Genomic DNA, 144,179 nt, shown 5'->3' with positions numbered 1-144,179 from the left:
AGATGTTTAAAAAACCATTCCCTAAACATAACAAGGGAAAAGCCAAAGACACATATGAGCAATCCAACTATACCAAAGTATCCTATAACTATGATTCAACTATTAATCACATTTCGATGGACAATTATGCTTCTACTATTATCATAAAGGACAAAGCACCTGAAAAATTCTACCCAAAGACCCAAAGCTGACCTAAAAGGCATTGGACCTTCTTCTGAATCTTGCTCTGAATGTAATGTCACAACTCAAGGAGGTAAGGTCACTTTGCAAGGTGCTCTAGCTAAAACCACCACTTCCTCCACAACCAAACCCGAGTACAATCTGTTAGAATAGTTAGGGAGGATGCCCGCACTTATCTCCATCCTTGAGCTTTTATGCATATCCCCTGCACATAAAGCCATCCTTGACAAAACTTTGAGAGAAAATTTTGTCCCCACTGATTTGAACGTAGACCAATTTCAAGCCATGGTGGGATACCTTTCCATTCCACATTCCCTTACATTCATCGAAGCTAACAAAGCATTCGTAAGCCAACCGCATAAAGCACCTTTACACATTGAATCCTTCCTACACAAAAATCGTATAAAATGAACCCTGATAGATGGAGGAGCTGATCTCAATATATGTACATTGAATACTCTTAAGTAATTGGGATATTCTGAAAAAGATGTGAATGCTACAAATAAAATTACCATCAAGGCATATGATGACAAAGAGCGTTCATCCAAAGGCACAACCACTTTACCTCTCAGAGTTGGGCCAGTTATGAAGGATGTGGTTTGTCAAGTCCTTAATCTAGATCTCACATACAACATACTCTTGGGATGCCCATGGATTCATAAAATGAGAGCTATTCCTTCTACATATCATCGATGTATCAAGTTTCCACACAATGGAGTTGAAGTGATCATTAATGGCGATCCTAATCCGTTCATATATTGCAACAACCTATAGTCAAGATCATAAATAAAAATCTTAGTCAATCGAGAGGTTGTTCCTTCATCAGCATATGTGGATCCAAAATCCTTATAAGCTTCTACATCAAAGCAAGCAGAGCTCAAAGAAAAATTCAAGGTTAAGGACATGGGATGTCATGAGTATATCTTTCATGTTGATCAACTCCCACTATCTCCTAACACATTTAGTCGACAGGAACAATCTATAAACAATTTGCAATTTCAAGGAATTGGGTGTGAACCACCTAGTGTTGTGGCTACTAAGTCTGAATGCAAATCTCCTCTAGTGGTCCAAGCAGCTCTTGATATCAATAGTCCTAAGAGTGGTTCTAGCGAAGAATCTATTGAGAGTATCACCAGCCCTCTTGAGAACTCACATAGCTTTACCATTTCATCCACTCATTCCATTTCCACTTCACTCCTAGACTTGGATCAACAAGAATCACAGAAGCCCTTACTCATTGGGGATCAAAAATCAAGATTTGAAAAGAAAAATCTAGAAGTCAAAAATAAAGAAAAGTCTTCAGTCCAAATCAAAATCAAAAGCTATTGGACTCTGAAAAAATCAAGGTCAAGGATAAAAATCCTATGGAAAAAAAGAGCAATAGATGATCTTCCCTAATATCAAAATAACTAGGGGCAAAAGTTCTAAAATTTCAAGTCAAAAATCATACTTGTTGATCCTAAGTCTCCATCATGTCATGATACTTTCACTTATTTTCGCAATCATAAGCCTTCATCACTCATCCACTTGTTCCGCACATCCATTCCCTTTTGGCGATACATCATGGACCTTTAATTGAGCTTCCTCGAGGGAATTTGTTGTCAGGGATGCCCAAACTTCTTTAGGTGAAACACATATGGGCCTACATAGTCCACACGCTAGTAATTGTATCTCAGTTCCTTCATCAAGGAACAACACATCTACAATCATAAGATAAAGCCTCACACATTCAAGGTGGGTGACTTAGTTCTCAAGAAGAATCCTAAAAATCAGCAAGACAGAGAGAAGAAGGGCCAATTCAAATCAAAATGGCTTGGTCCTTACATCATCACCGCAGTCTATGGATCTGGCGCATATCAACTTTCAACCCCAGATGGTGAACCTTTGCAGGATCCTATCAACATCATGCACCTTTGCAAGTTTTACACATAGCTCTTTGAGTATCCTAATGCAAAAATACAAAAAAAATCAAAAAACATTCAAAAATACAAAAAAATCAAAAAATCCAAAAATACAAAAAAAAAAAATTTAAAAATCGAAAAAAAAAAGTAAAGAGAAATAAATATGTCCAAAAGTGAAAACCACTTCGGTGGCACCTTGGGAAAGTACCATGGTGAAAACTGGGTCACTGGCACCACGTGTAGAGACATTTCTCCTCCCTCCTTCAAGATTCAATCTCATCCTTTCACTTTGCACACACTCACAACCTATCTATTCATAATAAATTTACCCATTGCCATCATGGATTGTTATTGATCTACCTAAGATTGGTTAGCCATTCATAATAACCTCCTTTTCACCCTTTCCATCCATAATAAATCATCTCCTATCTATGGCTAAGGCAAATCCTACATCTAGTGATGGGTGTGGAACTAAGAGCATCACACATTCTGAGGAGTACAGTTTCTTCCAGTCTTCTTCAGTCTATCCACGCACAATCCACAATAAAGAAACTCTTGCATCGCCAATCCGCAATAAAGTTTCCTCTTGTCCGCAATAAAGTATCAGTTTCATGGATTTAGTCAGTTTCAAATGAGACACAAGTAGCAATGGGCTTTAACAAATCAAATCTTTCAACATACTCAGACAACATTATGATTCAGTGCTATCTATCCTTTTGTGACCAAAAAAATTGTGACCACAATCAAATAGACTTATACAAGTGACAAGAGAAACTAAACTTGAAGACTACAGTGGATGTTGGTTTCGAGCCTTGGTTTTCTTTTGATTTTATCTTTTGGTGACAAGTCTTTTAGCTTTTCCAAGATGTCTCTGACTAAAGATTTTATCTCCAAGATGTCTTTGACTAGAAAGGCGAGGATGGGGCATCGTCACCTATTTTTCTTTGTTGTCTATGGATTGTCTCTTAGTAATGCTATGACTTGTCCAAGAATATGAGGACACTGTGAGTCTAGTGTGAACTGGGGCATTCCTTATTTGCGATTGTCTGATCTCCATGCAAACAGGTATAATGACTTTCTAGGTCGAACATATATCTGGATTCTCATAACTTATTTTTCCATAATAAGGCTAAATGATGATAATATCAAAAGAAGCACTTTCACTCCCATATCTTCTATCTTCCATCCCCCTTTCTTGATTGACCTCCATAGTCCTTCCTACATCCGTGTAGCCTGCTATCACATGACTGAGTATAATGACATGCCAAAAATATTTGCATTTCATGTAGTTTGCACCTGCATTACCACATATTAGCATTTCATACATATAGATATCGCAATTACATCACATCCTGCACACATACACATGTTAGCACATTTTACATATAGATAGTTATTTGCATTAGCATATTCATCTACATGTCATACATTCACATTTGCATCATGCATGACATATAAAACATAAAAGGACAAAAATATATTGCATTTTATCATGTACATATTTGCATCCATATCATAAGCATCACATAGAAACATGTATCACATAGAAGCAACACCACATAGGTACACATGCATATAGCTGCCACAAGGATGAATCATCTCATATATATATCTCAAAAATCATAAGTGTCATGATACAAATCAATGTCAAAATCATATGGCTACAATCACCTGAAGGTGTCTACATCGTCATACAAAATGGTACAACATAGATACATAAGGAGCCCTCTAAGGCTATGATGAACTCCCTCCCTCAGAGCCAGCTAGCCTCGATGGAGTCTGAGCCCTGGAAGGACCTTCCCCACGATCATCTCTCCTGCCCCTTCTATCTAGTGGTGGTGGAGGACCCATGACCCCACTACTAGATGCCTTTCTCCTCTCTCTCCCTCTAGAGGTCGTCGTCGTCTACGACAGTCTCCGAAAGCTCCTAGCCCACTGATTTGGCGGCACCACCCCATAGTACAAGTCTCGCTAGTAGGATATCTCCTCCCCTGCCCACATAACATAAGCATATCCGACCCCTATGTCCTCTGCTTCCTACCTCCATGCCCTCAATGCTATCTCAGCCTCTGTATAGCCTGATCCCTCTCCTGCTCAGTGTCCCTTAGTTGTCTCCTGAGCCTAGCTGTATCCCTCTCTAGATCCTAGATCTTAGATTCCTGTCCCTTGCAGATCTTCCTCAACAATAGTATCTCATCCTCCTCATCCCCTCTCCCCTCACCCTGTCCCTGTCCCCATCCTTGTACCTATCTAGGAACTTGTACTACTAGCACCTATAAAGGCAATTCACCTCTACCCCTCAGTACATGTACCCATCTCTCCTCTCTACCCTCTCTCCTCTAAGCCACTCTCCTCTCTACCACTACACCCCACCTCCATTGTCGGCCTCTGCCTCTGCCATCCCCACTATCATCTCCGTCACCTTCATCATCTCCCTCTATCGGCTTCCTTGGATCCATCAGCCATTGAAATGGATGCTCTGCCCAATATGCAATATACTCTACATCCATCCCTACATCCTCCACATCTGCCCATTTATCCCAAGGAATGGGAACCATCTCTAGCATCTATGTCACTGCCTGATCATACGACAATAATGGCCCTAAATACACCTGATCCCTCACTACCTGTGCATACATCCTTGACCCCCTGTGGTATCCACTGTATCCTGTCGAACTGCCTGCATACCCTATCAATCAACTGCCTCTTAATAATATATGGTGTCCGACCGATCAGATACCTACTCCTGAATACATATGGTAGCTCCACTGCATCATCCTCCTACTCCTCACAGTCTAAGTAAGGCCTCCATACCACACTATCTATCTCATCAATAACCTAGTGCTAATAATGTAGCCTCCTAATTCGTGGCTGAGAAGTAATCATATCATACAGGTGTACATAACTGTGCCCATGTCCCCTACCTCTAAAATGTATCGGACGTGTAACTAACAGATGCTCATATGCCCATACCTGCAACAAGGTCACTCTGCATCCTAATCTTGTTGATCCGTTATATACAAACTGATGCAGCTCATAGTACAAGTGTGCCAGCAGACACAGTCCCCATGCAAACCTGGTGTGCTTAGTCACCAATGTCTCCAGAGTCCTCCTCCATCCCATAGCCAACCCTCATGTTGCCCTATCCAAACAGAGAAACCCACTGATCACTCCTACCAGCACCACTGGTAGCGCCAATCCTGTCAGTGTCATGTTGTCCCAAGCCACATGTCCTGCCCTTATCTCTAGTCCTGGATCCTGAAACACTCATCTCAGTGCATCCCTATCTCCCTCTCGATCGTAAGGAACTAACTCCCCAATGATCGGTATCCTCAATATCATATATACATCCTCTAAGGTGTCTATCATCTCACCCATCAACAAATGAAATGTGCATGTCTCTAAGTGCCATCTCTCAGTTAATGCATTTAACAATCCCATGTTCGCCTGAAACTCAAGTACATACATAATATATCACAGGCCCATAGCCTTAACTACTGCTCTATCCTCAAATGCCATCTCTACTCGTAAACTCTGAGTCGAAGGGAATCTCTCCCGTGACTCCAACATAGGTAGGTCCTCCTATAGTCAAGCCAATCAACTGTGTCAATCCTAATAGTACTCCCTGTTCATCACAAAGTGCTGCTCTTTTATCCTAGTCCTTATATCTATCATATGCCACTCTATCTTAGTAGTACTCCCTGTTCATCACAAAGTGTTGTTTTTTTTATCCTACTGCTTATCCAATTGACAATGTATGTTCTATCACAGAATTGTCAATTTCAGCCTAATCCAATTGGCAACGTATGTTCTATCACAAAATTTCCAATTTCTTTGGTACTCCCTGTTCATCACAAAGTGCCTCGCTCTATCCTATCCTAGGGCCTCTACTTGAGTGTATCCTCTTGAGTAGTTTTCTGATAGACAACGTATGTTCTATGACAAAATTGTTAGTCCTAGCCCTATTCGCTATCCCAGTCTTCCCTAAAGGACCTGTTTGAGTGTATCCTCTCAGCAACTTATCCAATCGATAGTGTATGTTTATCACAAAACTGTCGATTTGACCTTGAAGACATAAACATGCATTCATGACACAAACGTGCTTACATACTTCATAGACGTTTCTGCATTTCATAAATGTGCTTGAAACACACAAACATGCCTCTGTTCTGCACAGACATGTTTGCCCTACATAGATGCACCTACACTTCACAAATGCACTCGAATTTGGCATAGACACTTTTAGAATCATAGACGCGGTTACACTCGATGTAGACGTGCCTAGCTTACCCTGACGCGTCTGGCACCAATGCAGACACGCTTGGCTTACCCTGACGCGTCTGGCACCAATGCAAATGTGCCTTCTCGTCTTTTTCCTTGCTTGACATTTTTTATTGACCTACCTAACATGCATTTATGACAATAATTAATGCATCAAAGTACAAGGAGGGTTTGTGGTACTCACTGGCTCTTCTGCATCTACTGGCATCTGATATCGATGAACACGATCGAATCTATGCACCAATGCCATCGCTGCTGACTATTCTCTATTCTCTCTGCACTCTAATCTCTTAGGTGTGTGGATGACAATGAGGATGTTTTCCCTCCTAGTCTATCTTATAGACTACCCTAGCCCTAATCTACCGAGTTAGTCTTCTTTATCACGTGACTCTATCACTTTATCCTATCTTGTCAGTCCTTTCTATCCTTTCCTTCTTATCGAGAGATTGTCTGCAATCTTTTCAAACATTTTCGTCCAATCTCTCGAGGGGGCATATCATTCCCATCTTGGGGCAACTTTGTATCAGTTCATTTGATCTTCTTTGAAACAACGTGACAAGCTGCATTGTCTCAAAGAGGAGCAAAATGTAGACACCTAAAATTGTCCTGTCTAATTAAATAAATATTTTATTTATTTAATTGTTTAAGCCCAATTCTTCTATTAATTAAATAAATCTTTATTTATTTAATTAATTCATTTATCCTCTTCTAAGTCTTTTCTCAATTAAATAAACACATTTATTTATTTAAATTACCCTTTTCCTAAATTAAATAAATACTTTTATTTATTTAATTGATCCCACTTCCTCTATTAATTAAATAAATCTTTATTTATTTAATTAATTCATTAACCTTTTCTACCCATGACACATGTCATTCATCTCTTAATTCCTACACTACCTACCCTCTTATTATTTTCTTATTTCTTTTACCTACCATCCAATCCTAGCCGGCCATTTATCTTTGACACCTCTTAATCTTGTCCTTCTATTCCTTACAGTGTCTTCTATATAAGGAGATGCTTCCTTCATTATCAACCCTATTTCAACTACTAGCACTTCTAAGCATTCTAGCATTCGAACTTTCATATGCGATCAAGCCTACTTTCAACCACATTTCCATTCTATGTTGAGCTCTTGTACACACAAAATCTAAGAGCAAATATATCAAGAAAGATCAATGGAGATAGGAAGAATGGAGATTCCAACCCTATTGGACATGTGATGGTGGTATCATCTTTGTGATTTTGTTGATTTGCATTTGTTTTAGGTAATCTTCATATGTTATGGTGGATCTTTGTTGTTGTTAGGCTAGGGTTTCATGGTTGAATTTTTTTTAGTCTTTCAATATTGTTGTTTCCATTTTCACCATAAACACAAACCATTTTATTTAATTTAAAGCACAATCACACTCTATTGAATCGGTTTAAACTAACCAATCTAAAGGTAGATTAAAAAATTATTATATCTTTGTTAGGAGGTGAAACCATATGATCATTGTGGGGCACTTTAAACTATTTGGCATGCATAATCAACCTAATATATAAATATTAATTAAGCCCAACAGTAAAGTTACAATTCAACATAATTACAAATTTTAAATTCAAACAGGCCCTAGCTCTATTTTGAATTCGAATGTGGCCTAGCACCTGATTGCTACCTGATTTTTATTGTTTCTAACTTATTTACCTAGTTGTGGGAAGGAGCTTAGAATCTTAGTAAAGTAGTTTCTTTTCCTTGTTGAAAGGAGATAATTTTGTCAATTTTCTTAGGTGATCAAAAAACCATAGATCTAGATGAAGACTGCTTGCAAATGCTTCAATTTACTTTACCATGGACAATAATCCTTCTTATTCTACCATTAGGAAACATAATTTTCTTTATGATGAAAAATAATATCGAAATGAGAATCATCACCCATGTAAACTTTACCTCCATCAAACCCTAAGATACATTTTGAAGCCATTGCAATATTGTAACTCCTATCTAGAGACTTATTTTTAATCATGGTAGCTTTATATGAAGGAAAGGAGATCTAAACCAAAAATAAATTTAATATCTAGCATCTCTTCTACATGATCTAAATCTTGAGCTTGAATTGATGCTTTCTCAAGTTTTAATTAATTATTGCACTAATTTAACCTAATATTTCTTCAGTTATAGCCATTGACTTTAAATATTTCAAAGATATCTAGGGGGATATAATATTTCCTTTACAAATACTTGTAGTTCTAATCACACATTGATCTCCTATACTGTTTTTTGTAATAATTATTTGATGACTTGTCTACCAATCTAGTGCTAAATTTGATAGATGGATCTGAATGATTTACAAATTTTAGTGGTGAGTTAAATCAAGTGATGTCATTAAATGTGCCTCAATACTACAAAGCTAAGAGTCAAGCTTTTCAACATCAAATTTGGCTATGGAAACATTTGCTTCAATTTAGAAGCCAAAGGTTTGAGTGGATTACATATTAACTACAATGTGTTGCAATGTCATTTGAAAAGTTAAGATCACATCTTACATGACATGATTTTTTCCTCTATTTTATTTTATAATTTATGTTAGAGGATACTCATGTTCACAGACTCTTCACAAGTCTCTTCTCACAAGGTATCTATCTTAGGAGCTATTAAATTTGGATAAATAAAAAATATTTTTTATCAAGGGATTTTCAATAGACTACCTTTTGGAGGGCATAAATTTTGACCCAAACCTTTTATTTCAACTTATAAAAAAAAATGAATATTCTGATGAAAAGGACATGCTAAATTGATCAAATATTTATTTGACACTCATTCTAAAATCCTTGAAAACCACATAAAAGACCTTAAAAATGAGTTTTTTTTTTTTTGGAGTGCGTTACTTGAGAAAAAAAAAATATAAATGTAATAAGGCTTACAATAATAAAATCTCAAGAAGATCGGATCCCGGGTTGCAAATTAAGATTAAGAAGGAATTACCAAATGAAACCCTCTAGGAGTCTAGATCTATAGTAGCTAAAAAGAAAGTATGATTGTAAAAGTTAATCAAAGCTTCAAGTAGAATATCTAAAGTCATGATCGTTTGACTTTGATACTGATTGATATGAGGACATAAGAATACAAATAACAAAAGAGATGTATACCTCAATAATGAAAATACCAATAATATCTTCAATATGTCCTTTTAATGAAATAAAAATATGATTCCAAAGGAGAGAAGATTCTTAAAAAAATTAATAGAAAATATAATAATACTCAACATACCTAAGCATACAGGAGGCCACGTTGCAAGACCATTTATAAATCAAGGAAGGCCTACAAAAAGTTTATTTAGGTGGTGCTTGTTTATGCTTACTACGAGATATTAACCAAGGAATCCAAGTGAGTTTAGCCACTCGATAATATTTGGCGCCCCCTCTATAAAACTCATTGTGGTATTATCTTCTAATAATACTGCATTACTGTAAAGCGACATAATCGTTTTCCATCCTTGCTGAGTTGGATGAATATAATCCCAGTAAAACTTCTCATCCACCTCAGAACACACTTCATATAAAGGCCTTCCTACCTGGTCCACCTCCCCACACAGACCAACCCCACCTTTTGCAGTACAGCAAGGAGCGAACAAATCCACAAAACCTATCTCAAAATTTCAATAACAAAAGTACAGATTTTAAAGATTCATTACACACAAGAAAGTAGAGATTTTAAAGAGTACTGTTCAGAAAGCATCGATTTTAAGATACATGACATAGAAGAAAGCAAAAGATTTTGAAGTACCATATTGCATAGGATTCGAGAAAATATGAGTAATTGCAGACGACAAGTCTGAAATTATGATAGATAATTCCTTCAGATCCGATCGGAGCCATTCTATGCTCTCCCACAGTAATTTCGTATGAAGAGCTGCAATTTCATTGTAGATTGAATTACAGAATGTTTTGCCGATCTGAGGCCTGCACCCTAAACTGTAAATATTACTGACCGCAAAATTCCTAAGCCCGGATTCATACAGATCTTTGATAGCGTCCACTATCCCGCTTACCACAGGTTTCACCAGATCGATCAGTCCCTGTAATAAGCTCACAAATTGAGAAAAAAAAGATTTTGTGAATTTTTGCAGGTGAAGAAAGGAAATCAGATCTAGAACTACCTCAATGGAACCGTTACTTCTAGAAAGAAATGCGCCGTAGTCGTTTCCAGCCACAGAAATCAGAACTACAGATCGCGAGAGCTTGTGAGAATCGAACCCGTGACTTCTTCCTATCAGCTTCTTAAATTGCTTCACCTGTTGCGGTACTGTTATGAAACCGAAGGCTTGATATACTCCACTGCCTCCAACAGCAAAATTCACTCCTTGTCTAATCTTCTTTGCAGTTGCTTTGCACTCATGACTTTTCAGCAGCTCATAAGCTATGGGAACAGGAAGCCCTAAAATATCCCCTGCGCATATCAAAGGCACATAATAATAAGACAAAGGTTGCTTACAACCCTAAATTTCACCATTTGTGAGTGGAAGGAATGTTTACCCCAAAAATCTGTCTGGATTTTTCCAGAAGAAAATCTGCCTGCGGGATATCCAGGCCAGGTCAAACCGTATGGTTGTTTCCATGGCTGGTTTACGCTTTGATTGTATGGATTGCGATTTCCCGTGTCGGCATAAGAGTCTCCAAATACAAACAATGCCCGTGCTTTCTCCGCATTACCTCTTCCTGCAAATTAATCAATTGAAATGAAAACCATACGAGTATATAGAATGAGGGAAATTTGAACTGATAATTTGTATAACTGACCTGCAAATAAAGAGAGAGTGATTATCAGAAAGAGAAGGTGAGAAAATATGGGATCCATATTTGTAGTCGTTATCCTTTGTTTGGTAAATAGGCTGCATTAAAGTTGTCTACTTTTCACAAGGGTGGAGCACCTTTTTAAGTTGTGATTTCGTAATGAGATGATGAACGGGTGGCAGGGGAAATAATCGATGTCGAATGAAATAAGATCCACAACTAATCTACTGTTTTTTGTGATAAGGCTTTCAGTAGGAAACTTACAATACATGACATTTATATAAATCATCAAGGTGATATATTCATAGCCACAATATATATTATATATACAATGTCGCTATAGTTATAAATATCTTGTATATAAATGCTTTTAAATAACTTATAAGGAAGGATAAAATAAATGTATTTTTTTAATTGTTTTTTATATAGATTTATATTTTCACCCTTATTTTTATTAGATTAATTTTTGTCTTGATATTTATAGTAGATTAAAAATTATTTTCTTTATTTATTCAAAATTATTTGAATTCAATTTATTATATTAATATGAAGATTTCATTATGTAGTTTTCGAATCATATATATATTGTCATGTTAATAAGTAGTAGTTTGCACAAACCCATCTTTTATGAGAATGAATGGTCAATTTAACATTCATTGCATCTAGGTGATACTCACAAGATTGAAACATTGAAATTTCCTAAAACATTGCCCATCATAATACTATTTCAAATCAAGCATGCTCAATCATGGAGTCTACCCAAATGTTAGGTGCACTTAACTTACTATCCTATTTGCAAAACTTTCAACAATTATTGTGGCTTATGAACCATTAATCATAGAGTCCCTTTGCGTCATCACTAAATTCAACTTTCTAATTGATATATAAGAATATTTATATAAATAAATTTAAATTTAGATTAATTTGTATGAATAGAAAATCTACATCCAACTATAAAATAGATTAGTTTCATAAGAATCATATTAATATATTTTTACCTAAAATATAAAGTAAATACATCCAACAAGGACATAGGGCATTTTTTAATTTTATTGGGAATGAATTTCTTTTATTATTGTTAAAAAACCTTACAATTTTGATTTGTGGGAATTAAATAGTATAAGTTGTAAAGTTTTATGTTTCCTTCAGTTTGTCTATAGCAATTGTTGTTGGAAATAAGATACACCTGGACCAACGATGGGCTAACCATACATGGGCAGTAGCTTAGCATAGAGCACTTTAGTAGAAAATCGGAAGTCCTATGTTTGAGTCCTAGCAAGCCCATGAAAGCTCAACATGGTGTTAGAGCTAGGTGAGGCTAGGAGCCCCACCAACTTACAATGTGGCTTAAGGGGGGGCTGTTTGAAATAAGCCACACCTAGATTGATGATGCGCTGGTCATATAGGACAAGGAGCTTATTTCGTAGAGAAATTCAATAACAAATGGGTGGTCTTATGTTTGATTCCTAACTAGTATATGGAAGCTCTCTTTCTTAAAATAAATTTGTTATCATGTGTTGCATTTCTCACCATGAAAGAAAATATTTGTCATTAAAAAAGGACTCCCTAATATGTATAGGGGTGAGAAATATGATAGGGATTTTTAGGTGGGTGAGGAGCATGCAAAAAGTCACTTGGGTGCAAAAGAAACATGATGGTATATGTGAAAATGGATTAAAAATATGTGACAAAAATTGTCTTGGTTGAATAAAAGCCAATAAAAAAAAGTGATGTTGACGAATCATTACAAGTATGGTTGTCAATGCACCAAAAGATCAACCTATTAATGCCTAATACAACCACTAAACCTATAGAATCCACAAGAGGTGGTTAAGCTATGTCACAAACCCGAGTGTTGTGCTACACAATACAAGGAGACCAAGAGCGTACACCTTTCAAAAATCCCCCCCAGCACAATCAAGGGGGTTTGAACCTGTGACCCAGGCTCCAATACCACTTGTTAGAAGTATGGTTGTCATTGCACCAAAAGATTGACTTGTTAATGCCTGATACAACCACTAGACTAATATAATCCACAGGAGGTGGTTAAGCCATGTCACAAACTCGAGCGTTGTGTTGTACAACACAAGGAAACCAAGGGTGCACACCTTGCAATATGAATTTGATAGGAAACTTCAATGATGATCAAAGTTGGGGAATGTTTTATGATTATTATAGGAGGGGATTAAAAAATCCAATATTTTTTGTTGATTTATTGGATTATTGATAGGAAGAAATGTAGGAGTTGATAGTATGTTTTGTGGCATTGATAAAGAGTGAAGTTTAAGAAATTTAGAACAATCTAGCTTACTTGACTTAAGCCTCTTCATTCTCTATAATTTTGATGAGTATGACAAAGTAGCAGTTTATCTAGGTTAGTTGTGTTTAGAGTTGTTATGATGACTGCTAAGAAGAAAAAAATGATTAAGTAGTTGTCTATTTAAATAATTATAGGATTTCATAGATATTTATTTTTAAATGTTCAATAATTTATTTGATTGGATGTGTTATATAAAGGTTTTAATTACTTTTTTGTATTGCATTTATCCTTATGGTTGTTTGGTTTAGAATTATGAGGTTTTGTGTGTGTGTGTGTGTGTGTGTGTGTGTGTGTGTGTATTTCTTTTTAGAATTATCTAGTCCATATTATATTTAGGGCATTAGTTTCTAATAGATAAGCTTTGTAGTTGCCAACTATTTTTTCCTGACCATTTTATTTCCTTTTTCCCCATTGTTTTTATTTTCCCTTCTTATACATTTCTATCCAAGTCATTATGAGTTGAAATATAGAAATACACTTGCCTTCATTCTTGTCAATTGGTCTTGATATTAATATTTTTTAGAGGATAAAAGATATTATGCCTATTTCCATGCATACAAAAAAGTTTTAAGTAATTCCCAACCATAGAACGAGAAATATTTTTTAAATCTAGGTTTTGTAAAAGCTATTAAATTTCATGTTAATATCAACTATTAAGACTATTAGTAATTTACTATTAATAACCAAAACACCAATTACAATAAATATTGCTCTGAAGCAATATTGTTTATGATGAATAAAATTATCTGCTCTACATGTAATTTAATATAAATCACAAATATTGTCACAAAATTATTTAGTATGTTATTTCCTTGATTAGATTCTTGTTTAATGAAACACTTTACAAAATATTTAGAGAAAAGGATTTAGAAGATTCTTTTAGGATTTCCACTATACATTCTATTTGGTGTCAGGAATTGCATGTAGAAAATATCAATTATATGCAAATAAAGAATAAATGGAGGAATGAAAAACATAGAAATAATAACAGAGAGGAGATAATTTTAACGTGGTTCACCCAAACTTGGGCTACATCCACCAAACAGAGAGTCCAATATTATTATCCAATAATTTGAACCAATTACAACCAACAATCCCTTACAACTCAATACCACTTCAAAATGCTACAAAATTCTCTACAGAAAACCCTAACCCTTAGTCATTTTATCAAGACTTATGTTGGTTACAAAATTAGGGTTACAATATGTCAGCCAATAGAAAAACAACACTTGACGCCTTTACTAAATAATAAGTCATTTGGGCTCATGGGGCGCTACCCTTGGACCCCACAAGGGGCACTGCCTCCAAATCCCCGTTAAATCATTTGGGGGAGAACTACATCGATAGAAGTAGGGAAAAAATAACCTTCGAGTTTGATAAGGCTCCATATAACAACAATCTCCCACTTGGAGACTGATCAGACTCCACAACATAACATTCTCCCACTTGGAGACTAATCATAACACCGTTGACCCTATAGCTCCCACTGGAATGAAACACCCTGGACCCAACTATTTTGTTTTATTGTTTTTAGTCTTGAAGACCAACCGAAGCTTAAGAGGAGCTCAACTTCTCCCTTGTCACTGCCTTTGTAAACATATCCACTGGATTTTCATCTGTATGTATCTTTTCAATCCAAAATTGTCCATCATCCAATACTGACCGAATGAAGTGATACCTCAACTATATGTGTTTTGTCTTTGAATGCAAGGAGAAATCCTTTCCAAGATGGATGGCACTTTGGCTGTTTGTAAACAAACAATTGTTAGCCTGTTGTTTCCCTAATTCTTCCATGAAAGATTGCATCCATATCATCTCGTTTCTTTCCTTTATTGCATCTACATACTCTTCTTCTATGGTGGATAAAACAACCACCTTTTGCAACTTGGAGATCCAACTTATTGTTGTCCCACCTACCGTAATGATGTAACATGTAGTACTTTTCCTAGTACCAATATCCCCTACCAAATCTAAGGTTAAATAACCTGCTAAATCTTTATTAGAGCCCCAAAAAGATAAATGTTTATTGGATGTACCTCTCAAATACCTGAGAACCCATTTGACTACATTCCAATGCTCCAATATGGGATTACTCATATACTTGCTTATGACTCCAGCAATATGTGCAATATCCGGTCTCATGCATACCATGGTATACATTAAAATTTCTACAGCTAAAGCATATGGTACCTTGGACATTTTGTCTACCTCCTCTTGTGTCTTGGGACACATCTCCTTAGTCAATTTCAAATGACTAGGCAAAGGTGTGTTGATAGCTTTTGCATTCTCCATATAGAATCTCTACAACACCTTTTCAACATAATCAACTTGGGATAGAGTCAATTTTTTGTTCTGCCTATCACTGCAAATTTTCATACCAAGGATTTGTTTTACTTCCCCTAGATCCTTCATAGAAAATGATTTTGTGAACTGTTATTTTAACTCTTTAATGTGATCCATGTTAGACCTCGTTACAAGCATGTCATCAACATATAAACATAAAATAATGTAGCTATCATTTTCCAACCTCTTAAAATAAACACAATGGACAGAATTACACCTGTTGTAGCCTTGTTCATCCATAAAATTTTCAAATTTCAAGTACCATTACCGAGGTGCTTGTTTCAATCCTTATAAACACTTCTGTAATCTGCACACTAATTTCTCCTTACCTTTGACCTCAAATCCTTGGGGTTGTTCCATATATATCTCCTCCTCCAAATCACCATGGAGAAAGGAAGTTTTCACATCTAGCTATTCCAAATTAAAATCTTCAGTAGCCACAATATTTAAAACAGTACGAATAGAAGTCATCTTAACAACTAGAGAAAAAATATCAGCCTATATGCCCTTTTTCAGTACAAATCCTTTAACAACTAACTTGGCTTTAAATTTGTGCTTTCCTCCATCTTCCTCTTTCAGCCTATAAACCCATTTGTTTTATAAAGCCTTTTTACCTGCAAGCAACTTACATAATTCTCAAGTCTGATTTTTGCACAAGGAGTACATTTCTTCATTCATTGCAAGGTCCCACTGAACCTTTGTATCCACCTACATAGATTCATCATATCCTTTTGGTTCACTAGCATCTGTTAACAAAATAGAATACAAAGAGGGAGAGAATTGTTCAGGAGGTCTACTTAGCCTTGTTGACTATCTAATGATCACTGGAGTTTGTGGTATTTCTGGTTGTTGTTGTGGAGCATGAGGAACTACTAGAATATCACTATATAGAATATCATCCAGCACAACAAAATCCTTCTTTCTTCTCATGCTATTACAATTGTTTTGTTTACAACACCTTCTCACTGAATACAACATCCCTTCTTCTCACAGTCTTCAGATTTTCAACATCCCAAAGCCTATAACCAAATTCATCAATGTTGTATCCAATGAAATTACATTTTTTTTATTTTGCATCCAGCTTGGTTCTATTTTCAGAATCTACATGTGCAAATGCTTCACATCCAAAGGTTTTGAGAAAAGAATAACTCACCTTCTTACCTGTCCATGATTCCTCTGGAATACCATAGCCCAATAGAGCTGAAGGACCTCTATTAATTAAATCTACAATAGTATTGACCGCCTCTGCCAACATGTTTAAAGGAAGCCCGACATGCAATCTCATGCTCCTTGCATGCTCCATTATTGTCCTATTCATGCGCTCAACCACTCCATTTTCTTGTGGAGTCCTTGGAACCGTTTTATGCCTACGAATTTCATTAAATCAACAATAATCATCAAATTCTTTGTTACAATACTCACCACCGTCATTAGATCTAATACATTTTAATCTTTTACCTGCCTCATATTCAACCAAGGTTCTCCATTTCTTAAATGTTTCAAATGTACATTGGATTTCTACCTAAGGAAATAAATATAAACCTTCCTAGTTGCATCACTATGAATTTAACATAAGATCGAGAGCCACCAATAGAAGATACCTAAGTTAGTCCCCATACATCTGTATACACAAGCTCTTACTTTTCATCTTTCTTTTGCTTCCCATCCTTGAGAAAACTAACTCTCTTTTGTTTGCCATACACACAACTTTTACATAAATAAATAACGATGCATTTCAGACCTGGTAAAACCTTTTTAGAATGAAGTAACTTCATACCTTTTTCACTCATATACCCAAGTCTGTTGTGCCACAGTGTTGTCTCAAAACCTACAACAACTGTTTTAGTCTCTTCCTGCGAATATGCAATAACTGTTCCTAAATCTGTTTGGTTATTCTTTGCAACAACTAAAGTAGAAGAAATAGTATGACCTATACAAAGATAAAAGATGCCTACTTTCACACCTTTTTCTACTATCACCTTTTGAGGCACCTCTTGAAACCTTCCAATTTTTATCATTGAAAGTAACTGTGCAACCTTCTTCACCTAGCTGCCTTCGAATGTGTCTTATCTCTTGTAGTAGTCAATGATTCCCATTATGCAATGTAATCTTAATTCTTCCCTTTCCAATAATTTCACAGGGTTCATTATCTCCCAAATAAACCAACCCAAAATCCCCTTGGACATAATCAATAAAATAATTTCTATGGGGCATACCATGAAATGAGTCCCCTAAATCTAAAACCCATGGATCATCAACATTATCTAGGGAAAGAATCAAAGCATCATCTTCAGATTTATTACTTACCACATTCGCCTCCTTATTACTTTCTTTATTCTTCCAAGACCAGTAATATTTCTTCAAATGACTTGGTTTTCCACAATACCAACAATCTTTTGGTCCTCTGAATTGGGATCTCTTGTCCTTTGATTTTCCTTATGACTTCCCATGACCTTTGGAACCTTTTCCTCTTTCCTTTTATCTGCCCCTTCTTTCTACATTCAAAACACTACCTAATATGGATCCGCCTAAGCTTTTCCTACAAATTTCCTCACTCGAAATAACACCAACAACATCATCAAATTTCATGGTATTTGAACCAAAAACATAGTTGCTAACTGCCATTACCAAAATATTTTATATTCTAGACAAAGAACATAATATCAGGAGAGCTCTAACTTCTTCATCAAAATTTACCTTTCGAGAAGTCAACTAACTGGTAATCGTATTAAACTCATTTAAATGATCTATCACAAATCCACCTTCAAACATTTTTTTAGATTAAATAAGTTCTACATGAGAAATACTTTATTTAAGGCTGAGGGTTTTCTCATACAATTTAGCCAGTGCTGACATCATTTTTGTAGTCATTGTTTCTTTTGTTATATTGAATGCTACAGACGGTGTCAGGCACAACCGAATGGTTCCCAGTGCCTTTCTATCCAAAATATTTCAATCCTCATCACTCATTGTTCCTTTCTTGGTTGTTCCTTCCAACGACCTCCATAAATCCTTTTGATAGAGATAATCCTCCATCTATATCTTCCATAATTGATAATTATTTCCATTGATTTTTTCTACCTTCAACTTACCCTCATTCACCATTTCTCCCACTTAACTGTGAGACTCCCACCATGGGGACTTTTCTAGCTAGGCAATATTATATCACGTGAATTCATATTGGGGGGTTTAATATCCCAAAAAATGAGCTGAATATATTGTCAATCTAGTGAAAATAGGGGTTTTTAATCCAGTTTATGAAAAATGCAATATCTAGTAAAAATATAGGGTTTTTTAATTCAGGCTGTATATTGGGAGAGAGTGAGAAAAAAGGGTTTTAGGGCAATATTTTTTCAAATAGGGGATTCTTTAGTATGCCATGAATGCAAGTGATATAACCCAGGTTCACTAAGTGAAGCCCCTATGACTCCCGCTCAATCATGAGACCTTCCTTCAGACGATAATCGAACACAACCTACTCTTATACCACTTGTTAGGAATTGGATGTAGAAAATATCAATTATATGCAATTAAAGATTAAACAAAGGAATGAAAAATATAAAAATAATAACAAAGAAGAGACAATTTTGATGTGGTTCACCCAAACTCGGGCTACATCGACCAAACAAAGAGACCAATATTATTATCCATTAAATCAAACCGATTACAAGCAACAATCCCTTGCAACTCAATACCGTAGGAAAATGCTAAAAAATTCTCTAAAGAAAACCCTAACCCTTGGTCGTTTTATCAAGACTTATGTTGGTTACAAAATTAGTGCTACAATATGTCAACCAATAGAAAAATAGCACCCGATGCCTTTATAAAATAATAAGTCGTTTGGGTTCGTGGGACACTACCCTTGGACTCCGCAAAGGGTGTTGCCCCCAAACCCCTGTTAAATTATATGGGGGAGACTACAGCAATAGAAGTGGGAAAAAATTAACCTCTGATTCTAATAAGGCTCCATATAACAACATTTGGTATACTAGTTATCCAATATACAACAAATATAAAAATTATTTAACTTTTCATTTTCTATTGATACAGGCTGAAATGGTACACTAAAATACTTCTTACACAATTCTTTGAGGGAAGAATTTAAAAATAAAAAACCCCACACTTTAAAAAATGAAAAAAATGTATTATTAGCAATAAATTTTACAACACAATCTAATGGGAATGCCCTTATATGTAGAAGTGTCATGAAAATAATAAATTATAGAAACTTTGGAAGCATAGCTATACCTACAAATCAACCAAACAATCAATCTCATATGTTCCACCTCCAAGTACAAATAGATAGGAAAATCAGAAACCACAAGATAATAGTTCCTTTCCATCAATGGGTGATGTAGTCATCGATAGAGGATTCAATAAGGGTTATACAACTATGAAATTAAATGAGAGAGATAACACACAACATGAAAAATTTAGTTACATGACAAATAAATGGTATGATCTTCATTGATTTATAGTCATGAATAAAGTACACCATGTTGCAATGGGATTTCAACATATTAGGCCTCAACTATTTGATTATGATGGTATAAATTATTATTTAATTTTTAATATTTATTTGATACCCATCTCTAATTTCCCCTTCCTTCAAATAATTATGAGCGATATTGAAATAGTAACTTGTCATCTAAGAATGATCTTCAACAACTACAAGGTGACACAAAGCTCAATGGTGGATGTATGGTTGAATCCAAATCAAGTGTTGTATTGAAGAATCATCATGTGATGTACATAATAAGCATTCCTTGGTCCTATTTACCTTTCCACATATTCATTTTCTAGCACAAACTCTAGAAATTGTTACGGTCCTTGAACAATGAACTATGCAAAACATTTTAGTCTTGGTAAAGTCAAAAGATTAACTAATGTACTTTTCATGATAATTAAATTTGGAAAGTGAATATAATATCCAAGGATAATTGTAGAACATGTGTACTTTTATGAAAGGTTAGAGATGCAATTTTGATAAAATGTAGTATACTCTTAAATGATTGATTGACTCAATTGCAATTTAAAACCTACAAAATAATAATTAAATGTAAATATTTACCGGTGATGAGAGATTGCCTTTTCCTAGTAAATATATTTTTGGCTATGATGATTTACTAATATTATCTTGGCTTTCCCACTAGGAAATGGGAAAAAATCGTTGGAGAAATTTTTATTATATTGATAATTTTTCTTTACTTTTGAGAGGGGTGGCTCCCTTGCAAGATTGGGGTTTTGATATTTTTTAATACTTTTAACTATAAATTACAAAAGAGAAAAGAAAAAAAGGGGAAGAAAAACATAGATATTCTTAAATGAGACACTATGTAGGATTCTTTCAATGAAATATGAAAAGAATAGAGAGAAAAAGAGAAAAATGAGAAACAACTTTTAGGGCCACAAAGCCCTTCAATTCCTTCATTTGAAATTATAAAGATGGAGAGAATATTAAATGAATTTTCTCTCAAACATTTAGGAAAAAGGAAAGGAATCAATCACTAATTAGAGATAATAATTTAGCCTATTATAAATGAACAACATAAAGACACAAAGTTGTAAAATATTTTCATTCTTACAAAATAGAGTAGAAGTTTTTATTCCTTACTTATGTAGTCTAATATATAAGATAAATGTGAAGAATTACTATAAATAAAACATACCCAAAACTTCCAATAAAAAGATAATAATTGACACAAAACTTAGGAAAATTCTTCCAAATTTATTTAAAAAATAGAGCATAATCACCTTACAGTTCCTCTATAATGGCTATGTTAAGAAGACAAAATGTCTAACAGAATAACATAGAGAACCAAAAATGACTTAAGGTTGGAGAGAACTATATTCCTTTTTAATGATATGAATTTAAAATAAACAAGAGAAACAATAGTTATATTTTTTGTAGTTTCATATCAAGCTATTAATTAGATTTTATAAAATATTTCTTATAATTATTTTAAGCCCTAGAATGAGTGTACAATTTTTTATAGTCTCATAAAGAAATTCACATTTTTATTTATTTCCAATTATACATATTTTATTTTGTTTCTTAAAGCTAGAACTACTAAAGGCTCATCAAATTTAGGTGAGATTCATCAATGAGGTTGCATACGAACCAACTAGAGGTAGCATGTACTTTTAACATCATGATGGTATATCTAGAATCGCCTTCTCAAATGACCTTTGTGTAGCCTTTATCTTTCACCAACAAAATTTCCATGGTGATAAGTTGTCACCTCAAAATAATTTGAAGACTAGACCCATAAATCAAAAGCATAGGCTAAAATCACCCTTCCTTTCTTACCCTTAGGATGTATTCCTATATATAATAATTTTAGTAGACAAGATGGTTAGGGTCTGAGAGATGTTCTTAAATTTATCAATGTTACTCTCGATAGAAGAGAGGAGTATTTTAGGCTTAGAAGAGGAGAAAACTTTGATGTTATCCTTGATGTTCTAGATGATAGAATATATCAATACCTCTCAAAGTTTCTTCTTATATTCAAAACCCTTTTTTTGTGTTCTTTCCATATAATCCAATCCAATATGAATGAAAGCATACAACCAAAGGTCAACCAAGAGACAATGAGAGAATAAGGGCTCAAACAATTAGTAGCCTATTTCAGATCATTATGCCAAACCCAAGTCAAGGAAAAGACTTTGATCACTTCCTGCTAGATACTCCACAAGTAGGAATAATAGAAAATAAGGTGGTTAATACTTTCTACATCTTCATCACATGAGAAACATCTATTGTCAAGATACATACCTCTTTAATGAATATTTATAATAGTGAGAACCTTCCTATGGAAAGCCATCCACCCAAAAGAACAATCTTTGGGGATAGTTTTGGACTTTTAGATATTTCACCAATTGAAAATAATAGGCTATTTAGGAGAGAGGAGGTTGAAACTAGATATAATAGAGTAATGTCCATCTTTGGAATTTGTTCACATAAGCTTATCTTGAGACTTGATTATATAGAACATTTTCTTGTTTAGAAGGAAAAGAAGCTCTAAAGCAACAACACAATTAGGTCATATCAATTAGAATATATTCTCCAAGAATGAGGAGAGCCTCAAGCATCTCCGTATCCTTTAACAAGAAATGCTAATCTCCTATTTAGGTTGAGCTCAATGGAAAAACAAATAGGATGAAATTTTAAAGGGATTGAAAAAACCTATAGATCCTTCCAGAATCTAGCCAATTCCACATTGCCTATTTACCATAAAGCACCACTACACAATGAATCTTTGGTCTTAAGATTGATGAAGGATATTCCATCCTAACCATTCAAATATTTGGCTTTCATTATGTTGTTCCAATTTTAGAAATCTATAAGAAGTCTCCAACTATCTTTAGAGAGGTGGGCAAGTTTTATGTTTTGGAGATCTTAATGTCTAGACCCCCATTCTTCTTATGGGAACAAATTGTGTCCCAATCCATAATTTTAGTTTAAGAAAGTGAAAAAATATTCATCTAATTTGTAAAGGGAAAGAATAAAATAGTACTTTATTTTTATACCTTACAGAATATGATCTTATCATGGAATAATTGTCACTACATCTAATTCCCATATGAATGCATGTTTCTATAAAAATAACCTTAGATAATTGAGTCATCGTAGTGATATTTAAATAAAAGCAAATAATATGTCTAAGACTAATGAATGCAACATAAAGATACCAAAAAAATTTATGAAATTAGAACACAAATAGGCCTAGTTGTTGTTGTTGGATATTGCTGCCCATTGCTACCGCTAGGATATGTTTTTGTCATTGATGTCAACATATTCCTATGATTTTCTTCGATGTTTGCAGATTGAGAATATCTTATGATATGGTCTTGCAGTTTTGGTGCTTTGCAGAGTTCATTATTTCCTTTGTTATATTTTGGTGTGATCAGATATTGTGCTGAGATTTTGGGATATTATTTTGGATAGTCTTGTGTATATTCATTTCAAATGGATCATGATTTAGGGATCCACAAGTTATCTTTCTTCATGATAGTTGTTGATTGGTTGTATCCTTGAGTTTCAGACGTTGACAGATGAAGATTTGATAAGTGGTGTTGGTGCAGCTATTTCTGATGATTCTAATGTTCTTGTTGGTGTTTCCTAGTCATGTCCTATTTGTTTTGATGATATGTATTGATCGTTGTGCAAGTTTTTGATGGTTTCTATGAACTGGTGATGATTTTTTGTTTTTTGTGGTATTTTTGGTGGTGTAGTGTGTTACAGTTGATCTTGGCATGATTTCTGGTGGAGTTGAATATTTGGGAATTTGAATTAGGTCTGTGTTATATCATGTAAATTATTATATTTCTCCAGTGGTTGATCTTTGTATCGTGTGATGTAATTTTGTAATTGTGAGTTGAGGGTTTAGCCTACCTTGTTGTCAAGGTTGATTATTTGTATATATATAGGTGATACTATGTAATTTAGAGAAAAAGAAATAAAAAAGGGTTGTTTACATTATTAGAGAGATTTTTATGTGCGAATAAGTGATTCATCCTTCGGTGTTGTGATTGAGGAGAGATTGGTGTTGCTGAGAAAACAACTATGCTTAACCGAAACTATAATCGAGCATTTGGAGATGCTATTCTTTCAGTTAATTTCCTCTGGATTGTAGTCTAAATCTTGTTGTAAGTCAGTGAGACTTCCTTGAGGGTTGTATCCTTTCAGGTCATTGTATTTGATCAGTGATCTCTAGGAAGTGTGTTTGAATGCATGTGCATTCACCATTGTAATAGTTTCACATACTATTTTAGAGTATTATCTTACTATGGGTAGGTTCCCACCATGGTTTTTCCCTTAATCGATTTTTCCATGTCAAAATCTTGGCGATGTGTGATGTGCTTCCAAATTTCTTATCTATATTATTACTCCAGTTTATCAGATCTATTTTTGTAGTTAATTTTGTTGATCTAGTGAAAATTTATTCACCCCCCCCTCAGTTTTCCTCCTCTTTGCTGCTAACAATTGGTATCAGAGCTAGATCCTCTGAAAGAAGCTTAATCACTTGAGGAGCTCTGGGAAGGAAACTACAAGTGTTATCTTTAAGAAGGAAAGTCCAAGATTCAGTGGAAGTAACTATGCTATATGCAAGAATTGGATGGAAGTGCACTTTAAATGTCTTGGAGAAGATTACTGGAAGATTAAAAAGAATGCCTATTCTACTCCTCTGAATGGACTAGTTACTATTTATGAGATCAAGGAAGTTGAACATAATATTAGAGCAAAGGAAGCATTTCTTAGTGCCCTAACTGATTCTGAGAGGACAAATGTAATGGGATTTCAGACCGCACATGAGATATGGTGTTAGAGCAATTGGGTCTTTACTTGATTAATTAAACATTATTTGTTTAATTCTTTAAGTTTCCAATTATCTTTTTTACACTTAAGCTAACATTAGGTGCATATAATTAATTATTTTAATTAATTATTATGTGCAAACCTAGGGTTTTCCCTTTTTAGGGTTTCTTGACCTATTAAAGGTTACTTTTTTTTCATTGTATTATCTTTTCACAATACATTTTCTGGTGAATTGGAGCTCTCTTTTGGAGAATATTTTTCTTGTGTTTTTTTCTTGTTCTTCAGATTTTGCTTCATTGCTTCTCCTTGTAACAGGTTATTCGATTTGTAGAAGATATTTAGGCTACTATGGGGTTGTATTTCTCAACTCTTATATGGTATCAAAGCGCAGATCTGCAGCTACCTATTCCTATTTTTTGAGAATTTTGCATTTGAAGCAGATCTGGGGTTTCAGGCATTTTTTGTGTGCTTAGGGTTAATACATTTTTTCTAAGCACTTTGGGCCTAAACGGACCTCACCATCATGCTCAGAAGACCCAAAAACCCCTATAGTCATATAAAATTTGTCCATTTTTGACCCCTAAGCATCTGGGTGATTTTTTTCTCCAAGCAAGGGTTGTACGACCCTGGCACGCAAATCGAGAAAAAAAATTACAAAAAAACAATCAAACAAATTTAAAAAAATGCATTAAAAAAAAAATTTTTTTAACAAAGGTTTTTTAGGGTACTGGACCTGACAGTCCGGCGCCGTATGGACCTGTCAAGCCGGCCCCACTAGCACTGCAAGCCTCCGGCTCTGACTCCCGTCAGCTTTTGCTCACTATCCGTGCCCTGCTCACCGCTATCCATGAAGTCCTCACCACCATCTGTGAATTCCTTTCCGCCTGAGAAGTCCTCACCGCTGGCCGCTACTCCGTCTCCTGCCGGCAACTTTCCCTCTGCTCCGGCCGCCGCTCCCGCCCCGCCGATGAGCCACCACTGCCGGGCTGAGCTCCGCTCTGCCCCAGCACTTCCTACGCCTGGTCCAAGCACCACCTCCACCCATCCCAAGCACCACCTCCGCCCAGCCCGAGCCCCACCTCCGCCCGAAGCACCACCAGCCCCTCCTCTCTAGTCTTTTTGAGAGGGGGTTGGTTTTTTGGGCCTAGATCGTGCATCCGAAGTCGGATTTTGGTGAACAAATAGGCGTTGGAAAGGTGATTCTGAGTTGGACCTTGTGGTGGTGAAATTTTTCTTGGATCTACTATTTGACTATGGTTTTAACCAATCAAAGTTGGGTTTCTTTTTTGCACTTCTGGGGCCATAGAATGGGTAAACGGACTCTGTTTTTCGAAAACGAATAGGTGTTGGAAAGCTCTCAGCATGCTCTATTCAGATTTGTGATCTTTTTTCTCAGAAATTTCACCAGGTACATGAGATATCAGTTTGAAGTTTTTTTTGCTTATGCACTACTTCCTTCTCATTACTATGTACTAGGGTTTGGGTTTCTCCATTGTGGGGGGGTGTTTTTTTCTCGCTTTCTATCATTTATATCAGAAATCAGGAACACCTAAACTCTCAAAACAAACAAACCCTTCTACATCTTCTGTCTATTCTGAAAGATCACATAATAAAAACAACCAACAAGCAGGTGCAGGTGCAGAGTTTTTTCTTTGTTCTCATGGCATATCCTTCAGTTGAGTTGTTGACTTCACACAACTATCACACCTGGAAGCCCCGCATCACAAGGCTTCTCAGGTCACGAGGGTTGTGGGCTACTTTGGATGAGGTTCAGCCAGACCTTCACCGTCCTTATGAGGTTCTTATGTACCGGAACAAGCTGGATGAGGCCATGGGTTTGATCGCTTTGCATGTCTCCGAGAGTCTTCTATTTCACCTTGATGAGTTGCTTACTCCTCGGGATATGTGGTTGAAGTTTGATTCTCTCTTCGGGAGGGTCAATGAGATTCAGGCATTACAGATTGAGGCAGAGTTGACTTCATTGTTACCTGATACCTTTCCCACTATTGAGGTTTTTTTGAACAAATTCAAGACTACCAGATCTGTTCTTCAGGGATGTGGAAAGAACAAGACTGATACAGAGTGCATTCATTTGATTCTTTCGAAGCTTCGGGGTCCCTTTCAATTTTTTGCCTCTGCTTTCTACTCCACCATGGATGGTTTGGGTACTAATTTCACCATGCCTAGCTTTGATGTCTTTTGTGAGTGCTTGTCTCGTGAGCAGTCTCATCTTCTTAGTTGGATACGCTCTTAGGCTCCAAAAATAAAGCATTGGTTGCTCAGTCCTCTAAGGAGAAGGACAAACAGAAGCAAAAACCGAAGCTAAAAAAGCCTTCTACAGGTAGTGAGAATTCCTCCAAGCCTGCTTCTAAGTCTGATTCAAAACCAGTTCCTCCCAAACAAGGGAAATCTTCACAGTCCGGTGAGTCTTCGTCCAAGACTAAGAAGAAATCATCAGACACTTGCAGTTTTTGTGGAAAGGACGGACATCCAGTTTCCAGGTGTTGGAAATGATTAGAGGCTTTAGAGGAAGCCATGCAGTAGCATCACATTTCCTCACCTCAGGCATCTTCTCCTTCCATAGGGAAAGGTCATGCTCTCACTGCTAGAGCTTTGACCTCTGGGTCCACTTGGATTCTAGATTCTGGTACTTCTCATCATATGACACACACTCAGTAGTTGGTTACTTCTCTTGCCTCTTGTGGTATTTCACAGATTGTAGTGGGTGACTCAGTTCACCTTTCCGTCTTGGGTTTAGGTTTTGTCTCTTTGGATGGGGGTACTCTACAAGATGTTCTAGTTGTCCCTGACATCTCGACAAACCTCCTATCCATTTATCAGATTTGCCACTCTGGCTCTGGTAAGACAGTTGAGTTCTCACCACATGATGTGGTTATTCGGGACCTCCATGACCCTAATTTGGTTGTGGCTTCTGCTAGTGTGGATTCTTCACCTCGTCTTTACAGATTTGACAAATTTGAGCCCTCTTCGGGTATAGGTTCCTCTCTCATAGCACATGCAGATTTAATGAGTAAGCTTTGGCATGAGTGATTGGGCCATGTCAATTATAGATATCTTCAGCAGATGAGTACACAGGCACTTCTTCTTGGGCTCTCACAAATTTCCTACACTGATGGTGTTTGTCATGGTTGTGTTCTTGGCAAGCATCACAGAGATCCCTTTTCAAAGGGGAGAGCCTCTCGTGCTTTGGCACCCTTGGAGTTGATTCACAGTGACCTCATGTCATTTCCCACTCATTTTTTAGGGGCCAAGTATGTACTCACATTTATTGATGACTTCTCCAGACGCACATGGGTGTACTTTCTTAAGTACAAGTCTGATGTCTTTGATTCATTTTGAATCTTCAAGATATTTGTCGAGAAGCAGTCTGGCTGTTCTATTCAGTGGATAGGTACAAATAATGGGGGGGAGTATGTGAATCAGGCTTTCAGAGATTTTTGCACTGAGCATGGTTTGCAGCATCAGTTTACTGTTCCCTACACCCCTCAGCAGAATGGTGTTGCTGAACGCAAGAACATAACTTTATGAGAGATGGCGAATTGTATGATTCAGTCCAGGTCCATGGATTCATCTTTTTGGGCTAAGGCAATCAATTGTGCCAACTATATTCAGAATCGGATGCCTCACAAGGCTATTCGACATATGTAATATCCCTTGGCTAATCTGACCCTGTTTTTGCTTATTTGAACACCAAGGAATATTGTCAAACATTTGGCATACAATGTTTGAAGCCGCTGTAGTGAATTCTTTCTTTGTCTTCTTTGGGTTTGTAGGCTGCAAATGAAGTTATGGAAAGCTTCTAACAATGCAAAGTTGTTATAGAAATGATATACTAGCTGTTTTAGACCTTTCCACACATATGTAATGACTGAAATTAACTAGTACAGCTAGTTGACATTAAGACAAACACTTGTCATGCATCCCAAAGTACACCTACAGCCATTAGGCATTTAAGCAAACGATTGGCATGAAAGCTAAATGGCTGATCAATGTTGAATGTGGAATATGCAAATTATATCTCCATTAAACATATGCAACCTCCAAATATTTCATGATATAATCATAATAGAAAATGATGCAATGAAGTAATGATTTTCTAATACAATGACCATAGATAGAAAACCTGGTATTTCAATGGCTTCCTTGATATATTGGTTTGATTCTCCTCATATGCAAATCCCTTGTCACATATATATAGCTGTTCAACCTCTCTAAATCCCCTTCTATAGAACTCCAACTATTGTAGCGCACTGTTCATGCGCACTGTTCACGGCACTGTAGCGCACTATCCACGGCACTATTCATGCACACTGTTCACAGCACTGTATCGCACTGTTCACATGCACTGTTCATGCGCACTGTAGCAGCAAGAACAAACTTGCAATCTGCTCTTAAAACCTTGAATAATTTGTTGCCAAATAAGGATGATTCACAACCAACTATAAATGTTCTCCAACAATAAACTTCAAACCCTTGTAGAAAAATTCACCAATTTGCACAAATGAAAGAACTGAAGTATTCTTTCCCACAACTGCAATAATTCAGGTGTTATTTCACACCTTCAAAATTACTATCAATAGGAAGTTTTCGTTTCCTATGATCAAAGAAGAAAATTGTGAAAGCCCTAGGCTCCACAATAAAAATCAATCAAAATACTATTCATCAACTGGATGCCGAGAATGAACTCTTGCCTTTCCTTTTATTCTTTCCTTAAGAGAGCTCAAACATCTTCCTGGCCAATGTGGGATAAAAGATTTATTCCCACATTAAATTATTCACTTAATGCACTTTATTATATTAAAGTGACTTTATTATTATAAAGTTACTTTAGAACTTTATAATAATATTAAAATATTAAATAAATCACTTAAGTCACTTAAACTTTAATATCTCTTGATGTACTTGTCTGATTGCTAAGCCGTCTGAGCCAGGAGTCGACTCTCCCTGTTCTCCATGTGATTGGATGCTTGTCTAAAAATAGAAACCCTGAATAGTGACTTACTATAAATAGTAAGTATGTGGAACTGAGTCTAGAAATAGCTGCAAAGGCCCAATCAAGGTCGACACTGCCAATAAGCTCTGCTCAGGTGTCTTTCTATTAATAGGAACCCTGACTCTCCCAAAATAGTAACTTACTATAAATAGTAAGTGTGCCAATCTGAGTCAAAAAAACCTGTGCAAAGGCCAAAACCTGAATCCAGCTGAAGAGTAATGTCTCTAATCACCAAGTAATTGCCACACGAGGCCCTCTATCAATAATTATTAGCCTACGAGGGTCAAATGATAGGCTAATTCTTACAAACTCTGATGCTCGCAAAATGGGGACATTACAACATATGACTCCTGAGGAGGCTTAGTCTCATGACAAGCCTGATGTTTCCTTTTTTCAAGTATTTGGCAGTGAGGCATGGGCCTTTATTCCTGATGCTCAGAGGAAAGCCATGGAGCGGAAGAGCCGACCACTCATTTTTGTTGGCTACTGTGAGGATGTTAAGGCATATAGGTTGTTTGATCCTGATTCCAGAGAGGTCTTGTTTCAACGGGATGTTCAGTTTGATGAGTGTCTTCCCACAGTGGATACCCTAACTCCAGTGTCTACTCCTCTGCCTACTCCGACCACTGCACCACTTCAGGATCTTTTTGAGGATGATTCTGATGATGGTGCTGATGATCCACCATCCCCACCCCCACCATCCCCACCTCCACCTACTCCACCTCAGATGCCCAAGTGGGCTCGCCTTACTATTGCAGCGGTAGGTCCTCTGGCTGGTGATCCTTCACATACTCATCACACTCTTTCTCATACAGTGGGTTCTAGTCTTTTGAGTCATGCTATTTCAGATGATCCTTAGAAGTTTTCAGAGGCGACAGGTCACCCTGAGTGGGATTGTGCTATGGAGGAGGAGTATTCTTCTTTGATGAGGAATCATACATGGGATCTCTGTCCTCTTCCTAAGGGCAAAAAAATGGTTAGGTGTCGCTAGTTGTATCGCACTAAATATGCTGTTGATGGTTCCATTGATAAGAACAAAGCATGTCTTGTTGCGAAGGGTTTTTCACAGGTTGAGGGTATTGATTACTCTGAGACATTTGTCCCTGTTGCCAAGATGAATTCCATTCACTTTGTACTCTCTCTTGCAGCTTCTCGGCGTTGGCCTATTTTTCAGATGGATGTGAAGAGTTCCTTCTTGCACGGGGATCTACAGGAGGAAATCTACATGGAACAACCTTAGGGATTTGTGCAGGATAGTTCTTTGGTTTGCAGACTTCGGCATTCATTGTATGGTCTCAAATAGGCCCCTCGGGCTTGGTATGAGAAGATGGACACTTTCTTGCTCTCCCTTGGGTTCTCCCATAGTCATTCTGATCACACCGTCTACATTCAACTTCATGAGGGTGACATCTTGATTCTTGTGCTATATGTTGATGATCTTCTCATCACGGGTAGCTCATCCTCTATGATTCAACATATTCAGCATGCCTTGATGGATTAGTTTGAGATGACCGATCTCGGTCTGTTGCACTATTTCCTTGGTCTTCAGGTGATTCAGTCTTCTGATGGGATCTCTCTCTACCAATAGAAGTATGCTCTTGACATGCTTCAGCACTTCAGCATGCTTGATTGCAAGCCTGCTCCCACTCCATTTCAGTCAGGGGTTGTTTTGACCACATCTTGTCTCACTCCTTCAGTCGATTCTACACTTTACAGGTAGTTGGTTGGCAGTTTGTTGTACCTAACTCACACCCATCCTGATATTTCCTTTGTGGTTGGTCTTGTCTCTCGATTCTCCCATGATCCTCATGAGCATTATTGGCAAGCTACCAAACATATTTTGAGGTACATTCAAGGCACTAGTTCTCATGGCATTCATTATACATCAGGGGAACCTCACATTGTTGGCTACACTGACTCCGATTGGGCTGGTGATGTCACTGATCGGAAGTCTACTTCCGGATTTGTTTTTTGTCTTGGCTCTGGTCCTATCACATGGTCTTGCAAGAAGCAGACTGCTCATGCATTATCATCTACAGAGGCTGAGTACCGCTCTGCTGTGCTCACTAGTCAGGAGATCTTATGGCTTCGACAATTGATGATTGAGTTTGGTTTTCCTCCTGATAGTCCCACTTTTCTTTGGTGTGACAATCAGAGTGCTATTCATATTGCTCACAACCCAGTAGAGCATCAGTAGACGAAGCACATTGAGCTTCACATGCATTTCATCCGTCAGTTGATTCACGATGGTGTTCTCATTCTGGAGTACATTCCCACTTCTGAGCAGGTTACAGACTTCTTCACGAAACCTTTTGCATCACCGTGCTATCTTCAGTTGCACTCTATGCTTGGGGTGAAGGAAGTTGTCCTTGGGGGGTCTTTATGAGGCCTTCCTTCCTTCTTCTTCTTTCAGCATGTTCTTTTATCTCTTTTTGGAGAGGAGTTTTTTCCCACTGGGTTTTCTCCTTTGTCTCTATTTCATAGAGATTTCATTGTATTTGGGTACCTGATCAGGCCTTGTTGTCGGGACCCATCTTTCATGCTTTCAGTAGTTGTTCTAGGTTTTAGCTTCTCCCTAAGTCTAGCTTAAGGGGGGGTGTTAGAGTAATTGGGTCTTTACTTGATTAATTAAACATTATTTGTTTAATTCTTTAAGTTTCCAATTATCTTTTTACACTTAAGCTAACATTAGGTGCATATAATTAATTATTATGTGCAAACCTAGGGTTTTCCCTTTTTAGGGTTTCTTGACCTATTAGAGGTTACTTTTTTTTCATTGTATTATCTTTTCACAATACATTTTCTGGTGAATTGGAGCTCTCTTTTGGAGAATATTTTTCCTATGTTTTTTTCTTGTTCTTCATATTTTGCTTCATTGCTTCTCCTTGTAACAGGTTATTCGGCTTGCAGAAGATCTTCAGGCTACTGTGGGGTTGTATTTCTCAACTCCTATATATGGGAGAAGCTTGAAATCCTATATGAAGGTGATAAAAAATTGAAAGTTGCTAAGTTATAGAGTTTGAAAAGAAAGTATGATATTTTGAATATGGGAGATGATGAGAACATACACTCTTTCATAGCTAAGGTGAATGATTTGGTCCTAGGTATCAGATGTGTCGGTGGAACCCTTGAAGAAGATGAAATTGTTGCTAAGGTGTTGATATCTTTTCCTTCTACTTATAAACATAAGATTGCTGCTATTGATGAGATCCAAAGTGTGAATATAGTGACAAGAGATATGATGGCTGGAAATATTGTTGCATTTGAGCTAAATGAGTTTGGAGAATCACATGGAAAGTCTAAGACTGCATTTAGAGAATCGTCGTTTGTGTCCAGAAAGAACAAGTATGATCATAATGAGTGCATAATATCTAGATATGAAAGAGAGAGGAGAGATGGAAGAGAACGAAAAAGAATTGGATGAGCTTGAAGCATTGATTTCTCGGAGATTGCCTAAAGGAGCCAGTAAGTGTGATGGAAATTTGCCTCTGAAATGTTTCTCTTTCAATAAGATAGGACATTTTGCTTCTAGATGCCCAAAGAGAATGGCTAAGTATGATATGAATGATAAGTTTGATAAGCATGATAGGAATGATAGATATGAGAAGCATGAGAAATATGATCAACCTTATAAGTCTAACAGGAAGTATAGGAATCAAAAGAACTGTTATTATGTTGTTGATGAAGGTGTTACAAATGAAGAATTAGAAGGAGATGAAGTTGTATTTCTTGCCATTAAGGAAGATAGACCTGTACCTATTGATTTCACAAGGTGCACTATTGAGGAGAAAGCTTTAGATACTAAAGTTGAAGAGAAATATGAATGGGTAATTGACAGTGGTTGTTCACATCATATGACCAGTGATAAAATAAAATTTGTTAGTATGGAAAGATATGATGGTGGAATAGTTAGATTTGGAGATGACAAAGCCTGTGTGATCCATGGGAGAGGTTCTATCTCTTTTGATGGTAAGCATAAAACTGATAATGTCTTGTATGTTGAAGGTTTGAAGCATAATCTTTTGACTATTGGATAGATGGTTGATAAAGGTTATGGTCTACAATTCAAGAATGGAAAATGCAAGATCCTAAATGCCTCCAGTATAGAGATTGCATCTGGAAATAAGACTGAAGGTAACATTTTTCATTTGAATGTCGGTGAGAATAGTTATTTGATTGCTCAAATTGATGAGACTTGGTTGTGGCATAGGAGAATGTGTCATATAAATTTTGATTCAATGATTAAGATCTGTTCTACACAAGTTGTTAGAGATCTGCCTAAAATTGTTAAGCCTGATAATTCGGTATGTAAGGAATGTCAGTTGGGTAAGCAAACAAGAATCTCTTTCAAGAGTAAACAGTATAGATCTGATGGATTGCTAAATCTTGTGCATATTGACCTCTGTGGACCTACAAATATTAGAAGTGTGTAGGGTGAGAGATATTTTATGATGCTAATTGATGATTATTCCAGGATGATGTGGGTTGTCTTTTTGAAGGAGAAATGAGAAGCATTGGAAAAGTTCAAGATATTCAAAGCTGGATTGAAGGTGAAGTGTCTAAGATCTGATAGAGGTGGAGAATTCTATTCCAATGAGTTCAATTCATTCTATGAGAATCATGGAATTAGAAGAAAATTATTTGCTTCTATAACCCCTCAGCAAAATGGAGTTGTTAAAAGGAAGAATAGAACTATTTTGGATGTTGCAAGGACTATGATAATTGAAGGGAATGTTCCTAAAGATCTACTAAGAGAATCTATTAGCATTGTTGTTTACACATTCAACGGAGTTCATATTAAAGGTGATATCGGTAAGACCCCTTATGAGCTATGGTTTGATCATGTTCCTACTGTGAGATATTTTAGAGTATTTGGTAGTAAATGTTATATTAAGAGAGATGATGATATAGGAAAGTTTGGTGCTAGAAGTGATGAAGGAATTTTCTTGGGATATTATACATAGAGAAAATCCTATTGGTGCTACAATAAGAGACTGAGAAAGATAGTAGAAAGTAAAAATGTGAGGTGCATGAGAACCTAGGGAAAGAGATTAGAGCATGTGGATATGATGATGGATGACATGTTGTTTTAGCTTCTATTTAGACTAAAGAACCAAAGCAAATTGATCAGGTAGAGACATTTAACCCGAATGTTGTTGCTATTAATGAAGAGTTGCAGGAACTTGAAAATCAGAACAATCAGAAGACTCTGAGGTATGTAAGATTGAATAATTTTGAAAATCAGATTATTGGTGATAAGAATAAAGGTGTGATGACTAGAAGAAGGTTAGTTGTTGAAGAAGTATGTTTGATTTCTAAAGTTGAACCTAAAGATTTTGTTGGAGCTTGCAAAGATGAAAATTGGATGAGAGCTATGGAAGAAGAATTGGATTAGATTGAAAAGAATAACACATGGGAGCTTGTGCCTAAACCTAAGAATGAGAATGTTATTGGCACTAAATGGGTATTCAAGAACAAATTGAATGAAGCCGGTGAAGTTGTCAAAAATAAATCTAGACTGGTTTGCAAAGGATATTATTAGAAAGAAGGAATTGATTTTGAGGAGACTTTTTCTCTTGTAGCCAGACTTGAAGCTATTAGACTGTTGCTTGCATATGCTTCTTATAAACATTTCAAGGTATATCATATGGATGTCAAATCTACCTTTTTGAATGGTGATCTTGAGGAAGAAGTCTACATTGAGCAACCTGATGGATTTTCATTGTCATGATGGAGACATGGTATGTAAACTGAAGAAATATCTTTATGGATTGAAGCAAGCCCCTAGAGCCTGGTATGCTAGTTTAGATTAGTATTTATTGAAATTGGGATTTAATAAAGGTGTTGATGATAGTAATCTATATTTAAATATTGAGAATGATAACATCTTGATTGTTGAAGTCTTTGTTGATGATATTATCTTTGGAGGAGATGATGACTTGAGTATGAAGTTTGTCGGTGATATGTGAAGAGGGGAAAATAGATTTGAAGGTCAAATAATCAAAACATAACAAAATAAACATGCAGAATGCTAAAATATCATTAAAAGACCATTTCACCTTGCTATTTTACCTTCTCCTTCGGATTGAGCTTGATGAAGTGAAGGCGCCCCTTGATAATGCTCCACTTGATGTGCTCCTTTGATTGTTGGATGTGGATGGCTCTCCAATGTTGTGCACAAATGGAATGGATTTGAAAAATGATAAGGATGAGATGATCAAGTTGCCAAGATGATTTCCTGGGCTCAAAAGGGCAGCATAAGCTTACTGGATTTCAAGATGTGTAGAATGAAGGGATGGAGCCCTATTTTATAGGAAGAGGAGAGGAAAACTAATGGCTAGGAAGAATTCGAGATGAAGGGCTAAGATTTACTTGTGAGCTCACACAAGGTCCAAGAGAGGGTGTGGAGACCAAGAAATATGCCTTAAAGGCATTTCGTATCTCCACACTCCACAAGATGCATTGGAGGAATTAAAAATTTTCCAAAAAAGGATATCATGGGGATTGGAGGAATAAAAAGGAATTAAAAATTCCTTGGGAGAGGGGATGCCTAGAGGAATGTGTGATTTCAAAAATCTTACATTCACCTAGGAAAAGAGCATTTAAAGCTAGTGGCTGGATGAAAAGGACAAAGAGTTGACTTTGTCGCTAATCATGATGATTAACCATTAATGACTCATTAGGAGGGGGATTAGAGGAAATGTTAGGTGGGATTAATATTTGTAGGAGAATTTGACTAGGAGAGAGAATGAGTGGAGGGAATAAAAAATTAGAAGAATAATGTTAAGTGAGTTTAGGGAGTTTCTAGAAGAATGAATTAAGAAGATGATTTGTAGGAATCATGTAGGTTAACTAATTAATTGAAATTAATTAGCTAAGAGGAATATTTGTGAGGATTTGATTTTTTTTAGAAGAATAAAGAAAGGGATTGATTTATTAAATAAATCAATCATATGCTATAGTGACAATATTAATTATATTTAATTAATATTGAGAGGAATTTGAATTAACATAATTAATTAATTAATTATGCGAGGAATTAAAAATAATTAAAATAATTATTTTTAAGTGTCTACAATATGCAGAAAGAATTTGAGATGTCTATGATAGGTGAGATGAAATTCTTCCTAAGTTTGTAGATTTCACAGACTCGAAAAGGCATATTTATATCTCAAACTAAGTATGTAATGGAATTGCTAAAGAAGTTTGGGTTAGATGACTCCAAACTGGTTGGAACTCCTATGGTGACTAGTTGTAATTTGTCTAAGAATGATGAATCTCCAAAAGCTAATAAGAGTTTGTACAGATCTATGGTTGGTGGATTGCTATATATCTTACTCAAACTAGACCAAACATTATGCATGCTATGTGCATGGCTTCTAGATATCAAGTTGATCCGAAAGAGAGTCATGTCACTTTTGTGAAAAGGATATTCAGATACCTAAAGGGGATGTGGATTATGATTTGTTGTATCTGAGCAATGATGATTTCATGCTATGTGCTTACACTGATGTTGATTGGGTTGGTAATGTTGATGGCCAGAAAAGAACTATCAGTGGAGAATTTTTTTGGGGAAATAAGTTGGTTTCATGGGATAATAAGAAACAAGATTCAGTGTCCTTATCTACTGCTGAAGCTAGGTACATTTTTGTTGCTAGTAATTGCACTCAGGTAGTTTGGATGAAGAAAATATTGAAGGATATCAGAGTTATCTATGATGAGCTTACTATAATATACTATGATAATTCTAGTGTTATTAACATGTTAAAGAATCTGGTGCAACATTCAAAGACTAAGCATGTGTCAATCAAATATCATTACTTGAGAGAGAAAGTCAGTGAAGAGAAGGTGAAGCTAGAGTATTCCAAAGAAGAACATCTTAAGCATGTGGAGATGGTCTTGAAGAAGCTGAAAAAGATACAACTCAAAATCAACCTTGAAAAGTGTGAGTTTCTCAAGACTAAACTTGTATATCTTGGTTTTGTCATTTCACAAGGTTGTCTAAAAATGGATCCTAGTAAGATTGAGGCAATCCTTAGTTGGCCTAAACCTAAGAATATCAGTGATGTTAGGAGCTTTCATGGGCTAGCATCCTTTTATAGGAAGTTTGTAAGAAACTTTAGTCATGTGTGTGCTCCTGTGCTCAATACTATCAAAGGGGGAGTCAAGTGTTAGTTTAGGTAGACAAAAGAGTCCCAAAAGGGATTTGAGTTGTTGAAAAATAGGATAGACGAGTTACCTACCCTTAGGTTACCTGATTTCAATTAGTTATTTATAGTTGAGTGTGATGCTAGTCAAAGAGCAATAGGGGTTGTTTTGAGTCAAGAGGGTCTTCCCATAGCCTTTTACTCTGAAAAGTTGAATGAAGCAAAACAAAAGTACTCTGTGTATGACTTAGAGTTGTATGCCATGGTGCAAGCCTTGAAGAAGTGGCATCATTTCTTTTTGCCCAAAGAGTTTGTGGTCTATACTAACAACCATGCCCTTAGTTTTCTCAATGGACAAGAGAAGTTGAATCAAAAGCACCTCAAGTGTGTAGAATACCTACAATCTTATACCTTCACTATCAAGAATAAGAAGGGAACCTCAAATAAAGTTGTTGATGCACTCATTAGGAGAGTCATGACCATACAAGAGGTTAAATTGCATAGTGTGGGGTTGGAGGAGTTGAGAGACCTCTACAAAGAAGACAAAGATTTTGCTGATATATATGCTACATGTTCTGATTTTTCTAACATTTCTTATGTTTCCTACTTAGAGTACATGATACAAGAAGGTTTTTTGTTTAAAGGATGTCTCCTTTGTATACCCCAATTCTCTATGAGACAAAACATCAACCAAGAGAAATATCAAGGGCATCTAGAAGGTCATTTTGGCAATGATAAAACAATGGAGCAGGTTAGTCGGTTCTACTATTGGCCCAAGTTGCAATCAGAAGTAAGGAGATTTATTGAACAATGTGCCATATGTCAGAGAGAAAAAGGATCAGCAAGTAATGCAGGTTTATATTAGCCCTTAGTCATACCCCAAAGGCCTTGGGAATGTTTGAGCATGGACTTTTTGTTGGGTTTACCAAGAACACAAAGAGGATTTGATAGTGTTTAAGTGGTGGTAGATAGGTTTAGAAAAATGGCTACCTTCATCCCTTGTAAGAGTACCAATGATGCCACCTATATTGTAGGTCTTTTCTTTATAGAAATAGTAAGAATCCATGGACTTCCAGTTAGCATTGTGAGTGATAGGGATGTCAAGTTTTTGAGTTACTTCTGGAGAACCTTATGGAAGAAGCTGGGTACTAGAATTTCATTTTCATCTGCCTACTGTCTACAATTAGATGGTCAAACTAAGGTGGTCAATAGGTCCTTGGCTAATCTCCTAAGGTGTCTCACTAAGTAGCATGGTCAGACTTGGGACTTGGTGATCAACCAAGTAGAGTATGCATACTATGATTTAGTCAACTGGAGCACAGGTAAAAGTCCTTTTAAAATTGTTTATGGAATGCATCCTAGAGGTGTCTTATAACTTAGTGATATCAATACAATGACCCACAAGAGTGCTCAAGGAGAGATTTTTGTTGAAGGTATTAAGGAAATTCAGGACAAAGTACGACAGTCCTTGCAACAAAAATCAGAAAAATATAAGGAATAAGTTGGTCAATAAAGAAGGAACTTGCAATTTAAGGTTGGAGACTTAGTTTTGGCTTATCTCAGAAATGAAAGACTTCTAAAAGAATAGCCAACCAAGTTGATGATGAAGAAGATTGGGCCACTCAAGATTGTGCATAAGTTTGGCCACAATGCCTATGAGGTTGAACTACCTCCTTCTTTGGCCATATCTCCTATTTTCAATATTTGTGACTTGTATCTGATGAATACTAAGAGGGGGGGTGAATTAGTATGCCAAAAATGTTTGTACATAAACACTTTGCTAGACTAACAGTGAATTGGTAAAATAGTTTAGTAGACAAACCGGTTAACACACATGCAAACCAAATAACAAAAAATGCATTCACCCACATAAGCACAAACACCATAACACAAGAGATTTTGATGTGGAAACCCAAATGGAAAAAACCATGGTGAGATGGAACTCAAAAGTAACTATCTATAGAATAGAAACCAGACTGGTTAAGGTCAAACTGGTTAAGGTCAGACCGGTTAAGGTCAAACCGGTTAAGGTCATACAATGTTCTTTACCAGAACAAATCCTATTAGGAATCTCAATCTTTGTTAGGAGATAAGTCTGATTAAAGACTACCTTGCTAGAGGATTTTAGATCCACAGATGTGAACCACCTTGTTAGAGGATTTACAAAAGGCTTTTGGGCCTACCCGGTTAAGGGCTACAGACTTGTCAAAGATGTGAGTAATCAACAAGTGAGTGATCTAGCTAATAGCAAAGATTGCTTGGTTAGATCCTTGATAGCTCATTCCTAATGCATTCCAGCATTACTTCAATATTCTACACATTCATACTCTCTCTAACTCATCAACCACCTTAAACCCTCGCAACAACATCAACAATAACAACAACCTAAAACCCTAGACATGATGTCCTTATAAAGGAATCTGATTTCATGTCAGTCTAATAGGATTACAATACAATTTCCTAGATTCAATGCATCTAGGCATATTCTATAACACGACACAAAAAGCACCGTTAAAGTTTTGGCACCGTCAAACAATTGGTGGATGCTAACTGATCACAAAGTATTACTAGTTCATACAAAATACCGGTTCAAGCAAAATACCAGTTGCCGGTTTGACAAAATGAAGACTAGGAAATATGTGTTCTGTCGCTTTGATCCTTTGTACCGCTTGATATCGGTAATCACTTTCTACAAAACACCAATAGTCTAAGGACTATAATGCATCATATTGGTTGGAACAAGTATCGGTTGAGCTTTAACTTATACATACAAAAGTGATCTCAATGCAAGTGTGTGTCCATCAATGACAATCACAACATAATCATAAAAAATGCCAACAATCTCCCCCTTTGGCATTGATGGCAACACTTAGGAAATTTTGACATCTAAGTGTTTTACAACAAAAATATGCCTGAATCAAAATTGCTCCCCCTAAGCATATACACTATCCCTTTTGTAGAAAATACAATGTCTACTACTTCTTAACATAAATAACATGAAAGTATACATCGAAACATTCAAAATTTATACTTCTCCCCCTTTGCCAACAATGACAACAAAATATTACAGACTAGCCCCTGTTTCATTAGTATTAAAAGAATAAGAGTTTATGACAATAAGGAATAAAACTTGTCAAAAACTGTTTTGAAGTCCTGCAAAAATTGTTTCATAGATAAGGACCATGACTCAAGTTGGGAAGTAGCCACTTCCTTCTCTATCTACATCTGGGAGACCTGTTCTTCCATGGCATCTAGTGTGCTCATCTCCTGAGTCACTATTAAAGAATCCAGATTAAGATAACATTTTTGAAGTATCTGCAAGCGTGGGAGTACAACCAGTTGGAGTTCCTGTAGATCTTGAGTCCGGTTTCTTATTTCCAACTCTATTTTGGTAGACTGGATATGAAACTAGTGAACGGTTTGCCCATAAGCTGTAAAAGAGTCATATGGCAGCTTGAAGGTACTCATATATAACTGCAAGTCAGTTTGAAGCTTTTGCTTCTATACAAGCACATCATCATAGAAGAGATGGGGTTGGCAAATCTTACTCAGTAGTAGATTTCCCTCATCCAGAGCATTCCTTATATCTTTTTGTGCCTTTTGCAATTTGGACCAGAGCTCATTAAGCTTCTTCACGAGGGCAATGTTGAGAGCCTTTTGATTCTCTTTCTTGACATTTGCCTCTACTACCTCTTCTAGGCTCTGCACCTGATCATCCATGAAGGTGCATAGGAGGTTCAATTGGGCCAATGATGAGTCAGTATAGGGGAGGTTTGTGCCAAGTAACAAACTGGTTAGAGTGTCCACCACAGCTTGGATCACATCTTCCTCCTTCTTCCTCCTTAACACCTCAAGGCATTCCTAAGCAACCTTGATGCTCTGCAGCAGCTCCATTTCACTTGCAGATTGGAGGTCAATAGGACTAGTGAGGTCAACCGGTTTGGCTTGACTACCGGTTGCCTTTGGAGTCTCCATCTGCATGTTCTTTGCTGCTTCAGCTTCCTTGTCCTCCTCAGCCTTCTTCTTCTCTGCTTCTTTTCTCTTTTCCTCTTCCTTATCCTCTTCCTTCTTCTTTTCTACTTCCTTTCTCTTCTCCTCTTCCTTTCTCTTCTCCTCTTCCTTTCTTTTCTTCTCTTCTTCTTTTCTCTTTTCTTCTTGTTTCCGTTTCTCCTCATCTTCTTCCTTCTTCTTGTTGTCCTCTTCCTTTTTCTTCTTGTCCTCTTCATCCTTCTTCTTCTTCTCCTCTTCATCCTTCTTCTTCTTGTCCTCTTCATCCTTCTTCTTCACCTCTTCCTTCTTCTTCTTCTCCTCTTCTTTCTTCTTCTTCTCCTCTTCATCCTTCTTCTTTTCCTCTTCTACTTTATTCTTCTCCACTTGCTTCTTTGCTTCCTCCTTTTTGTCCTTAGTTTCCTTTTTCTTATCTACCTGTTCTACCTGCTTCTCCTGTCATGTTGCTTCTAATGGTGTACCCCGAGCAACATCCTCTCCATCTAGAGCATCGACATCAATGGTGTCTATCGGTTCAATAACCAGGTTTCCTTCATTATCAAACACTTCATCCAATTTAGTTATTGTCGGTTCTTTCTCAGCCTTCTTGTTGGCTTCATCCACCTGATGCATCTTAAGAGCTTCTAGAGCAAGAGTGTGTTTATTCTTGAGCACTTATTGACCCTTTCCTTCCAGTAACAGGAGTCTTCTTCTTCTCATAAAGAAGAGACCTTTGTATTTATTCATAACTTCAAACAGTTCTGAATTTGATACATCTAGAAAATGTTCAGCAAAAACTTTCTCTCTCATTTCCTGTTCCTTCTCTATGGCAATGCGCCATTTATTGTCTAAGGAATTATACAAAGAATATGGTGTCTCAGATCTAATTTCTGAAGGCGATCGGTCATTAACACATAAATACTTAATGATTTCTTTTTCAACTACTTCTTTTTCATCATCATTGAAATCATCAAAACAATCGATCAAATCGTTCAGCACATTTCTCCTAATATTTTTTATAGTTCTTTGACAATGTGTCAAAGGTTTGTAGGAGGAGATGTCAATATTTACCAGTGTCGATGATGTCGGTTCATTATTTGTCTTTTTGTTTTCTTGTCTTATCTTCTTAGGTTTTTCCTCAGACACAGTTTCTTCTGAGTCCGGTGAGTTATTCCTTGTCTTCCTCTTTCTCTCGAAGACTTTGGCAGGTGGTGCTACCGATTTCTTCTTTGCAGGTGACCGCTTGGTCACTTTGGGACTGGTTTCAATAACCGGTGCCAATGCCGATGGCACTGCCTTTCCTTTCTTTTCAGGAGGTTCTTCAATCGGTGCAACCCTTTCCAGATAGATGTCGGTTTTCTTTTCCTTAGGATCAAGAGGTGAGGCGATTAGGGTAGAAGCATACCCATCCAGCATATCATACATCACCTCATAGCCCATAGGCTCCACTTCTTTCTGTCTGGGCTTAATAGCCTCCATTATGCATTCATCAACTTTGATGATAAAGCAGATATCCTCTTCATATTTCTTGACAATGTCACTGGATATCGTCATCCTTAGGCTCATCTTGCTTCTGAACTCATCAAAGTACTTGTTCAAAACATCAAGGTAACCGGTTCCAACTACTTGTAGGCTTTCTTTGATCTGCTTGGTAACTGGTTGGTCTGCATACCACTAAATATCTCCCACTCCGGGAAAGTAACCTTGGAAGTAGAAAAATAGTCCTACTAGAAGTTGTCCAAACTTGAATTTTAATGCATTATCCTGTTTGATTGATTTAAGATTCAATAGGAGTTGCCTTTGCATACCAGTGCAGAGGTCAATTGATGCATCTTCCTTGATCATCTGGTAAGAAGCATTTACCATTGCAGCAGATACAGAGTTAATTCTGCTGGCAGAGAATGTTCGGTATCCAATCACCATGCACGCATATTTCACAAGGTCATCCTTGATGGAATTAACAGTCATTCCTCATGAGTCACTCATTGAACCAGTGAGCTTGGACATTTCCATCTTGCTAACCTTCCTAAGGGATGGCACTTCCCCTATATTGCAAAAACCAGTGATGACATGAATAGCTTGCGGTGTGATATCATGTGTCCGCTCTAGTTACATCTTGTCACCATGAACTCTGCTTAGAATGATCCTAATGTGGTCATCTGTGAAATCCTCTAGGAAGTAAACTGCATTGTGAAGTTTCTTCTTCTCCAAAATGCTATACTCCAGTTTGATCTTTTTATCTTTCCCACAGAATAGACCTAGCTACGAATGGATCACAAGAGATCCTAGGTCTTCGATTTTGCAGTCTATATAATCAGAAATCCTTTCTTCTACTATAACCCCAACCGGTACTTGTGACAAAGCATTATATTTTGATTTTATTTGAATGAAATCCATAGAATCGACAGTTGCACTAGAACTATCATGAGATACAGAAGCCATCATTAAAATTGAAAACTTGAGAAATACCTTTCAGAAATCATGAATTTAGGGCTTTCAGATTCTACTTCACCTCACACTCCGTCGGTTGCAGAATCATCGCTTTGCTTTCTTCTCTTGACCGTTTGCAATTTGATTTTGAATCTCCTTCAAGGTTTCCAACTTTCTCTAAATCATAGCACAAATCACTTTATCGTTGCTCTACACTTGAAAACCTTCTTCGCTTTGAAAAATAAATATGAGAAATGATTTGAAAAATTCCTTTTAAGTATATTCCTCACCAATCGTAATTAATGTTCCACCATTAGGGCGTAAACCCTAATTTTCCTTTTACCATCTTCGGTCTTCCACCAAATGACAAGTATCGCATACCGGTTAAGGTCTTTTATCAATGTAAACCAGGGGTTTGAAACATTTCGCCGTTTTCTCCCCCTAATCTTTTCTGAAGCTTAGTTTGTCGGTTCCGTTATTTCCACACTAGGTGCAGAAACTGGTTCTTCTTGTAACACCACTGGTTTCTTCTTCCAAGTTTTGTTCATATCCGCTTGAATAGTGTCAATATCAATCTTTCCTTCCAGAGTGACCGGTATATCATCTGATATGTTCTTTCTTGATCTACAGAATCTGGCAATGTGACCCATTTTGTTGTAGTGATAGCAAACCGTTCCAGGTGCTCTCCAAGGTCCATTATTCATGTTGTCGTTCTTCCTCCTACATGTTGCAGCAGTGTGACCATGATTATGATAGATCAAGCAGTTTTCTTTCCATCCGATTGCTGCTTGACAGCCACCATTTCTTAACTGATGATTGAAGGCAATAAACCGGTTGTGATTCTGGTTCACAAAAGGTTTAGGATCAACTCCTTGAGTCCTCTGAGGATATCTTCTAGTGTTGTTCATAACAGACCTGCATTCAGATGCTCTATGCCCAAACTTGTTGCATGCATAACAGTTACCATTGAATTTATAGGATCTAGGCTTATCATTTAGAAAATAAGGAAAATTATTGTAAGCCTTACTCCTACACACATTGGTAGTATGTCCTTCTTTAAGACAGTTAAATCAAACAGGTTTAAACCTTTGCTTACCTTTATCCTTTGATGTCGGTTGTTTCTTTGATGCTTCAGCACTTGTACCAGAGGTCTCACCTTCCTCATGACCAAAATAACCAAGTCCATTAGTATTCTTGACAGGTTTGGCAGATTCAAGCTTCTACTCTAGCTTGATAGTACTCTTGTTGAACTTAGCAAGTATTTCCTTTGACTCGGAGAGTTCTTTTGAAATAGCAGCATTTGTTTCCATTAGGTTTTCATTTTCATAGATGGCAATGTTTAATTCTCCTTGCATGTCTTCCTTTTCCATTTTGCTCGCATGGAGTTGAGCAGTTAGGGAACTGATCTCTTGCTTCAGCTTGGAGTTTTCATGGTCTTTGTCTTTGACCAGATCTTCAGCTTTCCTTCGGTTCTCAAGCTCTTGACACATTCGAATAGTTAGTCCTTCCCATTCTTTTCTCAGGTTAGAATTGGACTCATTCAACTTTTCTACTTCTTGAATCAGGGCTTCCACGTCCGCTTCATCAGAGGAACTATTTTTAGATAGCTCCATCAGCTTTTCAGCATGTTCTCTCCTCTTTGCTTGAGATGCCTTATATTTGACCATAAGATCATCATAGGCTTGCTCAGACTGAGTGAGCCGATGAGTAAGTCCCCTCAATGCGTATTCCCCCATATCGCTTTCCAAGTGGTTAAAATTATAGAAAGGTTGGCTCTGATACCAATTGATGAATACTAAGAGGGGGGGGTAAATTAGTATGCCAAAAATATTTGTACTTAAACAGTTTTCTAGACTAACAGTAAACCGGTAAAATAGTTTAGCAGACAAACCGGTTAACACATATGCAAACCAAATAGAAAATAATGCATTCACCCACAAAAGCACAAACACCATAACACAAGAGATTTTGACATGGAAACCCAAATGGGAAAAACCATGGTGAGATGGAACTCACAAGTAACTATCCGCAGAATAGAAACTAGATCGGTTAAGGTCAGACCGATTAAGGTCATACAATGTTCTTTACCAAAACAAATCCTGTTAGGAATCTCAATCTCTATTAGGAGATAAGTCTGATTAAAGACTACCTTGCTAGAGGATTTTAGATCCACAAATGTGAACCACCTTGTTAGAGAATTTACAAAAGGCTTTTGGGCCTACCTGGTTAAGGGCTACAAACTTGTCAAAGATGTGAGTAATCAACAAGTGAGTGATCTAGCTAATATCACAGATTGCTTGGTTAGATCCTTGATAGCTCATTCCTAATGCATTCCAGCATTACTTCAGTCTTCTACACATTCATACTCTCTCTAACTTATCAACCACCTTAAACCCTCACAACAACATCAACAATAACAACAACCTAAAACCCTAGACATGATGTCCTTATAAAGGAATCTGATTTCATGTCAGTCCAATAGGATTACAATACAATTTCCTAGATTCAATGCATCTAGACATATTCTATAACACGACACAAAAAGCACTGTTAAAGTGTTGGCACCGTCAAATAATCGGTGGATGGTAACTCATCACAAAATGCCAGTTGGTAACTCATCACAGAGTATTACCAGTTCATACAAAATATTGGTTCAAGCAAAATATCATTTGCCGGTTTGACAAAATGAAGACTGGGAAATATGTGTTCTGCTGGTTTGATCCTTCGTATTGCTGGAGATCCTCAAACTACATGGGGTCAACATACCGCTTCAGATCAGTAATCACTTTCTGTAAAACACCAATAGTCTAAGGACTATAATGGATCATACCGGTTGGAACAAGTATCGGTTGATCTTTAACTTATACATACAAAAGTGATCTCAATGCAAGTGTGTGTCCATCAATGACAATCACAACATAATCATCAAAAATTTCAATAGTATCCCTATAAAGGAGAATCTCAAACCTCTCAAATGGATACCACATTTCAATCTAAAGAGGATTGGGTGAAGGATTTACTAGTTAGTCAACCAGTTCAGTTGGAAAGCATCTTGGATACCAAGGTGATCAAGAAGACAAGAAAGGGCATATACAAACATTATCTTGTTAAGTGGGTAGGTCTACCTGAATCAGAGGCTATATGGATGTCATAAACTGACATACTTCATCATGGAGTGCAACTAGCAGACCTGATAACTCAAGGGACTTGAGTTCCTTGCCCCAGGACAGTATGGTGCAGAGCACCTAGCTCAAAGTTGTCTTTTCTTGCATTTTAGAGTTTTTTGTGTGATTTCAAGTTATTTTATGTTGTAATAAGGTGGAATAAATTCGAAGATGCTTTTTGAATCCATAGTTTGGTTGTCCACACTTTTGTTGTGCTCGGGATCCAAAATTGTCATTATCCTGCAATGTTGTCAAAATGTCATTTTTTTGGTTTGTACCAGGTGGATGCTTGGAAACTTTCTAGAATGTTTGGAAATGGTTTAAATCCACTATGGGATGCCATTTGAGTCATGTTTTAGGCCTTGAGAGCCTTGGAGTGTCTTTTTGCACTCATAGGTAAAAGTTGTCAAAAAATTGGTCATGACAACTTTTACATCTTTAGGCAAAAGTTGTCCATGAAGGAAATGGTGTTGGAAATTGGTTGGAACCAACTTAAAATGGTGTATAAAACCTTCTAAGAATCTCCAATAATAGGTTAATCAACTTTTTCTTTGCATTCAATTCATTTGCCAAGGGTTTTCTATGCTTTTCCTCACGTTTGGACTATTTTGCTTTGATTTTCTACTTTTGTATGGCCTATACGGTCTGGTACGGTGATCATAATAGCAGAGGAAGTTAGGAATTTTTTTTATATTTCAAAAAAGTATAATATGAAGGCTTGAAGTGCCTTGGATCAAAATTTATCACTGTTTTTGTAAAAGTTGCTCGCAAACCCTTGAAACTTGGGGTTTTGATTGTAAAAATGCATTTTACCTGAGCATCCACGAATGGAAAAAGTTAAACTCCAGTGGATAGATTGGGTAGTCTCTGTAAATATTTTTAGAGTAGGTGTTTTGTGTTTTTCCAGCCCACAAGGAGGAGAATGGGTGAGATTAATAACACACAAGCTTGTAGCTAGTGTGTGAGGGCAGCAAAGATTGCTCATTTTTAGAGCCATGGAAAAGTGACACCCCAACAACCCATAGTTTTTTGGAAATTTCTATGAGTTTAATACAAAAATCCAAATTTTTTTGGGTTGGTGATTGTGAATGGTGAAGATTTTGGAGCACATCTTCCAAAACTTCTTGGAAGTCCTAAACCCCTTAAAATAGCTCTATTTCAGTAAACCTAGTTGTATGACAAACCCAGATGGGATATTGAGTGATATTGTTTAACTTCAAAATGGGTATCTAAATGGGTTTCTCCCTCCCTTCCTCTCCACCTATATACCTTTTCATATAGGCCTCGTTACCTATGTCTCTTTATCCCCCTCTATCTATCTCACTCCTCTTTGTCCATCTAGGTCTCTCACCTATCTATATTCCCCCTCTATAGTTCTCTTTGTCCCTCTCTACCTCTCTCTCCCTCCTCCTTAACCCTATCCCTTTATGAACTCCCTCCTTTTCTCTTCCTCCCCTAACCTCTTTATCTCCTCCTTCCATAGGTCTCTCACTCTGTCCATGTCTACCTCTCTATCCATCCCCTCTTACTCCTCTCTTTGTTCTTCTATCTCTTCTCTTCTCCCTCCCTCCTCTTTCTAGGTCTCTCCCTTAATTTCTTCCCCTCACTCTCTCTACCCCCCCATCCATACATACCTCCATATATATCTCACTCCCCCACTTTTTTATTCTCTCTTACTCTTTTATTCTCTCTCTCTCTCTACATTCTAGGTCATCAACTCTCTCTCACCTCTCTAGGTTTATCACTTCCTTCTTCTCCACCCATCTACCTCTGCATCATGTCTCATTACTCACCTCTCTCCCCCCTCTATCTATCTCATTCCTCTCTCTTGTCATCTAGGTCTCTCATCTCTCTTTCCCAATATAGTTCTCTCACCTATCTATTTGTCCCATCTCTAGTTCTCTCCCTCTCTCTTTCCCTCTATCTCCCTCCCCCTTTACCCCTATTTATTTTTGTTGGTGTAAATAATTATTCATCATGGATATTATTACACTTACTTAAGTTTACTTAGGATAATGCATTTCATAGTAGTTTGGATATGAGACACTTGGGTGTTTGTGCCACATTGGGATAGTGTGTGTAGGAGAAATTCCACCTCTTATGGTGTTGATCTTGTTATTACACTATCATATCCACTTATTGTGGAGTGATAATTCCACCTTCGGTGGGTGATCCACCTCATGTGGAATATTATATTATTTCTCCTACCTACCCACACATATTTCCTACCTACCCTTGTTTCTTATTGAGCCACATGTCATATTTGTGTGCTCATACATATCCCTAGCCTTGCCTATATAAGCAGGCTCATCTACATTGTATGAAACAACAATAATGATAATCCAGTTGATTGTTGATCATTTTCTATTGATGAGAATACAGTTTATTCTTGTCCCATATTATGTCTCTATCTTGTACATTTCAATGACCTCTTGATCTTGGCAAAATCCAACATGGTATCAGAGCTATTGGAGTCTCATTGATTCGTCTTGAAGAGGCATTATTGTGACGTCAAGAGGAAGATCTAAGGAGCATCATCATTTGGAGGCGTCCTAGACCAGATCCGACCTCTCCATTGCGTCCGGAAGGCCATTTCCATGAATTTTGGTTATAAAGTTGGCCTATTTTGGTGAGGAAAATTTTTTCCCCAATTTTGCTAATCGTACGGATTTTTCGAATATTCATATTTTTTTTTCGTTTTTTCTGAAAAATGTTTTGAAAAATCGAAAAAATCAAAAAAAAATTCAAAAAATTCGAAAAAATAAAAAAAAAGCGAAAAAGAAATCAAAAAAATATATATATTTGTTTGGGGGGTCCGCAGACCCCCCCCCGTACCCTCGTACCTGCGCAGGTTGCAGGCTTTTCACAGACCGTACCAGCCGTCAGTCACGTCCTCGGCTTCCGCTCCCCCTGCTCTGGTCACCGCCGCTGCGCCTCCCGTGCGGCTCCCTCCGCTTACGGCTCCCCCGTCTACCAGCGCCGCTCGTCTCCGGCAACAACACCTCCACCATCGACGCCGCTCGCCTGCTGCATCCGCCGCCTCCGCTCGTCCGCCACCAGCGGTTTCTCCCGCCCGAGCAGGGCCTCCACCAGCAGCTCCTCCGCCATGCAGAGTCCAGGCCGGCGAATCCACGCCCGCCACGTGGCAGGAGGCCACTGGCCCATGGAAACAGACACGTCGGATTTTCTTTACGCCACGTCGATAGTACGGACTGCCACACCAGCCTTGCACAGTCAGCATTTCCGTACCGTACGGACATACAATCATCTGGCCACGTAATCTGTCCGTACAGTACGGACGCTCAGTCAGCCAGGCAGGCAAAGTTTTGGCGACGGTCATACGGCCATCAAATTTAACACAGTGTTTTGCTGACGTCAGTGCCACATCAGCAGGGTTTGAAAATTTTTTGACCCCCTCTCATTTGCATTTTTGATTTTGTAGTTCAACTTCAAATGGCCATAACTTGCTCATTTTTGCTCCTTTTTGGGTGCAATTTTTTTTGAAATGGGCTATAATTTCGTGCTCTCCGCAGTGGTGAAAGAATTTTTTGATTTTGATGCACGGATTTTTCAGAAAATGCAATTTTTGGTGACTATCCCTGAGTAATCCCAGTTTTTGCAACTTCAGAGGCTTCGTTTGGGGTCATCCGACCTCCTTTTTAGGTGCCGTTATTTTTGAAAGTGCGTATTTTTTCGTCTACTTTCACATGATGCTATTAGATTGATGTCATTGTAAGTAGAAATTGTACTTTCAGATCTTGGCCATTTTTGGCTCTCTTGGTACTTGTATATTTGCTTGAATCTCAGTTAGATTCATTGCACTATTGATTGAAGTCTCTTGTATGTCATTTGAGAAGTTGTAAAATTTGTATCATAAGCCCACTTTGCCTTGTTTTGCAAGTGGCTCATTGTAATCGCACTAAGTATAAAGTGCCAAAATCATCACTTTAGGGGGGGTACGTTGATTGATTGAATTTGGGGGGTGTCTCTTGTGCTTTTGTGCTCTTGTGTTTTTTCCTTTTTTCTGCTATGGGTTCTTCTAAGTTTCCTCTCTTAACTCCACATAATTATGCTACTTGGAAAATTGATGCATGGAGTAAACTTATGGAAAAAGGACTCACTCATTACATTGATGGAACTATTGTTGCTCCAGCTGATCCTAAGGCTGATCCAGTTGGTCACTTAGATTGGCTCACTAAAAATATCATGGCAATTGGTACCTTAAGAAAGTATGTATCAAAGGATCTCATTTTTCATATTGAGAAATGTACTCTAATCAAGGATGCTTGGCAAAAGTTTCAAGACTTGTATGGTCAAGTTGATGAGATTAGGGGATATCAAATTGATAGTGATCTCACCATGTTAGATCCCAAGAACTTTGATACTATACAAGATTATGTCACTAAGGCAAATGAGTTGAGGGCACAACTCAAAGATTGTGGCATTGATAAGAAGGATACTCAATTGATATTCAACTTGATAGGGAAGCTTCCACAAGAATATGCAGCATTTGTTTCTAGTTTCCAAACTCATAGGATGACAATGGGTTCAAGCTACAAAATGCCTACATTTGATGCTTTCAATGAAATCTTGATGATGGAACAAACTAAGTTGATAAGCATGGGCATTCTTAAGGCTTCTTCTAAGTCTCAAGCATTAGTGGCAAATCAAGGGAACAAAGGAAATCAAGGAAAGGACAACTCAAACAAGAAGAAATGGCAATCAAAGCCTAAAGAAAAAGCACCATCTTCTCCACAACAAGGAGATTCATCCTCTTCCAAGAGAGATAATTCACCAAAGAGAGAAAGACCTACTTGTGCTTATTGTAAAAAGATTGGTCATGAGGAGCATCGTTGCCATACTAAGAAGATTGATGAGCTTACACATATCATCAAAAAGCATAACATTGATTTGCCTAAAGTCTACAAGAAGGATGATTCATCAACTTCCACTTCCTCACATTCAAAAGGAAAAGGGCAAGCATTCATGGCTTCTACAAGTGGAAAAACTCACTCTTTTGGAATAAGAAAAGGAAAAGCTCTATGTGCTACAACAAATCATACTTCAGAGAGATGGCTTCTAGATTCAGGGGCTTCTCATCATATGGCTTCTTCACAATCTATGTTCTCTACATTTGAGCCTTGCACCATGCCTCAGATTTTGATGGGCAATCATACATACATGGATGTGATTGGGAAAGGATCTATTGACATTGGGGATAACTCCTTCAATGATGTGTTGTGTGTACCCCACTTGACAAACAATCTCCTTTCTATCTATCAAATCACACATGGCACAACTAAGAGAGTTGTGGAGTTCACACCTGACTCAGTTTTTATTAGAGACATGGAGACTAGAGCTATCATTGCAACTGGGGTGGTTGATCATGCATCTCGGTTATACACCTTTTCAGATTTTTTTGATGATGATGATTTCACATTTGATGATTCTACACATGATGATCACACTTATTGTGATGGTTCAGATTTTGAGGAGAACTTTGGACACTTGAACATGGGGATTCTCACATATAACCCTGTTCTTGAGTCTTGTATTTCATCTTCTCATATTGATATCACATCACCTATTGTACCTGATGATACAGATAGTGCGACAGTTTTGCCTTCATGTCATTCAGTGCAACAGGATATACATTGTCTTCTAGCTTCAGATTCATGGGATGATTACATGACAGATATTGCAGATTTGTTTGTGGAATCCTACATTGCAGATTTGGGAGACATCATTGATGACATACATCTTCTCTTTGATGAAGATGATCCTTCTTCTATTGTTGTGAGGGCACACTCTGACCCTCTTGTTCATTCTCTACATGATCATTCTTTCGAGGTTGACATGATTGTGGATACTTATGTACAGCAGTTGGAGGAGGTCTCTTTATTCTTTGAGGAGACACATGAGTCTTTGGATATTGTTCTACATTCATCTTCACTAGATGTTGGAGTTCCTTTTTCAATAGTGTGGAGCAGTTCACCACCTTTGGAAGGGGTATCTTTCAGCATTGACATGGGGACACTTGAGCAGTTTTCAGAGATTCCTTTCATCATGAGTTTTCTTCATACATCTTCCCTTCATGATTGGGGAGACTTCATGGATACACCTTTGGTTTTGTTTCTTCCTAAGGGGAGGAATGTTGTTCGACGTTCGTGGAGCAGTTTCTTCATACATCGAGCTTCTATCATTGGTGCAGATTCTTCATTGAGAGAGGATCACAGTTTGACTTCTCTTCTTCTCTCATATGGGGGGGACTTTTTCCTCACATGGGGTTTTGTTCCTCACATACTTCTATGAGAGTTCTCTTGTATAGCTTTCATCTCTCTTTTGGGGGAGGGTTTTTTCCCATTGGGTTTTTCTCTCTTTCCCCACTTTGTGAGAGATTTCATTGCATTGGTTTGCATGCATTTGCATTTGTGCATGGGTACCTAACATGGCCTCGTAGCCGGGACCCATCTTGCATTGCTTAGTTGCATTGTAGACTTAAGTGCATTCCCCTAAGTTGCACTTAAGGGGGGGTGTTGGTGTAAATAATTATTCATCATGGATATTATTACACTTACTTAAGTTTACTTAGGATAATGCATTTCATAGTAGTTTGGATATGAGACACTTGGGTGTTTGTGCCACATTGGGATAGTGTGTGTAGGAGAAATTCCACCTCTTATGGTGTTGATCTTGTTATTACACTATCATATCCACTTATTGTGGAGTGATAATTCCACCTTCGGTGGGTGATCCACCTCATGTGGAATATTATATTATTTCTCCTACCTACCCACACATATTTCCTACCTACCCTTGTTTCTTATTGAGCCACATGTCATATTTGTGTGCTCATACATATCCCTAGCCTTGCCTATATAAGCAGGCTCATCTACATTGTATGAAACAACAATAATGATAATCCAGTTGATTGTTGATCATTTTCTATTGATGAGAATACAGTTTATTCTTGTCCCATATTATGTCTCTATCTTGTACATTTCAATGACCTCTTGATCTTGGCAAAATCCAACAATTTTTTAACTCTCTCCTCCTCTTATCTCTTTCCCCCCACCTCTATATCTTCTCCTTCCCTAGGTCTTGTAGTCCCTCCATGTCTACCTCTCCTAAATCCCCTCATACTCTTCTCTCTCTTTATTCTTTCATCTCTCCTCTTATCCCTCCCATTTGTAGGCATCTCCATTCTTTTCTTCCCCTCTCCCTCTCCCTCTCCCTCTCCCTCTCCCTCATTATCCCCATCTCTCTCTCCTTTCCCTACTAATTCTTATTCTCTCTTTACCATCTACATCGTCAGCTTTCCATCACACCCTCTCTACCCCTCTCTAGGTTTCTCCCTTATTTCCTCTCCACCTCTCTACATCTCCATCCATATCTCATTACCAACCTCTCTCTATCCCCCTCCATCTATCTCAGACCTCTCTCTCTCTCACCCTATCTAGGTCTCTCACATCTCTCTCCCCCTCTAGGTATCTTATATCTCTATATAACCCATCTAGGTATGTGCATGAGCATGGTGGGCCATATGACCCCTTAGGAAACCAATACTATCTATCTTAGGACACCATATGACCTCTTAGGATAATATATGGTGTCGTTACAAGTCATATGGTGTGCTAAGGGGTCATATGGTGTCCTAAAGGGCCATATGGTGTTCTATGACCCCTTAGGATACCATATGATCTCTTAGAAAACCATATGAGCCTTAACAACATCATATGGTGTCCTAAGGGGTCATATGGTGTTCTAAGGGGTCATTTGGTGTTTTATTACCCCTAAGGACATCATATGAGCCCTTAGGACATCATATGACCCCTAATGACACCATATGGTGTTGTTAGGGGTCATATGGTATCCTAAGGGGTCATATGGTGTCGTTAGGGATCATATGGTATCCTAAGGGTTCATATGGTTCCCTAATGGGTCATTGAATACCATATGACCCCTTACAACACTATATGATCCCTAATGACGCCATATGACCCCTTAGAACACCATATGACCCCTAACGACACAATATTGTGTCTAGAGGGGTCACAGGGTGTCACAAGGGGTCATGTCATGTACTAGGATGTTATAAGGGGTCATATGGTGTCCTAGTGGGTCATAGAACACCATATGACCCCTCAAAACACCATATGACCCCTTAGGACACCATATGGTGTCATTAGGGGTCATATGTTGTTCTAAGGGGTATTATGGTGTCCTAAGGGGTCACATGATGTCCTTAGGCATCATAAAACCCCAAATGACACCTTAGGACACCATATGGCGTCGTTAGGGCTCATATGGTCTTCTAAAAGATCATATGATATCCTAAGGGGTCATAGAACACCATATGACCCCTTAGGACACCATATGACCCCTAATGACACCATATTGTGTCATTAGGGGTCATATGGTGTCCTAAGGGGTCATGTGGTGTCATTAGGGGCCATATGGTGTCCTAAGGGGTCATATGCTGCCCTAATGGGTCATAGAATACCATATGACCCCTTAGGACACCATACGACTCCTAATGAAACCATATGACCCCTTAGGACACCATATGATCCATAACAACACCATATTGTGTCTTGAGGGGTCATATGGTGTCACAAGTGGTCATGTCATGTACTAGGATGTTAAAAGGGGTCATATGGTGTCCTAGGGCATCATAGATCACTATATGACCCCTCAGGACACCATATGACCCCTAAGGACAACATATGGTGTTGTTAGGGGTCATATGGTGTCTTAAGGGGTCATATGGTGTCGTTAGGGGTCATATGGTGTCTTAAGGGGTCATGTGGTATTCTATGACCCATTAGGATGCCATATGACCCCTTAGGACACCATATGACCCCTAACAACACCATATAGTGTCATTAGGGGTCATATAGTATCCTAAGGGGTCATATGGTGTCAGAAGGGGTCATATGTTGTTCTATGACCCCTTAGGACACCATATAATCCCTAAGACTATCATATGGTGTCTTGAGGGGTCATATGGTATCGGTAGGGGTCATATGATGTTGTTATGGGTCATATTATGTCCTAAGGGGTCATATGGTGTTCTATGACCCCTTAGGACACCATAGGACCCCTAACAATACCATATGGTGTCCTAAGGGGTCATATGGTGTTTTATGATCCCTTAAGATACCATATGAGTCCTTAGGACATGTCATATAGTGTCCTAAGGGGTCATATGGTTTCCTAAGGTGTCATATGGTATCCTATGATTCCTTAGGATACCATATGACCCCTAACATCACCATATGGTGTCCTAAGGGGTCATATGATTTCCTAAGCAGTTATATGGTGTCCTAAGCAGTCATATAGTGTTCTATGACCCCTTAGGACACCATATGACCCCTAAGACCACCATATGGTGTCCTGAGGGGTCATATGGTGTCATTAGGGGTCATATGGTGTCGTTAGGGGTCATATTAAGTCCTAAGGGATCATATGGTGTTTAATGACCCCTTAGGACACCATATGACCCATAACGACACCATACGATGTCCTAAAGGGTCATATGGTGTCCTAAGGAGTCATATGGTGTCCTTAGGGTTGATATGGAATTCTATGACCCCTTGAGATACCATATGACCCCTTCAGATATGTCATATGGTGTCCTAAGGGGTCATATGGTGTTCTAAGGGGTCATATGATTTCCTAAGGGGTCATATGGTGTCCTAAGGGGTCATATGGTGTTCTATGACCCCTTAGGACACTATATGACTCCTAATAACAAAATATAGTATCTTAAGGGGTCATATGGTGCTCTCTAACCCCTTGGGACACCATATGAGTGCTCAAGACACCATATAAGCCCTCAGGACACCATATGACCCCTAAAAACACTATATGGTGTCTTAAGGGGTCATATGGTGTTCTATGTCCCCTTAGCACACTATATGACCCCATACGACAACATATGACCCCTCACGACACCATATGGTGTCCTAAGGGGTCATAGACCACCACATGACTCCTTAGAAGACCATATGACCCCTAACGACATTAGATGACCCCTTACGACACCATATGGTGTTGTTAGGGGTCATATGGTGTCCTAAGGGGTCATAGAACACCATATGACTGCTTAGGACATCATATAACCCTTAACAACATCATATGACCCCTTAGGACACCATATAGTGTCCTTAGGGGTCATATGGTGTCCTAAGGGGTCAGATGGCATGCTAAGGGGTCATAGAACACCATATAACCCCTTAGGACACCGTATGATCCCTTAAGACACCATATGACCCCTAAAGACACCATATGGTGTCTTTAGAGGCATATGGTGTTTTTAGGGTTCATATGGTATCCTAATGGGTCATAGAATACCTATGACCCATTAGGACACCATATGACCCCTAACAACACCATATGGTGTCTTTAGGGGTATATGGTGTCTTTAGGGATCATATGGTATCCTAATGGGTCATAGAATACCTATGACCCTTTAGGTTACCATATGACCCCTAACAACACCATATGATATGTCCTAAGGGGTCATATGGTGTCTTAAGTGGTCATAGAACACCATATGACCCCTAAGGACACCATATGACCCCTAAGGACACCACATGACCCCTTAGGACACCATATGGTGTTGTTAGGGGTCATATGGTGTCCTAAGGGGTCATAGAACACCATATGACCCCTTAGGAAACAACATGACCCCTAACAACACCATATGACCCCTAACAACACCATATGACCCTTTAGGACACCATATGGTGTCCTAAGGGGTCATAGAACACCATATGACCCCTTATCACACCATATGACCCCTTAGGACACCATATAACCCCTAACGATAGTATATGGTGTCATTAGGGGTCATATAGTGTCCTAAGGGGTCATATGACATCCTAATGGGTCATAGAATACCATATGACCCCTTAGGACACCATATGACCCATTAGGACACCATATGACCCCTAACAACACCGTATGACCCCTTAGGACACCATATGACCCCTAACGACATGATATGGTGTCCTAAGGGGTCATATAGTCTTGTATGACCCCCTAGGACACCATATGACCCCTTTTCACATCCTACTACAAGACATGAGTACTTATGACACCATATGACTCCTCAAGACACAATATGGTGTCGTTAGGGGTCATATGGTATCTGAAATGGTCATATAGTGTCGTTAGGGATCATATGGTGTCCTAAGGGGTGATATGTTATTCTATGACTTATTAGGACATAATATAACCCCTTATGACACCATATGACCCCTAACGACACCATATGGTGTCATTAGGGGTCATATAGTGTCCTAAGGGGTCATATGGTGTCGTTAGGGGTCATATGGTGTTCTAATGACCCCTTAGGACACCATGTGATCCCTAACACTATATGACCCCTAATGACACCATATGGTGTCGTTAGGGGTCATATGGTGTCATAAGGGGTCATATTGTATCCTAAGGAGTCATATGTTATTTTATGACCCCTTAGGACACCATATGACCCCTCAGGACATCATATGGTGTCATGAGGGGTCATATGGTGTTGTATGGGGTCATATGGTGTTCTAAGGGAACTAAAACACCATATGACCCCTTAGGACACCATATGGTGTTTTTAGGGGTCATATGGTGTTTGAAGGGCTCATATGGTGTCCCAAGGGGTCATAGAACACCATATGACCCCTTAGGACACCATATGTTGTCATTAGAGGTCATATCATATCTTAAGGGGTCATAAAACACCATATGACCCCTTATGACACTATATGACCTCATTAGGGATTATATGGTGTTGTATGGGGTCATATGGATTCCTAAGGGGTCATAGAAAACCATATGACTCCTTAGGACACCATATAGTGATGTTAGGGGTCATATGGTTTCCTAAGGGGTCATAGAACACCATATGATCCCTTAGGACACCATCTGACCCTTTAGGACACTATTTGGTGTCGTTAGGGGTCATATGGTGTCCTAAGGGGTTATAGAACACCATATAACCTCTAACGACACCATATGACCCCTTAGCACAACATATGGTGTCATTAGGGGTCATATGGTGTCATGTGGGTTCATATGGTGTCTTAAGGGGTCATAGAACACTATATGACCCCTTAGGACATCATATGACCCCTTAGGAAACCATATGACCCCTTTGGACACCATATGGTGTTGTTAGGGGTCATATGGTGTTCTAAGGGGTCATAAAACACCATATGACCCCTTAGGACACCATATGGTGTCATTAGGAGTCATATGGTGTCCTAAGGGGTCATATAAGACCATATTGCCGCTTAGGACACCATATGACCCCTTAGGATACCATATGGTTTCCTTAGGGGTCATATGGTGTCCTAAGGGGTCATAGAATACCATATGACACCATATGACCCCTAAGAATACCATATGACCCCTTAGGACACCATATGACCCTTAAGGACACCATATGACCCCTTAGGACATGATATGTTGTTGTTAGGGGTCATATGGTGTCTTAAGGGGTCATATGGTATCGTAAGGGGTCATATGGTGTCTTAAGGGGTCATATGGTGTCCTGAGTATCAATACGACCACTACCCTCAACCCTATCTACCCTAAACAATGTTCCATCAATCTTTTACCCATACCATAAACCTTATATCTTGCAACCTATTATCTAAATCCTATATAGGGGAGGGAGAAAAAATAGGGGAGAGGGAATAATAAAGAGAAAGAGAGATCTACGAAGAAAGGGAGAGGTGGGTAGGGAGTGGTTGAGAGACCTAGAGAGGGAAGAGTAGATAGGTGAGGGAGAGAGAGAATAAAATAAGAGAGATAATTGCACAAAGAGAGAAAGAGGGGTAAGGAGGTGGAAAGGAAATAATTAGAGAGGAGAGAGATATCGAGGTGAGAGATCTAGAGCCTAGGAAGAGAAATGTGAGAGACCTAGGATGGAAAGATAGAGGTGACGGAGATACAGGGGGATTAAGAGACAAAGAGGGAGATGTAGATATGTAAAGATGGAGGGAAGGAGAAAAATCGGTATGGAAAGAGAGGTTAGGAGGGAGAGGTATTCATTAAGAGAACACATAGAGAGTGGAGAGAAACAATAAGAAGAGAAGAGAGATGGAGGGAGGGAAGGATATATATGGAGGTAAGGAGGGAAGGTGAGAGAGAGAGGGAAAGAGTATAGGAGAGACCTAGAGAGGGGAGAGAGAGAAAATAGAGAGAAGAAAGGGGGAGTAATAGGTCTATATTTTCTTGTAGATAAAGAGGTGACGAGAGAGATAAGAGAAGGAGAGAGTTCATAAAGGAAGATGGGTAAGGGGTGATGGAGAGAGAGAGGTGGAGATGAAGGGAGAGAACTAGGGAGGGGATAAATAGAGAGATGAGATATGTAGAGCATGAGAGAGAGATTAAATACCTAGATGGGAGAGATAGAGAGGCTTAAAGATAGGTGTGTAATGAGACATTAATGGATATGTATATAGGTGGAGAGGGAATGAGGGAGAAACCTAGAAATTTGAGAGAGGGAGGTAGAGAGAGTAGGAGGGAGAGGTGACAACCTAGACAATGGAGAGAGGGAATAGATAGAAGAGAAAAGAGATGAATAAGAGGGGATGGATGGAGAAGTAGACATGGAGGGATTCAGAGACCTAAGGAATGAGGAGATAGATAGGTTTGGAGAGAGAGAATAGAGGGAGAGAGTTCATAAATGGATAGGGGTAAGGGAGAGGGAGAGAAATATGGAGAACTAGAGGGTGGACAATTAATTAGGTGAGATACCTAGAGGGAGAGAGAGAGGTGAGTAATAATATAGGGAGGGAGACGTAGTGAGGTGAATAGGGAGGGAGGAAGAGACCTAGATATGGGGAGAGAGAAGATAGAATGGATAGGTAGTGACCAAGAGAATGGAGAGGGAAGGGAGTTAAATAATAAGAGAATGAGAGAGAAGAAGAAAGAGGGAGGGAGTCAAGGATAGATATGGGGTTAAGGAAGGAATGAAAGGTAGAGAAGTTGGGTTTACGTAGAGAGGGGAGAGAGAAGTGAGAGAGACAAGAGAGGGATAGAGATAGGTTTAGAGTTTGGGGATGATAAAGAGGGTGAGATACATAGCTGAATAATGCTAATAGGAGCATGTTGATTACTAAAATTTGACTAAGTCTGAAATTTAATATGATCCTCTTAAAACTAGAATCTACATTATAAGTCCTATAGAGCTGAAACCACTCTCAAGCATTCTACCAATTTATACATGAAATATAACTTAAAGAAAAAAGACATATTGAAATGTGACATACTTAAATGTTATATTTCATGTATATATTCTCCTTTGAGGGTGGATATAAATTGTGCCCAGATTGGAAAATCTACACACTCACAAAACCTTCACTTTCGACAATTTAAAACATTTGGCGTGCGCCAAATTTGGCACTCGACAAATGGTTTGGATTGGAAACCACCAACCCTTTGGTTTGGATTGTACTTGGGCATCCAACCCAAAGGGTTGGACGACCATTTCAAGCCTGAGATGTGTTTTTATCAGAAGATTAAAAAATTTCACATATTTTTTGTCACGCTTTCCATCAGGTTTGCACATGCTTCAATGAAACTAAAAAAAAACACCATAGAAACCTCAATCTCTCTCTTAGCTATCCAAGAATATAATTTTTTTCACATTTTGATTTTATTAAGGCTTTCATCTATAATTTCTTTTGTTAGTGTGTACATTTTTGGTCAAAAACCAACATGCACTATTTTGGGTATAGTTTTTTACACCTTCATCAGATTTTGAAGAAACATATATTTTTAGAAACTAGACTCCATTCTACACAATTTTTTTCTTTAAATTGATTTTTGATTACTTATCAAAGATTTTAGGGGGGAGCATGCTCAAATTTCTATTTTTCGAGAGGTGTCCACTTCGAAAATTAATAAAAATTCATATACTCATTAAAAAATTAGCTGAAAAATCTGGCATAAACTAAAAGGTGTTAGCTAATTTCTCATTGAAGCAATTTTAAAAATTAAAAAAAATAGTTAACATTTTAGGGGGGGCACAACAGATGCTTTGTTATGTTTTTTGCATAAAAACAAGACCACTTTTTGTGGCCCCCCTTTTTGAAACCCTTAATTTCCACCATTTTCAAAACAAATTAGTAGTTTAGAAAGTAGACTCGAAGAACTTTGACTCTTGTTCTTGTTGCATCTTCAAATTTGGAGTGTAACTATCATCAATTTGTCGCTGAAGTTCAGACTTTGCTGATTTCAGAAAAAAAAAAAAGTGGCATCTTAAGACCCGGTTTTGGTACCACAACTTGGTGCACATACCCATATGTAGGTGATATTTCTATGTAATTTAGAAAAAAAGAAAAAAAAAGGGTTGTGTCTGCATTATTAGAGAGAGTTTTATGTGCGAATAAGTGATTCATCCTTCAGTGTTGTGAATGAAGAGATATTGGTGTTGCTAAGCAGACAATTGTGCTTAACCGAAACTGTAATCAGGCATTTGGAGATGCTATTCTTTCAGTTCATTTCTTCCAGATTGTAGTCTGAATCTTGTTGTAAGTCAGTGAGACTTCGTTGAGGGTTGTAGCCTTCTGAGTCATTTTATTTGAGTAGTGAGCTCTGGGCATTGTGTCTGAATGCATGTGCATTCCCCATTGTAATATTTTCACATACTACTGCAGAGTATTATCTTACTATGGGTAGGTTCCCATTGTGGTTTTTCCCTTAACTGATTTTTCCACACCAAAATCTTGGTGTTGTGTGTTGTGCTTCCAAATTTCTTATCTAAATATTATTACTGTAGTTTATAATATCTATTTTTGTAGTTAAATTTGTTGATCCGATGAAAATTGATTCCCCTCCCCCCTCTTAGTTTTCCTCCTCTTTATTGCTAACAGTTGTCCCCAAGGAAGTGATAGGCACTTAGGTTTTGTTGTGTGTGAGTGACCTAGTTTAACAATTATTAGAACACTAAATATGATAGAATATAATAGATATACAATGAAACACAAAATAGTAAAGAAGATTTGAGATGGAGACATAAAGATGAAATTAGCACTAAAATCTAGAGTTGACTATGCTAGATAGGAGTAATAGGAACCTATGTTTTAAAGTGATAAATTTATTGGGAGACAAAAAAACTATAGAATTAGGAACCTTTGTATACCTATCTCCTAAAAATTATGTGTCAAACTAGTGGGATAGGGGCACTACGCACACTAGTTTGATATTTTTTACCCTTCAAAGTCTACCATTATCTATCACTATTTTCTTTATTTGTTTATAACTTTCTTTTCATCAAATCTACACTTACACACAAAATAAATGGGGAAAAATGGTTGTGTTGCATAGGGGCTTGCCTGATTCAAAACTTGTGTTAATGTTCACACTTTCACAATGACAATGATGAGATAGGATGCATCCCTCACAAGGACAAAGGCTAAACAAATGATGAATGTTGAAATAAAAAGATCTAACCTTAGGTACAAAACCTTCTTAAGGAATCTTACACAAGGATTAATGTAATGCTCATGAAGTCCTACAACATGTTAGTTCAGGTTTACAACATGAAATGACATAACCTATTGAAATATGGGTAAAATGTGTTTAGAAGATAAAAAATGCAATCTAGGTGTATCGACTTAAGTTTTCACCTCAAAAGTGAACCTGCAACATTTTAGACCATTGAATGAAAACATAAAACTACAAGAACTCATGCTTCAACCAATGAAACAACAACATGAAATAAAGAAAATAAAATGATTATACCTTCATGGATTATGCCTCATTGTGTCCTAGTCCCATTGTTCTTGGTTACAGATGGATTTTTCTCCTAGACAAGCATTGGTAGCTTCCAAGATGGCAAGGGTGGAATGGACTAATAGATGATATGATATGCAAAGATATGCTATGAAAATTATTTATGCTAATTTCCTCAGAAACTCTAAATTACTTAGGCAAATGAACTCACAGATGCAAAGATTAAGACTCTTAGTTAACTATAAAATTAGCTATTAGTTTCAAAATGGCTAAGGATACCTCTATTTATAGATTTTTGAGTGCATAAGCTTAAGTGGTAGAGATCAACGGTCATGATTAAATCTTGATTTTTGGATGGCTATGAGCAAGAGGCTGAAGGTTGTGAGAAAGGGGGAAGGAGAAGACAAGTTTCACTCATCTCACCTTGAATGAGGAGAAGAATGAGAGAATATAGGATTGGTTGGAGAATATTTAAAAATGGAGGGACAAGTGGAGATGGACTAGGGTTGGGTGGACAAAACCTCCTCCAATAATATAGGAGTTTTGGAGCAAAAATAGGGAGGTTTTAAAGATTATGTGCACGTACATAGTTTATTCATGAATATGGAAGTTGGAAAAAGTGGCTCATAAATGATTTATTTTTATTTGTTTTTATTGATTTAAATTAGCCACATGATGGATGAGTTGACAAAGTTGGAGATGATGTGGAGATGAGGTGAGTTAGAAAGTGGTAATTAAATAATTATGAAATTATTTATTAATGAAACTATAGGATAGTGAATAGTGCACAAATATGATAAGGAATGATAATTAAATATTAAATATTTAATTATTGGCTTAGAAGAAAGAGGGATAATGAACTAATTAATTAAATGTTTCTACTCAATTAATTAATAGAAGACTATTAAATACTAATGAATTAAATAAATTAATCTTTTCAAATTAATTATTAAATAGAAGAATAATCTTTAAATAAATATAAAATATTTATTTAATTTCTCATAGCCAATTTTATGTGTATACACTAGGAGTCATTTCCAATCTTACATTCATTTGAGCAATAAATTAGGCTCAAATTCAATCCCTTAGGAGAGTTGAGCACTATTATCAATTTTTCTCTTTTTGAATTGATAATATTTGATATGTAATGATATGAAATGATGCAAGAACTAGGCAAAATGATAATAAATTGACAAGATTCAACATTTTAAAAAATAATAATATAGACAAGAAAGAAAACACATAAGATATTGAAAGGAGATATAGAAAGGGACATGTCAATAAAATCTGAGCCTAAAAATGCAAAACTAATGTGCTAGGAACTGTAGTCTTGAAGGTGTTTCCATTAGCTAACACTTCGAATTCTAGATATAGATTCTTTGTAGATTGCTCCCTCCAAAATTTAGCCAAAAAGTGTTTGACAAATGTGCTAATTGGATTAGTCCAAATTTTTTTGCTTGTTTAAAATATGGAACTTGAGGTCTTAGTCTAGTTTCTACAACTCTACAACTTTTGGTAGTCAGATCTCAAACCCACACACAAAAAAGATGAAAAAATGTTGTGTTGTATAGGAGCTTTCCTAAGTCAAACCCTAGGTAGGAATTAATCTCCTTCATAGATATGATATGATGTGAGGGAGAGATTTCCCTTGTAGGGTAGAGGATGAAAAGCTTAAAGGAAATGTTGAATTGACAAATGAAACTTTTGCTATTAAATCCTTGCCTTGAAGCCTAACAAAAGGTTGATGTTGTTCGATAGGAGTTAATGAATGCCTTCATTCATGGAGAACCCATAATATTTATCATGATTGCTGAACTTGAATGCCTAATTTCTATTAGGATAACCGATGGAAAACTGAGAGGGGGGGGGTGAATCAGTTGTCAATAGATTATAAAACTTTAAGCATGCAAAACCTTTTACCGGAATGCATAAACTAAATATCAGAATAACAGATATAACAATTAAGCATAAAAATAAATCACAGAATAATTATCAACCATCCATAACACATAACACCATGATTTGTGCGTGGAAAACCTAGTAAAGGGAAAAACCACAGTGGGAAGCCTACCCACAGTCAGACAATACTTCTGCAAAAAGTATGTGATTACAATAAGAGGGGCCTACACATGCAGGAAGGCCAACAACCTAGAGCACACTGCTCATCACAAAAGGAGCCTCATTGACTACAAAATAAATCCAGACTACAATCTGGAAAGATAAATGAACTGCAAGAATAGTATATCCTATGCCTGAGTACAGTTCCGGTTAAGCTCAATACCGGAGGTCTTAAACCTCTTTTACAAACCCAATTCAATCACCTATGATCGACCAAAACTTTTGCATATGATTACAACTTTATTCGCACACAGATAATCCCATAACCTATATCACGATCTACAAAGAGATCTTACATTGTATTTAAACCAACCCGGGACCTAAACAATTAGGTTGACCACCTAAAATATAATATAGTAGATCTGTTACATAATCCCATAAACCAATGATAAACCAAGTCAGCCTAAGATTGAAACAACATAAACCAAACAATAAATCCAACCGGTGACGCATCGAGAGCATCAACCAACATGTTACATAAACTGGTCCATAACCTAACAGAATAGCCACCAGACCAAAAATAGGTCACCATAAGCCAAATGAAACACCACAAATAATGGGAACATGATCATGATAATCATCAACATCTTGATAACCTTCTAGAAGCCGGACCAACACCACTTATCAAATTCATCAAAAATATCTTCTTCAAAGCACTGCTAGTAAAACCCTTATCGATAACCAAAAGGCTTACTAGACCATATGATAGCATCTGGATCATCAAATCCCGAACCAAGTGAATGTGATACACATCAGGAACACATGAATAACCAATCCAAACCAATTCCAACAACCAGACCAAAACAAGAGAAAAATCTCTAGATCAACATGATAATCCAACCACTCTACCGAAAGTCAATAGACAACAAAACAAATAGTATTGACATCAATGCAACACATAATCAATTCCTTTAAATTGCCAACAATTTCTTGACTTTGGATCTCTCCTCCAATTCCTTGAAGATTCTTAATGTTATTTCTGAATTGAAGTGATAGGAAATGAAATCTTGTAGAGAGATAAATGTTGAAATGAGGGGGAGGGAGTTGTATTTATACACAAATCACAAATTTTATGTTGAAATTTCAAAGAAGGCTGACATTGGGGAGAAATTTCCTTCTCTACAATTTCTTGATCATTAGAGGTTTGAATTTGGGGCCATTTTGATTGGAATATGGTTCTAGGTGTCATGGTCCAAGAGGAATCAGGTGCTAAGTGCCATACTCTTGGCCATTGAGCCAAAATCAAGGTCAGTGAGTTTAGGTTTGTGTTGAGCTTCTAGATTTGTCCATGGATTGAGAACAATCAATTATGAATCAGGTACATGAGGGAAAACCACCAAAGTGATCCCAAAATGAGTGTAAAATTGTAGAGGAATACAACTAATGACACTACACCTACTTTATCATAATTAATGCATAGTCTTGAATGCTTGAATACTTGAACTTTCTTTATTATTGTGCTCCTTTAATGTGCTTTAATATTTGAATTGAATTAAAATGGTCACTCATTTGGAATTGCTAGGTAGACATAAAAATGGTAAAAGGGAGTTGCATTTATATACAACTTACGCTTTTTCAAACAACCTTTTTAGATAGGCTAACAAAACAAGGTTGAATTACCCAAATTACAATATGGGTTTTCATCTCACAAAAGTTGAGCCTATTTTTCTAGGACAAGAGTTTTAGTCATCCTATTTCTAGCAAAACATGCTAGCAATAATCCCAAGAATAGGGGAAACAACCTAGTTTCCCAAAATGGTCTTGAAACTAGGCACATACATGCATAAATCAAGAACATGCACCAAAATGGGTGTCTAACCAAGTATGAAATTCTTAAGGTCAGGAATTTATAATGTAATATAGTAGTATAGAAATTTAATTTAAATATTTTACCATCCACTATCAAATATTACTTGTTAAATCTATGGTGTTGTTTGTTAGAGGATAAGTATAAAATTAGACTAATATATAATCTAATGAATCTAAACCATAGGTTAGGGGAGAGTTAACATGCTTAAGTATATCTTAAATAGTAAAAGTTTTGATTAAGTAAAAATAGGCATTTGAAAGGTACCCGAACCTTTTACAAGCCAGGAAAACATAAATGCTAAAAAAAGTGCTTGATCACTTCAAAAAGTCAAAATGAACCCACCGGAAGGGCACAACTTAATACATCATTACATTAAAAACTCGGAACATACAGCAAAATGAAAGCAAAAGACAACAAAGAGATAGAACCAAGGACAACAACTAGATCTAAATACTATTCAGAATCTCCTCAGCATGAACAACCATTTGTTTCATGTTGTTCGCTGAGGTCTTCATATCCTCTAGCTCACAACCATCAATGTCGACCTTATTCTTTGTGTTGGCTCTGGTCCTCCTTTCATGACCCTTCTTGTTCACCTACTCTTTATCACCATCCTTCTCTGCATTATTCTTGAACCTGTTCATAAAGATGTTCATGTTGTCCACCGAAGATTTAAGGATTTGGAAATTTTGATCAGCAAGCTGCTTGACATTGTGTTCCAGCTTGTCAATTTTGGTGCCAAAATCTTTCAGTTTGTTGTCCATTTCCTTTCTATCTCCCATCTCATTGACCTTTTTTTCCGTGGCTAAGATTTTTCCAGCCATACATTCAATAGCTTGCGCATTATGCAGAATGACCACTAACTCTTTAACATGCTCTGCCAAGGGCTTATCACCAACTGTAATTCTTGCCATGGCCTGTGTATCAGTTTTCAAACTATTAATATCCTTCACCAAAGTAGTAATGGTCTCACAGAAAGCCTTAATAGTATCTTTGTCACCACTATCACTTTGACCCCCTTTTTCCTCGTTATGCAGACGAGTGGTATTCACAGTCTCCACGGTTTCCAAATTATCCTTAACCGGGTTACCCTCCCCTTCTTTGTCCTGACTATCAATCCTCTTATTATCATCATCCTCCTGCTCAGACTCAACCAGAACATAATTGAGATCAAAATTGCTACCCTTTTAAGTGTTCTTTTTCTGAGCCTTCTTTCAAGAGGCTTTCCCTTTCCTCTTTTTAATAGGTTTTTCCTCAAGGGAATCAGTTTCAGAGTCTGACATTTCAGATTCCACAATAATCCTCCTCTTCTTGGCCCTAATCCTCCCTTTTTTGCTAGTTTCTTCTGACTCTCCCTCGGTCTCAGAATCAAAGTTTAAACCACTATCCTTACTTTCCATAGTCTCATCTCTGGCATTTTTTTCCTTTACTAGGCTTTTCAATGCACTTCCCCTTTAGCATTTTATAAACCAGGACCATAAGCCCCTAGTGGAGGGCATGACCACCTTTAGGGTCCTTCTGGATCTCCTTTATAGTATGATCCATTGAATAGGCCAGGTAATAGGGAAGGCTAACCCTTTCTCCATAACAAAAATGGTTAAGAAGGACAAAGTGATGCCCATAAGCCCTGGTAAACCTACCATCTAAGGTAATATATTCAATAGAAGCAAATAAGAAAAACCTCCATGGCTTGCAAATTCTCTTCGGGGAGTGGTAGGAGTTGTCAATTTTGATCATCTTTCTTCTCTCACCATCCGTAACAGGAAACTTGTCTGCAGCTTTATCTGATATCCCTCTATCCCTGTAAAATTTCATACCCTCGGTAGTCATCCCCGTGGCCTTAGCGATAACCTCTTCATCTACATTCATCATATGTGATCCAATCAGAACTTTTCCATTTTTCCAGTTCTTGATGAAGTAGCTGGTAATTGTGGGGTCCTTCCCATTTAGTCATTCCATAAAAACATTGAGACCCCCCTGCTAAAGGATACCCTAGACTTCTTCATTCTTTCTCCATTCAGAGCAGGAAGCAAGTTCGAATCTCTTCTTGTTTCCTCCCATTTTTCTAGCACCTTCCTTGCAATGCCTTCTCTCATTTTGATAACTTTTCCTCTAGTTTTTGTGGTTATTCTGTAAGAGCACCCATAATCCATGCCAAATAATGATGATATGACACCTATTTAATAGCTCATTATCTTCAAGCAAGCCCTGCATCGAAAAAGGCAGAAAGGACATTATAAATAATGATTAAAAGTACCATGTTGTCTTGTATCTAGCTTCAGTCCTGATTGAGCAAGGATTTCATTTCACTTGCAATCTCCATTTCACCATAACTAGTAATGATGTCTCCCGATTGGCAAGTCAAGTTGGTTGCCCAATCAGCGCAAGAGTTTGCCTCCCTATAAACATGTGTAAAAACACACATTTCAAACTCTTTGCTGATTTTCCTAGTTTCTTTAATAGCATTACTAATCGACCATGATGGCGGGAATTTCATATTTAAACAATTGATAATGTTTAAGGAGTTTCCTTCACACCAAACTTTAGTGCATTTGGCTTCTTTGGCAAGGATAATTCCATGATAAGCTACCATGGCTTCGGCAACATGGTTGGTCTATTTTCCTATAGGAATACATTTTATGATTTTACATATTCCCCATTCATCCCTTAGGACCACTCCACATCCTGCAACCCCTGGTTTTCCCTTAGAGGCCCCATCAAAATTGATTTTCATCCATCCCCTAGGTGGGCTGGTCCATATCACTCCCTCTCTAGGGTTCTTCTGGATACTCTCTTGAGCTTTTAATCTCCATTTTTTATAGAAAAATTGATCATCCTTAGTGTTAGGATTATCAATACCACCTATAATGTTCATATTTTCCACTATCCTTCTTCTTATTTTTTCAAACACAATGTTAGCCTTAGTATTCTTTTCTCTAAAAATTCTATCATTTCTCTCTTTCCATATACCCCAGCACGTGTGGTAAAGCAATTCTCCATAGTAAGGTAGTGGTTCTATTTTTTGAAGGATGATGTCATGACTTGAAAATCTCCTGAATCGAGTTGGGGAAGCTCCAACTGATATTGAATTGATCCAGATAACTTCCCCAAACATCAGTTGAGAAGGGGCAATGAAAGAGAACATGATTTATTGTCTCCTCATTCTGCTTACAGAGTGTACAGAAACTTGGTATGCTGATACCTCTTTTTCTTATATTTTCTGTAGTAAGAATTTTGTCTTGGAGGGCTATCCAAAAGAAAATGTTTTTCTTGGGGGTAAGGCCTTTCACCCATGTTTTAGCCCAGCAAGGACTTTCCATGTTATTGTACTGTTGATGATAAAGAGATGCCATAGTAAAAGTACCACTAGCTGTGAGTTTCCAAATTAACTGGTCTTCTTCTTCAATCCTCACCATTGAGTTCATGACTTTGTTCAAACTACCCAAAGACTGATCCACTTGAGATAAGTCTTTCCACTGTCCATCTTTCCAATAATCCTCCACCTTGGTTCCAAATCTTTCCTTGCATTGGTTCTAATATCTGTTCCACTCAGGGTTTTCATTTAAAGGGATCTTTAAAAGCCAAGGGTCCTCCCAGAACTAAATAAGATTCCCTTTCCCCAACTTCCATTTTGGGCCTTTGATAATTAAGTCTCTAGTCCTAGAGATATTTTTCCAAATATTGGATCCAATTGGGATAATCTCCACTCTGAGGAAACTTTGAAGATTCGAACATTGGCTTTTATATTTGTTGTCCCATATTTTTTTAAACTCTCCTTGATTTCTATATCATCTCCAAATCTGCTTGGCCATAAGGTATTCATTTATGTCTCTTATTCTTTTAAGGCCCAGACCACCTTTATTCATAGCCTTATAGACCTTCTCCCAAGCAATTAAGTTCATTCTCTTCTTCTCCTCAACCCCTGTCCATAAAAAGGATCTTTGTATTTTTTCAATGGCCTCAACATACTTAGTAGGAATCCTAAATAGACTGATGGCATAGAGAGGGATACTTTGAAGAGTGGTTTTTAGCATTTGAACCTTACCTACTTGACTAAGTAGAGCTCCCTTCCATCCAGACAGCTTTTTATGGAATTTATCCACCAAGGCTCCCCAAAAGGTATCTGGAGGATCTTGACCTAAAGGGAGCCCCAAATAGGAGGTAGGTAAGCTACCAATTTGGCCACCCAGAATGTTACTAATTTTAATCCTCCTTCTCTCCGGGGTATTGATAAAATAAAAAAATCTTTTAGACCAGTTTATAAGCTAACCAGTAGCCTCTCCATAGTTATCCAAAGCCTTTTTTAGTCTTCTAGCGTCCTTCACAATGGCTTTTCCCATTATTATAGAATCATCAACAAACTGCTGATGAGAGCATATTTGATCTGCCAAAGAAGGAGTCAAACCACAAAACTCCCTTTTCTCAACTAGTTTTCCAATACATCTCCCCAAACATTCCACCATGATGATAAAGATCACTGGAGATAGGGGGTCCCCCTACCTGAGACCTCTTAAGGCTTTAAAGAAAGGAGAGGGGGAGCCATTCATTAACACAGAGAAAGTAGCCGAAGAAACAAGTTGCCTGATAAGGCCAACACTCCTGGGATTAAAACCAAAAGCAGAAAGAACATCCATCATAAAATCCAAATCCACTCTATCTTAGGCTTTAGAAAGGTCAAGTTTCAGAAAAAAACCTTCTTTTTTAGAAAAGGCTAGAGAATGGATATTTTCATGAATAGAGATGATAGGGTCCAAAATTTTCCTTCCCGGGACAAAACCACTTTGCTGAGGCGATATAATGGAAGGAAGCAATTTGAGAATTCTAGAGGTAAGGACCTTAGAGATAATCTTGTAGAGAGAGTTGCATAAGCTTATAGGTCTGAAAAGATCCATAGAATCTGCTCCCATCTTTTTGGGTATAAGAGCTATAAAAGTGTCATTAACTTCTTTCAAAAGCTTTCTAGCACCAAAAAACTCTTTCACGGCTCTGGTAACATCATCTCCAATAATATCGCAGTACATTTGGAAGAAGAACATGGGAAAGCCGTCCAGACCTGGGGCTTTGCTACCCTCAAAGGACTTAACAGCTGTTAGAATTTCATCATGGAAGGGAATGGCAGTTAAACGATCATTGTGATATTCCCCCATAATGGTAGGTATACTATCCAGAAGTTCCCTTTGGGCCTATATATTCAAATTCTGATCCTTAGCAAGTAAATTAGAGAAAAAATCCATAGCAGCCTTGCTAATGGAATCATCATCTTCAACACATCTGCCATTCACTTTAATCTGTACAATTCTATTTATGGCCTTATGTCTTAGGGTGGACATATGGAAGTATTTCATGTTCCTATCCCCCTCCTTTAACCAGACATTTCTCGATCTTTATTTCCAGTAGGTTTCCTCTTTAGCTATTATTTCATGATATCTCATCAGAATAGCATCTTCAGTGTTTCTAGTCATATAGGTATAACCATTGTGTTGTATCTCATCCTAGCTTTCCTTGAGTTCTAAGAGGGTTGTTGCTTTTGAGGTAAAGATGTTCCCAAAGAAATCCTTATTCTACTTCTTCAGATTATCTTTAACATTCTTCAACTTTTTGACCACTTTATACATGGCATTGCCTTCAATACTAACCTGCCACCAGTCCTTAATCTTACTTTCCAGATTCGAGTGTCTAGTCCACATTTTTTCAAATCTATAAGGGAAATGTCTCCTTCTATTCTTTACTTCAGCCATAAAGGTTATAGGGTAATGATCTGACCCTGCCCTTATGTGAGAAGATAAAGAACATTCATGAAGATTAAACCAATCTAAGGAAAGAAGAGCTCTATCCAGTCTAACCTAAATCAAATTCTCACCACTTCTTCGATTAGTCCAAGTGTATTTGACTCCTTGCAACTCCAGATCATGAATGGTATTATTGTTTATAAAGTCCATTAGGTCCAATCTGCTATCCAAATTAGCATGACTCCCTCCCTTTTTCTCATTTTCCTTGAAGGGAGTGTTGAAATCTCCCATAATTATCCAGTTGTCCTCAGCAAACCTTCTTAGCCCAGTAAGATATCTCCACATCTCGCTTCGTCCAGTCTTAGTGTTAGGATTATAAACATTAGTTAGGACCCACGTAGTGCAATTCTTAATATTTTTAAATCTAATACAGGCCAGATTGTTGTCCTGAATTAACACCTCTCCTTCTATATTGTTTTTGTTCCAGAATGTAACAATTCCTCTTGAGGCACCTTCTGAACTACCTTTGCTGACTCCTCCATTTTTGAAAATATTCAAACTTTCAACTTTATCTTTCACCATCTTAGTTTCTTGAATCAAAAAAATGTCAGGGTTTTTGTCTCTAATCATGTTTCTAACTAAATTATGGTTGTGAGGACTATTAAGTCCCCTAATATTCCAGGAGATGATTTTCATGGATTTTTAAAAATACCTGCCTCAAAGATGGTTCTTTGGGTACCATCTGCTAAATTCCTGCTTGTTTCCAATGTTATTTTTTTTGCGTTTGAGTGTCTTCCTGGAGAAGTGTGTTGCGCTCCCACATCACCAAGCCTGCTTCTGGTGTTTCTAGTCAACATACTATTTACTGGGTTATTGTTATTCTTTTGTTTTTGCTTGTTCCTTCTTTTATCCTCTGCTACTTCTTCATCCTCCTGCTTTGATTCATTCTTCCCCATTGCCCTTTTTATGTCCTCTTCATCTCCCCATTTTGGATCTTGTTCCTCCGAGTAGGCCAGCTTTCCCTTTGTTGGGGTGGTTAATGATATTTTCGATAGCCCTTGGCCCAAAATGGTATCAGGTTGGGCCTCCTAGAACCAGTCTATTTCTTTATCTTGATCTTGAGATTTTGAGACAAGGTTGAAGATATCTCCTTCCTCTTTATTATCTGTGGGTTGTTTATCTGCTTTCTCTACCTTTGTCTTATCCTCTTTCTGGTCCTCTTGCTGAGTGTTGTCTTTTTCTTTGTGTACTGAGTCCTTAACACCCTGTTCCAACATTTGAATCTCTAGTTCATTACCCACTTCACTAGTGATTTCTTCCTCCACCCTTACTATCTAGGACTGCTTCTCCTGATTAGGATCATTGGAATCCCGAGCTTTTAGTGGCTTGTCCACTTTTTTCCAAACCTTAGTTTGGATATGGGGTTTATCCTCTATAGATGGACATTTTTTTGCCCAGTGTCTGACTTTTTTACAATGAAAACAGGCGAAGGGGATTGTTTCATAAACAATATTCTGCTTCCATTTCCCCAGTTTTGATTCTATCTCTATTTCCTCTGGCAAGTCCGTATCAGGTCCAACTCCAACACAGATCCTAGCATAGTTCAGCCTTCTTCTAGAAGCCGTGATCTAATCAATGGTGATAAGCTCCCCAAAGGTATTGGCAATTCCTGCAAAAACGTCTTCCTCCCAGAATTCCTTTGGGAGCCTAGGGAGTTTGACCCACACTGAGACTTGGGCCAAAAAATTCTTTCCTTTCGCTACATTAGGGTACCACTTTTGGATGAACATGATGTATTTGCCTATTGCCCAAGACCCACTACATAGAATGTTTCTTCTATCCTCATCACAAGAAAAGGAGAAGGATAGACAACCTTTGTTCATTGCTACCACATCAACCTCACCTTTCAGGTTCCACTTTCTTTTGACAAATCCACGAACTATTTCTATGTTAGGTCTAGATCCAAAGAAATAACCAATCAAAGTATTTTCCATTCTAGCGATGTTTTGATCAATGATTTGGTCAGGAACAATGATAGCAAACTTGCCTTGAGACACATTCGAGGAGTTTTTAACAGGAGGCGATGAGGACTTACCTTTGGGCTTGACCCCAAACAACAAGGACCACTTACGGGTTTGTCCATTGGGTCCCCCTTTAGGGTCCGTTGACAAAAGAACCTTTTCCGGATGATCTTTACCTTCCACTGTGTTCTCTGAAACACAAGTCGTTTATTGTCCTTGGGCTCCTTCCGAGTTGTCGTCTTCTATTTTTGAAGTTTGAACCTGCCCTTTCCCGCTCTGTATTGCTAACTGCTCTTCACATGGTGTTGTTCCTCCCCCTAGGTCCCCCAAGTTCACGGGATCATCAGGGTCCTTACCATCTGAACCTCCTCCTTCAGTAGGAATCTCTAAATCATCTGTCGCATGCTATCTCGATGCTGATCCAGAATTCCCGCTCGAATTTGAATCCTAGAACCGCCTGCCTTCCATCCTGGAATTCTCCAATCTTAAATAGTAAAAGTTAATAGTCAACAACTTTATGTTTTTATGTTTGACCCTACATCATTGATATTTTGTGGATTATTTTGACTTATTAGGTATGCTCAAAATTTAAAAAATCTAAAATGATATAGTAACCAAGAAAAAATGGAAAAGGGAACATAGTTGTATATGTTGATTGTGGCTAAATAATAACCCATGAAAAGACAAACTCCTCTATATTTAAACTATCATCTCCTCTGTTGACACCATTAATCTCAAACAGAAAAATATTTATTATTAATAATTACATTATATAGAACATAAAAAATTAAATAATGAGATAGATAATGATGACATGGATAATTCTAAGTCATTTATATAACTTAATTGAATACCATGGTACTAATATTAATATTTTATAACATATAAAATGATAAACTATTTAAACCCTTATGATATTGTTATGATTAATAACAAAAATAGGTTTTAAGGACCCGAAACCTTTAACAAAGGAGCATCTAGATCTGCTACTAACAGCTTACAAAAAGACTGGAAGAAAACCAATCAACCAAAAGGACAACAAAAGAAAGGAACAACCCTTATGATATTGTTATCAAGGTTCAATTGTGTAGTTTTTTGAGTCAAACTTGTTGACTAATGATGAGAAGATAACATCACATGATCTCTTTCTTTGTTACTAATACTAATTATAGTATTTTGCATGAAATTTCAAATGTGATTTTTTTTTTATGTGTCTCGATGTAAAATTCTCTATCACTATTGATATAATTAAATACTTCGTTGCAAACTACAAACTATGAAAAATGAACTCAATTATGATTATGAAATTAACCTTAAATTTATAATATATATAAACTAGGATAAATTTACATGATAGAAAACAAGATTTAAAGATATGAGGATAAGAAGTAAAATTTCAAAAATAGAGTATAGTTATTTTATAGAGTGAAATTTTGTCATTTAAACCAAATAAAAGAAAAGTATCCAATCAATTATATTGAAATAGTTTAAATTTTTATAATTGTTCTATACTTCTCCACTGTGATTTTATTCAATATTTTTTATAGGAATTATGAAGAGAATATTTTTTGTTGTTTTATTTGTAAAAATTTTATTGGAGAATTGACCAATATATAGGTGGTTTATACAAGTATTTTAGACTAAATGTATATTAAATTCTATTAATAAGGAGCATCCCTAGGAGCTATATCACTGAGCTATTCAAGTCTTGAATTGGATGGGTTGATATAATCAAGTGAAAATTTATTTAGAATTATTTGGAGAGATAGCCCTTATTACTAATTTAAGATTGATTTTTACATTAAATTTAATAAAGATTTACCATGGATGAGTGATTATGAAATTACTTCTTATTATTAGAAAGATTATTTTTTAAATATTTATTATTATTTATCTTAAAAGGTGGTGTTTAATCACCGTATTATTTGCTGATGTGTCAAAGCAGCAATCAAGGAAACCTAGATTAATTGCCTATAGCAGCCATACAATGAAAATGAAACTGGACCAATAAAGTGATGTATATAAACAATAATTGCACCTTTATTCCCACTTTCGGCATAGTTTTTTGGTCAACTTAATAAAAATCTTATTGGAGAATTAAGATCTGATTTTATTCGCACATTATATAAATGATGTTTCCCTTTAGTGGTCGCATATTTCAAACAAATATGGATGGCACAATACGCTCATAACAATTATAGCTCTATGAATTCACAATGGGACTGCAACATCATTCCAATGAGAAGATAGATTTAAAAAGGTAGTTCCAACACATTAAAAATAAATGCCAACTTAGACCTATTAGGTAATACCAACACATTAAAAATAAATGCCAACTTAGACCTATTTTCTTGCACTCCCAAAGAAAAACTATGGTAATGTCATTAAGTAATGATGATCATATAATATTTTATTGTATATTGTCTTTTGAGCTAGAGACAAGCAAGTTGACTTTCTTAAATAAATACAAATAAATGTAAAACTAAAATATTTTATAGAAAGCAATGATAACATAAGTTTACAATCAGAATAATGTGTGGTAGTAATAACGGTTGATAGTATAAATGTAGACAAATAGAACGAAATCAATTGATGGAGAAATCCTTATATTTTTTTAATAATGAGTGTATATGAATATTCATTTTGTCAACTATCTATTGTATGGTGTGATGAATGTTGGAGGTCTACTGATAAGAGGTATGATTGTGTGGATCACATATTTACTAGGATGGCAATAGTTATTGTGATCTCTTAAACAACTTCTTTTTTCCTTTTCTTTTCTTTTTTTCTTTTTCTTTTTTTCTTTTTTTCTTTTTTTTTTTTTTTTTAAATTTCTTAAGCTACATTAGAATATTGGAAACATGTTTTCAAGGAGGAAATTATGTCTAGAGGGAATCTTGCAATAGGCAAGCAGGATTGACTGTATGAAAAATGAGGTTAGAGTAAGGTAATTGGATGTCAAGAAATTGAAAAAAATAAGAGATAACCAAAAATTTCAAATCTCCAAAGATATTTTTTTATAGTTTTCTAACATGATTTATTATGAGAGACAAAGAGACCTACAACAATCAGTTTCAAAGATAACTAGTGATGAAAGCTAACATGGAATATATAGAAGAAAGATTCTTGTAGATAGGCAAATAATGGACTAGGTTTGGAGGGATAGAGTGAGGTTATTAATATGCAACATAAAATGGAACAACCTTTTATGTAATGGGTTTACCATGGGAATCAATTATGAACTAGCAAAATGAGGCACTGGGTTTCTTCTATATAGAACTTTAGAAACATAAGCGCCATTTAGAAATCAAATCTCTTATCATGTGGAGGTTAATAAGTAAAGTTTTATAAATAAATTTTAAGAGGGAATGTAGAAAACTCACTTTCTAGTCTAATAATCGTTGTGAAAGTTTCTAGAATAGAAGGTGGGCATCTTAATTGTAAGATACTATAAAACCAAGACAATAATGTTGCAAATAATATTTTTGTCAAAGGAGGTAATTTTGGAATTTGAGGTATCTTGTTTATATTAGAGATATGGCCAAGATTTCTATTAGACCTTGGAAATATACATAAATTATAGAAAGTTAGAACTCTTTTTATAAATAGTCATTTACCATTGATCTTCATAAAGGGTGCAAGAGGTTGATCATAAGACTAATGAAAATATTTCACTAAATATAAGATGTTGAGTGGTCAAACTATATCTTATTAATTCACTTTTGTATGTAAATGGGAAAGTGACTGATAGAAGTTATTCAATTACCCTTGATCTTCATAGACGGTTCAAGAGGTTGATCATTAGACTAAATGGGAATATTTTACTAAACATAAGATGTTAAGTGGTCAAACTATATCTTATCAATTCACTTTCGTATGTAGATGAAAAAGTAACTAATAAGACTTCTAGATGTTAGTGAACTATGAAAAAAATATTAGCTATGAAGACAAAAGGTAGGAAAAATTTATCTTTGCATTGAGTTAATAGTAAAGAACCAAGTTTAGTGGTTATAGTTATGCATTCTTAAACTAACACTTTCTTAGGAGAATCTCTTTAAAAAATTCTAAAGATCCATTTAGCAATAAGGTAAATTACTTGAGTGTTATGATCAACGAGGCATAGGATTCATAACATTTTGGTTAGATAAAATTAGAGCATGATGAAACATGATTACTCTTTTTTTTATATAATTATAAAAAAAAACTTCTAATGAGTTAGCTATCTTGCTTATAAAAGACTTTGATGTTATCTGGCTGGAAGACATGATTTGTCATAAGAACCTTATCACCACTTGAATCTGATAAACCATATATTTATTTTTTATTTTTCTTTATGATTATACAAATTATAGACAAATCACTTTTACATATTAGAAAGAGTGATAAATAGACTAAAGGGGATGTGTAGGTATTAAGTAATCTCAGTATCATTGAATAAGTGGGAAATTCCTTGAGAATTAAATCAAGAGAAGGCACCATTATTTTCATGAAGAAATGATTTGTATGCATAGTTGGGAATAAAATTATACAAAAGATATAATGAACATTAATGATGTTAGATTATTCTTTAGTAATGTTATAAATGAAAACCATGTTTTCATCAACAAAGTGGAAGTTTAGGACAAGATGATTTTACAAATAAGATTATTTAGGAGGTGTAATGCCTAAAATTCTAACAGAAAGATAACCAATCTATTCTTTTATATAGCTACAAGGATAGGGTGTTGAATATCTGGACAACTAAGAGGGCGGGGGGGGTGGGGATGGGGGGTGGGAGGTGAATTAGTTGATAGCAAATTTAATAATTTTAACCTTAATGCACTAATCCAGAATATTAAGCAGAATTAACAGTATTAGGAAACACATGCAAAATTCAGATTAGACACAAGAAACACCAGGATTTATGTGGAAAACCAAAAAATTGGGAAAAACCAGGGAAAATGCTAATTCTCAATATAAAAAACACCAATTTAGGTGATTTTTACAATGGGTGGCTCGCTGCCAATGTGCTCACTGTAGGTGGTCTCATTACCCTGAAAGGCTCATTGCCAAAATGTTTACTAGAAATGGGCTCATTACCCTAAAAGGCTCAATGTCAAAGAAGAAAGAAAGACAGAGAATCCACCACAAGAAAAACACAGTCTGTACTGCCAGAACTGCTTCTAGTAAATATCTCACACAATCACTGGATTCCTTCAATCTTGCAAGTCTCCAACATAAAAAGTCATGTTTTGAATCATCAAATCAATCTCCAATATATACTGCATCTCTGAAAAATTGTAATTTTCAATGTTGGCTGAGACAAAGATCTAAAATAGGTCTCCACTAAACATTATGGTGGTGGCAAGGAATGAAAAGTGAACCATATCACATCATTCTTCCTCAAAAATATCAACATGCTACATACATATCCAAGGTCATACCTAAAATGTATCCGCACACTATGCAATCTCAATATCTAGTCTAAGGCCTCAAGTTCTAGATCATGTCGGACCCAAAAATAATACAGAAAACATCTTCTGAGATACCAAACACATCTGGTGAAACTGGGAAACCTTCAAGTGCACAATATACCTAAATCGAACACTCCTACTCATCATACCACGTCTAAACTTAATCTAGACCAAAGGATTTGACATCAATGACAAAACATAATGCAATGCTAACAATCTCCCCCTTTTTCATTGATGGCACGGGGACTTCACTTAGTGAACTTGGGTTATAGCACGTGTGTTCATGGCATACTAAAGAATCCCCCTATTTAAAAAAAAATTGCCCTAAACACCTTTTTTGTCACCCCCTCCCAATACATAGCCCGGATTAAAAGCCCCTCTATTTTCACCAAATATTATATTTTTTCTTACCCGAAATTAAAAACCCCCCTATTTTCACCGATAGGTAATATATTGCACCCTCATTTTTGGGATATTAAACCCCCCAATCTGAATGCATGTGATATAATATTGCCTAGGTAGTGAAGCCCCCATGATTGATGACAACATCCATCAACAACAATATGGAAAATTAAATATCATCATTGAGTGCACAACCATCTCTCTCTCTCTCCCCCTTTGATAGAAATGACAAAGGTGATCAAAACTCCCCCTGAGAGGAAGCACATCAGCATCAGTCTAGAAAAGAATGTACATGCTTCTTACCGGACCAATGCACACCTGAAATGCACATTAGTTGAAAATGATAGGAGGTAATACCCCTAACTTTTGTTGAAGATAATCAAAGGTATCTTTGCATAATTCCTTTGTGAAAATGTCCGCAATTTGATCTTTTGTGGGCACATACTCAAGTCTGATCTCATTATCTATAACTTTCTCCCTCAAGAAGTGAGATCTGATAGATATATGCTTTGTTTTGGAATGTTGGACGAGATTCTTTGAATGTTTATTGCACTAGTATTATCACACATGATTGGAATGGGATCATCAAATTTCACATCAATGTCCTTCAAAGTCTCCTTCATCCATAAAATTTGAGTGCAACAAGAAGATGTTGCAATGTACTCTACCTTTGCTGTAGATCGGGACACATAATCTTGCTTTTTACTTGACCAAGAGACTAACTAGGAGCCAAGAAATAATGCTCCTCTACTTTTTCTTTTTCTGTCATCAACACTTCCATCCCAGTCTACATCTGTGTAAGTTGTAAGGTTTAAATCTAAATTTTTGGCATACCACAAACCAAACTCTTATGTAACTTTAAGATATCTGAAAATCCTTTTTACTGCCGCAACATGTGATTCTTCCCCTTCTTGTTGAAACCTTCCCACCAAGCATACTACATACATGATATCTAGTCTAGTAGCAATCAAATATAATAGTCCTCCAATCATTGACCTATGCTGACTTGCATCTACCTTAGGTGATTTATCATCCTTAGTTAACTTTCATCCGGTAGTCATAGGTGTACATACCGGTTTGGAATTCTCCAATCCAAACTTCTTCAACAATTCTTTGACATACTTATATTGAGAAATGAAAAATCTTTTATTATTTTGATTAAATTGCAATTCAAGGAAAAAATTAAACTCACCGATCATGGACATCTCAAATTCTTTCTACATCTCAACAACACATTTTCTACACATCTCTTCATTTCCTCCAAAGATTATATCATCAAAATACACTACCACAATCAAAATTTTACCTAATTCTATCTTGAAGTACAAGTTATTGTCCATTGAACCCTTCTAAAATCCTTGATCAGTTAGATACTTGTCTAACCTCCCATACCAAGCTCTAGGGGCTTGTTTTACTCCATACAAAGCCTTTTTTAATCTGCAAACAATGTTCAGATCATCCTTCAACTTAAATCCTTCCAATTGTTCAATGTAAATTTCTTCTTTTAATTCTCTATTTAGAAATGTTGATTTCACATCCATCTGATAAACCTTGAAATATTTGAATACTGCAAATGTCAAGAACATCTAGATTGCTTCCATTCTTGCAATCAAGGCATAAGTCTTATCAAATTCAATGCCTTCAATCTGAGTGTATCCTTTGCAAACCAATCTTGCTTTACTCCTTGCAACTTTTCCATTTTCATCCAACTTGTTTTGGAATACCCATTTAGTACCAATTACATTCTTGTCTTTCGGTCTGCTACCTAATTCCCATGTCTGGTTTTTATCAATCTGATCTAGTTCCTCTTTCATTACCTTCATCCAGTTCAAATCTTTGTAGTCTTCTATATTCTTTGGCTCAGTTTCAGTTAGAAGACATAGCAAGACCTATTCTTGTGCTGCTTTGCTTCTTGTGATAACTAATTTTCTCTTATCTCTAATGAATTGTTCTTCTGAGTAATTCTTCTCGGCATACCTTGGAGTCTTGGATATAAATGCCATAGCATCTTGATGATTCTTTTCTTTAGTCCTAGTTTCTTCCTTCCTTTCCTTTTCTTTGAACTCATCTGAGTCATATCCTACTGCAATTTCTAACTCTTTTGAAGTATTCTCATCAGCTTTTACACTTGTACTTTCAACAATTTTATTCAATCTCTTGTTAAAACATTGATATGCATTTCTCTTTTTTGAGTAACCCAAGAATATACCTTCATCTTCTCCACTATCAAACATCCCAAGATTATCTTCATCTCTCCTAATATATCACTTTCTTCCTAAAACTTTCAAATATTTGACCATTGGAGTTTTTCCATACCATAGTTCATAAGATGTCCTACCATACTTCACTTGATATAGAATTATGTTGAGTGTGTACATTGTGGTATGAATTTCTTCTTTCCAATAGACTTCAGGTAACTCTGCACTTTTTATCATGGTTCTAGTTGCTTCTTGTATAATCTGGTTCATTCTTTCTACTACACCATTCTGCCGAGGTGTCTGGAGAGCTGATAATTATCTTTTGATGTCATGATTTTCACAAAATTCTAACTCATTTGAAATCAATTCTCCTCCTCTATCAGATCTTAAACATTTGATTTTTCTACCAACTTCATTCTCAACTTTTGCCTCGAATATCTTGAACTTTTCTAATGCTTCACATTTTTCTCTGAGAAATTCAACCCAAGTCATTCTAGAATAATCATCAATTAGTAACATGAAATACCTCTCACCTTGCTGGCTTCTAGTTCGGGTTGGACCACAAAGATCTATGTGAACCAAATCTAGTAATCGGGTGGATGAGTTCTCCTTTCCTCTAAATGTGCTTCTAGTCAACTTTCCTATTTGACATTCTCTACAGATATTATTAGATTTGGTTTAGATAATCTGGGAAAATCTCTTACTGCACTCTTTGAACTAATCTATACCAAATTATCAAAGTTGATGTGACACATCCTCTAGTGCCATAGACAGTTGTCATCAAGTTGTGATATCAAGCAATGTTTTGTAGCTCCTTCCAATTGGTACATATTTCCATTTGTCCTTCTTCCAAATGCAATAACTATTCTAGAATCCTTCCACATCTCACATCCATTGTCCTAAAACACAACATTGTATCCATTTTTGCACATCTGTCTGACACTTAATAGATTATGATGCAAACCATTCACATAATAAACATTGTCAATGTTATGCTTTCCATTAAAGGTAATTGAACTAAACTAATGATTTGTGTTGTCTAATCATCTCCAAATCTAACTGAACCTCCATCATACCTTTCAAGTTTTATGAATTTTTTTTTATTATTATGCAGGAGCATCCCTGGTTCATAGCAATCTTGTATCAACCAAAAACATTTTCCTTTTTGTTTTCTTTATGTTTGTAGTTGCAGCTTTTCTTTCTGTGTGTCCTAGTTTTGGCTCACTGGATCTTATGGAGTTGGATTCTACTTGAAGACTTGATCATCTTTCTTGTTTCTAGACTACATCACATTTGGATCATTTTCCAGCAAGATATCACTATCTGTTTCCTTGACAATTTCCTATTATCGGTTGGCCGTTCTTGTTACTGGTTTCCTGAACTTATTCTGGTGATCTATTGGAACCCCTTTCAAATCTTGCAGAGCCTTGGGTATTGATTCTAATGTTCCTTGGCGAGTGGCCAACCTTTTCCCATGATCTACGTTTCATCCTTTGGGTTTTCTAGAGGAATCTCTTGGCGGAGGCCAACCTTGTTATTTTACACGTTAGGTCTTTTTCTTCAGATTTTGTTCCTTTTTGGGCCAACTGGATCCTTTGGATCGCATATATAATTTTAATTGTGCATTAGAATGTAATAAAATCAATAGAAGAATCAAGTAGCTAGACTATGCATAGAAGATAGATCTCATGATTCAAGGTCTCGGTTGTGACCTATTCTGTATGTTCTACCAGGCCTGTGAGCCGGTATGATGTAATGTGGTTGCTACTGGTTGGATGTAATCAATTTTCATGGAATAAAACAATCTGTTTTGCATTACCTCCATCATAACTTTGTGTTTATGTTGGGTTTACTCTTGTTGACCGGTCCAGATTGATCTCTTTGAGGTCCCTCCTCACCGGTGACTGCTTCATATCACCATTCATATGATTTGAGCATCCACTATCAATCAACCATTCATTCTTATTTCTTCTAGCATGAAATGTGTTAGCAACAATCTTAGAGATATCATACTTAGTAACATCATTTTCTACCAAAAATAAACAATCACCATCCTCATAGTCCAATTCATCATCTGAGATACCAACATCATCCTTAACATAATATGCCTTCTTATTCAACTTCCCTTGTTTTCTTTAAACTTTTGTCTATTTCCCTTTTTTGGACATCTAGTTGCAATATGACCAATCTTACCACATCTAACACATTTAAAGGGGAACATACCTTTGTATTTGCCAGTGCCTTTCTTCAACTTCCTTTCAAAGTTTACTTCTACCTCATTTGGGATTTCCTCATCATTTGGACTATCTTTAGATGCCTTGAATGCGGTTTTTGACTTGTCTTTGTCCTTTCTAAATTTCCTTACTTCAAATTCAGTTGCTCTCTGGTGAACTTCTTTTGGTCATAAGTTTCTTCAATTGCAGAGATCTTGTCACTGTAGCTTATTGGTAATGTCATCAAAATCTTTTCAATCACATCTTCATCGCTCAAAGTGCCTATGAGCTTTCTGATCTTGTTCACTGCAATATCAACCTTATCAAAATATCTCACAATATCCTCTCCTTCTTCCATCCTCAGGTTTTCATATCTTCTCTTAGCACTTAATATCTTTGTCAACTTGACTCTTTCATTCCCTTCATAGATGTCTTTTAACTTCTGCTAAACTTCATAGGCAGTATTCAAAGAGATAACCTTAGTCAATTTAGTTTTTGATAATGTACTAGATATAGCATACCTTTCTTTTTTGTTTTCTTCATAATCTTGAATCTCATCCAAAGTATTGAGTCCATTCACTGGAAGAACACACTTAGTCTCCACAACCTTCCAAGTATTGTAACCCAGAGAAACCAAATAACCTCTCATATTCACTTTCCAGAAAATATAATTAGATCCTTCAAAGATAGGATTAGATAACTTGTGTGTCATTGGATCAGGATCTACCTCAAGCAGTTAAGCTCCATTTCAAGGAACCACATCTCTGATACCAATTGTTGAATATCTCAGAAACTGAGAGGGGGGTGAATCAGTTGACAACAAATTAAATAATTTTAACCTTAATGCATAGATCCAAAATATTAAATAGAATTAACAGTATTAGGAAACACATGCAAAATTTAGATCAAACACAAGAAACACTAAGATTTACGTGGAAAATCCAAAATTGGAAAAGTCACAGAGAATGCTAATTCTCAATATAAAAAAATCAGTTAAGGTAAGTTTTACAATGGGTGGCTCACTGCCGAAGAAGAAAGAAAGACAAAGAGAATCCACCACAAGAAAAACACAGTCTATACAGCCAGAACTACTTCCGGTAAATATCTCACACAATTATTTGATTTCTTCAATCTCGCAAGTCTCCAACACAAGAAGGCATGTTTTGAATCATTAAATCAATCTCCAATATATATTGTCTTTGAAAATTATAATTTTCAATGTTGGTTGAGACAGGGATCTAAAATAGGTCTCCACTAAACATTTTGGTGGTGGAAAGGAATGAAAATTGAACCATATCACACCATTCATCTGCGAACAACACGCTACATACATCTCCAAGGCCATACCTAAAACGCATCCACATACTATTCAATCTCAATATCTAGTCTAAGGCCTTGAGTTTCGAGTCACGTCGGAACCAAAAATAATACAAAAAAACATCTTTTGAGATACCAAACTCACCCGGTGAAACTAGGAAACCTTCAAGTGCACAATATACCTAAATTGAACACTCCTTCTCATCATACCACATCCGGACTTAATCTGGACCAAACAATTTGACATCAATGACAACACATAATGAAATGCTAACATAGGGATCCTTACATAGATCATCTATGATGAAATCACATTAAAAACTAACATTGGAATGATAATACACTATGTGTTGTTACTCTAATGATTGACTACAAAAGTGGAGCATATGGGGAATCTATTATAAGAAGAAGAATTAATTGCACTAAAAACTAACGTTTTATCTAGATCATATGTGTGTCTTTGTGCGTGTTTAATCATTTAACTAAATAGTTCAACACTTACAATACTAATATTTTGTATTATTCAATTAATGAAAGTATATATCAGGATCTCCCAGCCAAACATTAAAAACTAACCTTACATGATGTAAATTATTTGTATTACCATATTAATCCATTCTTTAATTTAAATAAAGTTACCTCAATATTTCATCTTAGACCTTATATTTTCAAAGAATAACTTATATTTAAAAAAGAAGAAGTTATTTTTAACCAATTTTGATCTTAAGAATATCTCCAAGTTCAAATTTAGAAATAATTTAAAAACATTGCAAATAATTTCTGTCTTTTAGTAAAATGAATGCTCTTTAGGATTAATTAATTTAACTTATCAATCAAATTTTCTAGGAATTTTTTTAGCACATTAATAAAAATAATTAAATTCATACCATATAAAAGTTCTTAAAATAGAAGAATTAAGCTTGGTTTGAGTATGATATGTATGGAAATGAGATCCTAGGCCTATGGATGCAAATAAGATCTCAAATCTCTATAGCATAGAAATGAAATACAAATAGGCATAACTTTAATCCTAAAGGAAGAAATATGCACTTCAATTTTGTTCCTTTGTTTTAATGGATTTTAGAGTGTGAAGCGTGTGTGAATGACCTAGTTTAATGATAGAAAAATGATGGATTTCAGCAATAATAGTAAATTATATTTTAAAAAAACCACCACAATCGTTCAAATCTTGAAATCAAACACAAAAAGGAACTTTTAGCTACAAGATGAGCCTAAAAGCGTTGGACTAGTGTATTGGGGACCCTAGTCCTAAGGGTGTCAAAACTGATAGCATGGATCATAAATATAGTAAGGAGGTCTTGTAGGTCTATCTCCTGAAAATACAACCAAAAAGTGTAAGATAAGTGTGTTAGGAACATTGGTCCTAGTATTTTTTCATGTTCAAAATCTAGGACTAACTATCAAAGTCTACTCTCCACTCTTCTAGCACTTTATGCGAACCTGTGAACCCGCTATGGTGGTAGATTGCATTCCCACGGTTCTCGAGTGTGAACCTATTGGACATGATCTGGCAGGAATGCATTTTCCCTCCCAAAGTGCTAAGAAAAATAATCAAAAATGAAAGTACAAGGTCATTTTTCAAAGCCTACCTAACGGTCGAGAGTCTGATGTCGCCTCATGCTCCTGACTATGTCCACCCAGTGCCTCAGTCCTCCCTTGTCATCCATCTCATCAGTGCACACTCCAAGCTCACAAAGATCTCTCCAAGGCTCTAATTTCGCAATAACTAGGTGTGCAAATGAGCCCTAATCTTGCCAAATTTGGTAATATAATGTGCCCAAATTGCCCATTCTGATAATCCCAGATGCTCTTAGACCTTTTTTAGCATATCTTGGTCCTTTGGCTTCCTTTTCAGGTGTCATTTTTACCTCATAATCTAACCTCTATTTCTCTTCCCTCCTGTCTGCTGGGGCAATGTTTCTTTCGAGACGTCGCCCACGCCCCTGTTTCTTGTGCACCCTCTCAAGGTGGCACCCCTTCCCTCATTCTTGGATTGTCATTGGTCTAGTCTAGGGCATCTTTGTCTCGCTCCCCTTCTTCTCTGAGTCACAAGTGTCTTATTTTCTTTGCACCAATGCTATTCTAGTGCTACTACGAAGAGGGGCAAAATGTTGACACTTAAATTTGACTAATCAATTTAATCAAATTTAAATCCCTTGGTCGCTTATATTAGTTAAATAATTCATATTATTTAATTAAACCTGGCGTCCCATCTTCTCAAGCTAAATTAAGTTAATTAATAAAGCCATGTCTCATAGCCAATTAATTGATTAATCTCTTAATTACTTAATCTCCCCTAAACCCTTCCTCTATTAAATAAAATAATTTAATATTTTCTTAAATTTGTGCCATCCTTTTCTTCTAATCCTTGAAATAATTAATTAAATTAATTAATTCCCCCACATGTCTCCTAACTTAAACCCTTCTTCTAACCAAACCCCTAGCCTAACCTAGGGTTTCTAAAAAATCCTATTTATCTAACCAACTCTCCCTCCTAACCAACCTTATCCCTCCTAACCTCCCCCCTTCACATGTGTGTGCACATTCCTAATTTCCTAAATATTAGGAAATTGCAACCAATTTTGGGTGACCATCTCCCAAAATTGACATGTATCCTTGAGAACACTTTTCATTTCCTCCTCCTTGACACTTTCCCTTCCCAGGGACACTTGTTAATCCTTCCCTTTCTACTTGTTCTCATTTCCAACCTACCCTCATCTCCCATCCTTTCCTATTTAAACCCTCCCATTTCATATCAAATCATCCAATTTTAAATAATTATACCATCGTAATGCATAAATCTTCACTCATCTTCACACATCTATTTTTCATTTAATCATTATCATCATCTTGCATTGAATATCATGGAGGACAATCAAGCATCGACAATGCCATGAGCACACATCAAATCATGGTATAATCAAATAAAGGAATTTGAACATTTATTTTTTTGCATGTTTAATAGTTATTTGATAATTTAGTTTCATTATTTCCTTTTTAGCATCCCAATCTTGAGGTGTTTTATTTATTTGTGGTTTCTCGGTTATTAGCATACTTTTAATCATTTGTATTTTGTACCCACATTTTCACTCGCACAATTGCAGCTAATTTTCTATACACATCGATAAAACAACCTAGAAGGCTTTCCTAGTGCACCTATAGTGCCAACATCATCCAAGAAGACACATCTCTAGTTGATAATTAAATGAGCCTCTGCTTTAGGACATTAGGTTACTTTATGTGGGATTAGTTGCCCAGCTAAGCTGAGTGCATTGAGTTACTGCACCAATCTTTTGTACTTAGTAGAGACTAGTCATTATATAGGGGCTTACCTAAGTCAAACCCCATGTCAGTGTTCCCACCTCCATAACAATTATGATTGTTGAAACGAAGATTTTATCCTTAGAAGGATAGAGGCTAAAAATCAATGAAAATGCTGAAATAAATTTATTATACCTTAGATATGAAACCCTCTCTTAGAGTTTCACATAAAAAGGGTAATGGAATAATCTTTATGAAAGTCTTGCATTTTTTTATTTTTATCTTGAATGTCTCTTAATGGTTAAAATAAATGTAGGAACAATTATTTAGGTTTAATATGAGTCCCCTAGTTGTTGTATTAAATCCTCCTAAATGTTGTTTTCACTATCTAAAATATAGAAGAAAATTAAGTGTTTTGGGCTTTGAGGATTAAGCCTATGCCTTGTGAACTTTGTAAAATATGTGAACAAGGTGCATTGCAACCCTTACCCCTAATCTATGAGAACCTCTCCTTCATCTCTAAAAATATATGTGTTTCTAGTTTCTAGGATCAGGCCTTCATCTTTTGAAGTTCACTAAGTATATGAAAATGTAAGAAGGAACCTTGACCCACGAACCCAAAAAAATATATCTTTCACTAAATTATATTAAGTGTGTCTGGCATTGGACATCAGATGTTCACCTTACACTTTAATTTTCTTGTGAAAAGTGAGAAGGTGTACCCATGATCCCTAACCCCTAAAAGGTAACTTTTAGTATTTCACCCTCGATTGTTATTGGACATCAAGCATCAACCCTTCACTATTTGACTTTAACTAGTTGGTGAACTTGGTCATTTGAATCATCAACCCTCAATCCCCAATGAAGATATTTCAAACATCAAACTTTGGAGGTTCCAAGTTTTTAAAACTTTAGACATCAGACTTCCACCTTATCATGGTCACCTATGACCGGTACTAGGTAAGTTGACCCATAATCTCTAATTTGTTCTTTGAACATCATACTAAGGGCTTCCTCTATTAAATTTTCCTTCATTTTTTGAACAAGATAAATTGAAACTCCAATCCCCCAACCCTAACAAGAAATCAAATGTTATCAAATTTAGTGCTAATTTTTACCTATCTTAGAAAGGTCCTAACTTCTAGCTAAGTGGTAAAAAATTAAAGCCTAATAAATCATATCTCCTTGATAAGGAATATTTTTTAGGATGACCCTAGATGTCCAAGGGTTTCCTTGTGCACTCTCCTAATTCTCCCTTTTGGCTGAGCTTTCTCTAGAAAAAATTAGTCTTCCATTGGTACCACCTTACCTATGTAATGTTGGAGACTTTGCTTTTAACTCAATCATGTTGGAATTGTATCTCTATATGAAATTGATATACACATTTATCTACATGTGAGATTAATAGCCCTTTTATCTTTTATAGAGTGGCATACAATGTTAGTATTTAAAAAAAATGTTAGTTTGGTTTTTGTTTTAGTCCTTCAAATGAGGTATTAAAGATTTTTGGGATCATGTTTCATCATATTACATGTTATGATAAATTAGATTTCTCAAACAATTACAATACTATACAATATTTGTAATATTCATCATCATATCACTCATAATCGTACTCATTCAATCTCTTAAACAAATTTCTTCTAATTTTACTTATCCTAAGAATTAACCTTTCTTCTTAATCACTCATTGCTACCACTCATCCATTCTAGCCCAAGTTCTTTCTTCTTAATCACTCATTGCTACCACTAAACCATTCTAGCCCAAGTTCTTTCTTCTTAATCACTCATTACTACCACTTATCCATTCTAGCCCAAGTTCTTTCATTTATTTTCCCTCTTCTAATTTTATTTCTTATCAATATTTTCCATCCCCCTACCTATCAAGGGACATCTTTCTATCTAGTATGCAATTAGGCCATTCTCTTGCATCTATTATATATCTTCTACTTTTTGTGTGGATATATTAATTATTTTAGTCACAAAACCTTTTTGAAGTGGGATAAATGCAGACACCTATATTTCATCACTATAATTCTATTATTCTATTATCATTACCTCAACTCAACATTTTCTCAACAAATTAATTTCACCATGTTAATCATTAAGCCCCTACGCCAATTAGTTAATCCTATTAAAAACCCATATCTAATTAATTGATTAATAATTATTAATTAAATAATTCAATAATTAGCTTCCAAATTATTCCATACTCATTGTAATGGCCAACTTTTATGGACATTAAGACCCAAATAATTTTGTATATGTATAACTTCTCCTAAGGTTTGCAACAATGAAACTCATTAAAAATATTGATGAGGATGTACCTACAATATTATGTCAACTCTATTTACTCTGGCCCTCCCCAAATTGTTCAGGTTAACTCTTACTTAAGTGAGCTAACTTTTTTGAGTTTGTGTGGGGATGATAGCTAAGACCTACACCTTTTCACCCCAAAGAAAGGGTTTACAACTCAAAGACTAGTAATGATGTAGAGAACAACTTACCTAAGAAAATTTACTCACAATTAATACAATATATCGATTGGTTGGTGTTACTAAATATGGGGTATGAAACTTTAACATTATTTACTCAATTTCGTGAAAGTATTTTCACTTTCTCATTCCAATGCAATGAAGCTAGGTCAATTCCCCCTAGAATAGGTGCTTTACTCATGTAGTCATTACTATAACCTGCTTCCTATTATAAAATCCTATCTTTCTACTTAATTCCCAAAATAGTCGATATGGGAGTAATCTTAATATATTTTATCTTACCCTCTAACATGATCAATACCTCCTTCTGGCATGCAGGGATGGTTAATGAAATAATTTAGTTCAATAATTGTGGGCACCCCTAGATAAATTATTCCTTAAATGTGATCATTATTTGATAAGACCTAATTTATTGAAGCCAAACTATTCTTAGAATAAAGGTTATTATTAATATATTATTAATATTTTATATTTGCTAAGATGATTGTAGTCCATTTAACCTTTGTACAAAAAAATAATAATATTATTTTCAGTAATGTGGTGTTATTTTGGCATGATCATAGCTCAGACATGAACCCACTATTTAATAACTAACTTGATTATCCTAGATATTCATCATGTCATCATCACTAATTAGTCAATAGGCTTTACTTGGTGGGGATACCCACCATTTTTTCCTCATGTCTTATGTGATTTTTTTTTTGTGTGGCTGAAATTTGGTTGGAAAAGTTGATGCGAGTAAAAATCCTATTGTTTCTACAGAGCCAAGTGTCTTGTTTTTAATATTTGATAAGATCTTCGGTCTCTCTGTTCGCTTTTGTCAAGCCTTGAATGATATTTTAAATTCTTAGCCAAGATATGGAGTAATATGAAGGGACTCAAAATACCAATGAAGGGTAATATGAGTGTATTATCTAGGAATATGAATGCTCAACATATGAGAAAAGTTCTTCCTCCACAAATGTAGAAGCAAATTGGTGACATGGGAGGCTTGCATAACTTAATAAAGAGGATAGGTTCCAAAGAATTTGGAGGTATGTTTGGTGGAGATAAGTAGGATAAATACAGAGCATTGGTAATGATAATAGTTATTCTTTCCATCCATGAACAACTAGATGTGCCAAAGCTGCATATTTGGTGCTTGTAATTTACCTTCATCTTTGTTGAAATGCTAGTGATATCTATAAGGTTTGGTTTGTACAGTTTTTTCAGAAAAATTGAGCCTATAACATTTCAGCATTGAATTTAGTAAGGGTGTTCAATTTATTTCCTTTCTAAGTTGTATAAATGTTTCTTCTCTTATGTTTTTATGGTTCTACCTATGAGGATTGTTCCGTATCACTTTTTTTTATTTCATTATTGTTGGAAATATTTATTGTCCCTGAGCCCAGTCAGCCCCCAACAAATATCTCCCCAGATACCTCTCAGGAAAGCAACTAAAGCAAAATAGCGTAGAGAATATTTGGTTGGGATTTTCACCCAATTGCTCCTGACGTGAACTACAGATTGGCAATAGCAATTAATTTGGTAGGTAATTTTGAATTTTGAATTTAAGGGGAATTTTGAATGGACAACAAAGTGACAAAAGGGAGAACATTCTCTAGTCAGAGTGTGTCCAGTTAGTTCAGAGAGTTTAGCAGAATAGAGAGAACAGAGAAGAAGAAGTACAACTCTAGAGATTGAGCAGAAGAATTTTACAGTAGTAGCTTGTGTGTGAGTGTTTTGTCAGTTGATCAAGATAGCTCCTAGCTATATGGTGTGTCATTTCAGCAGTGATTGCTCCTAACTATGTGCAACTCCAAGTGAGCTCAGAGAAGCTCCATTTTGTGTAGAACAAAGCAGCTCTTGATTGTTGCATGTAGGATTATGAATCTGTAATTAGCTTACAGTTTGTTCTTGTATTTTGTAAATCATTTCCAATTTAATAGAAAGAAAGAAATTTTGCATGTCTCCTTGCGTGTTATTGACTTTATTCTTGTGGGTTTGTTCCCAGTTGTTTGGGAATTGAGACAACAGTCTTTGTGTGCATTGTTTGGGTCCACCCAGCTTGAGAGACTTTGATCTCTCCACATGGTATCAGAGCTATAGAGATATAGAGCCTAAATCCTTCTGTTTGGGCATTTGTATTTTTTTGGTATTTGAGTTTTGTGTGTAGGATACATGGCTAGAGATGAAGGAAAGAGTTGGAGTTTAATGGACAAAACTATGATGTTTGGGCCAAGAAGATGAAGACCATCATGGTTGTAAACGATTTGTGGGAACTTTGTGCAACTAGGTTTGTGGATACAACTGATCCAGCTCAGTATGCTACCCTCACAAACAATTAGAAAAATCAGTTGAGGGAAACAAGGAAAAAAGATGCTAAGTCATTGACTTTGATTGAAGCATCCTTGACAGAGGCCATATTTCCTAGAATAGCAACATCTAACTATGCTAAGGAACCATGTAAAATCCCCCAAACGAGCTACAAGAGGACTAATAAAGTCAAATTGGTGAAGCTCCAGATGCTTAGAAGAGATTTTGAGACTCTTCAAATAAAGGATAGTGAGTCCATTTCAGAATTTTATATAAGACTCTCTAGTTTGTTGAATCGGCTAAGGACAAATGGGGAAACCATGGAGGAGAAGAGGATCATTGAAAAAATCCTTTGAAGTTTGCCTTCAAAGTTTGATGCAATAGTGATTGCCATTAAAGAGGAAAAGGATTTGTCAGTATTGATAGTTGATTAGTTGATGAATTCTCTTCAAACCCATTAGGAGTTCCTGAATAGGTCTACTACTTCTTCCCAAGAGAAAGCTTTCAAAGCTCAAGCCAATGTGAGAGGCAAGGGGAGAGGAATAAGCGATAGGAGTTCAAGGGCTCAAGGTCATGGCAATGAAGAAATCTCCGAAAGAGAAAACAACCAAGAGGGAGCGAGCAACTCTCAAAATAACTCCAAACAAGGTAAGAAGAACAACAACTCAAATCAGAGGTATGACAAGATAAATGTAGAGTTCTTTAATTGTCATAAGTTTGGGCATTATGCAAGAGATTGTTGGAAAAATCAAGGTAATCAGTCAAAGCAAAGTGCTAATGTGGATGATGTGAATGTGGGTGAAAATAATCAGTCCACAACCTTCAATATGTGCAACATTGGTGAAGAAGGCAGCACTAAAGTGTGGTATTTGGACAGCGATTGCAGTAACCACATGAGTGGTAATAAGAGTTTGTTCTGATTTATTGACAAGAATGTCCAATCTGAGATCAAGATGGGGAACAATAGAATAAATCCAGTTGAAGGAAAATGATCTATTATGATCCGAACCAAGCAAGGTGAGAAGAAGGAGATTGAGAATGTTTATTTTTCCTTGGGCATTAAACACAATCTCATGAGTGTTGGTCAGCTGATCCAAAATGGATACAAGTTGTTGATGGAGAAGGGTGAGTGTGTCATTTTTGGCAAAGATGGGAGTAAGAAGATAGTTGCAGCAGTTCAAATGACAAAGAATCAAATGTTTCCTTTGAGAATAGAGACATGTTTCTCTTCTCAATCCATTGTTGCACCCCCCAAGAAAGCATGTATAGCATGCAATAGTTGAAGGACCTCAAGAGAAGCATTGAAGACCCTTCCAAGCTATGGCATCTCAGGTATGGACACTTGGGTTATGCTAGTTTGAGTTTATTGTCCAAGAATAGAGTAGTAGATGGTTTTCCATGTATTGAAGAGCCTATTAGCAAGTATGGGGCTTGCATTTTGGGTAAGAAACATAGGCTTCCCTTTCAAAAAGGTAACTCTAGAAGGGTAAGAGAACCATTGGAGCTGGTGTATACTAATTTGGTTGGCCCTATGCAGACCATATCTATTGGTGGCAGCCAATATTTTATGACCTTTATTGATGATTTCAGCAATAGAACATGGGTTTATTGTTTGAAGCATAAATATAAAGCATTTGATAAGTTTTTGTTGTTTAAATCCCAAGCTGAAAATGAGAGTGGATATTGCATAAAGGTCCTAAGGTTTGATCATGGAGGAAAGTATACCTCCAATGCTTTTGTAATTTTTTGCAAGCAAAATGACATAAAGAAGGAGCTAACTGCCGCTTATACTCTGCAGCAAAATGGAGTGGTTGAGAGAAAGAATAGGACCATTGTTGAGATGGCAAGGAGAATGCTTAAAGAAAAGGGATTGCCAAATGAATATTGGGGAGAGGTTGTAGCAACAGCAGTATATTTGATAAATAGAAGTCTAGCCAAGGCGATTCATGACAAGATTCTATAAGAGGCATGGTCTAAGTGCAAGTGGACTGTTGATAACCTTAGAGTATTTGGGTGTGTCACATATGCTCATGTGCCAAAGGAGAAGAGGTAGAAGTTGGATGACAAGGGTGAGAAATGCATTTTCACAGGCTATAGTGTTGATTCCAAGGCATATAGATTTTACAACCCCATCACCAAGAAGATCATCATTAGTAGAGATGTTGAGTTCTTGTAGAATGATTCATGGGATGACTCGGTGGATACTTCTTTATCCACTTCACAAATTGTGCCCATCAATGATGATGATGAGTATGAAGATCGGGAAGATGTTGTGACTACTCCTGACAGCTCCTGACAAATCATGATAGCTCCCAATGCAGATAGATAGTCAAGAAGACTGTCATAGAACTCTTAGAATTTGGGGAGTGCTAGGCAGTTCTGGATAGCTCCTGAGAGCTCCCAACAACTCTAGATGGCTCCTGACAGAAATAGGTAGAGAATCAAGTAGCCAGAGGTAGCTAGAGAATCGACTCTTGAGTGCTCCCGACGGTACAAATCAAAGTCTGCGTAGCAAAACAATAGTAGTAGTGAGAGTTCATACCCCACTCTACCCTCCCTAATGCCAAAGAAGACCAAGAGTCTAAGGTAGATCTACCAAGGTGAAAGGTATGATGATGGGTTTGATGAAAATATGAACTTTGAATTATTTTCTCATAGTGATCCGATTTATTTTGAGGATGTTTTTAAGGAGGAGAAATGGTGTGAGGCCATGGATGAGGAAATAGATTCAATAAAGAGGAATGATACTTGGGAGTTAACTGATTTTCCTCCCAATAAGAAGTCATTGGGGCTAAATGGGTCTACAAGACCAAGAGCAATGTCGAAGGCATAATAGAGAGCCATAAGGCTACATTAGTAGTCAAGGGGTACAAACAATAGCTTGGGAGAGACTATGATGAGACGTATTCCCCCGTTGCAAGAATGGAGACTGTATAGGCAGTTATAGCTATTGTAGCCTAGCACAAATGTAAGGTATTTCAAATGGATGTGAAGTCCGCCTTCCTCAATGTATTATTAAAAGAAGAGGTTTATGAAGTTCCGAGTAATGAAGGCAATGTATATAGGTTGAAGAAGGCTCTTTACGGGCTGAAGCAAGCTCCACGAGCATGGTACAACAAGATTCCTCATTATTGATGAGCAATGGCTTTGGCAAAAGCTATGGTGATCCCACTCTTTACATCAAGACAACTAATGGTAAGATTCTCATTGTTGTTTTGTATGTTGATGATTTATTTTTAACTAAGGATGATGATTTCCTCATTGCTGATTTTAAAGAGGCCATGAAAAGAGAGTTTGAAATGATAGATTTAGGTCTCTTGAGGTATTTTCTAGGTATAGAAGTAAAACAAATGCATGATAATATTTATATCTCTCAAGTAAAATATTATAATGAGATCTTGAAGAGATTTAGAATGCATGGTAGTAAGCTTGCACCAACACCAACAACCATAGGTCTTAAGTTGAGCAAGCAATATTGTAGTAGTAGTGTTTGTCCAACCAGGTATAAGAGTTTGGTTGGAAGTTTAATGTATTTGACAACAACTAGGCCTAATATAATGCATGCAGTGAGTCTGATTTCTAGATTTATGGAGAATCCAAAGGACACTCATTGGCAAGAGGGTAAGAGAACCCTGAGGTATGTGAATGGCACCAAGGGATATGGCATTTTGTATAATGTTGTAGATGATTTTAGGCTAGTTGGTTACATAGATAGTGATTGAGCAAGAAGTTTGGATGATAGGAAGAGCACATTCAGGTATGTGTTTCATTTAGGTTCGAGTGTAATCTCATGGACCTCTAAGAAGAAACCCATTATTTCCCTATCAATAGCTAAGGCTGAGTATATAACAGGGAATGTAGTAGCATGTCAAGCTATTTGGCTAAGAAGAATCTTGGCAGATTTGAAAGAAGAACAAGAGGATGGAACAACAATCTTTTGTGAAAATGTTTCATCGATTGCATTGAGCAAAACCCCCGTGTTTCATGAAAGAAGAAAGCACATTGAAATCGAGTATAATTTTATTAGAAGTTTAGTTGATAATGGTAAATAAAAATGAAATTTTGCAGGTCTGACTAGCAACTAGCAGACATTTTCACCAAACAAATGGGCAAAGACAACTTTGTGTGCCTAAGGAGACATATGGGCATAGTAGATTTTAATTTTTATTGAGTTTGTTGGCTCTAGACAAAGGGAGAGTGTTGGAAATATTTATTGTTCCTGAGCCTAGTTATCCCCCAATGGATATCTCCCCACCTACTTGTAAGGAAAGCAACTAAAGAAAAATAGCCTGGAGAAGATTTGGTTGGGATTTTCACCCAATTTCTCTTGACGTGAACTACAGATTGACAGTAGCAATTAATTTGGAAGGTAATTTTGAATTTACAATTTGGGGGGAATTTTGAGTGGACAATAAAGTGACAAAAGGGAGAACATTCTCTGGTCAGAGTGTGTCCAGTTAGTTCAAAAAATTCAGCAGAACAAAGAGAACAAAGAAGAAGAAGTGTAGCTCCAGAGACTGAGCAGAAGAATTTTACAGCAGCAGCCTATGTGTGAGTGTTTTGTCAATTGAGAAAGATATCTCTTGGCTTTATGGTGTGTTAGTTGACCAATGATTGCTCCTGACTATGTGTAGCTCCAAGTGAGAATTGTAGTGAGCTCAAAGAAGCTCCCTTTTGTGTAGAACAAAGTAGCTCCTGATCGCTGCCTATAGGATTATGAATCTGTAATTAGTTTACAGTTTGTTATTGTATTTTATAAATCATTTCTAATTTCATAGAAAGAAAGAAAGATTGCATGTCTCCTTGCATGTTATTGACTTTATTCATGTGGGTGTGTTCCCAGCTATTTGGGAGTTGAGACAACAGTCTATGTGTGCATTGTTTGGGTCCACCCAACTTGAGAGACTTTGATCTCTCCACAATGATGTTTGATGCTTTGCTAGCTATAAAACCATATACATAACAAAAATTACTTGAGTTTAATTTGATCATTGAGATATTTCCATCTTGATCTGTTAGTTAAACTATGTTTTATGCTTGTTTAATTTCAAGTTTTAATATTTAAAACATTTGGTGAGTTATGTGGCCTTAGATATAATTTTTAATGAATGATTATTGTATTGAAAGATCTTTCTAGATCCACACAGATAATTATTAATATGTTGACTCAATAAATATTAGGAAATGTGCTACTTTAATTCATAGGATGCACATGAAGGTTTTCTCATGTTGATGATGTTATTTCTAAATGAACATCATTTTACTTGTGCATCCCTTTCCTAAAAGCCACCTTAATTCATGCTAAGGTGCCTTTGGTTTTTGTATTGTGAGGATCTTTTAATTTATTTTTGTCTGCTCTTGTTTCTAAGGGAATTGCTATTGTTTTAGAGCTATTGTTAGTAAAAACTCTTGTAGTCCTCAACAACAATCCTACTCATGATTGGTATTATATTAAACATGCATATACACCAACTATTTAATAAACCTTTTTCACAAAGAATATGCACATCATTATAAGAAATATGTATGTATATGCATATTAAGAAAGACAATTATATACAAAAATGTATTTTTATTAATTTATTACAATTTTAAATTGATGCAATCATAAAATGGGAAAGGTTGTACTACAACAAACATTGAGGTGAAAAGCCCCTAGAGTTGATGTGCAAGCATTACCAATGTCCAAGAAAACTTGCAAATATTTCTAAGAAAAAGGCCAGTCGTAATGCCTGCCAAAATACCCTAGAGAAAATAACTAGACTAACTAACAAATAGAGATTTGTTTTCTTTAAATCATCTACTAATGCAACATAATTTAACTATCATTACTTTATACATAGATTAACTCCATAAAAATGCACAAAAAATCATGAACATAACCATAAATAAATACAACATTTAACACAAGCGGAATTAACATCCTAACCATAAACATATATTCATTCATTCTTTCCCTAAGGTATCTTAATGCCACTACTTACTAGAAACATCACAATAACACATCCATAACATGAAATTATTAACATCTATTGTGATAATTACTTTCTTACTCAAATCAATTACTATCCTTCTATCATGAGATTATGTACTATCCATGTCTATCATCATAACCTCATAAACTATCTAAGTTCATTTTGGAGCACCAAATCAAATGTTCCTAATTCCATCATTTATCTATCACATCTTGAAACTACATATATCCTTCTCCTGTAAATAGGACTAGATTATTTCATTAAAGATAACCATTACACATTTCATCAAGATTACATCATATGCAAGATTATAACAACAAATACTAATCCACTTCCAACTAGGATCTCATGTTATTAAACCAATTAAGAAACATGTGATATAACAAGAATGCATTTATCTAATTAATCAATTCCCTAATCCATCATAGAATTCCATTCTTAACATAATGAACATTTCTACAACATGAATTGTATGAAAAGACATCATCTTATTTCATTACAAGATCATAGGCTCTACATCATCAAGTCCTATTACATAAGAATACAAGTACATAGTCTTCTTTCACATTTACAAGTTCACCATGATACAATATCTCTATCCCATTCACATAGAAATTGTATGCATTGCATGAAGATTGCATTGATGAAGTATAGTGTTGTCATTGATGTCAATAGCAACCAATAATGGAGTTGTATTGCAATCGGTAGTGATGCAATAATGCAACCAGTAGTAAAGCAGTGAAGGAAACTAGTATTGGTTTTGTTATTGAGGTAGAGTGATCAAATGGTAACCCTAACCGATGGAGTTTGGTGAATCGGTTGTGACGATCTATGACCAAATGGTGAATGGAGAGGGAGATGCCACATAAGCATGATGCACGCGATGAGTTTCAAAGTGGTTTTGGTGCATGAAGATAATTGTTTATCTTGGGAATGAGCAAATGCATAGAATGAAGTAAACAACGCATGATGAGCTACAGGATCCAATGTGCGGTGATCCAAGAGCAGTTGAAGTTATCTAGAACAATGTGTAGTTGATTTCTATGTAATCCAACGGTTATGATTGAACCAATATGTTTGTAATCTCTATGAGATTTGTAGGTTTTGTGATGTGTTACCAACCTATTGTATTTGTATTTAAGGTCGATGAGTTGTTTGTAATTGTGTTGGAAATATGGTTAAAGTGTGGTAGTGTGATTGTTTCCAAACCAAAAGGAGTGTCTACAGAATGATGTGAAGGAAGATAAGAGCAGAAAGGATCTCACTAAGGAAGGAAGTCCTATTTCCAGATCAACAAAGAACCTATTTTTCTCTAACCATTACAATAGTTAAATCCCTTAACCAAGTAAGCTTTAACAGGATTGGTGTTGTTTAAATCCTCTAACTAGGAGATCCATTAGCTTATATTTGGAATCCTCCATCGATGTTTCCTTTAATAGGGTATTTCCTTTAACAGGGTATTGTAGTCAATCCCTTAACCAGATGGTCCTTAACCAGATTTGTTCTTAACAGGACATTATTGTATAAGCTTCTAACAAGGCTTGGCTCCTAATAGGGAAAACTTAAGAAGAGTGAAAAATACTTGTGGGTATTCATCCCCACCGTTGTTTTTCCCATTTGGGTTTCTGTTAGGTCTTGGAGACAACTGAGAGGGGGGGGGGGGGTGAATCAGTTGTCTAACAAATTCAAACCAAAAACAATTAAACCAACTTAAAGCTTAATACGGTAAACCAATCTAATATGCCGATAGACAGTTTTAACAGTTAATTGCAATACCGATTAGGATTAATGCATGAAACAAAAAGACAAAGTTATCCACAACACATAACACCAATATTTGTATGTGGAAACCTTGTAAGGGGAAAAAAAATGGTGGGAAACCTTACCCACAATCAGATGATACTACTGTACATAGTAAGTGTATACAAATGGGGTATGCACATGCAGAAAGGCCAAGCACCTAGAGTTCACTACTCAAACACAAAATGGGAGTCACACTGACTACAATTGGATGGTTAAATCCAATAAGAATGTACTGCTCAAAATAGCATCTTCATATGCTAGATTCAGTACCAATGTAGTTTTGATTGTCTTCACAAAAATACTCCTTCAACTTCAAATGATTTTTGTGTGTATAGCTCTGCTTATTCTCACATATACCTTCACACAATCCTTTTTTTGCATTCCACATTCGATCTTACAAATAAGATTATACATGTATACCATACCCTAAGACCAATTTTAGTAGGTTGTCTCTAAAGGATAATACAATAAAATCATTTTACAAATCAATTGATACCCGATGCAATCACCAATTCACCATGTTGGCTTAATGCATTTACAATAATAATAAGTCATCTCCATAGTGTGCCATGCTGATCTAGAAAAGATAAACCTACCGGTGTAACCTGGACCTATTTGCCGGTAACAACAAATATGTAAATACAAATATGCCAATTAACAAAACCGCAAGATAAAGTGTCCACATGATGTTTTAGACATAACCAAGTGTTTTCCATATCATTCCAAGTGCCGGTGATCATTATATCTTGTCGGTGTACCAAATACCAGTGATTGTGCATAAGTCACTTGCTTGTCGGTGAATGTAGCTGATTCTCCAAAGTGCCAGAGTTGATAAGTGTTTAGTAGGTGTTGACATCAATGACAAAACCATACCAAAATACCAACAATCTCCCCCTTTGTCATTGATGGCAATACAAGATGGAAAAACCATCAAAATGCCAAAACAAAAATGCCAAATACCAAAAACCAACAATCTCCCAAAAAAGAGATCATAATTAGAAATCAAAATACAGATACAGAGAGTAATAATCTCTCCCAAATAACAATCTCTCCCCCTGGGAGAAACATGTGTTTTGCTTGTGTTTTTCCATACCAATCTCTCCCCCTTTGACATCAAATGCCAAAGTTATTACCAAGCCAAGTTCATATACAAAATACCAATCAATTTAGTATACCAACTACTCCCCCTGAGAAGTAGCTTCCTCATCAAAGCTGGAGTAAAATATTTCTTTGTTAATTTTGTTGGTTGATGATAAACATCAACTTTCTAAGTCTCTACCGGTGGGGGTATGACCCCAAGCTAGTCTCTGAGATATTCAAAAATCTCCTTAGGTAGAGGTTTAGTGAAGATATCTGCAATCTGCTCTTTAGTATTCACATAAACTAGTTTTATCTCTTTTGCTTCAACATTTTCCCTTAGAAAATTCAGTTTGATAGAAACATGTTTGGTTTTAGAATGTAATACCGGATTCTTAGATATATCAGTTGCTGTAGTGTTATCACAATAGATAGTAATAGGTTCCTTGCATTTTACCTTTATGTCTTTCAACATTTTCTTAAGCCATAATACTTGTGTACAGTTAGTTGTTGCTACAACATATCCTAATTCTGTTGTTGATAAAGATGTACAACTTTGTTTCTTACTCAACCAAGAAACTAGTCTACTTCCTAGAAAGAATGCACTGTCGGTGGTGCTTTTTCTATCATCCACATCTCCTGTCCAATTTGCATTTGTGTATGCACATAATTAAAAGTTTTCATCTCTAGGATACCATAATCCAAGATTTATAGTGCCTTGTAAGTACCAGAAAATCCTTTTTACTGTTGATTCATGATTTTCTCTAGGATTACTTTGAAATCTTGAAACAATACATATTGCATTCATTATATCAGGTCTAGTTTGTGTCGAATATAGTAAATCTCCTATCATAGATTTGTATCTAGTTGGATTAACAGGTGTAGATTCATACCTTAGTGATAGTTTGTCATTTGTAGTAATAAGTGTGCTTACTGGTTTAGAGTTCTCCATCCCAAATTTCTTTAGTAGCTCTTTTAAGTACTTGGATTGACTCAAGAATATACCTTTCTTAGTCTATGAAATCTACAATCTTAAAAAGAATTTTATTTCTCCAATCATAGACATTTCAAATTCTTGCTGCATTTTAATAGAAAAGTCTTTACACAATCCATCTTCTCCTCCAAAGATTATATCATCAACAAAAACTTCTATAACCAAGATGTCATCATTAGTCACTTTATAGTATAAGTTGTTGTCAGCAATACCATTAGAAAAACAAATTTTCAAAAGATACTTATCCAATCTTGCATACCAAGCTCTTGGAGCTTGCATTAATCCATACAAAGCTTTTCTTAACCTACAAACCATATCTTTGTTATCTGTCAAAGAAAATCCATCAGGTTGTTCAATGTAAACTTCTTCTTCAAGATCTCCATTCAAAAATTCACATTTAATATCCATTTGATATACTTTGTAGTTCTTATGTGCTGCAAAAGCCAAAAATAATCTGACTGCCTCAATTCTAGCTACCAGTACAAAGGTTTCATTATAATCAATTCCTTCTTTATGAGAATATCCCTTACACACTAGTCTTGCTTTATTTCTAATTACCTTGCCATCTTCATTGAGTTTGTTTCTAAATACCCATTTGGTTCCAATTACATTTTTATCTTTAGGCCGGGGAACTAATGTCCAAGTGTAATTCTTCTCAATTTGTTCTAATTCTTCTTCCATAGCTTTAGTCCAAAATTTATCTTCACATGCCTCATTAATAGATGATGGTTCTATTTGAGAAATAAGACATACCTCTTCATTTTCCAATCTTCCTCTTGTCATAACTCTTTGTACTTGTTTCCAATTATCTGATCTTCAGAATGATTCAGTCTTACATACCGGGGTGTCTTCATTTGCTGCTGTTTCTCAGTTACTGTGGAATTTTCAGATGATACCGGTGTAACTGGATCTTCATTCTGTACCAATGGGTTCAGTGTAGGTTCATTTTTTATAATTTCTATTGCCGGTTTAGAATCTATATACCTTGAAGTTCCTCTGAATTGTTCATCAATCTTTACATTTGTACTCTCAACAATTTTCTGCAATCTTTTGTTAAAACATCTATATGCCTTGCTCTTAGATGAATAACCAAGAAATATTCCTTCATCACTTCTAGGATCAAATTTGCCAATATACTCATCTCTTTTGATATAACATTTGCTTCCAAATATTTTGAAATATTTAAGAGTAGGAGTAATACCAAACCATAGTTCATGAGGGGTCTTACCAGTTTCACCTTTGATGTGAACTTTGTTGAATGTATAGACCACTTTACTTACTACCTCTCTCCAATATACATTTGGTAGGTTTGCTTCTGATAGCATACTTCTAGCTGCATCCAAGATAGTTCTGTTTTTCCTTTCAACAACTCCATTCTGTTGTGGTGTCTGAGGTGCTGATAGCTGTCTTCTGATTCCATTCACTTCATAGAATGTATTAAATTCCTTAGATGTAAATTCTCCTCCTTGATTTGATCTTAAACATTTGATTTTCTTACCGGTTTCATTTTCTACCATTGCTTTGAATAGTTTGAACTTTCCAAGTGCTTCTGATTTTTCTCTGAGAAAAGTAACCCAACATATTCTAGAATAGTCATCAATGATTAACATGAAATATCTATCACCTTGTAAGATTTTAGTTCTAGTTGGACCACATAAATCAGTGTGAATTAAATCAAGAGCATTATTGGATTTTTCTGGAATACTTTTGAAACTAGCTCTAACTTGTTTTCCAAATTGACATTCCTTACATACTGTATTGTGAGGTTTGACAATTTTAGGTAAATCTCTAACTGCCTTAGTAGTACTGATTTTTACTATGCAGTCAAAGTTTACATGACAGAGTCTCTTATGCCATAGCCAACTTTCATTAATATGTGCAATCAAGCATGTCCTTTCACTATCATTCAAATAAAAGATATTACCTCTAGTCTGATTACCAGTTGCAATTTCTAAACTAGTTCTATTCATGATTTTGCATTTACCATTTTTGAAATGTAACTAAAATCCTTTCTCAACTAATTGACCAACACTCAAAATATTATGCTTTAAACCTTCAACATAGTAAACAATGTCAGTGTTATGCTTACCATCAAGAGATATTGTACCCTTACCTTTGATCAAACAAGCTTTATCATCTCCAAATCTCACTAAGCCTCCATTGTATTCTTGAAAGTTCAAGAATTTACCTTTATCTCCTGTCATATGATGTCAGTATCCTGAGTCAAAGATCCACTCATCCTTTACTTCAATTTTGGCAGCCAAGGCCTGCTCTACTGGTTGAGTAGTAGGTGTCAGTTGATCTTCTGTTATAGCAACAAAAACCCATTAATTGTCTGCCAAATCCTCATTAGAATCATCAGTCACTCCTTCATCAGAAATGTAACAAGATTTGTCTTTATTCTTCTTAAATTTGTATATTTGATTCAGGGTTAGGCTTGTATGTTCTTCTAGCTTCTTCTCTTAGTCTAGCATGTCTATCAGAGCATCTTGAAGCCATATGACCAATCTTATTGCAGTTAAAACATTTAAAGGGTACTTTACCTTCATACTTACTTCCAATTGGACCTTTAGGTATTTTCCTTCCAAATAGTGCTTCAAGTTCTTCAAGTTTTTCATTTTCTTTCCTTCTTTCTTCAAGTTCTCTTGCATAAAAGGATTTCTAATCTGATTTGTCAAATGATGGTGTAGATGATGTAGATGCTTTAAAGGCAAAATCTATCTTTATAGTAGCAACAGGACCAAATTATTCAATTTCAAAAGCTGAAAGTTTTTCAATCAATGTATCCCTAGTTACTGATGTATTAGGCATTGTTCTTTACTCATTTATAGCAGTGACTTATTTTATATGCTAGTGGCAATGCTCTTAAAACTTTTGAAACAATTTCATCCTCACTTAAGGTTCCTCCACAACATTTAATACCCAAAACAATCTCATTTACTCTTTCCATAAAGGCAGAAATCCTTTCATCTTCTTCCATTTTCAGATGTTCATACCTGACCCAGAAGCTTTCAAGTTTTGCAATTTTGACTATGGAATCTCCTTCTTCAGTGTTTCCAAATGATCCCAAATAGCTTTAGCAATAGACATATCTAATAATCCCATGATTTGTTGATCTGATAATGCGCTCAAAAGTGCTTCTGTTGCTTTGCAATCATTTTCTTCATCTTTAGTCAAGTTAGGTGGATTAGGCTAATTGGAAGTGGAAGCAGTATAACCATTCTTTGTAACATCCCAAATGTCCTTTCCAATGCAATTCAAATGTGTCTCCATTCTGATCTTCCATATGCAATAGTTGGTTCCATCAAGCTTAGGACTGTCCTTCCTGAAATAGTTAGTAGACATTGGATCTCCTCAGGCTATTAAACTTCTACAAAAAGAGGACTACGCTCTGATACCAATTGTTAGGTCCCAGAGACAACTGAGAGGGGGGGGGGGTGAATCAGTTGTCTAAAAAATTCAAACCAAAAACAATTAAACCAACTAATATGCCAGTAGATAGTTTTAACAGTTAATTGCAATACCGGCTAGGATTAATGCATGAAACAAAAAGACAAAGTTATCCACAACACATAACACCAATATTTGTATGTGGAAACCCTGTAAGGGGAAAAACCACAGTGGGAAACCTTACCCACAATCAAATGATACTACCATAGATAGTAAGTGTATACAAATGGGGTCTGCACATGCAGAAAGGCCAAGCACTTAGAGCTCACTACTCAAACACAAAATGGGAGTCACACTGACTACAATTGGATGGTTAAATCCAATAAGAATGTACTGCTCAAAATAACATCTTCATATGCTGGATTCAGTACTGGTGTAGTTCTGATTGTCTTCACAAAAACCCTCCTTCAACTTCAAATGATGTCTGAATGTATAGCTCTGCTTATTCTCACATGTACCTTCACACAATCCTTTTTTTGCATTCCTCATTCGATCTTAAAAATAAGATCTTACATTTATATCATACCCTAAGACCAATTTTAGTAGGTCAGCTCTAAAGGATAATACAATAAAATCATTTTACAAATCAATTGATACACGATGCAATAACTGATTCACCATGTCAGCTTAATGCATTTACAACAATAATAAGTCATTTGCATAGCGTGCCATGCTGATCTAGAAAAGATAAACCTACCGATGTAACCTGGACCTATTTGCCGGTAACAGCAAATATGTAAATACAAATATGCCAATTAACAAAACCTCAAGATAAGGTGTCCACACGATGTTTTAGACATAACCAAGTGTTTTCCATATCATTCCAAGTGCTGGTGATCATTATATCCTGCCGGTGTACCAGATACTAGTGATTGTACATAAGTCACTTGCCGATGAATGTTGTTGATTCTCCAAAGTGCTAGAGTTGATAAGTGTTTAGTAGGTGTTGACATCAATGACAAAACCATACCAAAATACCAACACTTTCGACGTGAAAAATCATTGTGTCAAGTGGTGAATGATTTTGTGGATGTGTTTTGATATGGTTGATATGATTAACTGGTAATGCCACTTAAATATGTTTAGATGATCGAAGTGATTTAAAATGAGCTATTACTAATGTTAGTAAAGTGGTTTAATGTTTTGGTTAAATGGTATTTGAGATTCAGATCTGTTACATTGTATCATTGATGTTTTGGTCAACCGATAAATTTTGATAATGCAATTGCCTTTTTTTGATACAGTGACTAAACTGGTTAGTTTAGCAAGTTGTTTCTTAGTTGGGATTAAGTTTGGTAAAATTTTAGTTTGTTTTCTATCTACTGATTCACCCACCTCTCATTAGTTGACCAAATCCTTATTGTTTCACCATATTATCAATTGGTATCAAAGCACTTCATGTCCTCTTGTGTTTAAGCCTAATAGCTTGCAAAAAAGATCTAGGAGAACATGATGAAGAAAGAAGGTCTAAAATTCAATAGGGAAAACTATAGAATCTGGAGTGATAGGATGAAGATCTATATCAAAAGCTTAGAAAGTCAATATTGGGAACATGTTACTAAAAATAACTTTCCTAGTGGGATTTTGTCAGATGATCAAAAGAAGGAGCAATAGGAGAACAATCAAGCATTGGAGGCCATAATCAGTTCCTTGTCCGATTGAGAGTATGTTGATGTCCATGGATTGGAGACCTCTTATGAAGTATGGAAGAAACTAGAAGATATTTATAGTTGTGATGAGCATGTTAATATATCCAAAGAAGAGAGTCTAAGAGGTAAATTTGATGATATGCAAATGGCTGAAGGTGAAAACATTCAATAGTATGGTCAAAGGATCAAGGAGATAGTCAGAGAGATCAAAAGTACTAGAGTTATAGTGCAGGATACCACAATGATTAGAAAGTTGTTGAGAACCCTTCTATGGGTCTATGCTATCTGAGTTGCAGCCATTCAGGAACTCAAGTCTATTGATAAAACAAAGGTAACTCTTGAATCTATCATTGGTAAATTAACTGCATTTGAGTTAAATGGTTTTGATGGAAGTGTTCAAAGATCATAATCTAAATTTAGAGCCTCAGTTTCAACCCCACCGGCAAATAAAAGTAGATAAGTGAGTCACAGTCATGGGTCTAGATCCAATAGAGAGGTAGATGATGAAGATAGTCAGATTGAGCTTGAAGCATTGTTGGCCAAGTGATTACCCAGAGGTACTGGTAAGTACATGATGATATGATGAATCAATAAGGATCTGGACAACTACTGAGAGAGGGGAGTGAATCTGTAGATTGAAAACTGACTAAAGTTTCACCAAACTCAAAACCCAACTCACAAATCAATCACTGAACTAACTGGTTCAAACACTGAGTAATAAATTGTAACTGAACTATCAAGTTTATCGGTTGATGAGCATAACAAAATAATAGTGTAACAGATCTAAAACTCTCAAACCATTTGACCAAAACATCAAAACACTTTACTAACAATATTAAAAACACTTTTCAGATCACATCCTATCATCTTAACATATCTAAGTGGTTATACCGGTTAAACAAATTAACCATATCAAAACATAACCACAAAAAACACTCACCACTTGACACAATGATTTTTGATATGGAAACCCAAATGGGAAAAACCATGGTGGGGATGAATACCCACAAGTATTCTAAACTCTTCTAAAGTTCACCCTATTAGGAGCCAAGCCTTGTTAGAAGCTTTACAAAAAATATCCTATTAGGACCAGATCCAGGTAAGGACCACCCGATTAAGGGATTTCTTATAATACCCTATTAGGAGTAACCTCGATAGAGGATTTCAAATCCAAGCTAATGAATCACCTAGTTAGAGGATTTAGAAAACACCAAGCTTGTTAAAGCTTTCCCGGTTAAGGGATTTAACTATTGTAATTGTTAGAGAACAACAGGGTTTTGCTGATTTGATAAATAGCACTACTCTGCTTGATTAGATTCTTTTCATGCTCCTATTTGCCTTTAAACATTGTGTAGATACTCCTTCTGGTTCGGAAATCAATCACACTAACACTTAACCAAAATTGCCAACACTACTACAAAACAACTCATCGATCTTATAAGAAAAACAATAGGTTGGTAACACATCACAAACCTAAGATATCATAGAGATTACAAACAAATCAGTTCAAACATGACCATTAGATCACATAGATATCATCAGCACATTGTTCAAGACAACCTCGATCACTCCCTAAGCACCGCTCATCAAATCCTATAACTCATCACACATTTTCCACTTCATGCAATGTACTCGCTCATTCCGAACATAAAACCGTTATCTCTACATGCCAAAAAACACTTGAAACTCATCACGTGCATCATGCATACATGGAATAATCATCTCCGATCACCATTTGATCATAGATCAACACAACCAATTCACCAAACTCCATCGGTTAGGGTTTGGCATATCAACAGGTAGGGTTACCGGTTGATCTCACTGATTCAATAGTAATAGCAATTTCCTTCTAGAGAAAACTGAGAGGGGGGGGGGGTGAATCACTTGTCAAATAAATTCAAACCAAAAACTTATTAACCAACTTAATGCTTAATACTGGTAAATTAGTTAAGTATGCCGGTAGACAGTGTTAACAGAAAATTGTTGTACCGGTAAGAATTAATGCGTGAAACATAAGCACAAAGTCATCCACAACACATGACACCAATATTTGTACGTGGAAACTCTGTAAGGGGAAAAACCATGGTGGGAAACATTACCCACCCACAATCAGATGATACTACTGCAGATAGTAAGTGTACAAAGAGGGGTCTGCACATGCAGAAAGGCCAACAGCCTAGAGCTCACTACTCAATCACAAATGGGAGTCACACTGACTACAGTTGGATGGTTAAATCCAATGAGAATGTACTACACAAAATAGCATCTTCATATGCTGGATTTAGTATCAGTGTAATGCTGATATGCTTCTACAAAAACCTAACTTCACCTTCAAATGATGTCTTCGTGTATATCCCTGCTTGATCTCGCATATACCCTTCCTTAAATCTTTTTTGCATTCCACACTTGATCTTAAAAATAAGATCTTACATTTATACCATACCCTAAGAACAATTTTAGTAGGTTGGCTCTACAAGATATTACAATAAAAACATTTTACAAACAATACAATATCCAATGCAATAACCGATTGAACATGTCAGCTTAATGCATTTACAACAATAATAAATCATCTCCATAGCATGCCATTCTGATCTGGAAAAGATAAACCTGTCGGTGTAACCCTAGATAACCTGGACCTATTTGCCAGTAAAAGAAAATATGCAAATAAGAATATACCAATGATTATTACTTCAAAATAAAGTGTCCACATGATGTCTTCGACATTACCAAGTGTCTTCCATGTCATTGCAGGTATCGGTGAACATTATATCTTGCCAGTTAACCATATACTGGTAATTGTTTGCACAGTTTACTGTTTGCCAGTGAATGTTGTTGGATCTCCAAAGTAGGTGTATTTAGTAGGTGTTGACATCAATGACAAAACCATACCAAAATACCAACAATCTTCCCCTTTGGCATTGATGGCAACACAAGATGGAAAAACCATCAAAGTGCCAAAACAGAAATGCCAAGTACAAAAACCAACAATCTCCATTTCTCCCCATGGGAGTAACATGTGTTTGTCCAAAGATTTATTTTCAATACATACCAATCTCTCCTTAAAAAGATAATGCATTTTTCCATATATCTCTCCCCAATGTTTTTCCATATATCTCTCCTCCTTTGACATCAAATGCCAAAGTCACAAAAAGTCAAGTTCATGCAAAATACCAACCAATTCAATATACCAACTACTCCCCCTAAGAAGTAGCTTCCTCATCAAATACCGAAATAAAAGATTTGTCCATTTAATTCTATCGGTTGATGACAATCATCAACTGTCTAAGTCTCTACTGGTGGAGGGAAGACTCCAAGCTGATCTCTGAGATACTCAAAAGTTTCCTTACGCAAAGGTTTTGTGAAAATATCTGCAAGTTGTTCTTTAGTATTCACATAAACTAGTTTTATCTCCTTTTCTTCAACTTTGTCCCTTAGAAAATTTAGTTTGATAGAAACATGTTTTGTTTTAGAATGTAATACTGGATTCTTAGATATATCAATTGTTGCAGTGTTATCACAATATATAGTAATAGGTTCCTTGCATTTTACCTTTATGTCTTTAAACATTTGCTTAAGCCAAAGTACCTGTGTATAGTTTATTGCTGCTGCAACATATTCTGATTCTGCTGTTGATAAAGATGTACAACTCTATTTCTTACTTAACCAAGAAACTAATCTCTTTCCAGGAAAGAATGCTCCTCCAGTGGTGCTTTTTCTATCATCCACATCTCCTGCCCAATTTGCATCTGTGTATGCATATAGATCAAAATTTTCATCTTTAGGATACCATAATCTAAGATTTGTTGTGCCTTGTAAGTACCGAAAAATCCTTTTTACTGCTGATTCATGATTTTCCCTAGGATTACTCTAAAATCTAGAAATTATACATACTGCATTCATAATATCAGGTCTAGTTTGTGTCAAATACAGTAAACCTCCTATCATAGATTTGTATCTAGTTGGATTAATAGGTGTAGATTCATCCCTTTGAGATAATTTGTCATTTGCATTCATAGGTGTGCTTACCAGTTTAGAGTTCTCCATCCCAAATTTCTTAAGTAGTTCTTTCAAGTACTTAGATTGACTCAAAAATATGCCTTTATCAGTCTGTAAAATCTGCAATCCTAAAAAGAATTTTATTTCTCCGATCATAGACATTTCAAATTCATGCTGCATTTCAAGAGAAAATTATTTGCATAATCCATCTTCTCCTCCAAAGATTATATCATCAACAAATACTTCCATAATCAAGATGTCATCATTAGTTACTTTATAATATAAATTGCTATCTGCATTTCCTTTAGTAAAACCAATCTTTAAAAGATACTTATCCAATCTTGCATACCAAGCTCTTGAAGCTTGTTTTAATCCATATAGAGCTTTTCTTAATCTGCAAACCATATCATTGTCATCTGTCAAGGAAAATCCATTAGGTTGTTCAATATAGACTTCCTCTTCAAGATCTCCATTCAAAAATGCACATTTAATATCCATTTGATAAACTTTGTAATCCTTGTGAGCTGCAAAGGCCAAGAATAATCTAACTGCCTCAATTCTGGCTACCGGTGCAAAGGTTTCATAGTAATCAACTCCTTCTTTCTGAGAATATCCCTTACACACTATTCTTGCTTTATTTCTGACAACCTTACCATCTTCATTGAGTTTGTTTCTAAATACCCATTTGGTTCCAATTACATTTTTATTTTTAGGCCAGGGAACTAATGTCCAAGTATTATTTTTCTCAATTTGTCCTAATTCTTCTTCCATAGCTTTAATCCAAAATTTATCTTCACATGCCTCATTGATAGATAATGGTTCAATTTGAGAAATAAGACATACCTCTTCATTTGCCAATCTTCCTCTTGTCATGACTCCTTTAAATTTGCTTCCAATTATCTGATCTTCAGAATGATTCAGTCTTACATACCGGGCTGTCTTAGTCTGTTGTTGTTCTTCAATTACTGTGGAATCCTCTGATGATACCAGAGTAATTGGATCATCATTCTGTACCAGTGGATTTATTGTAGGTTCATTTGTCATAATTTCTGTTACCGGTTCAGAGTCTATATACCTTGAAGTTCCTCTAAATTGTTCATCAATCTTTACATTTGTACTCTCAACAATTTTTTGTAATCTTTTATTAAAACATCTATATGCTTTACTCTTAGATGAATAACCAAGAAATATTCCTTCATCACTTCTAGGATCAAACTTGCCAATATACTCATCTCTTCTAATATAACATTTACTTCCAAAAATTCTGAAATACTTAAGGGTAGGAGTATTACCAAACCACAGTTCATGAGGGGTCTTACCGGTTTCACCTTTGATGTGAACTTTGTTGAATGTATAGACAACAGTGCTTGCTGCCTCTCTCCAATACACATGTGGTAGATTTTCTTCTGATAACATATTTCTTGCTACATCCAAAATAGTTTTGTTTTTCCTTTCAACAACTCCATTCTGTTGTGGTGTCCGAGGTGCTGATAACTGTCTTTTGATTCCATTTACTTCACAAAATGTATTAAAATCTTTAGATGTGAATTCTCCTCCTTGATCTGATCTTAAACATTTAATTTTCTTACCGGTTTCATTTTCAACCATTGCTTTGAATATCTTGAACTTCCCAAGTGCTTCTGATTTTTCTCTGAGAAAAGTAACCCAACACATTCTAGAATAATCATCAATAATTAGCATGAAATATCTATCACCTTGTAAGCTTTTAGTTCTAGCTGGACCACATAAATAAGTGTGAATTAAATCAAGGGCATTATTGGATTTTTCTAGAATACTTTTGAAACTAGCTCTGACCTGTTTTTCAAATTGACATTCCTTGCAAATTGTATTCTGAGGTTTCACAATTTTAGGTAGATCTCTAACTACCTTAGAAGTACTGATTTTTACCATGCAATCAAAATTTACATGACATAGTCTTTTATGCCATAGCCAACTTTCATCTATATGTGTAATTAAGCATGCCTTTTCACTATTATTCAAATGAAAGATATTACCTCTAGTCTGATTACCGGTTGCAATTTCCAAACCAGTTCTATTCATGATTTTGCATTTTCCATTTTTAAATTGTAACTGAAAACCTTTCTCAACTAACTGAACAACACTTAAAAGATTATGTTTTAATCCTTCAACATAGTAGACATTGTCAGTGTTATGTTTACCATCAAGAGATATTGAACCCTTACCTTTGATTGAACAGGCTTTGTCATCTCTGAATCTTACTAAACCTCCATTGTATTCTTGAAATTTCAAGAATTTACCTTTGTCTCCATTCATGTGATGTGAGCATCCTGAGTCAATAATCCATTCATCCTTTGATTAAACTTTAGCTGCTAGGGCTTGTTCTACCAGTTGAGCAATAGGTACTGGTTGATCTTCTATTATAGCAACAAAGACCCATCTGTTGTCTGCTGGATCCTCATCAGAATTATCAGTCACACCTTCATCAGCAATGTAACAAGATTTATCTTTGTTTTTCTTAAATCTGTATCTCTGATATTTAGGATTAGGTTTGTATGTCCTTCTAGCTTCTTCTCTTAGTCTAGCATGTCTATCAGGGCATCTTGAAGCCATATGACCAATCTTATTGTAGTTGAAACATTTAAAGGGTGCCTTACCTTCATACTTACTTCCAATTGGACCTTTTGGCATTTTTCTTGCAAATAGTGCTTCAAGTTCTTCAAGTTCTTCATTCTCCTTCCTAGTTTCTTCAAGTTCTCTTGCATAAAAGGCTCTCTAGTCTGATTTGTCAAAGGATGGAGCAGATGATGTTGATTCTTTGAAGGCCAAATCAGTTTTTATATTAGTAACAGGACCAAATTCCTCAATTTCAAAAGCTAAAAGTTTTCCAATCAATGTATCCCTAGTTACTGATGTATTAGGCATTGTTCTCAACTCATTTATAGTAGTGACCTTCATTTTATATGCCAGTGGCAAACCTCTTAAGATTTTTGAAACAATCTCATCTTCACTCAAGGTTCCTCCACAACATTTGATACCCAAAACAATTTCACTTACTCTTTCCATAAAAGCATAAATCCTTTCATCTTCTTCCATTTTTAGATGTTCATACTTGACTCGGAAGCTTTCAAGTTTTGCAATTTTGACTATGGAATCCCCTTCATTCAGTGTTTCCAACTGATCCTAGATAGCTTTTGCAGTGGACCTATCTGATAATCCCATGATTTGTTGATCTGATAATGTGCTCAAAAGTGCTTCTCTTGCTTTGCAATCATTCTCTTCATCTTTAGCTAAAGTAATGGGAGTAGTCTGACTAGCGACAGCAGTAGTATAACCATTCTTAGTAACTTCCTAGATGTCTTTACCAATGCAATTCAGATGTGTCTCCATTCTGATTTTCCATATCCCATAGTTGGTTCCATCAAGTTTAGGACTATCCTTTCTAAAATAATTAGTAGACATTGGATCTGCTCAAGTTGTTAAACTTCTGCAAAAAGAGGACTACGCTCTGAAACCAATTGTAGGTCCCGAAGACAACTGAGAGGGGGGGGTGAATCAGTTGTCAAATAAATTCAAACCAAAAACTTATTAACCAACTTAATTCTTAATACCAATAAATCAGTTAAGTATGCTGATAGACAATGTTAACAAAAAATTGTTGTACCGGTAAGAATTAATGCATGAAACATAAGCACAAAGTCATCCACAAAACATGACACCAATATTTGTATGTGGAAACCCTGTAAGGGGAAAAACCACGGTGGGAAACCTTACCCACAATCAGATGATACTACTGCAAATAGTAAGTGTACAAAGAGGGGTCTGCACATGTAGAAAGGCCAACAGCCTAGAGCTCACTTCTCATTCACAAATGGGAGTCACACTGACTACAGTTGGATGGTTAAATCCAATGAGAATGTACTGCACAAAATAGCATCTTCATATGCTGGATTCAGTACCGGTGTAATGCTGATATGCTTCTACAAAAACCTAACTTCACCTTCAAATGATGTCTTCATGTATATCCCTGCTTGATCTCGCATATACCCTTCCTTAAATCTTTTTTGCATTCCACACTTGATCTTACAAATAAGATCTTACATTTATACTATACCCTAAGACCAATTTTAGTAGGTCAACTCTACAAGATATTACAATAAAAATATTTTACAAACAATACAATATCCGATGCAATAACCGATTGAACATGTCAGCTTAATGCATTTACAACAATAATAAATCATCTCCATAGCGTGCCATGCTGATCTGGAAAAGATAAACCTACCGGTGTAACCCTAGATAACCTGGACCTATTTGCTGGTAAAAGCAAATATGCAAATAAGAATATACTAATGATTATTACTTCAAAATAAAGTGTCCACATGGTGTCTTTGACATTACCAAGTGTCTTCCATGTCATTGCAGGTACCGGTGAACATTATATCCTGCCAGTTAACCATATACCGGTAATTGTTTACACAGTTTACTATTTGCCAGTGAATGTTGCTGGATCTCCAAAGTAGGTGTATTTAGTAGGTGTTGACATCAATGACAAAACCATACCAAAATACCAACATTCTCAACTACCGGTTGCATTACAACTCCATTACTGGTTACAATTGACATGAATGACAATACTTAAACTTCATTAATGCAATCTTCATGCAAATGGAAACAATCTCCCCCTTTGGCATTGATGGCAATACAAATATCAATACCCTTTGATTGTGATGATTTATAGTAATGCACATACATAGGTATAGCAATCCTGGTTTACATTTTTCCATGTACTCTCCTTCAACTGAGTCTACCATGTACTCTCCTTCAATTGAGTCTCCATGTCTTCAGCTGGTAACTAGCTATAGTTCTTCTCCCACATAATCATATAGCTCTTCTCTCCCTTTGACAATAAAGCCAAAGTGAAAGTAAAACATGTAGTGCCATACTTCACTATTTTGCAACTAGCTGCTCCCCCTATGGAGTAGCTCTACTCTACACCAATCCTGCTTCAAGATCTTCAATAAGCTCCAGGACTGATGTCTTCCACATTTTTTCAACTGACCTCATGTAGGGCCACAACCCCTAGCTGACCTCTAAGATACTCAAATATAGTCTTAGGTAGAGGTTTAGTAAAGATATCCGATAGCTGTTCCTTGGTAGATACATGCTCCAGTAACACATCTTTTCTCTACACTTTCTCTCTCAAGAAATGATATTTCAGTTCAATATGCTTGGTCCTAGCATGCAACACCGGGTTCTTTGAAATATTTATTGCACTGGTGTTGTCACATAAAATCCTTATCGGTTTTGTTATCTTCAACTTGAATCCTTCCAGAATGTGTTTCATCTAGATTGCCTGGGTACAATTTATATACATTGCAATATATTTAGCCTCAAAAGTGGACTATGGTATACAACTCTGCTTCTTGCTACTCCAAGATACAAGCCTTCCTCCAAGAAAGAATGCACCTTCGGTTGTACTCTTTCTATCATCAACATTTTCTGCCCAGTCTGCATCTGTATAAACTTTCAAATGAAAGTTACCTACATATGGATAGCATAATCCATAATCAATCATACCTTTCAAATATCTGAATATTCTTTTAGTTGCAATCATGTGTGTCTCCTTTGGGTTCTTCCAAAATCTGGCAACTAATCTAACTGCATGAGAAATATCCGGTCTGCTGTGAACAACATAATGTAGTTTCCCTATCATAGACCTATACTCCTTTTCATCAATGGATGCAGAATCATCTTCCTTTTTACAACCTGTAACCATTGGTGTCCCAACTGGTTTCCAGTCTCCCATTCCAAATTTCTTCAATACCTTTCCACATATTTGGACTATATGATAAAGATACCATTATTCATCTGTTGAATTTGCAAACCTATAAAGAATTTTATCTCTCCTACTAGAGACATCTCAAATTCACTTTTCATCTCATTTACAAATTCATTACTCATGTCATCATTGCCTCCAAAAATAATATCATCCATAAATACTTCACTAACCAGTATCTTATCTCCTTTAGTCTTGAGATATATATTGTTGTCTTCACTGGTTCTCTGAAAACCTATCTTCACCAAATATGAATGTAATATTTCATACCATGCTCTTGGTGCTTGCTTCCAACCATATAGTGCCTTGTGTAGTTTACACACAATATCTTTTGCATCAATCAAAGCATAACCATCTAGTTGTTCAATATATACTTCCTCTTCCAATATTCCATTTATAAATGTTGACTTCACATCCATCTGATATACTTTGAATCCCCTATATGTTTCAAATTTAAGTAGAGTCCTAACACCTTCCAATCTAGCAACTGGTGCAAATGTATTGCCATAGTCTTCTCCTTCTTTCTGTGCATAACCTTTGTATACCAATCTGGCTTTGTTTCTAACTACTACTCCATCTTCATTTAGTTTATTTCTGAATGCCCATTTAGTACCTATTACATTTTTGTTCACCAATCTAGGTACTATGGTCCATGTATTGTTCTTCTCAATCTGGTCAAGCTCATCTTCCATACATTTGATCTAGTGATCATCTCCAAAGGCTTCCTTTGTTGTTCTAGGCTCAATAGTGGAGATCATACGAGAATTCTCTCTAATTCTTCTTTTGGTTAACACTCCAGCATCTTTATCTCCAATAATCTGATCAGGATTATGATTGAGTCTCACATACATTGGAATAACATGATCATTATCTTTAGGTTCTTCTTCCTCACTATCTTCATCTTCTGCAGAATCTACATGTTCCAGTTCAACTGGTACTATAATATTCATTTCACCAACTTCTAGCTTCACCGATTCAGGCTCCAAGATTAGAATGTAAGGTTCATATTCCTTCTCCTCACTGGTTTCTCCTATACCTTTAGGACACTCATCCACTTGGACATCAGCACTTTCAATGATCTTTTGTGTCTGGTTGTTGTAACATTTGTAGGCTTTTCCCTTGGTGGAGTAACCAAGAAATATGCCTTCATCACTCTTTGAATCAAACTTACCAACATAGTCACCTCTCTAGATAAAACATTTACTACCAAAAATCTTAAAATAACTGATATTAGGCAACCTACCATACTAGTATTCATAAGGAGTTTTATCCTTACCTCTTTTAACCAATATATGGTTCACTGTGTAGACAGTTGTGCTGACAGCATCTCTCCAGAAAGTTTAGCAACACCTCCTTGTATTAGCATAGTTCTAGCAACATCAACAACTAACCAATTATTCGTCTCTACAATACCATTCTATTATGGCGTCTGTTAGGATTCCCAAAGATACTGAGAGGGGGGGTGAATCAATATCTGACCGGTATGTTAATTTTCTTAACTTATAACATGAAAAACATATTAAAACTATGTACCGATAAAGCAAAAATAATGCAGCAAATAAGAACAAGAACCACAACATGAAAAGCACACCATAACACAATATTTTAAAGAGAAAACCTAGTGTGGGAAAAACCTCAGTGGGATTTGTGACCCACAATATTCACTTATTGGCCAATAAGAGAATATTACTACTACAATAGGGGCCTACACATGTAGGAAGGCCAAGTGCCTAGACCTCACTGCTCAATTACAAAGGAAGTCACACTGACTTACAAAAATGGATTAAACTAATCCAATGTGTACTACTTCAGATTAGCATCTGCTATGCCAAATTCAATACTGGTTTAAGCTCTTCTACATACATAAACCCTTATCCAATAATTTGCATATTAGGTCTGCTACCTTCTATTCATATTTCACATCCCGCCTCTTACAAAATGATCTACAATGATCTCATACATATATGAGTCATATTACAATCCTCCATGTCGTCTTACAAAAGATTTTACAATTAATTACAAAATACATTAATACAAAATTGTTGTCGGCCAGGGTGCTGATATTCTTCCTTTTCGGTGTTGGTGTTCTGTATGCCAGTGTAGAGTCTATTGGTGTCGGTGCCGGTGTCCTCATGCTGGTATCATATGATTCTAAGGTTTCCATCAATGACCATACCTTCAATCACCTACAATATCTCATTGGAGTGTGCATTTTCCAACAATCTCCCCCTTTGGCATTGATGGCAACACTCATGAGAAAAATTCAAGAATGTATCCAAAAATTGAAGTCCAAACATTTTGCCAAAAATTGTACCAAATATTGTACTAGATGTGTGCTCCCCCTGAGTAGATGATCTCTATTTTGATTTTTCTCATCTCTACTACTCCCCCTTTGACATCAATGACAAAGGTTGTCATTCCCTGTCAGTGGAGTCCTCCCTGGATTCTTGTAACCAGTGGGTTACAATCTGAAATATATCTGTCAAAACCAAATTTAAACCATTACTAAATGATTTTCTATCTTTTAGTGCCTCTTGAGTTCTCTGTACTGTACCAATGAGAATGTGCATTTTCTCTTCTAGTGTTTTAAGTTCGGGAACCAGAGCCTCAGATATTTCTTTTCTCAAAGAAATGAGGTAGTCTAGTTTGGGACTAAGTCTACATTTCAAGTCCTTTGCTTTATCCTTTATTCTTTCTTTGTCCTTCTCAAACTACTTGATTTTCTCTTCTTGCTCTGCAATCTTCTTCTCTATCTCCAAAAATGAATCCAATGTACCTATCAGATTGTCAGCAATATTGTTTATCTTATCTTGTGCTTTGCTGATTTCCTTGTTTAGATCCTCTATTAAAATATTTGTTTTACAAGTGTCTCTGTATAGTTTCTTGAAGTAAAAAATAATCTCTCCAAGTTCTGGTAATAGTGTTTCCATTTTCTCCTTATTCTTCTTCACAATTTCCTCAAAGAATTTCTCATTTTTTTTAATCATTCTTTCCTTAAATGTATCCTCATTTATTTGATCAATAGTCAATATGTTGTCGGTGATGAACTTAGACAATGTGTCTAGTTGACCTAAATAATCTTTGTTATCTACAATATGCTTTGGTGCTATCAGTTTAAGAATGAGAATTGTGTCATCAATAGCCTTATAGGCTTGTGCATTGCACTCTGTGATCTTCTTTATTGAATCCAATAAGACCTCTATTACATTCGTAGGTCTGAATTCTGCCATAGAAGTACTAGATGTTTGTCCAACTATCTTCACAATAGCCATACTACTGGTTGTAGTAATTGCCTTGCTCGATTCGACCTCTGGTAGGTCATTCTATGTTTGCATTTCTACAAACAAAGGTTTGGGCTTTTCAGTTTGGGCTGGTGGCACTGTTTCTGTCTGAACTTGTGCCTCAACATGTACCTGTTCCATTTTCTCTATTTGTGTCTTAGAAGGTTTCTCTGAGCTTTCAACTACTGGTTTCTCAGATGTAGTCTTAGTTTTTACCTCTATACTTGCCTTTTTCGGTTCTTCTGATGATTTTCCAGTTGTATCTACCGGTTTCTCAGTGGTATCCTCTGTCAGTTACTCTATCTGAGTAGGTTTTTCTATGCTTATCTCAACCTCTATAGCTGGTGACTCAGTAGTCACATCTGTCCTCTTGTCCTTAGTGGTTTCTCTATCAACCACAACATTTACTTCTTGAGTATTAATATTCACAATATACAAGACTTCAAACTTAGGATTAGTATCTTCCAGTGGAGTCTCCATACTCTCAGTAGCCGGTTGACTATTAGTAGTATCTACCGGTGGAGTATCTAAAGGAGGTGGGGATACATTATTAGTTATTTTAAGGCTTAGAGGACCACCTACCTTACCTTTCCCCTTATCCCTATCCTTTTGATATATTTAATAGTCTTTGGTCTGAGTAATTCTTCCTGTTTTTCTTTTTCTACAAAGAATATATCCCATGCATCTATTGTTTCCTCAGAGACTTCATTTACTCTACCTATCATTAGTGCTACATGTCAGTGAGCAGTGGAGAATACTATCCAGTTTGCTTCACTGATTAGTTTATCTATTTCATCAGTTGAGTTGACTGGATGTACTGCAAGTAATTTCTCAATCTTGATTTTCTTGTCCAGGTCAACGATGGCTAACCTTCTAGCTTCTAATCTCCTATATAGATCATTTGGTATTTCATCACAAACTTCCATAAAAAATTTCTTATATATATCCAAGTGTAAGATTACACTATTCTCTATGCTTTCCTTGTCATCTGTAGATAGTGTGTTGTATATTTTGTTGATGTTTTTTAATTTTCCATCTTCAGTTATTTCGCTTGGGAGTTTATCCAGTGGAGCAATATCTTGTTTTACCTTTCTTTTCTTCTTAGGTGTCAACTTCTTTTTCACTGGAGAACTCACTACTTGTTGCTTTTGCCTTGTTTTCCTGGGTGTAGGTGAGGGTACCAGTGAGGGATTTCTTTTCCTTTCTACCCTTTTAAATACCGCTGGCATATCACTCCCAGAGGGTGTTCCAACCGGTGAAATATGAGCTTCTAGTTGAAGTCCTTCCAACTCACTTTCCTTTATACCAATTTGTTTCAAAACATCTTCCTTAATTTCTTTGGCCTGTCGGGTTCCCTTTCTTACTATTTTTTATTAATGAAAAAGCAGGTTTTGAAGGGGCCCCGAAACCCTTTACAAGAAAGACTTAAACAACAAAGCCATGAGAAACAGAGAGGAACTGAACAAAAGGGAAAAAACCAGCGGAAAACCCACAAAAGCCCCGAAAAGCCAGCAGGCCATCCAAGAATCAGATTTTATCTAGAGCTTTAGCCAAGGTGCTACTAATTTCATGTATCTCTTTGATGTTGTCTTTGAAGTTGGGAGGGTCCTTGGCCACAGCAGCCAAAACTTTCTTGATACTAGCCCTGGTTCTCTTCGCAATTCCACCCACCGGGGTAGCATCACCACCACTTCTAGTCTGGATGGTCTCCTCCTCCAGGTCAAGATCCACAACTGATTTAGGAGTATGGTCAAAGACCTTGGCAATATCTTCCACGTTTTTGGTGACAGCAGAGAGGATACTTGGGATAATTCCCATCAGATTTTTCATTGCTTCTTTTCCCTCCTCCAGTGATTTTACCTTGTTCTCCATTTCCTGCTTCCAGTTAATATGCTCTCTGTTTTCATCCTCCCTCTTTTTATCCGGATTTATCCCTCTCTTCTCCAGGTTTTTCAGGGTTTCGTAAGTCCATCTGTCGAAATTCATTCTGGCCTCCGAGTGCTTCTTGATATTATCTGGGGTAAGCCCCTCACCAGCACTTTCCTTGTCCTTGCTATCCCTTTCCTCAGTTAGGTTCTTCTTAGAGCCTTTGTTTGTTTCCTTCTTAGAGTTAACTTCAGTTTCCTCATTATCATTGGGAGCCATCTCCTCCATCAGATGGCTATTGTCCTTACTAGGGTGATCACTTAGAATAGGGCTATCTTGACCAGGCTTGAAATCTCCACTTTCATCCTCATTGCCTAGCTCCTCTTCTTTCCAGCTGTCTTCATTTTTAGAGTCATCCGTCTCCATACCACTGCTTTCCTTGACAATGTCCTCAGTTTCCAACCCGGGGGTGCTTTTTCTTTTCTTGCTGGATGACGCTTTCTCCTTGCTAGTATCTCCCTCTTCCATCCTCCTTTTACTTGGGGAAGCGGAAATCCACTTATTTTCTTGTAGAGCAAGGGTTTTGCAATTCTCATAGATGAGTAGCAAGAGCCCGTAGTGGAGAATCGGGTTGGAAGGGTTAGTCCTGTGCTTGTTCAGGGACCTGGAGAGGGATCAAAAAAGGTAGTAGGGCAAAGACACTTTTTTGTCGTGTCTGAAATGGTTTAAGAGCACAAAGTGGTAGGTGTGGGCCCTGGAGAAGCAGCCCTCAACCGTAATATACTCCATGATTACGTTCAGGACCCAGCCCCACAACTTCTTGATGTTTGCAGCATCGTAGTAGCCCCTGGTAGCCTTGCCAATTTTGGCCCGCTCTTTCTATTTCTGCGAGAACAGAGTAACCGCATTGTTGGAGACCTTGAGGTCTCGAAAGAAGTTAAGCCCGGTGTGGGGCATTCCAGTCACAGTTGAAATAAGCCCAGTGCCCAACTTAAATTTAACTCTGTAAAGTTTAAAAGAACCATTAGACCAGTTTTCAGAAATCTTGGAAATGGCTAAGTTAACCCTACCTTTGTCATAGTCCTCAAGCTTTTCCATGAAGCTAGTGAGAGAGCCCTTCTCTAGCTTTGCCCAGACTTTAGGTATTTCTTTCCAGGTCGACGTGTTGTCAGGTTCTTTGCATCTTAGATCTCCTCCCATTTTTGAATGCAAGCTATCGGCTCTATTTCTCTGCAAATTGAGACCTTCTTTCCCGATGCAACTCAAATTTTTTCTCTGAGTAACCCACAAAGCGTGCAGCGATTTATTGGAGATAGTAGGAGATCTGCCACAGTGCCAGGTAATGATGGCCTTTCCAGCAAGGCGTACATGATGCTTTTTACTTGTCATGTTTTAATTGTCTTTCTCTCCCCGTGTAACGGTCCTTTCTGAGTATCTCTTTGATATTTAAATTGAGACCATCCTCATGCCAAATCATTTGGGCATTAGAGTTAACTCCAGTATTCGCTAAACAGTCAACAACACTATTTTTCTCTTTGAAGGCATGTTGTATAATAATTTCTTTGAAGCTGGCAATAATCTCTCTAGCTTTCATGATGATATTCTCAATAGACCAAGAAGGCTCTGATTCCCCCTTTAAGCACTTAATAATATTAAGTGAATCCCCCTCAAGCCATATTTTATCATAATTGAGATTTTTGGCTATAAATAAAGTATGCAAGGCAGCGGAAGCTTCAGCAAACTGGCTAGTTTGATTTCCCAGAGGACCAGCTACAGCCTTAAGACAACTTCCAGCAAAATTCCTGATAATGCCCCCATATCCAGCTTTACCCAGGTTTCCTTTAGAAGCCCCATCGAAGTTGGCCTTAATCCATCCCTGCAGGGGGAAACACCAAACAAGACCTTCTCTACCTTTCTCCTTGCTCGTAGTGGTAGTAGAAAGATTCCATCTGTCTTTGAAATTCTCTTTAGCAGCAAGTCCCTAATCAATACCATAAAGGCATTCAAAAATACTCCTAAAGGTTTTGTCTGCAACCACTTCAGGAATAGCCCTTTTATCTCTGAAAATCTTGTTGTTGCACTCTTTCCATATATTCCAGATAACAATTGGCAGAGTAAGTCTCTAGGTCTCGACAATTTTAGGATTAGAGTTAGGACAATGCCATTGAAGCCAAGTGTCACCAAGAGAGTTCGGAAAGACCCAGCTCAGGTTCCACCTGGACAGGATGATTTTCCAGATGTCCTGGCTAAAAGAGCATTGATTGAGAATATGGCAAGCTATCCCTTCTTCCATGCAACAAAGAGAACACATGTTAGGAAAAATGATGCCTCTTTCATGAAGATTATCCAAGGTTAATATCTTATTTTGGATGAAAATCCAAAAGAAGATGTTGACTTTGGGGACTAAGTTCTTATTCCATACTTTAGCCCATATGGGAGTAGCTTCCACTGGGACATTATGAATAGCCATAGCAAAGGAAACAAAGTATTTCCCATCTAGAGTTTTCCCCCATATCAAAATGTCATCTTTGTTTTCTCTCGGGATTTTAGCAGAAAGAGCAATCTGAAGCAACTTGAGATCTGGGTACTGCTAGCAAAAGTCAATCTAGTCCCCATTTATTCAGTAATCTCTTACCATTTCACTATACCTGCATTTGAAACCATCTTTCCAATATTTGATGATAGGGATTTCCTCCAGAGGTTTATCCAGGATCCATCTATCTTCCCAAAATCTTATTTCCCTCCCATCCCCAAGGTTCTAGGTTCTGCTAGCAGCAGCCCAGCCTTTAGCAGATTGCACTGCATTCCAAATGGCAGATCCATCAACAGAGAAAGAGTTGTCAAAGAATTCTTCCTCAGAAGGTTGCATATAGAGATATTTGTTTTTCCAAATAGAGTTTCATTCTCTTTCCTCCCCTTTGAATCTCCAAATTTTCTTGGCTAATAAAGCTTTATTCATAGAACTAATGTTCCTTAAGCCCAGCCCACTTGAGGCCTTAGGGGAACAAATGTTATTCCAGGCTATTAGGGGGATTCTATTTTTTAACTTCCACACCTGACCAAAGGAACTTTTTTTGGATTCTTTCAATAGCTTCTGCAAACTTAGAGGGGATTTTGAACAAGCTAAGAGCATACATAGGAAGATTTTGGAGAGTGGCTTTGAGCAGAGTGACTTTACCAGCTTGACTAAGAATAACCCTTTTCTAGCCAGTGAGTTTCAGGTTGAGTCTGTCAATAAGCTTATTCCAGAAGGAATCCTCAGGCTTGAGACAAAGAGGAAGCCCCAAATAGGTAGAGGGAAACTCAGATATGTTATAGCCAAGAACCCTACCGATCTTAATTTGCCTTTGGGTTGGGGTGTTGATGAAAAATAGAGAGCTTTTATCCCAGTTGATTTTTTGACCAGAGGCAGATTCATAGGTATTCAAAATGATTTTCATGTTTTTGGCTTCCAAGATGGTGGCTTCCCCCATAGTGATAGATTCATCAACGAATTGTTCATGAGAGCAAATAGCATTGGATGAAGAAGGTTTCAGACCCTTAAGATTGCCTTCTTCCACATTTTTAAGGATGAGTCTACCCAGGCATTCAACAAGAATGGTAAACAGGATAGGGGAGATGGGGTCTCCCTATCTGAGACCTCTGGAGCTTTTGAAGAAACTAGATGGGGAACCATTAACAATAACAATAGAGGAGGAAGTTTCCATGAGTTGAGAACAGAGCTGGATAACTTTGTCGCCAAAACCAAACGATTTCATGATCCTGAGGAGAAACTGCCAGTTCACTCTATCAAAAGCTTTAGCCATGTATAACTTAAGGAAGAATCCCTATTTACTCACCACTTTCAAGGAGTGGATATTTTCATGAACAGAGATAATAGAGTCCAAAATCTGTCTTCCGGGGACAAAGTCATTTTGTTGGATAGAGATAATCCTTGGGAGAACATCTAGCAACCTGGAAGTCAAAACCTTGGAAAGGATCTTGTAGACAGAGTTACACAAGCTGATGGGTCTAAACTTGTTAAGAGAATTAGCTCCGGGGATCTTTGGGATAAGGACAATGAAAGTGGCATTCAGTTCCTTGAGAAGTCTTCTGGAGTCGAAGAATTCCTTAACACCATTGCAAATGTCAGCCTCCACAATGTGCCAGAATTTTTGGAAGAAAAACATGGGGAAGCCATTCGGGCCAGGGGATTTATCACCCTAAAAGGAAAACACCGCCTTTCTGATTTCAGGATTAGTAGGAATATGGGATAAGAGGCGATTGTTAGCTTCCAACAAGATAGAAGGGATAACTTGTAAAAGGGTATTTTGCTTACTGTAATCCAGGTTATCCACTTCACCCAGCAAGGTACTGAAATGCTCGAGAGCTTCCTTCTTGATGTTGCAATCCTCTGTTAGGACACCTTTATTCCAAGTAAGTCTGGATATTCTATTGGCTGCCCTATGCTTAAGGGCAGTTAAGTGAAAGAAGCGGGTATTTTTATCACCTTCCTTTAGGAACAAAGCCCTAGATCTTTGTCTCCAGAAAGTCTCTTCATTAGAAACGATAGAGTCGTATTTAGATAAAAGATCATTTTCAACCATCTTAAGATCTTTGGTCAACCCTACCTCTTGGATTCTATCCTGAACATACTTTAATTCAACTTTGACTTGAGTTTTGTTCTTGAAAATGTCCCCAAAAATCTCTTTGTTCCAGGTTTTAATTTTGGCTTTTATGATGTTGAGCTTTTTAGCAATTCTAAATAGAGCCTTACCCTCCACTTCAGAGTTCCACCATTCAGAGATGCAGGCTTCCAAAGAAGGATGGGAGAGCCAAGCTTTTTCAAATCTGAAAGGAAAGTTTCTCTTAGCCGAAAAAGAGTTGGCAGAAAAGGAGATGGGGAAATGGTCTGAACTAATTTTGATAACAGAACCAAGGGAGAAGCTATACTTAGAAAGCTAGTTAGGAGAAATTAAAGATCTATCAAGCCTAACTTGAATCAAATCAGCTCCAGTTCTTCTATTGGTCTAGGTGTAATTGAAACCCTAGAGATCTATATCAATGAGAGCTTGGTCATTAATGAAATCCATAAGGTTTTTTTTTCCATCAAGATGTAAGGGGATTCCTCCCATCTTATCATCGTCTTTGAGCAGGGTATTGAAGTCTCCCATAATAATCTAGCTTTGATCAACAAACTGGAGTCTATCAGCGGTAAGGCTTTTCCAAAATTTAGCTCTCCCGGATTTAGTATTAGGAGCGTAGACATTAGATAACACCCAAACAAAGTTATCCTTAATATGCTCAATCGAAATTGAGTTCCTATTAAAGACAAAGATGATTTCCTTTCCTATTATAGTATTTTTGTTCCAAAAAATCGCAGTTCCTCCAGAGGCACCCTCCAAGTTAGTTCCTATGACTCTGTTTTCTTTGAAAATTATGATCCTTTCAACTTTTTCTTTAGACATCTTGGTTTCCTGAACAAGGACCACATCCGGTTTATGATCTCTAATGACATTCTGTAACACATCCTACTTATGGGGGGCATTTAACCCTCTGATATTCCAAGATATAATCTTCATATTTTAATTGGGGATAGGGCTGACTCGTTGGAACATTGTGTTCCATCAGCACAGTTCTTCCAGCTTTCCTATTCCCTTTGATGTTTTAGGGATAGCATTCCCTACTTTTTATTTTGACTTCCAACATCTGCCTTTTTCTTAATCTTGCTTCTAGTTGAGATTCCTCCATTGAGTTCCTCCTTGTTCGATTTTCCGTCTCTCGACCCTGGTATCTGGATAATCTCATCTAGCTTAAGCACATTTTGGGTAGGGGTTTTACAAAGGAGAGGCTTTGGGCTTCCATTAGTTAAAAGCAGTAAGGGCTCAGAATCAGAAGGGTCTTGGGCTTCATTAAAGTTTGCCTCGGCCGATTTAGAGAATGAAGAGGTTGGATAGGATTCTTCCTTCTCTTGGCTAGCTGATCCATCCTCTTAGTCTAGAATGGTTTCTTCCTTCTCTTGACTAACAGTTTCATCCTCCTGAGCTTCTGGGTTTTCTTTATTGATCAACTTAGTTCCTGGCTTTGCTTCTTTAGAGCTCTCTGGTGGGTCATTGGAACAAACACAATCCTTTTTATCATTGCTGCTACTCCCAGTCCTCTTGACTTCATTCATAAGTTTCGTTGCATCCTTTTTTTGATTACTCTCAGATATTGATGAATCTACTTTTTTGTTTGTCATTTGCTAGATCTTTTTGTTCTTAGTGTTACTATTAGTCTTGAGTTCCTTGCCTTTCTTGAGTGGACAAGATTTTGCCCAATGCCCCGATTTTTTGCAAAGGAAGTAGGCAAATGCTAGAGATTCATATTCAATAGCTTGGGACCATTTTCCTAGTTTAGATATGATATCTATGGATTGAGGCATATCTGTCATTTGGTTAACATTTACGCAAATGCGAGCAAAGACTAACCTTGATTTAGCCACAGTCATCAGGTCAATCGATAAGAGTTCTCCAAAGGATTTTGCAATGCCCTTGAAAACTTCCTCATTCCAGAATTCGAGCGGGAGACCCGAGAGGCGTGTCCAGACTGGCATAGAAACGAAGAAGGATTCATCTAGGATGAGATTCGGGGCCCATTTCTGGAGAGCCAAGGAAGACTTGCCAAACATCCAGGGGCCTTCATAAAGAGCTTTGTTCACGTCTTCTTCGGAATTGAAAGTGAAGGTAAAAAACCCTCTAGGCAGCACCATCACTTCCACTTGTCCTTTAACCATCCATTTTCTCCTTATGAAATTCCTAACATCATCAATGTTAGGCCTAAAGCCAGAGAATCGTCCCACTAATATCATAGATAGGCCAACTACAGTCATATCGACCAATTTTTCTGGGACGGAAATAGCAACCAGACCAGAGGCAGGGTCTAAAATGTTTGTTACTTCCGGAAGCCCAAATTTAACCAGCGGCTTCACTCCAAAGAGCGAAGATCATTTTTTCCATTTTCGTTTGTCGTGTGGGTCCCCGGGGTTCGAATATTTTTCTTCTCCCGGTTTTGCTTTTTCTTTGTCCTCTTCTGACCCCTGAGATGTCTGACCTTTTGGCTGCATACCAAATCTGATCCCAGAGGAACAGTAGTTTCCAGGAAATCCGCCATCCCCAGGAAATCTGCCATTTCCCAATTTGAAATTTGGGATTCCCGCTCCTTTTCGCTCTGCTCCTTTTCGCTCTGCCATCCTCTTGAAAATTTCCCCTTTCTTACTATTTCTTTGACCTTCTTAACCCTTTTCCTAGACTGAATTCCACTCTCAATTGTTTCAGCATTTCCAAAAACTTTCTCAGTGGGTTCCTTGGGTGCTTCAAGGAGGGCTTTTGCATAAGTTTAAATAATATTGTCATCTGTCTCATAGCCCATTTCAGTTACCCAGATAGCTCTAGGGACAACTGCCTCCATCCAGATTTCATCTTTCTTGATTACAAAACAAATTTCTTTCTGATATTTGTCCACAATAGCCTGTGACAGTCTTACTCTAGTTTTCATTCGTGCTTTTAATGTTTGAAAATATTCATTTAATTTTTTCTCCCTGTTATCTCCAATGTTGTTTAATAAATCCAATAGTTGCTTTCCTATCGGTATGTCAAAGCTAAAATCTCTTGCACCAATAGTGGGTACTTGTTTAGTTATGTACATCATTAGACAAACAAGCAAATTTCCAATTCTAAGTGTTCCTTTCTTATCTCCTTTAATCTTCCCTAGATTGTCTATCAATTCATCTTTGAGCCATTCACATACATCTATTCTTGCATTATCATTAACCATGTCATAAGCACTTTTAATATATAGGCTAGAAACCGAGTTCAACCTATTTGCATGTGTAGCTTTGTAGCCTAAGATCATACTGATAAATCTCACATTTATGTCCTTTACATCAATTACCCTTAGAGACCTTTTGTCGAATGTTGCACCCGTTAGGTTTATCACTGTGTCATTTGAGACCTTCTTTGTTTTGTCAGGTCTACTACCAGTGGAAGGTAACCCTGTTACTTCCTTAACAACTTCCTTTGTGATTTTATGAATTGTATCCAACCAGAAGAATTCACCATGAACTCTACTTAGCACAATCCTTATAATATCCTTGGGAAAATCTGGGACACTAAGGATTTTAGTAAAACCTAGGGTTTCCACTATCTTATGTTCTGGTTTGATATTTCCAGATTCATCACAAATCATAGTGTTATACAAGTTTTTGATCTCATCATCACCTAATTCCTCTATATGACAATGTATATACATCCTAGGGTCTTCAGCATATTCTACTACCTTAGGAATTTGAGAGAATGTACCTACGTTATCATCTTTCTTCACAATTTCAGGAACCAGTTTAAAAACAGGTCTAGGGTGCTTAATTACTTCAACAATAGTAGGGTTTGCAATAAATTCAGGAGTGGATGAAGATGCCATGATTATAAATACCTCAATCTACCTTTAGGATGAATGCTTTGATGAACTACTTCACTTCTTCGCTAAGGATGCCTTCGCTTGGGGAATTTCGCGCTTTCGAAGGTTTGAATGCTTGGTGAATAAAAAAGGAGCCAAAACACTTGCTGTATAATGTTATTTTCTCCAACTACCACATTTAATGCTTGCCGGTTAAGTCACAACTTAACTCATCTGCTGGTATAGAAGTGATTTCAACTTCTCACCATCAACCGAGGGAATAATAGCATGTTTTTCATTTGTTGCTAAACCCCCAAAGGATTTTCCTTCAGTTAGATGAAGAGTCTCCTGCCGATGGAATGATACTCTGTTCTACCAGTGGAGGTGTATTCCCTTCAACATTCTGATCTAATTTTCTAATCCATTGTTTTTAGAATTCTTGCTTTACTTCTTCAACCTTTTCTTTACCTTTCAAACTAAGACCTTTGTTATTTGCCGGTGGGGACTTGCTTCTACAAAATTTTGCAATATGTCCAATTGTGTTACAAGCATAACAAGTCACATTGTTTTTCTGAATAGCTTTCCCATATCCTATGTCGGTATGTGTTCTGCATTGATTAGATAAGTGTCCAAATCTTCCACAAACATAACATCTTACATTCATTCTGTAATTTTTCAGAATTATGACCAACTTTGTTGCATTTAGAACATTGACCGGTGGGTGTAATAGTGTTCTGATAATTTCTAGATCTACATTGATTTTCTCTATGACCATACTTGTTACAGTTAAAGCATTTCCCATTGAATTTGTAAGTATTAGGTTGTCTTACCAGTTTGCTATGATCATGATTGTTTGCAGTACCAGAGCTTTCACCAGTTTCAAAAACAAGGCCATTTGTATCACCATTAGGTTTTTGATTCTTCATCATGTCAACAAGTTCTTCTAAACTTTTCTTTAATTTCTCCTTGTGTTGATTTGCAGCAGTCAGTTCATTCTCCAAGATTCCTTTTTGTCTTATGAGTTCAGTTCTATCATTTTGTGTGTGCATCAAATCTATCTTCAACATATCATTTTCATGACTGAGTCTTGTGTTTTCATTTCCAACATCATTTAGTCTTCTAACCAAGTCTTCTTCATTCTTCTTTCTATCTTCAATTTCTTTACAAAATCTCATAGTCATATCTTGCATCTCATTCTTTGTTGTATTGATTTCTTGTCTTAGCTTGTTTACCAAATCATTAAGATTTTCCTTTTCATCTTCCTCTTTTTGCATCTTCTCACAAAGTTCTCTTCTTTTATTCCTTGCTATAGTGTAATTTTCTTGGAGTGCTTGAATGATATCCTGAGCAGCCTTCAGATCATCCTCAACTTTGATATTCTTCACCTTTTCTACATTATAGTCTGAAAGAGTTGTTTCTAATTGCTTTCTCAAATTTTCCATCTCTACCAGTGTCAAGATCTTCCTCAAGTTGTTAGGCTTCCAAAAATAGAGAACCAGGCTCTGATACCAATTGTTATAATTCCCAAAGATACTGAGAGGGGGGGTGAATCAGTATCTGACCGGTATGTTAATTTTCTTAACTTATAACATGAAAAACATATTAAAATTGTGTACCGGTAAAGAAGAAATAATGCAGCAAATAAGAACAAGAACCACAATATGAAAAGCACACCATAACACAATATTTTAACAAGGAAACCTCATGTGGGAAAAACCTCAATGGGATTTGTGACCCACAATATTCACTTACTAGCCAACAAGAGAATATTACTGCTATAATAGGGGCCTGCACATGTAGGAAGGCCAAGTGCCTAGAGCTCACTGCTCAATTACAAAGGAAGTCACAGTGACTTACAAAAATGGATTAAACTAATCCAATGTCTTGTATTGCTTCATATTAGCATATGCTATGCCAGATTTAGTACCAGTTTAAGCTCTGCTACATACATAAACCCTTATCCAATAATTCACATATTAGGTCTGCTACCTTCTATTCATATTTTGCACCCTGCCTCTTACAAAATGATCTACAATGATCTCATACATATATGAGTCATATTACAATCCGCCATGTCGGCTTACAAAATATTTTACAATTAATTACAAAATACATTAATACAAGATTGTTGTCAACCAGGGTGTCGGTATTCTTCCTTTTCGGTGCCGGTGCCGGTGTCTGCCTACTGGTATCATATGATTGTAAGGTTGCCATCAATGACAATACCTTCAATCACCTACAATATCTCATTGGAGTGTGCATTTTCCAAGTCCTAGGTGCATAAAGTTGCCTCTTAATTCCATTGTCTTCACAATATCTAGTGAATTCCTTTAAAGTAAATTCACCACCTTGATCAGTTCTTAAGCACTTTATCTCCTTACCAATTTCCTTTTTAGCTAAGTCCGTGAATGCCTTAAACTTTCTAAAGGATTTTGTTTTGTCCTTCAAGAATGCGACCCACATCATTCTTGAGCAATCATCAATGAAGATCATAAAATATTTATCACCTTGAATTTTTCTAGTCCTTATTGGTCCACAAAGGTCTATATGAACCAAATCTAGTAAATGTTCTGCTAAGAAAGATTTTCTCTTAAAAGTTGAGGATGTCATCTTTCCTAATTGACATTCCTTATACAGAGGATTCACTAGTTTGTCCAACTGAGGCAAACCTCTTACTGACTTTGACAATGATATCAAAATTTACATGACAAAATCTGTGATGCCAAAGCCAACTATCATCTACTTTAGCAATTAAATAGTTGTTGACTTTAGGATTCAGAAGAAACAGGTTACCTTTTGTCTGCTTGTCGGTTGCAATCAATTCACCTTTACTCCCATAGATTTTGCACATTCCATTCTTGAATTCAAATGGATACCCTCTATCATTGAGCTAAGTAAAACTCAAAATATTATGTTTCAATCCTTCAACCCAGTAGACATCATCTGCACTGCTCTTTTCATTAAGAGAAATCATTCCCTTTCTTTTTACCATGCAGGGTGAGTCATTTCCAAATCTCACAACTCCTCCATCAAATTCCTTCCAAATAAGAAATTTACTTATATCACGGGTCATGTGGTGTGAACAACCACTATCTATAATCCAATCATGAGAACTATCCATATTAGAAACTAATGCCTTATGATTTGTTGTCTCCTCTTTAATGGCAACAAAGACAATGTCCTCATTTACATCTCCTTCAAATTCCTCATCAGTGATTCCACCATCAAATGCAATGAGGCAATCTATTTTGCCTCTGCCTTTGTACTTCTTATTCTTCTCACATTTATGCTCATTGTCTCCATTAGGATAGTTAGCTGCAATATGTCCAATCTAGTTACATGCAAAACATTTCAAAGGTAATCTACCTTTGTACTTACTAGTACCTTTGGGTAACCACTTGGCCAACAATGCTTCAAGCTCAATCATACTATCTTCATCATCAACTTCTCTGCTAGATCTAGACTCATAACTATGACAGGCTTCTCTGCTTTTCCTCATAGGTGGGTTATAAACTGAAGCTCTAAATGCAGATTCCGATTTCTGAGCACTACAATCATAACCATTTAATTCAAATGCAGTTAGTTTACCAATGATGGAGTCAATAGTTACCTTTGTTTTATCAATAGACTTTAGTTCCTAAATGGCTGCAACTCGGATAACATAGACTAATAGAAGGGTTCTCAACACCTTGCTAACCATTGTAGTATCCTCCACTTTACCACAAGCACTTTTGATCTCACCAACTATCTCCTTGATCCTCTGACCATATTGTTGAATATTCTCACCTTCAACCATCTGCATGTCATCAAACTTACCTCTTAGACTCTCTTCTTTGGCAATCTTCACATGCTCATCACCACTATAGATATCCTCAAGTTTCTTCCACACATCATAAGAAGTCTCCAACCATGGACATCAACATACTCTGAATCAGACAAGGAACTGATAATGGCCTCCAATGATTGATTATTCTCTTGTTGCTCCTTCTTTTGATCATCAGATAGAATCCCACTTTGCAAAGTATATTTGGTAACAATGTGTTCCCAGTATTGACTTCCTAAGCTTTTGATATAGATCTTCATCCTATCACTCCATATTCTATAGTTTTCCCTATTGAACTTTGGACCTTCTTTCTTCATCATGTTTTTCTAGATCTTTACCTCAAGTTGTTAGGTTTAGACACTAGAGTTCTTGAAATGCTCTGATACCAATTGATGATATGATGAATCACTAAGAATCCAAAAAACTACTGAGAGGTCGGGGGGGTGAATCAATAGATAGAAAACTGACTAAAGTTTCACCAAACTCAAAACCCAACTCACAAGTCAATCATTGAACTAACTGGTTCAAACACTGAGTAATAAACTGCAACTGCACTGTCAAGTTTACCAATTGACTAGCATAACAAAATAATAGTGTAACAGATCTAAAACTCTCAAACCATTTGACCAAAACATCAAAACACTTTAATAACAATAGTAAAAGCACTTTTCAGATCACATCTAGTCATCTTAACGTATCTAATTGGCTTTACCAGTTAAACAAATTAACCATATCAAAACATAACCACAAAAACCATTCACCACTTGACACAATGATTTTTGATGTGGAAACCCAAATGGGAAAAACCACGGTGGGGATGAATATGCACAAGTATTTTCAACTCTTCTGAAAGTCTCCTTGTTAGGAGCCAAGCCTTCTTAGAGTCTTTACAAAAAAAAGTCATGTTAGGAACAGATCTGATTAAGGACCACTCGGTTAAGGGATTGACTATAATACCCTGTTAAAGGCAATACCCTATTAGGAGTAACCTTGATAGAGGATTTAAAATCGAAGCTAATGGATTACCTGGTTAGAGGATTTAGAAAACACCAATCCTGTTAAATCTTACCCGGTTAAGGGATTTAACTATTGTAATTGTTACAGAACAATAGGGTTTTACTGATCTAATAAATAGCACTACTTTGCTTGATCAGATCTTTTTCATGCTCCTATCTACCTTCAAACATTTTATAGATACTCCTTCTGGTTTGGAAATCAATCACACTGACACTTAACCAAAATTGCCAACACTACAACAAAACAACTCATCGACCTTATAAGCAAAACAATAGGTTGGTAACACATCACAAACCTAAGATCTCATAGAGATTACAAATAAATTAGTTCAAACATGACTGTTAGATCACATAGAAATCATCAACACATTGTTCAAGACAACCTTGACCACTCCTTGATCACTGCACATCGAATCATGTAACTCATCACATGGTTTCCACTTCATGCAATGTACTCACTCATACCCAAGATAAAACCGTTATCTCTACGCACCAAAAACCACTTGAAACTCATCACATGCATCATGCATACATGGAATAATCATCTCTGATCACCATTTGATCATAGATCAATACAACCGATTCACCAAGCTCCATCAATTAGGGTTTGGCATATCAACAGGTAGGGTTACCGGTTGATCTCACTGCTTCAATAGTAATATCGGTTTCCTTCACTTACTCAACTACCAGTTGCATTACAACTCCATTATTGGTTACAATTGAAATTAATGACAATACTTAAACTTCATCTCCATCCTCCGAGTCAGATGCCCTCGCCCTTTTCTTTCTTCTTGTTTTTTCATATTCATTGTCATGCTTTGAATTATTTTTCTTTCTTGGTGACTCCTTATTGCTCTCACTGTCAGTTTCACTCTCAGAATCTGAGTCTGATGTATTAGAATCTGACGAACCTGATGAACTAGAAGAATCGTCATTAGAGGTAGATTCATCTGACTCAGGAATAGACTTTTGTTGTTGCATTACAAGCCTTGGCATATTCTTCAAATACTCATGTAAACTCTCAATGATACCACCAAGACCAATAGAATTAAAGAAATTGATAGCAAACCGTGAATTTTTGGGATTGTCCTTTGGAGAAATTGAATCAAAAGACTCTTGCATTGTTGGATCGGTCAACCTTTCATTAAGAAACAATATACCAAGTTGCTCTGCCAGCTCCTGCAAGAGAATCTTTATAAAAATACGGGAAGAGGAAGTAGTATCTTCCTTTGTCTCACGTATATAAGAAAGACAATGCCATGGAAGAGCATCTGTACCAAGTAAGTGGGCAAAAAACTTTGCAACATTACACAGTTTATTTGTTTCCAGTCTGTGTATCATAGAATACTATTGTACAAAACACTTATCAAAAAATTCCTCATAAATTTTATTGATCATACAGAATCTTTGCCCAAGAAGACCATAATAACGAAGGTATGTTCTCTCTTGACCAGGTACAAGCTTGATCTTTACTAGCTTATGACCGGCGTCCTCAAAATCAACACTTGACATGATTGTCAAATAAATTGTACATCTTAAATTGACCAAGTTTGTCTCTGTCTCATCCTATATTCTCAGTGCTTCCTCACCTTCCTCATCATCATCATCATCATCATCATCATCATCATCATCATCATCATCATCATTTAAATCATCATCTAAATCATCACCTAAATCATTCTCCCCTTCTGCTTCATCTGAAGAAGCATCTCCAAGGATATCTTTCTTTAGTTTTTCATAGATTGCCTCATGCTCTAAGAAATCAGGATTTAGCTTGAAAACATCCAAACCAGCTTCTTGATCAAGTTCATCTTCTAGGAAAACTTCATGTGTTAACTGATTTGGACGCACAGCCAGATGACCCTTGAACTTAGCTTTGTGAAATGCAAAAAGGCCTTTGATTAAAAACAATACTCGTTTGTCAATTTCCCCCTCATGGAGAATACCTCTAAATCTTTCAAAAATCCCATAGAGACCTTTGGGTGAAAGGTCTTGCAACAAAGAACCACATTCTTTCACAAACCCAACAACAACCTCTACACTGTCATCTGTGGGGTTCTCTGGTAAAAGGGTGAGAAGTTCCAAGGCAATGATCTCATGTGCAACTTGTTGATTCACTAAATGAGCTATGAATTTGGCTACTGCTATCAACATGTGCTTCTCATTGCTTTTGTATGCCCTCTTAAGCTGCAAAATAATTCTTTGCAAAAGCAGATTGCCAACTTCAAGAAATTTTGTATTTACCACAACAACCAACGCAGCAAAAACATTTGTAAATCCAGGGGATGCCATTTGGGATTTCATACAAGACCTACAAAATAGACCCCTCCCATGGATGAGATTCTTTGCAAACAACTCTGGAATGATGTTCTTGATGTTAGATCCATTTAACTTGTTTACTAACCCATTGATACTCTTCCAAAGGGCATCCCATGTCATGCACTGGTATTCCACATTTCTCTTGTCTTCCACATCTTTCATCATTTGAGCTATCTTAAATGGGGGAATGTAAACACCCCCGTTTCTTCCAACACCCTTCTCAACTCCTCTTACAACACCTTTGTCATTCCCATTTTGAGATGGAGCAGAAACAACACCAGAAGTTTTCACTTCCACTGCCTCTCTGTCCCTCTTATTTCCAGAAGCCCCTTTACCACTTAATTCGTGCTTATTTATGTACATAAACCCATCAAGAAGCATGAGTTTTTGCATATAAGCTCGCCCAAATATTTTACAGTTATTTTTTGCCAAGATTCCCTCAGGAGCTGGTAGATCCTGCTTCCATACTTTAATTCTGTTTTCTCAAAGGACAATCCTAAAAATCCATGCATTGCAAACAACTTTTTACACCTTTGTTGGTTGTGGTGGTGTCATAGAGAGTTTACATCAATAAATGAAGAACATGCCAATGCTTTTAATGCAGCAGTAGAAGTCTATCTCTTATTCATTATCTCCAGTGAAACCCCCATGATCTTTTGTTGGAGTAGAATTTGTTATATTCTAGAAAGGGTCTTGTCCTTTGTTGATGGGATATTCATCTACCTCAAGAAATAATTGTTCTTTTCTCCAACAAGAAGTGGAACTAAATGAATATCTAGCACCATGAAATGAATCCTCAAAAGGATTACTATAGTTGTTTTGGTAGATAATGATCTGGGTAAAATACTAATGTGGCTTTAGGAAACATTATGTACTAGCTTAGCATACTCTAACAACTTTGGTGCGACATGCTACATCCAATTAAGTCTCCATCGATATCTCTATTGTGTTTATGGATTGGGATTCAATGTACTCTTTTTATAAATAGATTTTACTTTCAACTGAGGAGTTTTGTATGTACTTGTCTTTCGATTGTATCCCTATTTCAATAATTTCTTCTATCAACAAATCATTTGTTGTAAGTTGTACAAGTGGAAGCTTGAACATGCCTTCCATGCTAGCCTTGTTGATACGTTCAACACCATCTTGTGCAACAAATCTTTAGAACTCCACTATTTCATTGAAGAGTGAGTAGTAGGGACAATCTAGGACACTAACAGAGGTTTTGCAAGAGAGATAAATAGACCTAAATATTATGGCTTAATAATGATCAATAGGTAAACAGATAAGAAACTCTCAATATCAAAATGACTTTCTCAATTGTCTTTACTAGAAATGGATAGATCTACTAATAATGGCTTTATGACTGTATGTCAACTTTAGACTCAATCCAAGAAGAGCTAGAACTAATATGCGATATCTAGATTTATGATCTTTATAATATAACAATCCCAGAGTTATGTTTCCACGCATCTATACCACAACACAAACATCATGCTAGTGTTCAACCATAGCAATTGATATCCTAATTATAGAATGTGAAATATGCACATAACTATGAATAAAGATTAAGAAAAACAAAGAAAGATGCTTACTACAAATATAAATGACTAATGGACAAGAATTGAATTCATTGTAGATAGTTTTGAATACCAAATTCACTTATATTGTGTGCATTTAGTAACTCATGTACTTGTGGCCAACCATTTATCTCTTTCATAAATTAAACACTTATTAATAACATTAAATGGCTGAGTAATTATGTTTTAGTTGAAATTGAAAATAAAATATTTTATTTCAGGACAGCTCACACTATTCCCTATCATATTTTAGACTCTCGGTTTTGTTAGTAGTGGTTTGATGTCTTTGAAGCTGATCATTGCATTTCTTTAGTTATGTTTGCCAGCGTACTCTTAGCCTGTGCCAAAATGGGAGCTTTGGAACAAGGTATGGACATCCATCAAAGCATAAAAGATAGAGGAATTTTGTCAGATGTAGTTGCAACTGCTCTGTTAGCATGTATGCAAAATGTGGAAGCATAGACAAGGCATGGGAACTGTTTGACGAATTGCCTCAAAGAAATGTGGTTTCCTAGATTGCAATGATTGCCGGATATGCACAAAATGGATTTGTTGAGAAGGTTTTAGAAACTTTCAATCAAATGCAATCGATAGGTGTAAAGCCAAATTCCATGACCATTGCTACTATCCTCCCTGCCTGTGCCAAAATGGGAGATTTGGAATAGGGTATGGACATTCATCAAAGCATAAAGGATAGAGGAATTTTGTCAGATGTTGTAGTTGTAGCTGCCCTGGTAGACATGTATGCAAAATGTGGAAGCATAGACAAGGCACGTGAACTATTTGATAGAATGCCTGAAAGAAATGTTGTCTCATGGACTGCAACGATTGCTGGATATGCACAAAATGGATTTGTCGAAAAGGATTTAGACACTTTCAAGCAAATGAAATTGGAAGTCATAGAGCCAAATTCCACAACCTTTTCCAGCATCCTCCCTGCCTGTGCAAAAATGGGAGCTTTGGAATAGGGTATGGACATCCATCAAAGCATAACGGATAGAGGAATTTTGTTAGGTGTTGTACTTGCAAATGCCCTGCTTGACATGAATGCAAAATGTGGAAACATGGACAAGGCTTGTGAATTGTTTGATACGATGCCGCAAAGAGATGTGATCCCATGTGAACAATCAACACGCACGTATACAGGAGGAAGGGATTGCTGCTACAAAATTGAACGCT

General features: G+C 36.5%; 1 protein-coding gene across 2 annotated transcripts; it reads right to left on the bottom strand.

The window, feature by feature from the left end:
• Positions 1–9,515: 9,515 nt before the first annotated feature.
• On the bottom strand, positions 9,516–11,297 carry LOC131045846 (GDSL esterase/lipase At5g03610). Of its 2 annotated transcripts, none has more exons than XM_057979516.2 (5): positions 11,143–11,297; positions 10,879–11,061; positions 10,503–10,792; positions 10,130–10,421; positions 9,516–9,988 (listed from the first exon to the last, which is right to left on the bottom strand). In XM_057979516.2, the coding sequence occupies exons 1-5, from the start codon at positions 11,198–11,200 to the stop codon at positions 9,714–9,716; spliced, it is 1,098 nt and encodes a 365-aa protein (XP_057835499.2). In that variant the 5' UTR covers positions 11,201–11,297; the 3' UTR covers positions 9,516–9,713. The 2 variants fall into 2 exon arrangements, with proteins under 2 accessions (XP_057835499.2, XP_057835501.2); XM_057979518.2 differs by having other exon boundaries at positions 9,753–9,992.
• Positions 11,298–144,179: the final 132,882 nt, after the last annotated feature.

Source organism: Cryptomeria japonica, chromosome 5 (assembly GCF_030272615.1).
Source record: "Cryptomeria japonica chromosome 5, Sugi_1.0, whole genome shotgun sequence".
NCBI classification, from domain to species: domain Eukaryota; kingdom Viridiplantae; phylum Streptophyta; class Pinopsida; order Cupressales; family Cupressaceae; genus Cryptomeria; species Cryptomeria japonica.
This window is presented reverse-complemented; position numbering and strand designations above follow the sequence as displayed.

Coding starts and splice junctions, on each gene's coding strand:
- LOC131045846 (XM_057979516.2), bottom strand. CDS start 11,200: ATGGATCCCATATTTTCTCACCTTCTCTTTCTGATAATCACTCTCTCT. Junction 10,793..10,878: donor AATCCAGACAGATTTTTGGG/GTAAACATTCCT, acceptor TGATATGCGCAG/GGGATATTTTAGGGCTTCCT. Junction 10,422..10,502: donor GAAGTAACGGTTCCATTGAG/GTAGTTCTAGAT, acceptor AGCTTATTACAG/GGACTGATCGATCTGGTGAA.